Genomic DNA, 119635 nt, shown 5'->3' with positions numbered 1-119635 from the left:
CTCCTCCAGTCAGGACAGGTGGCTCTACTGTACACAAAGAGGGGTGGGAGAGGGTAACAAGCCGATACCCTGGCTTCCCAGTGGGCAGTGATTCGTCAAATATACGAATATATCACAGCAATAATATAGCTATACGTATATATACGTCGCCGCGATGTATAATCAATGTTGAATTGCAACCGTAAAATTGACGACATTAATAAATGCATATATAATGTCAAAAACACATCTAACACAGTGCCAAAGGCTTTTTATACATTGTTTGTGCCGCATCTAGGAGTATACGGCAGTCTGCATAGTGTACGTGTAAATTATTTACACGTGTATAGTGTAAATTATTTTCGCAGTAATTAATTTATTTACACAGCTTTGCATACAAGGGTTTTGCGGAGGGGTCTTCCCCCTGCCTGAAAAAAAAAAGTAAAATGTTTGAGTGCCTATAGATTTTCTATTTTTATTTTCTTAAGAAAAGTTGATACCATATCCTGGACACCCCGTCCCCCATCAGAGCCGGTGCCCAGGGAAAAATCTGTAGGGGGGCGTCTGAAATTCTGAGGGGGGGTGATATTTCGGTTGAAATGGAGCTGTACGGTGCAGCTACCCAAATGAAATCTTGCAGCTATGCCATTGATTAGTGCTTCATGATAGAAGATAACGACTAGCAATCTGGTATTTGCGATGAAGTTCAGTTTCACATTTTTCGTCACTCTCGCGGTTTGGATTGCCTGGACCAAAAAGTACCACAAGCGTTCATTTTTGCAGCTACATCAACGGAGGTTCTGAATCGTTAAGAAAAAATAGTTGTAAAAACCAACAGAAAGCACAGACTGCTAGAACTAGTCCTAGTTATATAACGATTTTAAGTATAATGATAAACTACTGCAAGGAATCGGTCCACCTGAGCAAACAGGATCGTAATGTTGACACTCAATAACGACACTGATATGTGCAGTTCCTGGACGGATAGCCCTCCTGCCCATCAAACAGACTGAGTGACTGTTCGTGTCATTTAGTGTTGTCTGACCATTGACAAAGTACAACTATTTTTTTAGGGCGCAAATTAAGTTAGGTAAATCTTTTTGCCCAAAACTGGAGGGGCGACACTCCTCCCTCCCCCCGTGATGCCAGGCCTGTCCCCATCCTATTCCATAATGTCATTATATATAATACCATACAACAGTACGATCCTTACTAACTGCATGCGTTAAAATTGCACATCAGCACATAGCAGGGGGCACATAGCTGCGATGTATAATCAATGTTAAATTTCAACCATAATATCGACAACATTAATAAACGCATACGTTGAGAAAATATCGAACCCAGCATATTTTCCGTTTATATACCACAATGCATTGCTAGTATTCGTTGGTCACCATTTTGGACACGTTTTTCAAACGTAGAAGTATATCCGCAAATATCTCAGCAATCCTCTTTTGACGAGTAAGTATGAACAGTAATAATACTATCTGAATACATACAGATCTTTCTTAATATTATTTTGATTAAAATAGTACGTGAATAAGCAAAAAATGGCACATAAAAATAGTGTGAATGGGGAAGATGACACAAAATCTTTTTGCCGTTTCTCTAATTATTCTTATTCTATGTTGTTCTTTCAAAGTTTGGGTACTCTTTAATTAGGACAGACTTTATTGCTCAACTGCTATGATACAAGCCAAATTTTATACATTTATTTCAGCTTTGAGCTTAGTAAACCGTTCATTTTTTAGATTATACTAAAGAAGATATTAATCATCATTTATTTGGGAAGTAATATTATATAATTTTCTCCTAGCTGCGGTGCTGAAGTCCCACCCTACATCAACAGAAAAAGAAATAAAGGAGCACGCAATACGTTACTTGAAGAATGCATATGCAAGGCAGGGGGCCAGGAGATCTGGACACTGAAAATAATAGGTTTCTTGTTCTGTTAGGACAATTAGACAGGGTTTGCAAATAGTGGACAAAAATCGTCTTAACTTCCATTGCATTATTTTTTTTCTTGGAAATATAGAAGTTGTACATTTCAAAATTTATATTTGAATCAAAATGAGGTTTTGAGTTAGTGTGTTAATGTAATTAGTTTGTGTTTGTCATTACTATACTGTATATTGCCATGTTACCAGAATTTGTAGCTGAAGTTTAAGACTAGTTGTGTTTTTTATGATTATTGCCCATATGTTGATTGTTGAATGATCGTATACAATGTATAATTTGAAATACATATGTTTCAGGTGCGAATGTGTATTTTCAGAATAAATTTAATCATTGGCTTGGTTTACTTGTTTCTACACCTATAAAACCTATCTTTGATGTATAATAGACCTCTACCCATATACGTATAATAGACCTCTAAAGTTATCCGTATAATAGACCTCTAAAGTTAACCGTATATTAGACCTCTAACCATATACGTATAATAGACCTCTAAAGTAATCCCTATAATAGACCTCTAACCATATACATATAATAGACCTCTTAAGTTATCCGTATAATAGACCTCTAACCATATACGTATAATAGTCCTCTAAATGTATCCGTATAATAGAACTCCAAACATTTACGTATAATGAACATCTAATCATAGACGTATAATTGACGTATAACAATAGACGTTGTAGTGGAAATCTAATGAGTTAATTGATTCTTAAAAATGTAGAGAGCTTTGCAAAAAAAATATATTGGTGCTTTTAGATATTATTTCAAGGATATAACTGCTATGCTACAGTACGTCAACAAAGTACACTGTTTAGGTTAGTTTAGAAGACAATGTACCAAAACAATATATGCTGTCTGGGTCATTAGAATTAGCTGAAAGTAACTGATAAGCTTTGAATAACAAATCTAGTTTTTCTTCTCTCGCTCTATGATGTAATCTGTTTTCTCTTAGAGAAAGGGGAAGTTTTAGAAGGGACCAAGTGCTGAACTTTTTTACAGCGCAACGTCTTATAAAGACCCTGTACTGCTTGTAACAAATTGAGTCTCTGGTTGCACTTGGCGAAGTGGCAGCAGGGCTCCCAATATTGCAATATTGAAATAAAGACCTTACTCAGGTGAGAACTCTCTCTTGTGGCTTCCTTGATAGTTATATTTCCATGACAATCACCTGCAAGTACACAGCCACCACCACACTCATTCAAGGCCCCTCAGGACAATTCCGGATCACCCAGACAGCATCTTGTACCTCCAGCAACCTTATTTACTGTATCTCTTGCAGTAAATGCCCAGCCATCTACATTGGAGAAACAGGAAGGAGACTCGGAGACCGCTTCAGAGAACACGTCAGGGCTGTGAAGATTAAAGATCTCTCCAAGCCCATTGTTTCTCATTTCACCTCTGACGGCCACGACCACACTAATCTCTCCGTCTGTGTTCTCAAAGACGGTTTTCCGAACTCATACATCAGAAAGACCACCGAAACTAAAATTATTCTGCAGTTAGGATCACACATTCTCCCTTCCCTTAACGACAGATTACTGTTCTTTTAAATTTTCTCCATTCATTGGAAGTTTCATTTCACACCTCTCTGCACCCATTCTGACTTCACACCTCTTGATTGGCCTCTCTTCCTGTCCCCTGCTCCCGCCTCTCACTCCTCCTCCCTCCCAACCTTTGTTCTTCCGCTACTTTACCTTTGCCTACTGTCCTGTCTCTCTCACACCTGAAGAAGGCTCCACGGCCGAAACTTTGTGTTCTCTTTCTTCTTTTTTCCAGCATGGAATAAACCTATTACTTGTTCCTTTGCAGCCTATGCATGCTGACGGAGCTACCCACCTGAACTACAACATTATACAAATGTGCATTGATATTTTGTATATGTACCTTAATTGTAATAAATATAAACATAATTGCTTTGATATGGATGTTCATTTGAAGGATTTGAGGAAACTATCAAGGATCTCAGAACAACCAAAGATACATTTGGGCATCTGCTATTGGTAAAGATTAACGAATACAGTAAGTGTGAAGCTTGCACACACACGAGAGACAAAAAAATCAAAAATCATCATTAAACTGACGGTGTGTATAGCAGAGGATGGTTTGGATCCATCGACCTCTGGGTTATGGGCCCAGCACGCTCCCGCTGCGCCACTCTGCTGACAACTGTCATAGTGTGATTCAACACAACTGCTCTATCTTTGCTTTCTAAAAGTGCGCCCGAGATGAAAAGTTTAAACGGTAAACGCAGACGTCACTTTGAGCACTTGGTCTTTTATAGTACAAATATCACACGCTGCACTACATGGGCGTGTCTTCAAGATCGTTGTGAACCAAAGCTTCTGCTTTCCGAGGCAACTGATTCTTCCGTCGTTAATTCCCAAATCTTCAATGAGAATCAGTGAAACGAAAACCAAACACATGTACACACTCGCGTCGTAGCGTGAAAGAAAAATGATATGAGCATTTGAGAAATAACGAGAGTAGTCTGAACAGCTCCAACCTATCAACTGTTCTACACTGATCGCTCCCTCTACACCCAGTTTATAACACTGAAAATGATTCAGGAAGCACAACAAAGTTCCAAAACCAGCGGTTGAAAAGCGTCTAGATACATAAGATGACAATTTCTCAAAAGTAAAATCTTAATCTTTGAAAGATTGTCATCCATATATTTTCGTTTTTCTCTTTTTTACATAACACGCTTTCGAGAAATAGACTGTCTTGTAATGAAAGCTGCATTAGAAAATGTGTATCTAAATTAAAATCGGGAATATGTCTTTTGCGTTATTCAGCTTTCTTAGCGCTTGGGTCTCGATTCAGATATTGCAATGAAAGCAACAGGGGAGTAAGTTTTCCTTTTCTAAATCAAAGGTGATCTGCTCACAAGGAAGTACAAAAACTTCAGCGTTTACTTTTTGAAGACCGCAAATGGTCGAAACACTGTTGCTTCATAAGCTAATAAGTAACATTTCTGAGCACGCATTGTATTACTAATGCTATTATTAAAAAAAACTTAAATTCACATAATGGAATTTGGACGGCTCAAAGTAGTCTTTTGTACAACTTTACTTGCCCGCTGAGTAGAGTTTTAACCAACGACAGCAGATGTAGCAGTAATAGCAACAACGTGGTTAGAGTGTCACAATACACTCTATGAAAGAATTGCGGCTTCAGATCGTTTTGTTCTGTTGAAGCTGCCTACAGGCTCTAAATTGTTGACATTGGCTGTGATCTTTTTTCAGGTTTCATGAAATTCTTCACATATTTGAAATATTTCATTCGGGTTCGCCTAATACACGGTGCAACCCGTACCTGCAGCAGAATGCTGTGGCACATGAAGTTGTTTTGTTTAGCGGTTGTAAGGATTGAGGAGCGTACTACAAATCGAGCAAGCGAAAAGAAAATTAAACATGAGTCACTTTTTGGATTGCTAATTCATTGTGCTCTGTTCGTCTAGGTTCAAATCCTATCCTTGTCATGGTTAAGGCCTGAGACGTGTGTGTTTTTTTCTAAATGGTGTTTGCATTTGTTTCCTCTTTTACTACTGTACTAGAGCAGTAATATTTCTAGCGGTGGAAGAACATGGTATCACAGGCTGACAGCAGGAACACGTGGCCAGAAGCTGCAGTACATTGGTTTTGGAACAGCAATAACTTTCCTGTGGAGACAGGTGCGCCGGTATTAATACAGCTCTTTCGAGCGGGAAGAGTAACAAGAACTGACTTAAACTTACCAGTTATGTTCAATAGCTAAAAACGCAAAACCAACCTCTTCAGTGGTTGAATCTAAACTACAGAAGCCAATGCTGCCATCAAGGAAAAAAAAATCCTGAGTTATGTAGTTTTGAGACTAAATATCTGACTTTCAGTTTGAAGCGGTACAATGGATTCAAGGTCACATTCGTTATTGATTCAGGATATATATGAGTGTGCTAATGGTTAAAACTGTGTTTACATGAGCTACAAACGTTAACATTTTCATTGCGAGAAGAAAGTCAGTCCGTGCGCATTTCTCAGCGTGCACATTGTCAGGAAAATTAAACCCACAGTGCCAGCAAACCTTTCGATAGTAGGTACTGCCATTGCAAATATAACAGGTTGTTCATACACACATATGATATCGTTGCTATCTCGCAATTAGGAGATAATTTGGTATTTATAAATTAAGATTTTTTTCCTGGGTGGCAACAATGCGCTTCCGCAATAAATCATAGACTCTGCTTTCAAAATAGCTGCACCAGGCACTTGGACACAGATAAACACAGGGATTTAAAATTCAGGAATATGAATGGTCAATTGCTTACAGTTGGGTTTTTACGTTTTCTTATTTAGCGATTTGTGTATCAATCTTTTAACAATTCATTAAAATGCTACAATATGTAAAATAAAAACAACAGCACCGTTAAATGAAGGGGAGACAGGTAGTTTTTTTTTTAAATCAGATTCCAATCTCTAATGCTGTGTGTGAGAGCTTAGGTAACTTTCCTTTTCTCACATTTTCTGACGACTATTCCAAAGGGGCACCCTGTCAACTCCTAATACTTTGTATGTTTGATTATTGTCGTTTTATTTAGAAAAAGTTCAATATTGATCATAACTTTAGAAAATTATGATCACGAATAAAAAAAGGGGCTAAAGATGTGAGTTGCTCTTGAATCAGAGCTGGGCGACACGGGCTTCTGTTCTGATATGATTGTACGAGAAGCAGGAGGAATCGCTTCTCTCCTATGGAGCTGAATCAGGAGGGAGACATTTTGTATGCTTGTGCATATGTTAACGCATGACCTACATCGTAAAACTAAATTAAAAACTAACATTAAGTTGTCAAAGACATTCATTTATATACAAACAAGAGACAGACATAGCAATGGTTCTACATTAACTTGTCCTACACTGATCAGACTAATTGAAATGTATGAAAGCCCGTTTCTGCCAGGGAGTTAAAAAAACGCGCTATGGTATCGCAGAATTCCGACTAAGTAACTCAAAATTGCGACTTAGTAACTCAGAACTCCGACTTTATATCTAAAATGTTCTTTAGCTCAGCTAGCAAGGCCTGGATTCAAGCCAATACAGTGAGGCACGAAGTAGGGTGGGAGCAGCGAGGGCACAAGCCCTAGAACCCGAATCCGTTACAATAACAAAAGGACAGACAATGAAATATGGGCTATTTCGAAGTCGCAAATGTGAGATATAAAGTCAAAATTCTGAGTTTTTAGGTCGCAATTCTGAGATTCAAAGTCACAATTCTGAGATACCATAGTGCGTTTTCTTTTACTCCCTGGCGGAAACGGGCTTCCATTGGTTCTCAGTGCTGCGAAGCAAAAGCAATCTCTGAGAAATCAGACAAATTATTATCAGAACATGTCAAAAGCTGATCAGTATTTCTTAACTGGGAAGCAAAGAAATGCTTGTATTACACATTTTAATATGACATGCAATTACACATGAAAATTAGTAAAATTATTTTCATTGCGGTAAGTGTTGATAGAACAGCCCCCTCGATAAAAGAAAGTGTGGACGGACGTGTCGCATGTTCCGTACTCTGTCTGACAGCGAGTTTAACACACTGTCCTTGGAAATTAGAAACGAATTGAACAATAAATTAATCTGAGCAAATTTTACACGTGTGGGTGATTTAATTCTGTCGAAATTGCGTGGAACTCCTCCGCTGAGGTCAGATACACACGGGAAAGTGTTCAGGCGGCTTCACGGAGTCCCGCCTCAGACTGGAAGCAGGTTCTAATTAGACCCTGAGAACAATCCGAGTCTCTGTGTGTAATTGATTGTGTTGATTGAGCGGTAGTGTGACCAGGTGTGTGGTAGCAGGTTCTGCCAGTATAAAAACCTAGTCACCGCATTCACACTTTATGCTTTCTTGCTTCAACACAGTTTATTGGTTTATTTATTTTACTCCTGTAGCAACTTAGCGGGGCGTTAATTTGGCGATGCGCTTGTTTTTCTTTATGCTGTGCCTGTGCGCAGGGGCTGGGCTCCCCGCACTGATCTCCGCCGAGCCGGCTGGCTGGGACTCTCGGGAATTAGCGCTCCAGGCCGACCTCCCGGCTCCTGAAGACGCAGCCCAGTTGGAGGACTTGAACCTGACAGATGCGCCCTCCGAAGACCTGTCTGCAAGCGAGAACGACTCGCAGTCCTTGGCTCCCGACTTCCGCCGCCTTCCCGTGTCCAGAGACGCGTACTCGCCCTACTTCGACAAGGAGAAGATGAAGCCCGAAGCCGGCAGCCGCCCCTTACCCGCCTACATCAAGAGCGTCCTGTTTCCTCCCCAGCGAGGGCGGCAGCCGGCTCGCCCGGCCATCGGGGACACCCGAGCAGTGGCCGTGTGGTGCGACTCCAGCAGGATGTACGTGAGGGTTAGTCGGCTCCTGTTCGGCTTCAGCTGTCGGCCATCGGAGGTGACCTTGGGCAACTGCAGCGTCAGCCGACCCACACGCAGTTACTTCTACTTCATCTACGGGCTTCACGGTTGCGGCACCGAGCGATCGGTAAGCGGGTCTTCATCTACATGCAGTGTATCGATGTGAGCTGTAGGGCCAGTGTCGGGGTTGCCTTTCCTGGGAATATCCCTTCCTCTGTGACCCTGCACGTTCTCCAGGGCCGCGTGGTGTACTCCAACACTCTCCGCTATGCCCCGCCCTCCTCCAGTGCGCCTGTGCATCGCTTCATTCCCTTCTCTGTGCCTGTCAAGTGCTCCTACAACAGGTAGGCAGGGCTCTGCTACTGCTGAGAAGCTGCTGGGAAAGTGTCCAGAAGCCCCTCATCCACTCTGTCATGCAGGTTCCACTACTCCTACAAGGTTGGCTATGTCCCCACGTGGGCCAGGAGAAGGACCTTCTTCAAGGACCTGAAGAACAAGCACAGCTTTGTGCTGCTCACCACCAACTGTAAGCTCCTTGAGTGAGTGGCTCCACCTGCCTGCAAGGGGTGCTGTGTGCAGGTGTAATGCTGCCTCTCTCTCTCCTAAGGATGAGTACTTCCTGGGTCAGCCCATGTACTTCCAGGCCACTGCCTACTTTGCCACAGCGGAGCAGAGGCTGTACATCCACTCGTGTTACATAACCGAGAAACCGGACCAGCACTCCCAGCCCCGTTTCCCCGTGATCGACAACTTGGGGTACGGCCCCTTCTGGGAGGAGAGGTGGGCAGGAGCCCTGAGAGCCTGCAGGGGTTCATCCTTGTCCTTGTCCCCAGGTGCATGGTGGACAGCAAGGCAGATGACTGCCTGTCCAGGTTTGTCCCCTCCAAGCAGAAGGATGTGCTCCGCTTCACGATTGATGCCTTCCTCTTCCAGAAGAAGCTGTCCAGGAAGGTACTGCTCTCAAAGGCTGCTCAGCCTTCCTGCTCTACTGATCCATGGTCTGCTTTTCCATCCATGATCTAGATGTGAACCAGACTGTGGCAGCTGTAGTGCCTAGAGCTGCCAGCTTGCCTTCACTGATGGCAGAAGGTCCTTCTCTGTCCCTCTATTGGCCTTGATCCCTTAATACTGTGACCTTCCCTCTTGCAGCATGAAGTGACTGAGCTGTACATGCACTGTCATGGCTGTGGCTCCTGCTAAAGCAACACCAGGGACCAAGTCCTGCACCTACAACAGGGAGGCTAAGAGGTACTTCTGCAAGGAGCCTGCTGAGGGTGCTCTGGGACATACCAGGTGGAGGCCTCACCTGTCCTCCTCTCCTCCAGGTGGGAGGAGCTGTATGGTGACCATGAGGTCTGTGCCTGCTGTGAGTCCAGGTGTGCTGGCAGTTGGAATGAAGGTGGGTCTGGTTCTCTATCCCTTATGGATGCATCTCTGCCCAAGAGACAACCATGCTTGGACAACTGAGGAATGATCCCGTGCTGGACAAAGGGACTGTGTAGATGAGTAGACTGTGGGTCTCTGGGTATAGCAGATCCCTCACTCCTGGGTGTTACTTGTCCACAGGTACCAGGAGCCTGGTGACCAGTAGTCGGGTGGCTGTGGCACCAGTAGAGGGTCCTCTGGATGTGGGAGTTTACTGGACTGAGGATGAGGAAGGAGACCCTCAGAGCTCCAGTGAAGATGCTGAGAGCACCAGTGAGGATGTGGAGGGGGCAGAGGACTTTGGGGATGTTGGCCAGTGGACAGGTAGGGTCTGGCAGGAGGAGCTCCTGTAGGGGTGGGTGTCCTGCAGTTCAGCTGGATTGTTCTCCTTCTTCCTCCCCAGGTGCCTGAATGAAGGCTCCAGCCTGGCCCTTGTGACTCTCCTGCCTCCACTCGCCTTGTAATGGCAACATTTCAATAAAGCTGTGAAAGACCCTTCTGCCTGCTCTTGTTTCTTTATGGTTTATAGGTTTGAATGGGGTGGAGGAGTTCAAGGGAAGTGAGACTCATTAATCAATGGAAGTATTTGTGGGGGTTCCCCTTTCAAGAATGCTTCTCATATTGCTGCCAATGAGGACTGAAAATGGCTGGAGTAATAAAGCATTGTACTGGGGGAAGATGGCCACACTATTCCTTGGGCAGGGCTTTGTGACTTTTTTTTTTTTTTTTTTACTGTGGGAGAGACGGAGGTGTTCAATATACTGGAAATCCTCCCGTTTCCAAGAGGGGTAGTGCTTATGGAGTGTGAGTTGCTACTGTTGTGCCCAGTAAGAGTGAGATCTGGTGTCACATTCTAGGCTGCACAAACTGACTAAAAGAAACACAAGGAAGGAATTGTCAACAGGGGCTTGGTGTAAAGTAGGCCTTCCCTTCCTTAGCAGAAGAACAATACTGGTGCACAAACATCAGTGAATAATGGTACAGTTAAAATCTTGGAGGTCTTGTCTTATGGGTGTTGGTTTCGCAGTATTGGACAGTCACGGGAAGTATTAGGATTGAGACTGGAGATCCCAGTACTTGACTGGCAAGACATGTGTTCACAACCACCTCTACCAGCAATACAGACTGTGTAGAGTGAGACTGAACGCTTACTACACAAAGCCTCTCCCCTGTTTCAGTGTCCCATGTCATGAATTTCAAGTGAATCCTAGTCTCCCTTTGTGACTACCTATAATTTGCACAAATCCTGCTGGCCCACTAACACTGTCAATTTTTAGCCCTACTGCACTGCCCTATTAAAGCTTCAAGGATTTAGGATAAACTATTTTATGTGATGGTTCCAAAGGTGGCTTCTCAAAGCACTTGACAGAATTACAATAAGAATACACAGGATAAAACAATTCCAATAGACAGAGGAGACCATGGATGGTGGTACTAAGGAAAGTAGGAGCAGAGGGGTAAAGAATGGAACCAGTTCAGTAAAGGCTCTTCTACAGAAGAAGGTGTTGAGTCTGAATTTGAAGGAGTTTAGGGAAGGTGACTCTGGTATCCTTGGGGAGAGAGTTCCAGGGCTTGGGGGCATAACAGCAGAATGCCCTGTCACCCATACAGTGTAGACTGGCTTGGGGGACAGGAGACCAGAATTAGAAGAGTGAAGGTTATGAAGTGTGGAGTAGGGTGATAATAGATTAAACTGCAACTGAAATGTGAAGGCAAGTTCTACAGTTTATGCAAGAAAGGGTAATGTTAGGCTTTTATGGGACGGGGGTAATGGCAGCACTTTTGAGGACCGTTGGTACAACAGCAGTGCTCAAGGATTCATTTCCAAATTTTGAGGACAATGGGTTATATACCCATCGTTCTTACCAAAGGCTCAGAGACCTTTCCACCACTAATTTATACAGGTTTGGTTTATTTGGGTTTTATCAGTTAAACATTTAATATTGTATGTCAGTTTGTTGATGCCTGTATATCACAGTGATCTGCACACACACCTTTGACTGAATATGGGCTGCCAAACCTCTCCACCAAACTTATGTATCACGGTAGGTACACAAGAAGTTTATTTGTAATAACAGGGTTGTTGGTGCCAGTAGTCAGATTGGGTCAATTGCAAGGTAAGAACAGCATCGCATTAACTGGAGATGATCCAGAGATTAGCATGCAGCTCTGTACGCCAGATTAATACCGATTTGCAACTCGCTCGTCTGCTGACTTTAGTCCCCTGCTCAGTAATCACAATGTTCCCAATTGCAATGAGCCCAAGGAAACAGCTGCTGCTCTCTAGAGGACACTACAGGACAGGACTAAGTACAATTCCTGCAATAGACTAAGCAGTTTAGTGCCAAACTGATGGAACACTGAATCCTATGGGACAGTTCCGAATGTAGTAGCATCTAAATACTGAAATAATATCATAAACACCTCGTGATCTTAGGAATCTGTCGCTGTTAAAAAGTATTATAATAATAAGCTAAAATTGTACTGCAGCCACAACACAGTGGACTTGCAGCTCCTGTCCTGATCATACAGAAAGATGTCATCACTATAACACCTGTTAACAAACATAGCGCCTGCAGTCTGTGAAAGAGAGCTCTGAGGTAAATATTCCTTGCAGGGAAGTGAACTGAAAAACAGGCAAATACATCACTCAGATGAAGAGCAACGACTGTCGCTAAAGAAAGTGAGCGAGGGTACACCTACTGTATAGTAGTTCATCCACAGAAATTCAAACATAAATTTGTGACGCACCAGAGTACCACAAAGCTAGAAGCGTGCCTTCAACTGGAGTATTGTAGCACGACTATTTATAAGTAATATTAACTTATTCCAGTCGTTCATTTGGTTTAAGAATACGAATCGATGCCTTCGAATAGACCTTTAACAGTCCTTTGATGTAGAATTAAGAAAATGGGGAATTATTTGATCCCATTCTCAATCCAGTAGTTTATGGACAGGCGCTCTCAGCGGACTGTGTGCAGGAGTGATGGGTGATGTGGAATTCTATGGGCTCAGTGGGACTCTGGGAGTCAACTTAGGGCTCTGCTGTAGATTCCTGTAGAACCGGTGTGAAATGATAATGTATTGTTGGCTGGTATTGTTAATGTAAAGTTTACTGGTACGTTTCCGCCAAAACATATTTTCTTTCTTCCTTTTTTCAGCATGGAATAAACCTATTACTTGTTCCTTTGCAGCCTACGCATGCTGACGCAGCTACCCACCTGAACTACAAATTGTATGTTGGCCATTCTGTTACACTATATTGATGAATCGTACAAGATCATAGGATCTATAAGCCTGAAGACTTGTCTTGTACAGTGACCTGATAAAAATCAAATTAATTACACTAATTTTTATGGAATCCCATTTCCTGTAGTGAGGCTTCCATAGTACACGGATGGAATAGTGGACGGTGGGCTTTTAATTTTTTTTTTATTTAAACAACAGAAATACAAAAACGAAGACAATATGAAATAAGATACAGAAATAGACACTTCACATCCAGAAGAATTCACAATTATAAAAGCTGAAACTTATACTTTTTAAATATTTCCGTTGTATGCCCTTTTTTACTTTAAAAAAAAACTCTTCTTTAGCTCAGCTGGCAAGGCCTGGGTTCGAGCCAATGCAGTGAGGCACGAACTAGGGTGGGAGCGGTGAGGGCACAAGCCCTGGAACCCGAATCCGTTACAATAACAAAAGGACAGACAATGAAATATGGGTTATTTCGAAGTCCCAAATGTGATATATAAAGTCGGAAAGTTCTGAGTTTTTAAGTCGCAATTCTCGGTTACTTAGTCGGAATTCTGAGATACCATAGCGCGTTTTTATTTTTACTCCCTGGCGGAAATGGGCTTCCATAGAAATGGTCAGATTCAGAGCCATTGCAGTTCGTGCTAATTAGAACAACGCCAGTACTGAACCCTCAGCACCGTACTGACTACTGAGCACAAGTTCAGCTGCTCACCAGCTTTGTTACGCACAGTTTTGCATTGCTATTGAGCTCAGAGCAGGAGCTGATCTTCAGACAGTACCGTGTTAAAAAAGCAACATGAGCCAGGCAGGAGTCAAACCTACAATCTTCTGTTTCGAAGTCAGATGCGTTATACATTACGTCACTGGCCCTAATCTTACGGTGCTCAACTGCACCATAGTGACCTCAGCGCCACTACTAGTAATACATCGCCCCCGGCCAAAATTGCTTAGTAAAAAAAAACGTTTTCTATAATGTCTGTTTAAAAATATTATATCTTTAAAAAAGACAAAGGGTTTGTGTGTCACGCTAAAGTTTCGATTCATTTCGAATGCAAAGAAAAAACATCTTCCAAGAAATCATAAATTTGTCTCATCCTCCATACTATAATTCTCTCTTGTAGTAGTAAAGCATTTTGAGTCAAACCGAACAATATATTAAAGGAACAAGTAATAGGTTTATTCCATGCTGAAAAGAGAAGAGAGAAAACACAACGTTTCAGCTGTGAAACCTTCTTCAGGTTTGTTTTCTCTCTTCTCTTTTCAGCATGGAATAAACCTACAATATTACTTGTTCCTTTGCAGATACGCATGCTGACTTAGCTACCCACCTGAATATATTAAACGTTTCATCTATACGATTAACATAATGTTCTCCTGAATAACTACAGTAAATGACAAAACCTTAGAGCCACAGAGAAAAACAAATTGCATTTAAAGTAATTTTAAAGGCTTGAGATAACATTGCACTATTAATGCAAATGTCTGTCTTCTTTGTGGCGCTTACTTTTTGTTGCTTTAGCAAATTTCATGCAGTTTATTTCTGACACAAGACATAACAAGCTTGTGTATTTATGACAAAAAAGCAGGGCAACAATTTATATCGGCCTTGAAATTGAAATTGTTAAAAAGTGAGTTAAATGCAGATATAGTAAATATATTTTCTCATATAATGGTGTGTTTTTCTGTCTAAAAATCCTTCATGAATGGTTTAACAGACACCTTGCATAATTAAAAATTATATATTTACGAATTTTAACTTTTTATACAGTAAAGTTTTGTTGTGAACATGAGCCCTGTTTATCAATGTCACCAACACAGTTCTGGATTTTATTCTGCCTTCCTACGCACATATGAATTTTCTTTCACACAACAGCTCGCATGTATGGTAGCGTATTAGCGCCAGGGATACAAAGAATGATGTTGGCTTTTAAATGAGAAACCATTTGCGTTTATACAAAATCACAATGCATTGTCCCAGACATTGGGACATCCTCTGTTTAAACACCTGTCGTTTTCCCGAATATTGGCTCCTGTGCTTCGGTCCATTTGAGAGAGAAGACACTGAAAAAGTCTTGTGAAAGTGAATTTTGCACCTGCGCCAGTGCTGTAGTGGTATCATACAGACACCCATACAAATCCATCACACGTTGGAAGCTCTTGAAGGCAACGTTAAATATTGCTCTGTCCGTTGGTGGATTAGGTATGCATGCTACATTTCAAAGTAAAATGCAATGTAAAAAGATCAAATTTGATTCAAAATCGATTAATGTAAAAACCGATAAAGCTCATGTTTTTTATCTAGTTTTATCTATATCTAGTTTTTCAAAGGTCTTAAAAAAATGTTTATCGCGATTGTGAAAGTTAGAGAAGGTGTACCAGTGCGTGCCTTTATATCGCCAGCTTCAGTCTCGCCTGTAGCTGCGAGAAGGTTAAAAGCGCGCAAGTGATCTGTCTTTCGTCCAAATAATTGCTGGAGCAGCAGGACGTAGAGCACCATCCAGCAGCTGTAGACGATGTTCGAGGAAGAGCTAATTCTGTTTTCAGCACAGGGAGCAAGAATGAGCTCAGTCCGGCTCCCAGCAGAATCCATTCTGGTTTGGTTGCTGTCAGACTGTGCATCTGAAGCTTTTTGGATCGCAACGTGAAAAAAAAAGAACAAAAACCAATTGCTCACATCGTGTTACTTCTACCAGAGGAAGGGAAGATATCACTTAAAAAAATCAGCACTTAATATTTGGATACGGGGCCTCATACTAATTATTTAACTATCAGATTGTGTTTCTGCAACATTTCGTGCACAGTATGCCGTATTCAACAATAAAACAACAGTCACAACGAGGCCTTTACGCCCAGTCTGGGGTATTTTCCCCTTTTATATTTTTGCCACTTTATATCGAACCTGTTATACTCCCAGAAGTGCGCAGTAGCTTCTACTTAATAAAAATATACAATTTTTATTAAGTATAAACAGATGTGTGCCATGTCTGCTTTTGTAAGCATTTGTTTCAAAAATAAGTTCACAATATGTTAAAAACACAAAAAGCACAAACTTAATAATACAACGATACAAAATCAAAACCAAATCATAAAGCCAATTAAGTACCTATCCTTTGAAAACAGAGAACACCTTTATATCTACAATAAAAAAGTGATATTTGTATCTACTTTTGAATTACTGTACAAAGCAGACAGTATTCCCTGAATTCAAAGATCAGATCTTGCCCAAAACAAGACAATCAGACGTGAGCTGAATTCAGAACAAGAGCCTCTGCTTCGTCTTTTATTGAGCTTGTGATCAAAGTCTGAGTGAAAAAAGACCAGCTATTTTAACTGTTTGAATGAAATACACAAAGGGCACCTTCCTTCGAACCGGTGTCAAACCAGCAACCTAAGCATTCCCTCTTGTTTCCACTACAGTCCTCCGCTCTACCAACTGAGCTACCAACAGATGTCAGGAGATGCTCTCTGGCACATACTGTCCAATGTAGTGAAATGTTCCGGAGGATTTAAATCCCAGATCGACATCGTTTCCAACTCGTTTCCTTAGTCTTGTTTACCTTGAATTTAAGCCACAAACCAGGATTCTACTGTATAAACTTCCGGAGATATTACAAAATGTTTGATGGAGCATCAATCATTCCAGGCGGAAATTGACTCCTTTTCTTTCTCGAGGGATCATATTAAACATTTCATTTGGATCGAGAAGAGGATCACCATGAGACACAAAACAAACAGTTTCATTCTGTCTTTATTAGAATCTGTATCACAGCTTATGAATGTAAAGCCTTTAGTATGCGAGAGTGAGAGTTCAGTTATGCCAGGGAGTGTGAGAAAAGAGAACTGAAATTTAGTAAATTAATATTTAAATAGAGCGTAAATCTTCAAAGTGTCACTGCAAAATTATTACAGGGGTCTACCAGCTGCCGGACGTACTTGTTTTGGGACTATTTCCAATAAGTACCGCATTAGTAGTTGTGTGTCCTTACTGGTATCTTTTAAACATTCGGTTATATACAAACGGGACAGAGACACAGTGATAATCTGATTTTAACATGTCCTGCATTTTAACTTACTGAACAGATAAATTGAAATGTTCTGATTCAGAGCCCCTGCAGTTCGTGCTAATTAGAACCACAACAATACTCCTGAGTCCTGAGCACCACACTGAGCAAAGGTTCAGCTGAACTCTGACTTTGTTCAGCACGACTTGTTGTTGCAGTTGAGCTCAGAGCTGGAGATGATCTCCATATTCTACCACACTAACTAGTCCTAAACGTAGTACACAGTACACACTTTTTTAAAACAATTTAAAATATTACACAAAGGCTGTAAAGCACACTCTAAATCGATCCGAATATTTGATTTCCGCGATCCGTTTAGGCAACATTAGGCAACGTGGCGCTTCTCCAGCAAAGCATTTCTCAGTTTTGTGAACTACTGGTGCTTTTATCACACCATCTGACGTACCTCGTCAGGATGGCCGAGTGGTCTAAGGCGCCAGACTCAAGGACTCCTGTCTTTCCATTGCTTGTGTGTTCTGGTCTCTGCATAGAGGCGTGGGTTCAAATCCCACTCCTGACAGCTTTTCCCTCTCTTGCATTTTTCCTGTCTTCTTGTGCTCGCTGACAACGACAGAAAGAGGAAAACGGAGAAACCGGCTTGCGGGCACATGATGGGCAGGGAAATGCTTCGTGAACACTTCAATGTGATTAGCAGAAAGTCAAATAGGCTTCGATTTCTCCCTTAAGAACTGTTTGGGGTGCCTGTAATCGAGTAAAGATTTACGGTCAAGAAGAAGATGTATTAAAACATATTGTTTTCCTTGCGGTTTCCCCTGTATTTCATTAAATGTGGCATTGTGAAATCAGCCTGTAGCCCTACGGAATGCAGCCACTCTCCCGGTGACAGCGGCAGGAGCCGAGAGGATTAAATCAGAGCTCGAACAGAGAGTTTAAAAAATATGGGCAACTAGAACATAGATCATAGAACATTTTTATTAAACTTTCCTATCTGCTCGGCCTTACTGAAGTATTTTAACTGCATTTTTGCTTCTATTTATATACTTTACAGTAGATAGTGTTTAGTAAGAGAAGAGAGATACAAGCGCTAAACCCCCACAATAACCAAACCTTAACTAAAGCAGGAAGATCAGTTTCTGCTCGAGACAGCCGTTTTCTGAACTGTAAACCTTCAACACTGGCTGGAGACGCTGTGTCCGGACTCCGGGGGGTTGTATAAGAAAAGACTCGGAGAGCTGCAGGCGCGGCTCATTGCTCTGCGCTCCCCGTGCGGAATGCGCGTGTCCTCCCTCCTTCATTACCTTCATACACTCCTCTCAAACCATATCAAACTCCTGGAATATTTCGGTGAACAGATACTGGGTCTTTCTTTCCGAGATCATAGGCAGAAACAATAAACACGGTGAAAACAGGAAGGTATTCTGATCGTATAGAGAAATGCGCAAAAATACATTTCCTAAAATCCAATAAAATCTAGTTACATTCTGATGCTATTTTGATGTATCTGAATAGTTTTGGCACAGTTGTTACAGCAAAGAGACAAATAAACTTTTTTAAATTTCATTCGAGCTGTAGTTTAGAAAATGTTTTTTCAATTCTCTAAATAATACAAACACAAACACCCGTTGTAAGCGACTGACCATTGATATTCTTGAATTATAAGCCCGTACACACGCTGGCAGGCAGTTCAGCGAATATGATGCCCCTGCAGGGGCCGAATATTAGACAGACGTATACATACAGTCATCGTGTGGAGTTTATTCCTCCTCTACCGCAGTCTTTGCCTCTTGTCACATTTGCGCTTAATAGTCGATTTTTTGTATAGAACACCGAATATCTTGAGGAAGCCTGTCAAGCGAAGATTGATGGATTATTGAGGTGCAAACACTGGTTCAAAATCAACACCCTCTGCTATTGCCGTTGTTTCTTTGATAATTTCTTCAAATTCCTCATCTGACCTTCAATATCGAGGGATATTGAGTATAATACCATACAAATTGTAACTTTCTTTTGATTGCCAGTTTTATTAAAATGCCATCCCCTTTTACAGTTATTTTAGATGTTTGGCAAGGCGTAATATCCCCCCTCTCACCCTCAGCTAAAATATTTTAAAAGTACAACAACATTACATTATATTGAACAGCGTTTATGTTAACATTTATATTCAAATTAAGGTAAATATACGAAAATATTAAAATAGAACTCCGGCGATCTGTTGTTTTTGCTTGACAAGTTCTCGAACAATTTTGCAATGTTTTTTAAATTACTTTAGCTGAAGATGCAACGGGAGCATAAGTGAATTCTCCCTCACTCACTGGAACATATAATTCTATGGGTGAATACTAACTGTTTGCAAGTTGCCAATGTCGGTAATTATTGGAAATTCCCGGTAATGTTGACTCTGGTACTCAATTGTTTACTACTGCAAATATCAAAATAGTTCAGGTTTTGCGGAACAATTAAATTTTTGCGGTGATGATGTTTACTATAGGAAGAAGTGCGTCCCTGGGTGGGATCAAAAAACCCACCTGGGGATTAATAGCCGAAAACGCTAACCGATTGCACCACAGAAATGCTTATACCTTACGCTTTTTTTCATTTACATACTTTTGGTGAACAAAAAAATTCGCTCGCATTTCATCTTTCGCAAGCTGTATGATTAAAAAAAAAAACAAGTTGTTCTGCAAAGGAAATGAATAAACGCATTAAACCAAATCAAGAACTCTTTGAGTGTCCCAAATTACATGTTCTGTAAAACAAGACAGGAAAAAAAAAGGTACCGCTGGAAATCGGATCCAGGATTTCCTCTTTATGAAACAAGTCTTTTAACCAGCTTTACCACAGCACTGGCAGAATACTATTCTTATACAGGTGGGTACCCACCCTCAAACCTTTGTTCTCTCGCTACTGTTACAGGAGGCGTTGTAGGACTTTTTTAGTTCAGAAAAAGCTATCAATTCATCTTACATTTCTACTCCATCAATATTAGCAATGCTATCTTTACTAAGCTCTAAATATAGCTCTAAATAAATGCAAATTTTAAAATACATTTTAAAATAAATGCTATTCCATATGTTGTAACTTTGTGGTATTTAGAAATTTTAGGATGCAAGGGAAAGTATTACTGTATACAACTGTGAAAGAGGCTTGTATTTTAATACAATTTTCGATCAAAAGAAAACCAAAGTCCCTATGATATTACCGTCAATATCTCTTGATATCAACGTTCAGTTGAAAGATTTGAAGAAACTCTCAAACAAGCAACTGCAGTAGCAGAGAGTTTTGATTTAAACCGATGCTTGCAGCTAAATACTCCATTCATCCTTGAAAGAAGCAAAGACAGGGATATTTTGAGTGTCTCCATGATCCTCTTCTCAATCCAAAAGAAAGGTTTTATATGATCCTGATCCCACTAGAAAACGGGCCAATTTCAGCCTGCACTGATGTCCCTTCAAACGTTTTATAAGAACTCTGGACGTTTATACAGTGGAAGCCTGGTCCATTTCTTCTTCTGAACGAGACTATGGGAGTGAGTATTTTGACGTCGAACTGGGATATAAATAGAGGAACACTACACTACATTGGGCTACACGTGTGAAAAAGCGTTTACTTTCCGACCTCTCGATAGCTCAATTGCTAGATCTTAAGACTATAGACAAAAACAGTGGGCATTTCTTATGTCCCTGGTTTGAATCCAGCTCGAAGGATGGTGTTTTCTTGTTCCTTAATCAAAAAGTGAAAATTGCGAATTTGTCTTTCACTTTGACGTTCACCCGAAAGCTCAGTATATAAAGAAGTAAAGGCTCCTGTTCTGGATCCTAATCCTAATCCTCACGTCTGATTGTTTTGCTTAGACCTTTAAAATGTACACTGTGGACTGTTTGCTCTTCCTAACACAATTAAAAAGCCGCCGACAAACTTATCGATCGGGAGTTTAGTTCAGTGATAGCGCGCACTTAAGACGCTCCGTTTTCTATCGCCGGCATCTCTGTATTCTTTTTAAACGCGATATTTTTTATTCTTCGTGTGTGAATTTCAGGGAGACTCATAAACCCTTTGTCTGTTTTAAAGATACATTATTTTAAACCAGGCATAATGAAAGACGTAGTAACTAGACACACATACAAGACACATGAATAGTAGCGGCTTTGAATGCAATACAAACGCCAATGGCGCAATGGATAACGTGTCTGATTACGGATCAGAAGACTTTAGGTTTGTACTCCTTCCTGGTTCGTGAAGAAGCTTTTAAACCTCACTACTCAACACTGACATCGTAGGGTGTGCGGTCCTACACAACCTTACTATCGACTGGATGAGTCTTCTGTTCAATCTCCGATTCTTTCCGCACATTCCTGCTATTTCACCACCGTTATTGTAGGATAACAGCCACAGACACGAGAAGATATACTATTCCGAACAAATGTCTTAAAAAATCACGTTGAAAAAGGTGACAATACGTTTTTGTTTCTTTAACTTAACCTTACTTTTGCCTGTAAAGTTCACATTATTTTCTGTAGCCGCAAATCCCCAATATTTCTGCTGTCTCCCGAGAAACACAAGCATGGAGTCAAATCATATTAAATAACACAACACATCTATTAATTTAACACCCAGATGTGACAGAACACATGTAAGACTTACACACAGCTTTTAATATGCTCTAGTGAATTTGCAGGTGTCCTGGGGAGGGAAGAGAACTGATATTAAGGAAATACATATTTAAAGGGGATGTAAGTCTTAAATGTGTTTTGTCACATCTGGGTGTTAACTGAATAATTTTTTAGCATTATTTATTGTGTTTTGACTCTATACTTGTGTTTCTCAGGAGAGAGCAGAAATATTGATGTTTACATTTCTATTCACATTCCCGGTGATATTGACTGAGGTAATGCAGAAGCATGTTCTCTATAACAATAAACGGTGCGAGAAGACAGGAAGAAAGGCACCGCTAGGATTTGAACCCAGAATCTCCTGTTTACTAGACAGGCGCTTTAACCAACTAAGCCACGGCGCCGGCAGAATACCCCTCTTTTACTGCGACTTGGACACACCGCTCTGAGACACCTGCGTTCAGTAAGCGCTGAGTCGGCTGGCTGAGCACGTTGCCTCCTTTAGATTCAATAGGATTCAATAGGAGCTCCGACACTAAGAGAAACGTATAGAAATGGGTCTTATCCGGCACTTTTCATGTCCAATGCGCTTGACATCTCCCACGGGCGACAAAGTTCATTTACGACACCTTTCTTTCTTTCTTCTTTCAGCAGGAGTACAATAATGGCAACAAGATGCTTGGAGTTCGGCATTTCATTTAGTCTGCGGAAACATCGTATCGGAATGAACTGCCTGAGATAAAAGAGTAATTGCGGTTTCAGATCGTTTTTACAGAGCATTGCGTTGTTCTGCTCATGCTGACTACACGCTTTAGATATGTCATTTACTGCAAGCGTTGCTTTTCCAGGTTTTTCTGAAATTCCTCGCATTTGAGCCAGCACTAAAACATTTCATTCCCGTCGCTGAATACATCGTGGAAACGGTATTTGCAACGGAATGCTGTCACACATGAAACATTTTCGTTATTCGGTTCTGAAGTTTGAAAATGAAAATAAAACGGGGGTCACCTCATAGGCTTGAAAGAAGTCCAAGCAGCATAAAAACCCACGAATTCTCACAAAGGCTGCACCTTTCTTCTGCTGCTTTTAGAAATCTGCCTTAAACATTTGAATGCATACCTTACTGCTGCTAATCACATTCACGTGTTTACGAAGCTTTTTTCTGTCCGTTATGTTTTTGCTAAGCAGTTTCTCCGTTTTCCTCGTACTGTGATTCTCAGTGAGCACAACAAGACTGAAACAGTGTAAAGGCAGGTAAAAAAGACAGGGTAAAACGCCTGACTGTCAGAAGTGGGATTTAAACCCGTGCCTCTATTTGGAGAGCGAAACACAAAGCTTAAAAGACACAAAGCTGTGAATTTGCTGTTTTAAACCGCTCGACTGTTCTAAAGATATGTGTGCAATCATTGCACCAGTCGCATCCGATTTTCTGTAACTTTAGAACGATTGATACGACTGGACAAACACAATTTGTGGCGTTTAGCATGACATGGAAAACGGTACCGGAGCATTCGGGCCCGGACCACCAGACTCAGAGACAGTTTTAACCCCCACACTATCAAACTATTAAACTCCCAGCCTCTCTCACTCTCTCCTCACCTCTCACCTATGATCTGAACCTCACGGTGCCTTCTTTCTTACCAAAAACCCAAACACACATTGAAAATCTACCTCTACCATACATGTCAAAAGCTCACTCCCCATCATTTCTATCCCTTTATTTCATTCTTTTGATGCATGTTTTTGCACATAACCTGTTACCTTTTTGTTGTTTTGTACACTGCCTGTTGTTGTTTTTTGCACATTGGCTGTTGTTTCTGTCTGTCTTTTGTTATACAATTGTATTGTTGTTGTGTTTTTTTCTTTGTACTACTTATGTCCGAGAGCTAGCTACAGTAAATAGCATTTCGTTATACCATATACCTGTGTATGAGTATAATGACTATAAACTTGGACTTGAACTTGACAAGTCTTGCAGGCAGTATATTATTTTATCGTTTACTCGTTTAAAAAAACACGGTCTTTTCGTTCCTAAGCCAGATTTTTAGTGCTTTCGAACGTTACTTCCAACCTGGACTGACAGCTCACCCGATCCGTTTGTGATCAGACCATGGAGTGGGGGGCTGTACCAAGTGCACGTTCCTTCCCAATGCTGAGGCGATCATTTGGAAGATGGGTGTGAAGAGAGACAAGCTTTGTCGACTAAAAAACAAAGCAGGATATGCAAGAATACTAATCACTGGCGACAGTTATGTCCTCTTACTATTGAGACCCCTACATTGCGAGTTTTTGACTTTAGTTTTAGACTTTGAAACTAAAGGAAAGCAGTGACAAATGAAACAGGCACGGGTGGGGTTCGAACCCACGCTCGTCGGTTTACGAGACCGACGCCTTACCACTCAGCCACCACGCCTTCGAGTAAATGTGGGAATAATGTTGTTCAAATTATTTTTTTCTGAATCTGGTTTACATCGCCTGGATGCAGCAACAACAATAAAAGGGATACTTGTCCTTAAACTTGGTTGTTCTTCTATTTCTCTAGCATGACTGCGTCCTGCTGCTCGGCTTTTGTTTGTAAACTTTGAGCGAGCGCCCCGTTCAGTGTCACTTTGTCACTGTGGTCAGAAAGCATTCTTGATTCTGCTTGAGCTGCTTCATGAATTCTAGCGATTGTAAGAGCTTTTCTAAAGTCAGCCCTTCCTCCTGCAGCAATTTATAGTCTCTTATGTGCACATTTTTCCACAAGTTGATATCTTAACATGTCAGTTTCCAATACTCCAAAGTCACAAGATTTAGCCAGTTCTCTTAGTGCAGTCAAAAAAGCAACAACAGATTCGTCCTGAGACTAAGTTCTCTGCCTAAATTTATGCCGTTCCAAAACCACATTTCTCCGCGGTGTAAAGTAAGCGTCTAAGGCAGCTACAGTCTGTTCATATGTACCTTTTTCTCCAGGGAGGTTGGCGAAAATCCGCTGCACGGGAACCCCGATACAGTGCAGTAATGTAGCACGCCTCACGGCATCCTGAGCTTCTGTAGATCCACTTACACCCCTTTAATTATGTATTTCCTTAATTTCAGTTCTCTCCACCAGGACACCTGGAAATTCCCAAAAGCATAATACAGCTACTAAAGTACTAATGTTAAAGATAACATTAAACTTTATTATTAAGATATCACGCTTTTATTAATAAAATATGTATTGATAAAATTCCTTGTGAATAATTGTAGTGTCTGGAAAGCAATTTTAGTTAAATATAAAAATAATTTTCAAACAATTGGTGCATCAGTTCATTACTTAATGACGATATTATTCCACTACACTCAGGACAGTTCCAATGTAATCTATTGTTCCGCTTAGTCTGCTACTTCAGTAACATCTAATGGGCAGCAGCTGTTATTTTAGGTTTGTTGCAATTGAGAACAGGTTCAGTACAGAGCTGCTGAAAAATTTCAGAGGCCAAGTTTGTTTCAACTCACCCGTTGTAGCTACCAATCAGCAACAAGGAGAAACAAAACATCAGTTTTGCCTTTTTTTAAAAAAAAGGGAAACAGAGTAGTAGTTATTGAGGTCATTTCAGGTACAATGTAAGAACTAAAATTAACTAGTCCCATAGTAATGCGTGGGGTCCTATTAACAGAAAAAAAAAATAGTTGTAACCCGAAAACACAACAAACACAAAACGAGAAGTCTTCCGGGAACCTCGGTAAATCCCTGTAGTTGTCTAACAACTATAAAAAAACAACCAAATGCAACAACTTAAAAAGAAAAAGAACATTTAAAAACAAATCTGGGGAACAACAAAAACATAATCTAATGCAAGAGCTTTATCAAGTCCAGTGCTCCTCTCGTCTCAGTAGACCTCTCTCATATATTTGTGTACAGGTCAACTGGAGGTACACAGCTGATGGTACTTTAAGTAGGGAGCTGCGTCAGCATGGGTGGGCTTCAAAGGAAAAAGTATAGGTTTATTCCATGCTGAAAAGAGAAGGAAACACAATGTTTCAGCTGTGGAGCCTTCTTTGATTGTGACTCGAAGTAAACCTTTACCTTTACTTGTTCGTTTGATGTTAATTTATCTCCATCAGATACCTAAGAGTATCTAAACTCGACAGTTGCTTTCAGTAGCTAAAGACACTGCTCCAGGTGAGGCTTGAACTCACAACCTCGGCATGACTCCGCTGTGCACTGCTGTATAAGTACCGCGCGCTGACCGATTGCGCCACTGGAGCTGTGCAAAATGCGCTCCTCATACAGACTGAAGTTGCACAAACAGGGTGAAAACAGTTTCGGTTGTGGATCCATCTCCTCATGGGGAAAAGCAACAGTAAAATATCAAGGAAAATACAAGAAAAGAAACTGAAAGAATTGTGCTAACAGCAAAGGGGGACGGAGGGAGGTGGTCGGACAAGTAAATTAACTTTTTTGTAGCGACATTTTCAAGTCGCCTCCTTTACACGCAATTGCAGCCCCGACACTGAGAGAAGCATGAGAAATGGCTTCAATTACAATGTGAAGCGCAGTACAGGGTCGATGGCTTCACATCTCCCATCAATCAAATAAAATTGCAGTAAAGCGATCTAAATATGACTCTTAAGTACTGGGAAAGATGATTATTTTGAGCGTGCCTCCCAGGGTCTGCTACGAGGCTAAAGTTGGCTTCTTATTCGCGTTTTTCGTTCCACCTTAAATGGTGCTGCTCTGATGTTATATCTCTTCTTGTGCCGAAGAGCAGTCATACCTGACCCGTCTGGAATGACCACTGACAGACTTTATCCAGAAGCGACGGCACCACTCACAGTAGAATGAGTGAGAAATACAGCATGACATGGGGAGGTAAGGGGCTCCCACAATCCATCTTTCCTCACATTACTGATTTTTTTCAATAGCATTTTGACCTTTTTTCACATTCAGATTTTTTTCACATTTAATAAAATCTTTTAATCAACAACATTAAGAAAACAAATGGAACATTTTTTGGAACAATAATTTAAAAAAAACTTTCAATGCCTTGGTTGTATACGTGTGCACACCCTTTATAAAGGGAGTTGCAACAGTGCTGAAATGTAAAGAGCATTTCTGTAGGGAAAACAGCATTTTTTCTGCCTTGATGTTAAGCTTAGAGAGTCTGTCTTTTAGAAATTCTATTTCTAAACACCTTGCACAGCCTCCCGACAGACTAACAAATATTTTTTGGAGAAATTGGCTCACACACTGGAAGACACTAACGTTTATCTACGTTAGAATATGTGAATAACAGTTTAACAGAAAACGTTTGTAATTGTGATTTTGTTAAAATTCAATAAATCGTCTATCAACAGTAAGAAAGTATAAGAAATTGTTTTATTTCATAAACTATAAGACAATTAAGAGAGTTTATAGGTCATATCCATCACTTATGTTCTTTTAACTCTAGTGTTCAGGATCCAAACCCAGGTGCGGACGGTTGTGTTTCTTGAATCTCTTGTAATCATCAAGAGTCGATGTGTAGTCCTTCAGTACTTTCTCGAGTTGTGCCATGGATATTTTATACGATCAATACTTGTCATCCTCTTTTGCATTTACCTTAACAAACGGAAAAAGTTCAAAGTGTGTTTATGGCTGTGCTTAACATTTACACGAGAGCAGTACAGGACACGCAGTGAGGAGTTCGTGAAGCTTTCAGTTTAGTGCGGAGTTCAGAAGGAGGATTCGCTCGCTGAATAATCTCTCAGGAAATCCGGGGTGAGATTCAACAGGTGTTTTCTGCAACAGCCAAGACAAGTGTGAAGCAATCTCTGGATTTCCTGAATTTGAACTAAATTATTAGTTCAAATAATTTAAGATTAAACAGAACTAAATGAGGTACATTTAAAACAGCAGCGCAACTCTGCAGCACGTCGAGTGTGCCTGCATTTAATTTTGTAAACTTGTCTCTCTCTGAACACGAGCAAAGAGTTCTAATTCAACAGAAGATTGCGATGTGAGTACTATAACATAAAGCACCTGGAGATGCCAGGGATTGAACCCGGGACCTCATACATGCGAAGCATGCGCTCTACCACTGAGCTACATCCCCAATGAAAAATTTTATGGAACAGACTTAGAGATGTGGAAATGCTCACTGATCACAATTCACCACTCACGAAGAATGCCTGCAGTTTCCCACTTTCGCGTTTCTTCTACTACAGAGTAAATTCATAGGAATGAAGAAATAAGGAAGGAAAAATAATCGCATCGAAGCTTCAAGAGACTGGGCACAAATTAATCTGTTATTTTTGTATCCAGTTACATGGGCGACGGTGGTTGATTCCCAGACGGGGGAGTGCTTTTTTTCTACCTCCTTACTCGACTGTCTTTCAATTCTATTTTATTTGAAAGCTTTTTGCATCTTTTAAGTGCTCTTGATTAAACTATGCATAGAAAAACAGCAGTACTGATGATTTAACGTAAAAGGGTGAAACAACGCCCCGGCACAGGAATGGTAACAGGAAGGATCGTGTTCTTATTTAATATGTCCTTTTGAGATGTCTTGTCAATGCACACAGGCGGTAGAGCTGAATAATTTACTTTTAGTGGTGTTTTTAAACAAAGATGGAACACGTTCTTTCTATACCAGGAAGAAAGGAGCAGACTTGACCTTTAAGAGGCAAAAATGACACCTTATCAAAGCTAATATTAATTAAAATGACATCACAACAAAAGAGTGGAGCCTTGAGTGAATAAAGCCTTGAGTGGAGCCTTGAGTTTTCATTGGACGTCTGTGTCTCCATAACTTTGTAGGTGAGAGAGAGGATTGTGATAATTTCCAGGTGCTTCTCGGAAGTGCGTTGGTGGTACAGGTGCCTTCCAAATAATTAAGTCGTGTTTGAATCCCAGCCAGTACAAACCCAAATCTTTTCAAGATAATTTGTGGTCCGCTAACACATCTTTGGAAACACTACAACAGGTAACACCCCGTGTGAAACACCATGAACATCTGTTAAAGTTTTACATACTCTCACGTAAATAAACGTTAGTGTTTTCTGGCGTGTGAGCCAATTTCTCCAAAAAATATTTGTTAGTCTGTCGGGAGGCTGTGCAAGGTGTTAAGAAATATAATTTCTAAAAGACAGACTCCCTAAGCTTAACATCAAGGCAGAAAAAATGCTGTTTTCTCTACAGAAATGCTCTTTAAATTTCAGCATTGTTGCAACTCCCTTTATAAAGGGTGTGCACACGTATGGCATTGTACAACCAAGGCATTGAAAGTTTTTTTTAATTATTGTTCCAAAAAATGTTCCATTTGTTTTCTTTTTAATGTTTTTGATTAAAAGATTTAATTAAATGTGAAAAAAATCTGAATGTGAAAAAAGGTCAAAATGCTATTGAGAAAAATCAGTAATGTGAGGAAAGATGGATTGTGGGAGCCCCTTACCTACCCATGTCATGCTATATTTCTCACTCATTCTACTGGGAGTGGTGCCGTCGCTTCTGGATAAAGTCTGTCAGTGGTCATTCCAGACGGGTCGGGTAATGACTGCTCTTCCGCACAAGAGACACGTGACTTGCGAGGATCCCGACAGTGTCAACTTTCTTTCAGAGCCCGGATAACTCAGTCGGTAGAGCATCAAACTTTTAATCTGAGGGCCCAGGGTTCAAGTCCCTATTCAGGTGGTTGAACTGTTCTTAAGTCTATTGTGAATGTCATTCTAAATAGTCTTTTATCTTTCACTGTTCTAGCTGTACTGTGGTTATTTTAAATGTACATTACTTGTTTTTACAGTAGTGTATTTAGTGTTTCATTTCACAAACCAAAAATGTTCAAGTAGATCTTGTCACTCTACTCCACGTAATCATCTAAATTAAATCACAGTAGAGTACAGAACACGCAGTGAGGAGCTCACACAGTGAGTACTCTTGAATACGACAAGAGGAAAGGCACACTGCACATCAGTAGTATAAAGAGACACCTTTCGTAAAACTTTTGACAGGTACCACGCCCCCCTTTTCCAGCCAATGGTCGTCCACGGTGTTTGGTTGTCCCGCCCCTTGCCATCCAATGGCGTGTTGTTATTTGTGCATGTCCCGCCCCCTCAGGAGCCAATGGTGTGGGTCGGAACCCCCGCCTCCCCCCGGCCGGTCGGTCCGGAGCCTCAGGGTCCCAAAGCCCCAAGGCGGCGCATCCCTCGCTTTAGGTGTGTGAAAGTGTGTATTGGTTTGGAAGGGGACCATGTCTGCCGTGGGGTTGAGTGCGCTCTATTATAACCCTAGGAAATCGGGTAGTTACGGCGGCGCGGGGAGTCTGTTGCAGGCCGCAAGATCCTGGGGTGTGAGCTGCGCCAGCCGCGGCCGGGTGGCCCAGTGGTTGTCCGGCTGCACAAGCCGTGTCTCCAAAGCAGCAGGGGTGCAATCATGCACACACACACTGACTGCGTAAAGTCTCACGGAAAGAACTCGCAGGACAAACACCAGGTGAAATGTGAACCGCTTTATTTCAACAGGGGGTTTTCAAACACCGAAACAGCGCAGCCGCACTTTTTACACAAGTTACAGACTCCAGTTTGCAAGTATGTGAAATGTGAACCGCTTTATTTCAACAGTGGGTTTTCAAACACCGAAACAGCGCAGCAGCACTTTTTACACGTTACAGACTCCAGTTTGCATGTGAAATGTGAACCGCTTTATTTCAACAGGGGGTTTTCAAACAGTGAAACAACGCAGCACACATGCATTACCGGCTCCTGTTTGCATTCAACAATTAAATGTTGGTGCGGAAAATTAGTTCGCTACACATAACCACCACCCCAACATTGCTGAGAAACTTTGCAGCATCTGAAAAAGCATTCATAACCCCCTTCCGCTCCCCGTGTCTAAAGCCATGCGAACCACACTGGGCGATCCGATCTAGCAGAGCAAAAACATTTGCCTGCGTAATCAGCGGGATGGTGTTACCACAGGTTCTGAGCAAAACACGCTGTATTTTGGAATACACACTGTAGAACCCCTCAGGCTTCCTTTTCTGATCTGAAAACATCAGATCCGCAATAATTTCACTCAAGTTCTTGACATACACATCTATCTCTTTAACAAATTTAAGGACATTAGCATTTGACTCTTTGTTTTGCATATCAAGCTTTGTAGAGAGAAGTGTGTAAAGCACTCTTAGTAAGAATTCAGACGTATACATTCGAAATTCTTCATTCTTCGGACGATGGCAGTCCTCAATTATATTTTTTAGCAACTGTTTTATGCGCCGCTCAGTGTCATTTGTAATGGTGTACGAACCCAGACACCGGGCGGTGTACAGAACAGCCGATAAAATTCGGGCTAAACTGAGAGACTTATAAATATCTAAAGTGGCAAACGTCACGTCTTCAGACCCATCTGTGTAGCTGCCAGACAGGCATGTGTGACCCCGCTGCCCGGGATGGTCAATCAGACAGGCCGGGCAGTCATCAACCAGGACCCCCTTTAAACAGTGTTTGAAGATGCAATAAACTACTGCTTTCACAACCTGGGGCATACCATCGGGCTCATTAGGGACATAGGCATCAGCTTTATTAACATTTGGGCGAACACACAAGCATAGACACGAGACATTCACGTGTGCCGGTAGGCTGAAGATTGACCCGTCCACATCCTCTTTATTCTATTAAAGGAAAAAGAAAAGGAAGGCTTAACAAAATAGACATGCTTTGTACCTAAAATATTGAGCATTTAACGCGCTTGTGAGCTAAGGTTTTTCGTTAATATTTACCATTTGTAGCGTGGCATCATCGCTAGCACCCGGCAGTTCTTCAACATCTGGTACCCCAGCTGAACTCACACCCCCGCCGCTGTCACAGGGTGTAGAGGGTGGGGTTGGGTTTTGCTAAAAAGAAGATCAAGTATTAAAATGACATAGGCTAAGCACCGATACAAGTACGATCAGAAAAATATTTTAGCCGCCTACCTCTTGACTTTGTAGAGTAGCGGACCCCGTTGTTTCTTCACACAAAGAAGCCATCTCAGCACCTCTGCGGTGTCTGACAGCTCCAAGCACGCACTGCGACCCTGTCAGGCCGGAGCATTTAAGAATATGCGCCAATGGTGTAACACGCCTACATAACACAAGACATTTTTCAATTGGTTGTGATGACCCCCCCGATTTATCGAGCGCGAAAAGTATTCATACATCTGTTTATAAGTTTTAAAGTATTAACACACAATGCAAACACAAATGTTGTGTTTCCCCAGAAAATAAATTTTAAGTTTTCTCATTTACAAGCACACCATGTATTTCACGCAAAAATGTTCTTAACATTATTAAAAAATAAAACCTCAAAACGTCAAGCTTGTTTTGTGAACACGTCCCTATAAAGAACAGATAAGTTTTCTTATAGCGTTAATAAAAAACATTTTGTTTGATAATATTCTTAGCGGTCTGTTGGTGAATCAAACACAGACAGCGCGACACATTTTCACCACGTTTAACAGCTATGAAATTTAGACACCGTTGTATGCCTTAAAATAATATAGATTTTTAATAATATAGATTTTAACATTATAACAGTCTAAAACGTTTTCTAAAATGTTTCTTAAAATAATTTCTACAGACCAGTACGTGCACCCCCAACGATACCTAAGATTAATGGTTTTATGGGGGGCCATGTGTGTTTCTTAGAAGAGAATGTTTATCGGTTTGGGTATAAGTACCAGAGGTTTAACAGGCGAAGTTTTAGCTGCATTCCAATTCCTACAGTCTCACGTTATCGCCTAACTCGTCAGAATGGATCACGCCGATCAATTTCAACAGTCTGAAGATATTCTATTTACAGACTTAACACTGCTCGACTTGGTAGACGAAGGCCAGGACTCCACGAATTTCAGCGGTATGTATATCCGGCTTTTTGTGAGACAATTACAACGTCACGATGCATGTCTCATGTTTGATATAGTTACAAAACGTTGTATAATATTTGTATACTAGACAATATTGAATTATTATAATGGAATTACCAGGGAGTTGCTCCATAATGTGGTCGTGACTGTGTGTATCTATTCATTTCCATTAGCCCCAAAAACCACAGCTGTAAAAAGGCCAGTTACCGCACAGTCCAACACTGGTGAGTATTTACGACAATGTTTTGAATAACACTTTACGACCATGTGAGTCTTAAAGACACCGGGGTATATACTCCACACCAAAACTCGTGTGTCTATTCCACAGACGCGGGAGAAGGGACAAGTCGCTACACATTTAAAAAAACTCGTTTGGGGTTTACAATCCCACCGCAAAACCTTGTGGAGACAGATGTTCACGCCATACCAGAGGGTGCGGGGCATATTATCAGATCGCCTGAGAGAAGAGGTCGGTATTATATAAAACATTCTTTTAGCATGGCCATTTAAACGTGTCTATAATAAAAAAAAAAACAACCGTTTTTTGGTAATTTGCGGTGTTGAGTTCTTTCACTAATGGTATTTTCCCACTCCGTGCAGACCCCGGACCTTCAAAAAATAAACTGCGACGCGCCAACACGTTAACTGGGTCAACGAGCTCAAAACGTCTGAAATCAACAAGCAAAGGTTAATATAATTTAAGCGTGGTCAAGATGTGTTATGATCCACTTACGGCAAACGTTGCTTCTTTTGTTAGGATGTTAATTCGCTGAAAGATCCTACATCGCGTAGTTTTCTGTTTGGGAGTGTTAAAAAACCTTATTTTAAAACTGCTTAGCTTTTAAAGTTAAAAGCGACTGGTCTGTGCAAGGGTCTACAGGCCGTTAACCACGCTCTAGTAGCGCCACCACAGCCGTAAAGGAAACCGGTGTAACAACATGTCCGGGTAACTTGTTCCATTCACCCGGAGCCCTGTGTGTAAGGATGCACCACATGTGTGGCGTTTTTATCATAGTTATCGTAGTTTTCTGATTTTGACAGTTTAGATTTCATTAATTGTTGTGTTGAAAAGTCTTTTATTTTTATCACCGTGTAGTTTTTTTGATTTTGAGATGTGGAGCATTGGCGTGGTAATAAAAAGTCTTTTATTTTTTCACACAGCCGCTGTATCGACGAGCGGTGAAACAAATGTGGCGGAAACGTCGGACCCCAAGGTGGTGACTGCATCGGAGACGGCTGTTAAGACGCTGACCAAAGCCAGACGTGTCAAGCCTGCGGAGAGAAATCATAACGTGCCTAAAGACTTTGTGTTGGGTGATGTGCTAGATTCAGTGCGCAGTATTACACAGTCACTATCAACGGCGATCACTAATGAGGTTGCCAAAAAACGAGCTTTAGAGCGTCTAAGAGCGGTTTTAGCCGGTGTACAGACCTTGTTTCCAAAACAGATCCAGGTTTTCACCGCTAACCTCTTTAGATATAATTTCTACAGAAGATGCCGCTCTAAACTCTGGATTTCAGACCATGATGATGATATTTCATACTTCATTGGTGCAAATCCCCGGTGATAAATGACTAAACATGCGGTCTAAAAAGTGCTTAAAAGACCGACCGCTTGCCAACCGCAAGCTTTTGTACATAAATAAAAGAATTAAACTGGCAAAAGCATGTTTGTTGTGTCGTCAAAGATTCAGAGAGAGGCATCAGATTTCCCAAGGGCCGCCCGAACCACGCAATGAGAATGCCATGGTAGAAAATAACTTAAGGCCCGAGGCTGTTGTAGCAGAACAGGATGTCGGTAACCGAGAACCGGTTGTATTGAACGATCTGAATCAGGTTGGTGGCGGTGCAGGGGCGAATAGAGACCCCTTAGTTTTCCTGGAGCGTATACGTAGTTATAACAGGTCTTATAATAATTTTAGAGCAACAGAGCACCATGAAGAATGTCATATGTACAGGCTATAGACGCTGTGCATGGTGCAGTCCAGAGAATATTGGATGAATTTTCTCCAAACATCGGGGCGAATGATTTTGTACAGCTGCGATTGACTGCGGGTGGTTTTAACAAACCCTTGTTCTCACGCAGGAGACACCCTGGAGAATTAAATGCTGCCGATTTTTTAAGCCACATCTCGGACCTCTTACAGAGCCACACAGAGGTTCTCACCGATGACAGCCTCCGCTTAGTGGTGACGATAGTTAGGAATATGCAGGGGGGTGCCCGCCGAAGATTTAAATCCGTTCTGTACAGCCGGGTAATTGCTCAGAAAAAAGCGCACCTTATCGACTTACATTACACGGGCGGTAATCTGTGTTTCGCCGGGTGTGTGTACGGTTTGTTGAATGAAGGTTGTACCGATAGGGAAATGTTACAGAGCGCTAAACGAATGCACAAAGAGTTGGGTTTTCCAGAGAATCGGAAAATTAGTTTGTCAGACATAAAAATTTTGTACCACGACCAGGGTGATTGGAAATATTTTACAACGGGGCCCACACCACCAAATTCTAAAATACTTTTTGTTCTACTGCATGAAGAGCATTTTTATGGGGTTTTAAATATTAAAGCTTTTGTGGGGGCGGCGTATTTTTGCACTAACTGCCATGTGGCGTATAGCCACAAGAACGCACACGCCTGTGTTAAAGCTTGTAAAACCTGTTTAGATCCCCAGTGTTGCAAAATTGCAGAAATTCAGAATTGCCCGGCCTGTAAGGTCTTTTGTCGTAGCTCTCAGTGTTTGGCGAGACACTTGCGGAATGCGGCGACGGGTGTGAGTAAGTGTGAGCGCAGGGTCTTTTGTGAGAAATGTGGGGTTTATAACCTCGCAAGTCACAAATGTAAAGAGAAAATGTGCTCGCGTTGTAACAACGTGATCGACACCCCTGACACACATTTGTGCTACATACCGCCTTTGGACAACCCCAAAATTTCAAACAAGTACATTTTTTTCGACTTTGAATGCATGCAAGAAACGGGGAAACACATACCAAATTACGTCCACGCCCTTCATATTGACAATAAACGAAGCTGGGAATTTTATGGTGAAACTTGTCTAAAGGATTTTGTGTGTAAATTTATCGATAGACGTTTCAAAAACCATACGTTCATATCGCACAATGGCAAGGGATATGACAATTACCTAGTAATCAGACAGTTGTTAGCTGCAAAGATGGACGTTGAACTAATTAATCAGGGTGGTAAGATAATGTGTATGACCGTAAAAGCTCTGAACATCAGATTTATCGATTCTTTAAACGTTCTACCTATGAAATTAAGCAAACTGCCGGCCGCCGTGGGGTTCCCTGGGGCTAAGGGTCATTTTCCACACTTGATGAACACTTCAGAAAACCAAAATTATGACGGCTCGCTGCCGCTGCCAGAACTTTACGGCGTTAACTACATGCTGCCGAGCGAGAAAGCCGGGTTTTTGGTTTGGTATGAAGAATGCAGGGGAAGTGTGTTTAACTTACAGAGAGAGTTGAAACGTTACTGCCAGTTGGATGTGGCAATTCTAAGAGAAGGCTGTATCAGGTTTCGGGACGAGGTCATGAATATGACCAGACAGACACTCATGACTGAGTTAGGGGCCGCCTGTGTTGTCTGCATCGACCCCTTTCAGTTTGTGACCATCGCTAGTGTCTGCATGGCCATGTTCAGACTTATGTTTTTACAGGAAGAGACGATTGCGTTGCTACCCCATGAAAATTACCACCGCCAGCAAAAACGATTTTCTACACCCAGCATTCAATGGCTTACAGTGCCTTGCGAAAGTATTCGGCCCCCTTGAACTTTTCAACCTTTTGCCACATTTCAGGCTTCAAACATAAAGATATAAATTTTTTATTTTATGTGAAGAATCACCAACAATTGTGAAGTGGAACAAAATCTATTGGATTTTTGAAACTTTTTTAACTAATAAAAAAATGAAAAGTGGGGCGTGCAAAATTATTCGGCCCCTTTACTTTCAGTGCAGCAAACTCACTCCAGAAGTTCAGCGAGGATCTCTGAATGATCCAATGTTGTCCTAAATGACTGATGGTGATAAATAGAATCCACCTGTGTGTAATCAAGTCTCTGTATAAATGCACCTGCTCTGTGATAGTCTCAAGGTTCTGTTGAAAGCGCAGAGAGCATCATGAAGACCAAGGAACACACCAGGCAGGTCCGTAATACTGTTGTGGAGAAGTTTAAAGCCGGATTTGGATACAAAAAGATTTCCCAAGCTTCAAACATCCCAAGGAGCACTGTGCAAGCGATCATCTTGAAATGGAAGGAGTATCAGACCACTGCAAATCTACCAAGACCTGGCCGTCCCTCTAAACTTTCAGCTCAGACAAGGAGAAGACTGATCAGAGATGCAGCCAAGAGGCCCATGATCACTCTGGATGAACTGCAGAGAACTACAGCTGAGGTGGGAGAGTCTGTCCATAGGACAACAATCAGTCTTACACTGCACAAATCTGGCCTTTATGGAAGAGTGGCAAGAAGAAAGCCATTTCTCAAAGATATCCATAAAAAGTCTCGTCTAAAGTTTGCCACAAGCCACCTGGGAGACACCCCAAACATGTGGAAGAAGGTGCTCTGGTCAGATGAAACCAAAATCGAACTTTTTGGCCACAATGCAAAACGATATGTTTGGCGTAAAAGCAACACAGCTCATCACCCTCAACACACCATCCCCACTGTCAAACATGGTGGTGGCAGCATCATGGTTTGGGCCTGCTTTACTTCAGCAGGGACAGGGAAGATGGTTAAAATTGAGGGGAAGATGGATGCAGCCAAATACAGGACCATTCTGGATGAAAACCTGTTGGAGTCTGCAAAAGACCTGAAACTGGGACGGAGATTTATCTTCCAACAAGACAATGATCCCAAACATACAGCAAAATCTACAAAGGAATGGTTCACAAATAAACGTATCCAGGTGTTTGAATGGCCAAGACAAAGTCCAGACCTGAATCCAATCGAGAATCTGTGGAAAGAGCTGAAAACTGCTGTTCACAAACGCTCTCCATCCAACCTCACTGAGCTCGAGCTGTTTTGCAAGGAAGAATGGGCAAGAATTTCAGTCTCTCGATGTGCAAAACTGATAGAGACATACCCCAAGCGACTTGCAGCTGTAATCGCAGCAAAAGGTGGCTCTACAAAGTATTAACGCAAGGGGGCCGAATAATTTTGCACGCCCCACTTTTCATTTTTTTTATTAGTTAAAAAAGTTTCAAAAATCCAATAGATTTCGTTCCACTTCACAATTGTGTCCCACTTGTTGGTGATTCTTCACATAAAATAAAAAATTTATATCTTTATGTTTGAAGCCTGAAATGTGGCAAAAGGTTGAAAAGTTCAAGGGGGCCGAATACTTTCGCAAGGCACTGTATGTACATCGAACACACAGAGCCCGTTAAAATCCAACACGCGTTAACCACGGCCGGTGAGTTCAAGGTTGGCCCATATTTTCTGGATGGTTATGCTGTAATTGACGGAGTGCCGACAGCCTTTGAGTTCAACGGTTGCTTTTTTCACGGTTGTAGCGTTTGTTATTGTAAAAACGATTTTAAACGATTTTAATCCGCTGACAAACACTACTTTTGGTTGGTTGTACAGAAAGACGATGGTGAAAATTAATTTTCTCAAAATGAGAGGTTTTAACGTGCGTGTTTTGTGGGAGCACGAGTTCAGAGACATGCTTGTTGAAAATGGAGACTTGGGTAAATTTCTAACAGCGGGTCGCTTTTTGGGGGGAGAACAAATGAGATTTGTTTGCATTACACAGCGCAGCCCAGTGAAAAAATCCATTACTATGATTTCACCAGTCTGTATCCATTTGTGAACAGAACTAAAAAATACCCACTGGGGCACCCCCGAATAATTTATAAGAACTTTGGAGATTTAAAACAATATTTCGGTTTAGCAAAGGTGAAAGTTTACCCACCCAGATGTTTGTACTTTCCAGTTCTTCCAACCAAAATTGACAAAAAAACTGTCAACACTGTCGTACATGTGGTGAAACAAAACAGACCACCCCCTGTGAGCACGGTGATGAAGATCGCGCCTTGACTGGTGTCTGGTGCGCCCCTGAATTATGGCCTTAGATCTGGGGTATAGAGTGGGTAAAATTTATGAAATTTGACATTTCGAAAAGTCCTCACACAATCTTTTTACCGACTACATCAAACTGCATCTGAAAGGGAAACAGGAAGCTTTGGGGTTTCCAGAGGGGTGTACAGATGTCGCGAAACAACAAAGATATATCAGCGAATATTATGAAAAAGAGGATGTCCGGCTGGACCCCGGCAACATTAAAAAGAATCCGGCCAAAAGACAGCTTTCAAAAATTGCCTTGAACAGTTTGTGGGGGAAGTATGGACAAAGAGACAATTTACCACAGACCACCATTGTGAGAAACCCCGATGAATTGTTCGGGTACTTATTTACGCCATATCATGAGGTGTCAGCCTGCGAGTTTATCAATGAAAACACAGCCTGTGTTACGTGGAAACACTAAACACCACTATACAGGCCATTCAAACACTAACATTTTCATCGCTAGCTTTACAACCGCCTATGCCCGCTGGGAGTTATACAATCTGCTAAACGCTTTGCAAGGCCACTGTCTGTACCACGACACAGATTCCGTTATCTTTGTGAGCCGGGAGGGTGAGTGGAATCCGGGGCTGGGTGACTATTTGGGTGAGCTGACCAGCGAAATAGCTGCTGGACAACACATCACCGAGTTTGTATCAACAGGACTCAAGTCGTACGGGTACAAGCTGTCTGGTGGGAAAGCCTGTTTAAAGGTGAAAGGCATTACGCTCAATGTGAACAATTGTGAAAAAGTTAACTTTGAGAGTCTGCGGGACTTGGTTTTTGACTATGGCATTAATCCTTATGCAGAGTGCCGGGAATTTAAACACATTTCTATTCAACAGCCGATGATCGTGCGTGTTAAAAAGGATTGGCGCATTGAGACCCGGACCTTAAAGAAAACCCAGAAGGTGGTGTACGACAAGCGGGTGCTGCAAGAAAATTTGACATCGTTGCCCTACGGATATTAACACGATGGATGTCAGGTTAAAACACCCTTTTTCATGCATTTTTTCCTGACCCTCGAATTGCGGTAAAAGTTATTTTATAAAACAGCTCTTGGAGAACAGTGATACTGTTATGACTCGTAAACCCGAAAACATAGTCTGGTGTTACAGCTGCTGGCAACCTCTATCCGCTGAGTTGCTTGTGAAATTTCCATACATTCAGTTTATAGAAGGGCTACCGACGTCTTTTTCCGATGACCAGCTACTGCCACCGGATAGAGTAAATTTGATTATAGTTGATGATTTGATGGAGTCTGCGTGTGAAAATAATGAGATAGAAAAAGCTTTTACAAAATACATACACCACTGAAACCTCAGCATCATGTATATCGTCCAAAATGTGTTTTGTCAAGGCCGGAAACGTAGAACCATAGCATTAAATACAAAGTACATGGTGCTGTTTAAAAACCCTAGAGATAAACTACAGATTACAACCCTGTCACGGCATATGTATCCCGGTAAAGCCAGATTTTTTTGGAAGCGTTTGATGACGCTACTAAAAAACCTTTCGGTTACTTGTTGGTGGATTTAAATGCCGACACCCCAGATGACTATCGCTTGTGAACAGGACTTTTCCCCCCAAGATGTACCCGTGGCTTATGTATTTAAAGAATCTAAAAGTCGGTGATCTCGCAACCACAGACTCAGTCAAAAAAACACGTTCGGGCCATCGTCATGGCTTCACGCGTTCGGAGAAACCTGACACTTACATTTTCTGGTAAAAGCCAGCCCCAGTCACCAGAAAGCTATTCTCTGTGGGGCTTCAGATGATCTTGTACAGGCAATAGCTAAGCCTGCCAAGCAGTTTGGGACCCTGAAGAGAAAGCATAAGCTTTTAAAGACTTTGAGTCAAAGGGGTCTTTCTCTTAAAAGAAAGAGACTCTTGGTGAACCAGTCCGGCAGTTTTATCGGGACACTGTTGAGTATTGTAGTACCATTGATTACGGAGCTTCTACAACACCGATAATGGACCACACTGAAAAAAAATGTACCTTGTACCTCAAAAACAGCTCAATCAACTCCTAGACTGGTCCGGCAAAGAAACCGATGTGAGAAAAATAACAACCCGCAGGTTGGATGACGAAATGAGAGACATTTTTCAGAACTCGCATCTGCCTGAATATGAAAACGTGAAATTATATAATCAGCTGTTACAACGGTATTTGACATTAGTATGCCAGGAAGTTTCTGAAGAGGGGACTTTAACTGTTGTACGACCCGAAAATGCACCCGCCGATCTATCACACGCATCACCACAACAGCCGTCATCGACCGACGCTGATTTTGGGTATATTTTAGACAGTGCGTCTCAGTGGTTCCAGAGAAATGCCGAGATATTGTTAAAGATTATGGCACACAATAAACCGTTAATAGCTGGGAATTAAAGAAAATTTGTGTACAAAGGGGCACCCGTTGAGGGCTCTCACATGATTGATCTTGTCAGGGCTCTCACACAACAGCAATCAGTTGAAGCCGGTAAGAAGCTAAAAGATTGGGATGTGTTCACAGGGGCAATGGCCGAAATCAACGTACCGGGCACCTTGCTAGCCAATGCTGGTAACTGAGAGCTACTAAAACTCAAGTCTGCCCCACTGTGGTGTGCAGCGTCTGTCAAAACTTTAAAACCCCATGTCCCACCCCCTTTTCAACCAATGGTGTTGTTATAGGGTGGATGTCCCTCCTTCCCCCACAGAGCAGTAGTGTGATAGAGAGGTTTAACCAAACTATTAAAACAAAAATGTGGAGGTACCTGACACACAAAAACACCTTTCGATATATCGATCTGTCTGATCTTATTTACTTTTATAATCATAGTTACCACATAACTATTAAACGACCCACGGCTTCTGTTACGACTGATAACTCCCTTGAGATGTGGAGAACCGTCTATGGCGAACACTTTAAGCGAAAACCGTCAAAGTTTTAATTTAATGTAGGTGATCATGTGCGGGTGTCCAAAATAAAAGGGAATGTTTGAGAAGGGGTATGAACAGACCTTCACAGATGAAATTTTCATTGTCAAAGAGCGGACCCCGGCTCTGAGACTCTATTACAAACTGCAGGACTACGCAGGCGATGACATTAAGGGCTCTTTCTACGCAGAACAGCTACAGAAGATAAACCCCAATTCTGAGAGCGTCTATCGCATCCAAAAGATTAAAGCAGCCAGGGGGCGTGAAAAAAAACAAACAGATTTTGGTAAAGTGGCGCAGATAGAGCGATAAATTCAATAGTTGGGTAAAGGCTTCCGAGGTCAAAGAAATATAGAGGTGCTGAAAAATGAACCCCAATGTCTTCTAGGTTACGCTGGCCAGTAATTCATCCTCAAAAATGTTTCCAAAGAACACCAGCGCGTGCTTCACAGAGCATCTGGCAAAGGCGATTGACCTGGACAGGAGCTGGGAAGTGGGTCTGGTCGAGCTGCACTATCCGCATACGCTAAACACGTTTGATCAAGATGAAGATTTTCTGTCCATATAGTCTAATCGCTGATGAACATGTACCTTACCTAGAGGGTACTACTGCAACATCGATCAGCTCATACATGAAATGAAACGTGCTGTGGAAAAAGTTCTGTTAAACCTCTCTATTACACTAACCTTCACATCACTGGCCATAATGAATTGTTCAATATTCTCACATTTGAGAACATTTTGGAAGGTCCTGTTAAGAAATTCTTTTCTGTCATCAGTTTGTAGCATTTTAGGAGTACGACCCTCTTGAAATATATTTCGGAAATCATTTGTCACGACACCTCCAGACTTTTCAGTGGCACGGCCCAGGCATATTTAGACAACATGTCTATATGTGAGGAGATGTAACAGAAACCATCGTTGAACTCACTGTAGTCTCTCATGTTCACCAAGTCGGCCTGCCACTGCCAGTCCATTTCAGGTACCAGCGTCCTGCTTCTCTTAAAGCTCACACGTGCTGGCTTGTGCAGCGTATAAGCCAGCTGGCCGGACAACCAGTCTGATACCCGGCCGCGGCTGGCGCTCACACCCCAGGAAGTTGTGGCCCTCACCAGACTCCCCACGCTGCCGTAACTTAGTTGGCAAGACCTGGGTTCGAGCCTATACAGTGAGGCACGAACTAGGGCGGGAGCGGCAAGTGCACAAGCCCTAGAACCTGAATCCATTACAATAACAAAAGGACAGAATTAAATGGGGTTAATTTCGAAATCGCAAATTTGAGATACCATAGCGCGTTTTTTTTCCACTTCCTGGCGGAAACGGACTTCCTTAGTTTTGTGTATTCTTGATGCATCACAAGGAGGTATGCAGCCATTCAAAGTGCGTGGTACAGACACGTACCGGAAGTAATTGGCTACGGCATCGCGCATCGTGACGCATGATGATGCGGGGTACCGCGGTATGTGATTGGTTGACCGACGGGGGCACTCGTAGTCCGTTGGTCTGTCGTAGAAAGACTTACAGTACAGTAAACGTCTTTACTGTGCCCGTTGTAGATATTGAATTTTACCACTGAAGGGAAATCTTAATAGCTGAGCATAAAAAGAATAGGAGCTCAGTCAATTCTTATGGAATGTGTTTTCTTTCTTCTTTTTTTCAGCATGGAATAAACCTGTTACTTGATTCATATGGATGCCTGGTTCCGCCGGGGATTCAAAACATTTTTTATTTTATTTTTTTAATCGGGTATCAAAGGGAATAGGCAGTATAACCCTGTTCATGCACAAACTGTGGCATGTTACATTGATTTGGGTGTCTCCTCTTGCCAGAGAGCTCTAAATTGCATTTTGAGCGCAGTTGTTGACTTTTTTTAAAATTGCATTTTGGGCACGGACAGCACATACAATGGTTAATGAACTGCGCCATGAAATTTAAAATAGTATTCTTTAGGTGTGAGGGTAGGAGTGGACTGCAGCAGGCTTAATCAGCAAACCAGGAAAACAAAGAACAGGACAGGTGAGACGTGTATCCAGAAAGCGAGTGATCAGAAAAAGGAAATGGTGTTACGCCCAGGTTTTCGACCCAATTGTTTTAACTTGCTAATGCATCAGACACATTTCCTGGCGTATTGTGTTTTAAATAAAATAGGAGTGTCTTTTCCTGGCATTAGCTCATCGGTATAGTGTAAGTTTTATCTGTACCATATCATACAGTATATAGGTACAGAATTCAAGCTGCACCACTGTATCGCTCTGGTAAGGAGATAGACAATGACCAAAATCACGAAGACTCTCTCACACCAAATAATGAAGATGAAGAGAAACGGGAAGTCAACACGGGACATTGTACAGCAGTTGGCTTTGATGGACATCTTCGTTTCTGAAAGCACAGTGAGACGGCATTATAAAGGGGAGAGGAGGCAAAGAGAATCTAAACCGAGGACGATTCAAAGGTAAATAAATTTCTAAAAATACCTTTCTTGCATGTAAATACAACTACGCACATTATTTTTAAAACTAACTGTTGATCTCTTTTTTTTCAAGTCCTATTGTGCGAGCTATCGACAAACTGACTGATGAAAATGATGAGCTACCGGCGATGCAAGTCCGAAGACGGCTCTGGGCTGACTTCGGTGCGACCATTAGCCCGACATCGATAAGAAGAGTACGCAGGAGGCTTGGATGGAGATACAGAAAAACCAACACATGCCCCATGATAAGACTAAAAAACAAAGAGGAAAGACTCAAGCAAGCGCTCCAATGGATTGAACAGGGGGAGGCATTTCAGGATGTACTTTTTACCGACGAAACAACAGTGGCTCTGGAACAGTTTTCAACAATGGCATTTTGCAAAAAGGGGAGACATGTGGACAAGCCAAAGCCCAAACATCCACTGAAGGTTCATGTCTGGGGGGGTATATCTAGAAGAGGCCCGGGACCACTTCTTATTTTCGAAGGAATTATGGACCGTGTATTCTTCGAGGAAGTCGTGGTCACACACCATGCCGCCCCATATATCAGGGAGCAGTTTGGATCAAGGCACCGTCTCTTTCAAGACAACGAACCGAAACACACAGCAGCAAGGGCGAGGCTTATAGCAGAAGGAGTGAACTGGGTGAAAACTCCAGCCGAATCACCAGATCTAAATCCGATAGAGATGGTTTGGCATTCGTTGAAAGACTATGCTCGGAAAACTGCTAAGCCCGTCACAAAGCAGGAACTGATCGATGCGATCTATAAATTCTGTGAGGAAGAACTGACTGAACAAAATTGTAACAATTTTATTAACAGGCTGTTTCGTGTTCTTCCTAGGATTGTTGACCAGGGCGGAGGACATTCGGGAATGTAAGTCTGAGAGAGAGTCTCACATTTGTGGACAGTCTGTCCACAAACAAAACATGTAAAAAAAATGTAAAAAAAACAATTACTTTTGTCAATGAAAACCGGTGTGTGTGTGTCTCTCTCTGCTGGATGTCCCTCTCACTCTCTGCTGAATGAATAAAAGCATTTTATTAAAAACGCGTTTGCGCTTGTCTGGGTATTTACTTTGTAATCTGTGGTTTACATCTACTGTATTGCTTTGAGATGCCACTTTTAAAGGTGAAATGTTAAATAAAGCTTATTATTGTTATAGAGAAACATGATCAGATTTTCCCTGGTTCAGAAAAAAGACGATTAAAATCTGTAATCTTTGCACTTGTATGTCATCGGAAAATACAATCAGTTTCTGCTTTGTGTAAGGATGGTGTGGTGAGAAGGTGAGAAAGTGGTGAGAAAGCTGTGCTCCTCAAAGCGCTTTACAGGATAAAAACAATAACAACAATAGTGGCTGGGCAAACAATTTTTTTTTATCGAAATACAAAATGAGATACTGTATAATGATGTGCATGAACAAAGTTATACTGCAATTTTCCTTAGATACGCGATTAAAAAAATATATTTTTTTAATCCCCGGCGGAACACATTCCATAAGAATCAGCACTTTACAACCCTTACTGTGTGCGACTGGAAAAGAATTTGTGATCGGATCAACGAAATGCTTCGTAGAAGGAGGAGCTCTTTTCCTCTAGTCTAACCACAAACAAAACATTCCTGTTAGACAAAAGGAATTGAAAAAAAAACAATTTTGTCAATGGAAACCGGTGTGTGTGTCTCTCTCTGCTGAATGAATAAAAGCATTTTATTAAAAACGCGTTTGCCTGGTATTTACTTTGGTCCCTTTTAACTGTTTTTCGATCTACTGTATTGCTTTGAGATGCCACTTTTAAAAGTGATATGTAAAATAAAGTTTTTTATTATTGTTATAGAGAAACATGATCAGATTTTCCCTGGTTCAGAAAAAAAGATCTAAAGTGCTACACATAACTTTCTTAATTCGATGTATTTAAAGCAGTAAACTACTGTAGGTGTAACATAACATTCAGACATACAATCGAGAATAGTTTTGTGGTGTTTGTTTAGATGAAACGTATAACGTAACAAAATTAAAGACGATTAAAATCTGTAATCTTTCCACTTGTACTGTATGTCATCGGAAAGTTTCTGCTTTGTGTAAGGATGGTATCAAAAAGCAATCTTAAGTGGTGAGAAAGCTGTGCTCAATGTATTTAAGGGACTTAAAAGTAAAAGGAGATGCTTCATATTGCTTGACTAATTTTAAAAACTAAGTTTTAAATGCAGACGCTCCCTCGGTGCCGCGCCGGGTGTAAATATCAAAATATACATTCGCCCCAGGCAGAGGCCGAAGAGCGCCCGGCTGGGGTGCGTGGGGAAGAGCATTACAGGAATGAAAGGCGGGGTATAGGAAGGCGTTCAGTCTGGGCAGGTATAGATTACACTTTTCTAAAACGTACTTGAAAAATAAAAATGATTACAATCTAATCCTTCCACGTTTGATCCCAAAATCCCAAGAGATATAAATCTAAATGGGTAGAAAGTTATGCTGAAAGTTTATTAAGATACTTAGAAGACAAAGATACTGTATCAATTTATGTTGCATTAGCCTGATTATGATAAAAAAAAACACAATTAAACACACGTTTGCGATTTAAATCAATATAAATGTTTATATTGTAACGCATACTGTCCAGCCTCCATTTCTCTATAAAAATTTACTCTATTACACACACACACACAATAGAAGCAGGAAGCAGAAGCAGGGACCGTTGTCAGAAGGCAAGAAGGTGACTATTCATTGTTATCAAAAATGACTTAGAATCGATCATGTTGTGATATTTTGAAATAAAAAAGTCAATTGACTGTCCATACTATCACTATTCTATTTTTTTGAAGTAATGTTTGTTAAGAGAAAAGTCCAGCACCAGCTGGATTTGAACACACAACCCGTGAGTTGGTAATCGGGCACGTAGACCAGTAGGCTACAAGGGAAGTCACATGAAGAGAGAGGCGAAACAGCCCTACACAGCCCTGTCGCAGTACACGAATATAATCATATCGTTATTCAATTTTTTTGATACGCGATTCCATATTATATTAGCAGAAAAGCTTAAAACTACCACTTTTTCACATGCTATTTCACATGCTAGTTAAATACTTGGATGCTTAAAATCGTTAGGGAGAAATGGAATACCAGTGTGTATTTTTCCTTTAAAGTACCGATTCCTGGAATCTGACTGGCTGACACCCTTCTGAAGTGATTCCATAAAATCTGGTATACGGAAAAGAAAGCGTTGATACATACAAGTATCTTTTAATACAGTCTTTGCTGTGCTCTTGAGGATCCTTGTGATATTTTGAGCTCTAGTTGAATGATAGGTGTCGCATTTTAAATCATTTTCGTAGTTAGAAATTATGAAACGCCCTGTTAAAAGCAAGGGAGTTTTTATGCCCGTTGAAGTAAAACAAAATGCCTGACAAAGTATGGCTTGGACAGATTCCAAGTGCTTGTACAAATGTGCTAAAGAAATTATACTTTGAGTATACAGCTTGTCCAAAATCATTCATTATTAATACTATTAGTAACATCTTCGGTAAAGGCTTTGATGCATAAATATTTCTGATAAAGGTAGGTTGTGTACTTTTGTCCAACTGAGCAATCTTGCTTTAATAAAATATACGAACATTTTAATGACTGATGATTAACATGCTGTAATACACAGTTCAAAATTAAAAGCTCAAATGCTGTACATGAGAGGTTAAGCTCCCCCCGGCGGTTTTACAAGGTGACGCGGATAGTTTCCGGCATGGCATCAAATGACGCGATTAACCGCGTGATACTGCGTGACACCGCGACACGCCTACCGGGGTATGCTGCGGAATACCCCACCCATTTTGAATGGCTGCATCTGTACTCTTCTCTTTACCGCACGTATGGAGTTTGGGTCTGATCGAGCTCGTTACTCGTCACTCACGCAATCTACTACTTTCATCTAATATAGCCCTTTATTTGGCTTTTAACTCCACCTGTTACCCCTCACACTCAATGTTTCAGAAAAAGGGTTTTAATTTAAACTTTGCCCAGCAGTGTTTGAGCAGACAGAAGAAATAGAAGCGCCATTCGCGCCAGTTTAGCATAGTAACCACTAACTCCAATAATCCACTTATTATTATAATAATAATAATAATAATAATAATAATAATAATAATAATAATAATAATAATAATAAAATAGAATCCCAGCTTCTGCATAAAAAAAACTATTGATATAGTGCATCCCCAACACTGGCTGGAGACGCTGTGTGTGTCCGGGCTTAGCGGTTATATAGGACAGGACTCGGCGAGCTGCAGGTGAAACTCATTGCTCTGCGCTCCCCGTGCGGAATGCGCGTCTCCTCCCTCCAGACTCGTCACACCGCCTTCTACAGCGGGGAAAAAAAAACTTCCCTTTACTGTCTTAATACATCCCTCTTAAATCCCAGGAACACAGAAACTGCGGGGCGTTTCTGTGAGTCAGTACTGGGTTTCTCTGTTCGAGATTACAAGCGGAAACAATTAAAGCGCTGAAAGCAGGAAGTTATTTCTGCTCGTAGGCATAAACGTGTAAAAATACATTTTCTGATTCCTAAAACCTAATAAAATCCATGTAAGTCTCCCTTTTGTTCCCAATGCACATAACTGAATATAAACCAGTCAAGTTCAGGTACTTTACTGATAGTTCAGGTACTGATGTATATGAATACACTAGTTCTGGCGCAGCTGTTACAACAAAGATACTTACGAACTATTTTTTTCATACGAGCTCTTGCCGTTTTAAAATTGAATATTTTTTCATTTCGCTAAATCACACGAAACACCAACAACACTCATCATAAGCATCTGACCAATCACATTCCTGAATTTTAAAAGTATTTAGTATTTATTTTTAACTTGTTTTATTTTTAAAAAAATGTATACACCTGTTTTACATATCCTTGCCATTTTTGGCATATTGTAAGTGGATTGTAACTTCAAATTGATAATTCCTGATCTTTATAACTGTGTATCATTTCTTTTTACCTTGTTTTAATATGTTTTAATTATTTTTGCATTTTATAGAACTTTTTTAATATATTGAGCATTTTAGCATAATTTTAAAATAGGACTATCAATGCTCCTGACTTCTAAAACCTGTATTTATTCTGACATTTTTCTCTCCAACAGCAGATGAGGAGGGATGCATTTGATTTTAAATTGGTTGATTTTAGGGGAAAATGTACATTAATTTCTTTGTACGTATCATCAGTGGGAAACTTGGCATTTTGGGATGAATTGCAATCTTTACTGCAAGACTGATATAGAATTGACGGGAGATTTAAATGACACATTTGATGAATCAGACAGGCACAGTACAACATCTAAAATGGCAGAACCCTCTAAAGTACTGAAATATTTTAGGCACATTCATAATCTACGAGATGTTTGGTGGTTACTGTGTCCTGCTACCCTTTCATATTTTTTAATGTGCATGAATCTGTCCCACTTCTTTTACTAGTTTTTAAGGAAGATTCTGAAATATCTGATTACGAGATCAAGCCAGAAAAAAAAATGATGACAATTAGTAAGAATAAAGATACAATGTATTGACAATGTAATATGCTTTAAAGGATTAAAAGGAAAATAAATACTTTATCTATGCATACTAATTCAACTGAGCTCCTCTTAACACTATAGCCTGAAGAATTGCCAAAGCACAATGTAACACTTTGGGTGACACTAAGGGAAGAGGAACACAACACTCAAAACCACAAACCACTTATTTTCAACAGCAAAAATATGCTTGAAAATATTTGACAAAAAAAAGAAAGCTTGCGAAAGATGAAACACAGATCTTGCTTATCAGTGCAAAACAAATATCACAGGCCGGCAAGAATAAAGTATTTTTTTTTTACAAAAAGCTTGCAAATGGAGAAAAGGGATGCACGTGAGTCTCTGGGAGCTGTTAATTGAAAGGTTAGTGGTTCGAGCCCATTTCTCATTATTCTACTTAATTGGATTTCTTAGTAAAAACTTAACCCACTTGATATTTGCAGGAAATGCAGTTTTTTTGTGTGACGAACTACAACAAGTAAACAAGTGAGTACATTAGTCATTATCACTGGGAATGACCAGTCATGGCCAACATTCAAGGGAATCGTATTCAGTCACGGACTTTGACCTTCAAATGGTTGGCGGGAGAATTCATTTATACTCTCGTTGCACCCTTAGTTAAAATATTATATAAATATATATATATATAAAGATTGTTGTATTTTATAATATTTTAGCAGAGGGCACAAGGGGGTCTATTATACCTTGCGAAACATCCAAGACAACTATAATAGAGGCTCATATTTTAATAAAATTTGCTTTAAAAGAAAACCAAAATTTGTATGAAATCATCCCTCAATATTGACGTTCAGTTGAAGGATTTGAAGAAGCAACAGCGATAGGTGAGTACATTGATTTTGGACCCATGTTTGCATCTGAATAATCTTTCCTCCTGGAAAGAATTAAAAACAGGTCTGTTTTGAGTCTCATGATGATTCTCTTCTGGATCTGAAAAAAAAACAGTGCAAATTTGTTTCCGATGTATTTTTCAATTTTATCAGATTTTTTCAGGTGAATGCAGTCGATACGTTCAAGTTTTTATATGATGACAGGACCTACACTTAGGGCTCAGTACTGATAACACTGCTGATATTGATGGAGTAGAAATAAGTGATGTATTGGCAGCTTAATCTGAGGCGAGAAGTCCTAGAACACCAACAAAAATGTTAGGATTCAGAGGAAGAAATATTTTTCTGCCTCACCCAATCCTGCTGCATTAACGAGGCTGAAGTTGGCTGCTTATTCGCCAGCTTCTTATTCGCGTTTTTCGTTCCACCTTAAGTGCTGTTGCTGTGATGTTATGACGCCTTTCGCCTGTAGATGGCTCTCTATAGTCATTTTTAAAAATACTAATCCGAGTTGATTACTGTATATATCCTCAGTAAAGGGGAATATGTAAGTAATGATTATCCAAATTGCATTTTTGTATGAAACACATTTCAGAAAATCGAAAACCAATTTTCAAAACTCACAATAACACAAACTGGCATGTTAGACAACAAGTAAATAAGACAAAGGCAAAACGTGAAGTCTCAAAATCTTGCATTTTGCAAGAAATGTTATTATAGCAGTTTACAATGGGACATTTAGAACATGGCATATGAGAATATATGGTTAACGGAGGATGAGCAAAGGGTGATGACACTTTCTGCTTATTGCTATGACCCTCCCTCCTGATTATAAAATTGTCTCACAATTCTGCCACTGAGGTGTGAGACACAATGTAACAGACTCTCAAAATCCTGAACTTCAGGAAATGTTGCTGTACCATTTTTAAAATATGACCCTCTGAATATGGCATGAGAGAATTCATAGGGAAAAGCTAATTGCTCTTTCTGTTGTATTGCGATGGCCCCTGTTTAGAAAAAAACATCTCAGAATTCTGACACAAAGGTGTGAGACACAATGTAACAAATTATGAAAATCATGAAGTATAAGAAAATTTACTGTACCATTTTTTAATATGACCCTCTGAACATGGCATGTGAGGATTTATAGTCAACAAAATAGCACCCCTTCTGCTGAATTACTTATTCCCTCCTTCCTCGTTACCAGAACATCTTAGTATTCCGACACTAAGGTAAGAGAGACAAAATCACTCATCACGAACATTTGTAATTACAAAACTTCACTGTTGCATTTCTGTGTTGTGACATTCTGAACATGGCATGTTAAAGTATATAGAAAACCTAGATCAGAACAGGTTAAATGTAATTCATAGTGATTTATATTTTTTTAATTCTTTCTAAATGAAAACAATTATGTTTTTCAGTGATAATGACACTTCGGTATTACATAAAATATGCTTCAATGCCAAAATAAATAATAATGGAAAAAATACCCACAGTGGACATTCATAGTTGCGATTATAGGAATGTTATATATCAGGTGAGTAGCTGTGTCAGCATGCGTAGGCTGCAAAGGAAAAATTAAAGGATTATTCCATGCTGAAAAGAGAAGAAAGGAAACATAACATGTTGGCCCTAGAGCCTTCTTCAGGTGTGAGCAAGACAGAGCAGTAAGAAAAGATAATTTTCTTTTTATCTTTGCTTACTGCAGTTTATCTTTGATGACAACATCAAAGATGTTAGGAAGTTTTACGGCTAACAGCTCCACATCAACTTCCTTTTATAACTAACCTCATCAGATCCCTCAACTCCCAACTCTTCCAATTTCTCACTTCAGAGAAGGATAAAAAACTCAATCATCCTCTACAGAGAAAAACCATCAACACCCCTACCACCAATCCTAACCTTGTTTTTACTATACCTTCTGACCTTTCCCTTTCACCCCTTTGCATCCTCAGCTAACATATTTTAAAATTACAATAGACTGTATAGTATTTATGTTTAAAATTAAGGTAAATATGTCAAAATATCAAAATCCAACTGCACAGTGCTATTGTAACAATGCTTGTCAAGTTCTCAAACAAACCTGCATTGTATTTTTAAAATATTTCAGCAGAGGATTCAACTGGAGTATAAATGAAGATTCGACGATAATTTTTTTTGAGTGAATATGGTTTTCTGGGGAGTTACAATGTTGGACATTATTGGACATTTCCCGGTGACACTGACACGTGTTAAACACTCGCATTTCCTGCAAATATTAAAATGGTTATGGTCTCGCTAAGAAATCCAATCGACTGAAGACAGCGTTTACATTGCAAAGGAAACCTTTCGGTTAACAGCCGAACGCGCTAACCGATTGCGCCACAGAGACTGACTGGTAGGTTCATTTCTCGAATCACAAGTTTTCGGTTAAAAAAAAAAAATCTCTTCCCGTTTATTTTGCCAGACGGTAATATTTCTTCTGCACTGATAACCAAGAATTGAATTTCATTTTTCGCAAGCTGTGTGAATTTAATCAAAAACAAGTTTTCCAGAAAGGAAATGAACACATGCATTTAACGAAATCAAGCCCTTTGTGATTGCCCGAAATGATACGTTCTGTACTACAAGATAGGAAGAAAGACACGGCTGGGATTTGAATCCCTGTTCTTTTGTTTAATAGAGAAGCCCTTTAACCAACTAGGCTACGGTGACAGGACGACCAGCCCCTTTTACAGCCGCTCGGACACACCGCTCTGAGACATTTGCGTTCAGTAAGCGCTGAACCTGCGCTCAGAGCAAATTGCCTCTTTTACATAGCAGCCCCGACACTGAGAAACGAAGAGAACTGGCTTTTATCTGGCATTTTCATGTCCAATGCGTTTGACATCTCCCAAGGGCGACGGAGTTCTTTTGCGACACTATTTCTTCTTCTTTTTTATTTCTGTAGCTTTGATAAAAAAACGAGAAATCGTGCAAGGGAAAAATGTCTTTTTTTTTCATAGAGAAAACGTGCACCAGGAAATGTTGTGTTGAGAAGAAATGATTTAACATGATACGTGACCTAATTTATCGGAGCAATTGCTCAACCAGCAAGGTCTGGAGAGGTTGGAGAGTCTGGTGGATGTGATAATTATACGGTGTTGTGGAAGAAAACAGTCTTTCTTTGAATTCTCAGTCAATCGGAATTTCAGTGCGAAACATAAACCCCTTGTCTGATTTAAAGAGATTATATTTTAAAACTCATAAAAAATCAGAAAACACATGTTTCTCACTTTGAAATTTTAGACGGAGCGGTGCATTACTAGTAGCGGCGCTGAGCACGCTATGGGGAAATTCAGGGTATGTGAAATGCCAGCGGTTTAATAAACAACGCGTCTGATTTCGGATCATAAGATTGTAGGTTCGACTTCTACCTGGCTCGTGTAAATGTTATTCAAGCTCCTCAGTAATAGATGTATATTATGTAATGAACCGCACCTGAAAGCAAACGTTGGGTCTGTTTCCTTTGTTTTCCAGCATGAAATAGCAAATCGTTACAAAAAGCACCTGCTAATGTCCAATAGCGGGTTTTTTTTTTCAAATGACATTTTCAGGCTTCAGACACTTTTTAATAAAACAAAAGTGTCCGGAAACTCATTAACTTTCAGGTTTGCTTGAACCTGTATTAAAAAAAGTTATCTGAAACTTCCGGGATTCCATTATCTGATGTAGCTGTCTCTAAAGTTGGACGTGATGTTAAGCAGATGTGAACTGTGCTTTTTCTCTTAAAAAAAAACAAGTTCTTTTTTTCCTCTTCACTCCAATGCTGGAGACTGTAAGCCTCTGTGAGCTCCACACTGCGTGTCCTGTACTGCTCTATTTTGTTTAGATTATCTATGTGGTGTACAGATAGAACTCAACTGCATGGTGTGAATTCCGTGTTCAGGACCAGCAGAACCTGAAAAAGTAACAGCTAATCTCGACGTGATTTGAACATGCAGCCTTCTGATCTGGAGTCAGACGCGCTACCGTTGCGCCATGAAATCACGGCTGTCCGTGCTTTTGAATTCCCCAAAGGAGACAAATTAGCTTCACAAAAAAAAAAATCTCCTGTGAAGAGCGCAGCTCTTCCGGAGAGAGTCTCTTCTTCCCAGACCACATTTTATTCTTCTTGCGCAGCTCTTGTGCAGGTGTTGTTCTCAATTACAGATCCAGAAACACTGATTGTTTTTTCTATTTTTTTAAATTAAGTACCCCATGGTGCAACGGTAGCACGTCTGACTCTAAATCCCCAAGTTCATTTTCAAAGTATATCGGAGTCAACTGATACTGATCAGGTTCTGCTGCTACTGAACCCGCAGTCTTCACCTTAAAGTTCAATTCCCCAAGCCTTTTGACCTTATATGTCCATCCCTTCTCGTCAAAACTCGTATTTTAACAGGGTACCCTTCAGAAATCGCAGCATAGAATGAAAAAACTCCAGTAGATCTCGGCCGCTGTTGGTGATTTTCCTTTTAAAATAAATGAATCTCTGGAAATTTTACGGAGTGTATCACTTTCACTGAGACCGAGAATTGTTAAACTGTACATGCGTCTTTGTGGCTCAGTTGTTAACCAAAAGGGTGGTGGTTTGAGCCCTTCCAGGGACGCTATGAGCCTTATAATGTACACACCCTCCTCACTTCATTTCTCCACGGCCGGTCTTGTACCGCTAACAAATACAGAGGCCGTAGGAGGCAGTAAGCTCGCATATATAGCTCACTGTGTATATAATGAAGAAGCAGAGGTTAGTTTCTCATCTGCGCGTTACAGAGCCTTACGCAACTCAAACAGCTAGGGTTTGATCCCTGCACGGGCTATTAGTTGAAAGGCCATTGTAAATGACGTATAAGAGATTTATACTTTATTGATCCCGTGAGGAAAATTAATAAAGCTTATCCAGCTGGCTTTTATGTTTCACACTAAATTGCGATCTTGAAACCAAAATGAAATTGACATTTGTACTGTATGTTTTTTTTAATTACAAAGCAAACAGAGTATTCCCTTAATTCAAAGATCAGATATTGGCCAAAACAAGACAATCAGACGTGGGCTGACTTTGGAACAGGAGCCTCTGCTTCGTCGTTTATTGAGCTTTTGATCAATGTCTGAGTGAATAAGATTCGCTATTTTAACTCTTTGATTAAAGTACACAAAAAGCACCGTCCTTCGAGCCAGAATCGAACCAGTGACCTAAGGATTCCCTACTGACTCCACTACAGGCCTCCACTCTACCAACTGAGTTATCGAAGGCATGTCACACAATGCTCCCTGGCACATACTGCCCAGTGTAGTGAAATGTTCCGGGTGATTTAAATCCCAGTTCGACATCAAGTTTCCAATTCGTTTCCTTAGTCTTCTTTACCTTGAATTTAAGCCACGAACCAGGATTCTACTGTATAAACTTCCGGGGATATTACAAAATGTTTGATTGGGCATCAATCATTCCAGACATCATATTCCATGTTTAATATGATCTCGAGGGATCATATTAAACATGTCATTAGTATCGAGAGTAGGATCACCATGAAACTCAAAACAAACTGTTTCATTCTGTCTTATTTAGAAAGTAGCGTTTGTGCTACATTAATTATATTTTCGTGGAAATATAGAAGTTGTAAATGTTAAAATTTATATTTGAATCGAAATGTGGTTTTGAGTTAAATATAAGCGTGATCATGTAATTAGTTTGTTTGGCATTACTATATATATTGCCATGTTACTAGAATTTGTAACTGAAGATTACTAGTTGTGTTTTTATGATGAGTAGCCATTTGTTGATTACAATATTGTATATAATGTATAATTTGAACTACATATTTTTCAGGTGTGAATAATTGTATATTTTAAGAATCAATTTCTAAAACAAATCATTGGCTTTATTTACTAGTTTCTACACCTATAAAATATTTATTTGATGTATAATAGACCTTTAACTATATATGTATATTAGTCCTCTAAATTTATCCGTATAATAGAACTCCAACCATTTATGTATAATAAACATATAATCATAGATGTCTAATTGACATATAACGATATATGTATATTAGAATTTCATTCTAGACCAGTTAGGGAGCACATTTATACGTCTAAAGTATGCGTTTAATAGTCGTATATTCTACATCTTTTGTCCACTGGGATGTGCCGATTTTAATTTAACAAAGCTAGATACACATTTTCTAATGCAGCCTTCATTACAAGACAGTTTGTTTTTCGAAAGCGTGTTATGTAAAAAGAGAAAAACGAAAATATATAGATGACAATCTTTCAAAGCTGAAGATTTTACTTTTGAAAAATTGACATTTTATGTATGCAGATGCATTCGCTGGTTTTAGAACTTTGCTGTGCTTTCTGAATCATTTTCAGCGTTATAAAGTGGGTGTAGAGGGAGCGATCTCTTTGTAGAGCAGTTGACAGGCTGGAGATGTTCAGACTACTCTCGTTATTTCTCAAATGCTTACATCATTTTTGCTGGGACGCAACTGTGTACATGGGCTTGGTTTTCGTTTCACTGATTCTCATTGAAGATTTGGGAATTAACGACGAAAGATTCAGTTTGGCAGAAGGTTTGGTTCACAACGATCTTGAAGACACGCCCATGTAAGGCAGCGTGTGATGATTTGTACTATAAAAGACCAAATGCTCAAAGTGACGTCTGCGTTTACCGTTTAGACTTTTCCATCTTGGGCACACTTTTAGAAAGCAAAGATAGAGTAGTTGTGTTGAATCACACTAAGACATCTGTTAGCAGAGTGGTGCAGCAGAACTGTGCTGGGCCCATAACCCAAAGATCGACTGATTGAAACCATCCTTTGCTATGTACATTTTATGCACGATTGATAAGCACACCATCAGTTTAATGAAGTACATTAAAACTGATTTTTCTCTCGTGTGTGTGCAAGCTTCACACTTACAGTACTCTTTAATCTTTACCAATAGCAGATGCCCAAATGTATCTTTGGTTGTTCTGAGATCCTTGATAGTTTCCTCAAATCCTTCAAATGAACATCCATAGCAATTATGTTTAAGTTTATTACAATTAAGGTACATATACAAAATATCAACGCACATTTGTATAATGCTCATTTAATAATGATTGTCAAGGATTGTCAAGTTCTCCAACAAATCTGTGTTCTAATTTTAAAATATTTTTGCTAAGGATACAACGGGTGTATAAATGAATTCTCCTGACAGCCAGTTGAAGATAAAATTCCACACGTGAAAATGGTTTACTTGGACATTGACAGGTACTTAATTGTTTACTTGTAGTTCCACACGAGTAAAATACATATTTCCTGCAAATTTCAAGAGGGCTTGCGAAGAAATCCAATCAAGTTTTAGCAGAGATTATGGTTACAGCTGAACAGTCTGAAGCTCGTCCCTTAGTGGGTTTGAACCACCAGCCCTTCATTTAATAGCTACACTGAGACACACTCCTGTTGCTTTTTGCCATTAACACATTTATAGTTAAAGAATTATAAAATACTGACATTTTCCTGCCAGCCAGCAGTATTTCTTCTGCACTAACCATGAAAAACCAATAACTTTATTTCATCTTTCGCAGTCTGTAATCCACAGAAAAAGAAGTGAATACTTGTATTAAGCTAAATCAAGCTGACGGAGATGCACTGCCGTTGTGTTTCTCCACTTTTCGTTAAAAGGAGAAAAATCACTGACATTTATTTGCGGTATTTCTTCTGTCCTGATTAGCAAGACTTATATTTTATCTTTCAGAAGTTGTATGAATTTCTTGAAGTTCAGAAACAACTTGTTCCACAAAGGAAATGAACACTTGGTTCAAAGTAAATCAAGACGTATGTATCTCTCGCCGCGTGTGCTCTTATTTGTCCATCTCTCTACTTTTCTCTCACTCTGACAGTCTGTGCAGAGTTTCTGAAGGGGATGTAACACCACTTGGCAAAGAGAAAAATTATCAGAGGCAGAATAAAAAAATCATTATTCTCTTCTCAGTCAGATTCACAGCTCAGAGACAATCGGACAGAAGCTCAATACTTCTTTTTATCCGTCAATCCAGAACCAGAGGACATTCAGACAATCAGTGCTGTTACATGAATAATATCAGACAGAACAGCCTGGACTCAGGTCACATCTCCCCATATTCTCCTTCCTCACAGACACTTGTTTTAATGTTTAAATGTTTTATAACACACGTGAGTGTGGAATTATCTTTTTATGTTATAAACACAAGTAGTGACACTCTGGTCAGTACACTGTATATTGATTATTAGTAGCCGATGGGCCGATGGCCTTGTCTACAGTAGTGACCAGTTGACCAGTCTGTAGCTCTCAGCAGTGGGACTCAGATCACACAGAAGAAGACCTGTCTGTGTGTGATTCCACACCAGCCCAGGGAATCACCAGCTCTCATATGTCTCTTACAGGTGTCTCACAGTCTTATAAATTTACAATTAGATGAATTATTGTAACAGTTATACAGTTAATTTAAATAATCAGACTACCTATGGAACTGAGAGCAGGCTGGAAATAAAACCAGGATACACATTTTAACCTCCAGGATCAGGTTCCTGATCCTCCTGGCTTCTATACTCTGATGATTCGTTTAAAACATTTAAAAGCACTTATTACAGGGACTTGTGCTTGTTCTCTACTGCTCCACACGGGTACGCCTTGTAACACATTAATCTGCGAAGTAAACTATTTTTTTCCCTGTTTTATGAATTTCATTCCTTGGTTTGTCGCTCTCCTTTTACAACTGTTATGATTCGCTTCTTTTCACAGCCCTGTCTGTTCTTTTTTGGGGGGGATGTTATATCTGCAAGAAAAGCCCCCCAGGCTCCGGACAGGAGTCTCCTCCAGCGGAGACGCGCTCTGCTCTGTTAGTAAGAGCGCTGTGATGTCACAGACACCAGCCTGAGCGCCTGGATCAGAGAGCGAGGGCATGCATGGAGTTATTGATCACGTATCTATCGAAAACCAATTAATTCAATTGAAAAACCGTAGAATAAATTATTAACTTCACCGATTGGTGAGTACTAATTCTTTTTCTGTTTTTGATCCTGTTTTAAATATCTAGAAAACAGTCAATAAGGACTGTATCGATCAATTATCGTAGTGCGTTTAGAGTAAAAAATGTTCAAACCGAAATTAAACAATGATTATTCTTATTATTATTTAGGTAACTGTATCCTAGAGCTAAAAATACATATTCCAAGTTGATAAATGTATGTAAGTAACAGTTTACATGTATTTTTTCCCGTGTTTATAAATCATAAGTATGGTAACCACGGGGACAGGCGCCATGTCACTGTGTGCATCTAGGTGTATCGCGTTCGTCACAAAGAGCGATGTGACGTCATGGGTAGCAACAAATACTAATACTAGTGTATTCATATGAATATTAATGAGAGTACAACTGATTGTTTTAATGCTAGTGTTCATGTGAGTATTAATGATGATAGCGCTACTGATAGTTTTAGTTTTAATGTTCATATTCATGTTAAAATTAACTATAATTATAGTGTTACTGTTAGAGAATTAACAGTAATAGTAGTAGTTTTAATACTACTGTTATTCTAGCATTACTGTTATTCTCTTTGGGGAATTAAAAGCACTTGTCGCAAGTGACCTCGAGGCACAACAGTAGTGCGTAGTAGTAGCTGACTCCAGATCAGAAGGTTGCGTGTTCAAATCACGTCGAGGTCAGCTGATGTGTTTGCAAGTGCTGCTGGTGCTGAACCCGGAATTTACACCATGTAGTCGGGTTTTAGCTGTACACCACCTAGGTAATCCGAACGAAATAACAGAAAAGTACAGAACACCCAGTCAGGGGCTTATGCAGCATTTCATCTTGAACACGACAAGAGAAAAGGCACACTGCACATCCGCGAAACATCACGTCCGACTTTAGAGACAGTGACATCAGAGAATGGAAGTTTCAAACCGCTTTTCTGTTACAGGTTCAAGCAAACCTGAAAGTTAGGGAGTGTTTGGTCACTTTTGTATGAAAAAGTGTCTGAAGCCTGTAATTATAATTTGCCCTTCTTTTAATTGTGGTTGAAATCCACTCCCATGTACCAAGACCTTACAGTATATTCATGTTTACTTAAATGACTAACTATTGGACTATTGGACATTAGTTGGTGTTTTTTTTTGTAACGATTTGCTATTTCATGCAGGAAAGAAAGGAACCCAGACCCAACGTTTGCTTTCAGGTGGGGTTCATTTACATAACAGACATCTATTTCTGAGGAGCCTGATTTGAATCACACAACCCCGGTAGAAGTCGAATCGACAATCTTATAAACCGAAATCAGACGCGTTACCCATTAAACCACTAGTCCGTCAAGTAAATTAATTGCACCATGGTGAGTTCAGTGTCGCTACTAGTAATACCCCACCCCCATCTTAAATTTCTAAGTGAGAAACGTGTTTTCTACATTTTTTTTTGTTTTAAAAAATCATCACTTTTAAGCAGACAAAGCCTTTATTTGTCGCTTTGAATTTCTAATTGATTTAGAATTCCAAGACAAAAGCGTTTCGTTCCACAGCGGCGTGAAATGATCACGTCTTTCACTCTACTTCTCTCTAGTAGTAAAGCAGATCTTGCTTGGTGAGCATTTGCTCCGGTAAATTAGGTCACGTTTCATGTTAACTCACTTCTTCTAAACACAACATTTCCTGCATGTTTTCTCCATGAAAAAAGACATTTTCCCTTACATGATTTCTCGTTTTGTTTCATCAAAGTGTACAGAAAGAAGAAAGAAAGGAAAAGTATCGTTACTGAACTCTGTCCCCCTTGGGAGATGTCAAGAGCATTGGACATGAAAAGTGCCCAATAAAAGCCATTTCTCTTCATTTCTCCTACGGTCAGGGCTCCTGTTCCGTGTAAAGGAGGCAGCTTGCTCAGCCGGCAGACTCAGGGCTTCGTGAACGCAGATGGCTCAGAGCGGTATGTCCAAGCAGCTATAAAAGAGGAGAATTCTGACGGCACCGTAGCTGAGTCGGTTTAAGTTCCTGTCTCGTTAACTGGAGATCCTGGCTCCACATCCCAGCTGTGCCTTTCTTCCTGTCTTTTTGTGCAGAAACTTACATCTTGGACAACCGCATAGGGCTTGATTTAGTTTAAAGCATGAATGCAGTTCCTTTCTGCAACAACTTGTTTTTCAAGAAAATCATACAGCTTGTGAAAAATGAAATGTAATTCTTGGCTATCAGAGCAGTAGGAATATTGCCGACTGGCAAGAAAATGCAAGCAATGTTTATTTTTTGACCAGAAAGGTGCGAATGGAAAAAAGCCTCTCTCATCAGTCTCTGTGGCGCAATCGGCGAGCGCGTTCTGCTGTTAATTGAAAGGTTGGTGGTTCAAACCCACCCAGGGACAATCTTCTTATTGACCCCGGTAGAAGTCGAATCGACAATCTTATAAACCGAAATCAGACGTGTTATCTATTAAACCACTAGCCCGTCACGTAAATTAATTGCACCATGGTGAGTTCAGTGCCGCTACTAGTAATACCCCACCCCCATCTTAAATTTCTAAGTGAGAAACGTGTTTTCTACATTTTTATCAGTTTTAAAAAATCATCACTTTTAAGCAGACAAAGCCTTTATTTGTCGCTCTGAATTTCTAATTGATTTAGAATTCCAAGAAAAAAGCGCTTTGTTCCACAGCGGAGTGAAATATTTATGTCTTTCACTCTACTTCTCTCTAGTAGTAAAGCAGATCTTGCTAGGTGAGCATTTGCTCTGGTAAATAAGGTCAATTTTCATGTTAACTCACTTCTTCTAAACACAACATTTCCTGGTGCATGTTTTCTCCATGAAAAAAAGACATTTTCCCTTACATGATTTCTCGTTTTGTTTCATCAAAGAGTACAGAAAGAAGAAAGAAAGGAAAAGTGTCGTAAATGAACTCTGTCGTCCTTGGGAGATGTGAAGAGCATTGGACATGAAAAGTGCCCAATAAAAGCCATTTCTCTTCGTTTCTCTTACAGTCAGGGCTCCTGTTCCGTGTAAAGGAGGCAGCTTTGCTCAGCCAGCAGACTCAGGGCTTACTGAACGCAGGTGTCTCAGAGCGGTGTGTCCAAGTGGCAGTAAAAGAGGACAATTCTCCTGGCGTTGTGGCTTAGATGGTTAAAGCGTCTCTTTAGTTAACAGGAGATCCTGGGTGTCACGGACGTCCAAAGGGACAAACCGTGGGGAGCAGGAGAGCGGAAAAAGACCCATATGTGTAGCGGCGAGACGGGAAAAAGGCCCGGGCTCATAGTGCAAAGAGTTCAGGAATGCCGTATAGAAACCTATGCCCTCAGGGAGCGGACGTGGGGCGCCCTGGTGCTAGGCGGGTCTCAGGACATCCGAACGTCAATGCTGAGCCAGGACAGAGTGCAAGACCCGGAAATATATAGCCCAAGGGAAAGAGAGGGACAGGAAGGACAGCAGACCGGAAACTAGGGACAGGACAGAGAAGGAGCGCCCCCTGGCTGCAGAGGACGTGACAGTACCCCCCCCTTCATGGGCGGCTCCCGACGCCCATACAAATAAATAAGCTGCACAGCACTGGGGGGAGGAAAAACCTCATTTAACTGAAAGGAAACCTCCGGGAATCCACGGCTGAGAGCTACCCCTTCCTCCGGGGTATAAACCTTTATTGGGTGGAGGAAGGGGGGGTAGAGAAGAGCTCCGGAGACTAAAAACAAAAAAGTACACAAGCACAAACACAACAGACAAAAACCTGGGAAAGACCAGGGAGACGAACCACAAAAAAAAATAGGAACCAAAAACAGGTAGGAACCAAGGTTCCGAGACACAGAGAGCAGGGGGGACCAAAAAGGAGGGGAAACCAGGAAGAAAAAAATCAAAACAAAAGGCAAAAAACAAGAAAAAAAAACACAAAAACCCCGGGGAAAAATACCGCAGACTGGGCAAATGGCACGTTCACATTCTAACGCTGATATCGGAGTGGACAACCTGAGGAAAGCCAGACCGAAGTCCGCTCACAGACACAGATGCCCGGAGTGATATCCAGCAAAAGAATGGAGGAACGGCAAATGGGCACGTTCACATACTAACGCTGATATCGGAGTGGACAACCTGAGGAAAGCCAGACCGAAGCCCGCTCACAGACACAGATGCCCGGAGTGATATCCAGCGAAAGACATGGAGGAACGGCAGAAAGCTTACCATTCTATCACTGGTATCGGAGAGAGCCAGACCAGGAAGAGCCAGGCACAAGAACCCGCTCCAGACACAGAAGCTCGGAGTGATATCCAGTAATAAGAATAGGCAAGCCAGCTCAACATTCAATCACTGATATCGGAGTGATCTACCCGAGGAAAGCCAGGTACAGGACCCGCTCACAGGCACGGAAGATCGGAGTTATATCCAGTGATTAGAATAGAGGAACTGAAAAAAAAAAAACAGCACAGAGAACAAGAAAAAAGAAACTGCGGCAAGACAAAAAAAAAAAACGCCGCTCGCGGGGTCAGTAGGTGGCTCAGCATTCTGTCACGGACGTCCAAAGGGACAAACCGTGGGGAGCAGGAGAGCGGAAAAAGACCCATATGTGTAGCGGCGAGACGGGAAAAAGGCCCGGGCTCATAGTGCAAAGAGTTCAGGAATGCCGTATAGAAACCTATGCCCTCAGGGAGCGGACATGGGGCGCCCTGGTGCTAGGCGGGTCTCAGGACATCCGAACGTCAATGCTGAGCCAGGACAGAGTGCAAGACCCGGAAATATATAGCCCAAGGGAAAGAGAGGGACAGGAAGGACAGCAGACCGGAAACTAGGGACAGGACAGAGAAGGAGCGCCCCCTGGCTGCAGAGGACGTGACACTGGGTTTAAATCCCAGCGGTGCCTTTCTTCCTGTCTCCTTGCATCGTTTATTGTTATAGACAACATGCTTCTGCATTAAGTTTAATGGAGGTGTTTATTTAGTTTTTGGCACAACTTGTTTTTCAAGAAATCCACACATTGCGAAAGATAAAATGCTCATCTTTGTTATCAGTGCAAAAGAATTACTGCCAGCTGGCAAGAAAATGACAACGATTTTTTTTTACTTTAGCCAAAAATCTGTGAATGTAGAAAAATACGACATGTGTCAGTTTCTATGGCACACTCAATCAGGGTGTGCTTCAGTTAAATACAATGTTCGTAGATCAAATGCACCCAGAGACACACTTCGAATTAATCCGATCTAAACATTACCTTCTCTAAATGTGATTGAGTTTCTTTGCACGTCCTTAGCCATCTTGATGTTTGCAGAGATTTTCAACTTTTGACACGAGTCAAACTACAAGTAAATAGTTGAGTACCTAAGTCAATATCACCGGGAATGTGAATATAAATGTAAACATCAATATTTCTGCTGTCTCCTGAGAAAAACAAGTATAGAGTCAAAACACAATAAATAATGCTAGAAAATTATTCAGTTAACACCCAGATGTGACAAAACACATTTAAGACTTACATCCCCTTTAAATATGTATTTCCTTAATATCAGTTCTCTTCCCTCCCCAGGATACCTGCAAATTCACTATAGCATATTAAAAGCTGTGTGTAAGTCTTACATGTGTTCTGTTACATCTGGGTGTTAAATTAATAGATGTGTTGTGTTATTTAATATGATTTGACTCCACGCTTGTGTTTCTCGGGAGACAGCAGAAATATTGGGGATTTGCGGCTACAGAAAATAATGTGAACTTTACAGGCAAAAGTTAGGTTACGTTAAAGAAACAAAAACTTATTGTCACCTAAAGTGAAATCTAAAGTCTTCTGATCCGTAATCAGACACGTTATCCATTGTGCCATTGGCGTTTGCATTGCATTCCTATACAGCACCACATTGAGTTCAGAGCCGCTACTAGTAATACATCGCCCCGGTCAAAAGTTTCTCAGATTCATGTGTTTTGTACGTGTGTCTAATTACTACGTCTTTCATTATGTCTGGTTTAAAATAATGTATCTTAAAAACAGAGAAAGGGTTTATGAGTCTCCCTGAAATTCACACACGAAGAATAAAAAATATCGCGTTTAAAAAGAATACAGAGATGCCGGCGATAGAAAACGGAGCGTCTTAAGTGCGCGCTATCACTGAACTAAACTCCCGATCGATAGGTTTGCCGGCGGCTTTCTAATTGTGTTAGGAAGAGCAAATAGTCCACAGTGTACATTTTAAAGGTCTAAGCAAAACAATCAGACGTAAGGATTATTCAGAACAGGAGCCTCTACTTCTTTGTATACTGAGCTTTCGGGTGAACGTCAAAGTGAAAGACAAATTCGCAATTCACTTTTTGATTAAGGAACAAGAAAACACCATCCTTCAAACTGGATTCAGACCAGGGACATAAGACATACTCGCTGCTTTTTCTACAGTTTTAAGAGCTAGCAACTGAGCTATCGAGAAGTCTAAAATAAACGTTTTGTCACACGCGTAGCCCAATGTAGTGTAGTGTTCCTCTTTATTTAAATCCCAGTTCGACATCAAAATACTCACTCCCATAGTCTCGTTTAGTAGAAAAAATGGACCAGGCTTCTACTCTATAAACGTCAATAGTTCTTATAAAACATTTGAAGGGATATCAGTGCAGGCAGAAATTGACTCTTTTTCTTTATGATTTGGTTTTGATTTTGAATCGTTATATTATTAAGTTTGTGCTTTCTCTGTTTTTATCATATTGTGAACTTATTTTTTAAACAAATGCTTACAAAGGCAAACAGGGCACACAGTACAAGCTACTGTGCACTTTTGGGAGTATATGAGGTTCGATATAAAATCGCAAAAAAAAAGGAGAAAATACCCCAGACTGCGTGTAAAGTCCTCCTTGAGGTATGCTTTCAAAATAGCTGCACCAGGCACTTGGACACAGATAAACACAGGGATTTAAAATTCAGGAATATGAATGGTCAATTGCTTACAGATGGGTTTTTACGTTTCGTATTTAGCGATTTGTGTATAAATCTTTTAACAATTCATTAAAATGCTAACAATATGTAAAATAAAAACAACAGCAACGTTAAATGGCAGGGAGACGGGCAGTTTTTTTTTTTACAATCAGATTCCAATCTCTAATGCTGTGTTTGAGAGCTGTGTGTGAGAGCTTACTGTACATAACTTTCCTTTTCTCACATTTTCTGAAAACTATTCCAAAGGGGCACCTGTCACAGACGTCCAAAGGGACTAACCATGGGGAGTAGGAGAGCGGAAAAAGACCCATATGCGTAGCGGCGAGACGGGAAAAAGGCCCGGGCTCATTAGTGCAAAGAGTTCAGGAATGCCGTATAGAAACTTATGCCCTCAGGGAGCGGACGTGGGGCGCCCTGGTGCTAGGCGGGTCTCAGGACATCCGAACGTCAATGCTGAGCAACGACAGAGTACAAGACCCGGAAATATATAACCCAAGGGAAAGAGAGGGACAGGAAGGACAGCAGGTTGGAAACTAGGAACAGGAACAGAGAAGGAGCGCCCTCTGGCTGCAGAGGGCGTGACAGTACCCCCCCTTCATGCCAAGCACCCTGTCAAGATGTGAGTCACTCTTGAATCAGAGCTGGGTGACACGGGCTTCTGTTCTGATATGGTTGTACGAGAAGCAGGAGGAATCGCTTCACTCGTATGAAGCATGAGCTGAATCAGGAGTGAGACATTTCGTGTGTTTGTGCATATGTCAACGCCTGACCTACATCGTAAAACTAAAACTAAATTAAAAACTAACATTAAGTTGTCAGAGACATTCATTTATATACAAACAAGAGACAGACAAAGTAATAATTCTTCATTAACTTGTCCTACACTGATCAGACTATTTGAAATTGTCTGATTCAGCCTGTGCAGTTCGTGCTAATTAGAACAACGCCAGTACTGAACCCTCATCACCGAACAGACTATTTAGCACAAGTTCAGCTGCTCGCCAGCTTTGTTACACACAGTTTTGCATTGCTATTGAGCTCAGAGCAGGAGCTGATCTTCAGACAGTACCGTGTTAAGTAGTCTGCAGCTTCGTGCAAAACAGTTCGACAGTTCATTGCAATTTACCCAACGTGTTTTCTATAGCTTTCAGCTGCAGTTAATTTACATAAAGAAAATCTACTACTGGTTTAAAAGCAACATGAGTCAGACAGGAGTCAAACCTACAATCTTCTGATCCAAAGTCAGATGCATTATACATTACACCACTGGCCCTAACCTTATGGTGCTCAACAGCACCATAGTGACCTCAGTGCCACTACTAGTAATGCATCACCCCCATCCAAAATTTCTAAGTAAAAAACTATACTAAGTAAGACAACTATACTTGTCTGTTTAAAAATATGATATCTTTAAAAAAGACAAAGGGTTTGTGTGTCACGCAAAAGTTTTGATTCATTTTGAATGCAAAGTAAAACCATTTTCATCCAAGAAATCATAAATTTGTCTCATCCTCCATACTATAATCCTCTCTTGTAGTAGTAAAACATTTTGAATTCAACAGAACAATATATTAAAGGAACAAGTAATAGGTTTATTCCATGCTGAAAAGAGAAGAGAGAAAACACAATGTTTCAGCTATGAAAACTTCTTCAGGTTTGTTTTCTCTCTTCTCTTTTCAGCATGGATTAAACCTACAATATTACTTGTTTCTTTGCAGATATGCATGCTGAAGTAGCTATTCACCTGAATATATTAAACGTTTCATCTATTAACATAATGTTCTCCTGAATAACTACTCAAAAGAAGCCACAGCTCAGGTGTTAGAGAGATTTGAAATCAGATCGATGGATTTAGAGTCCAGACTGCGAACCAACAGCTGATACAGGTCTTTTACAGAACCGTATTGATTTTTTCTACTTTGTCCCTGTGCCATCATTGTCCTGCTTGCAGCCGAGCCCGACACACAGTACCATCTGGTTTCTGTCGCTGGGCACTCACCCTGTGGTCCATGTGGGTCCTAATGCCCCAGTATAATGACAGGGACACGAAACTGTAAACAGGTGCCGCCCGTCGGCTGAGAAGTAAAACTGAGGTCCTGACTCTCTCTGGCCTTTAAAAATCCCAGGTCGTCTCTTGAAAGAGTAGGGGTGTAACCCCAGCATCCTGGCCCAATTTTCCAATGGCTCTTATCAGTCATGGCCTCCTAATAATCCCCATCTATTAACTGGCTTCATTACTCTGCTCTCCTCCCCACTGATTGTTGATGTGTGGTGAGCATTTTTGCACAGTATGGCTGCCGTTGCATCATCAAGGTGGGGCTGCACATTGGTGGCGGTAGTGGGATTCCCCATTACCTGTAAAGCGCTTTGAGTGGAGTGTCCAGAAAAGCGCTATATAAGTGTAAGTGATGATAATAATAATAATAATAATAATAATAATAATTATTATTATTATTATTATTATTATTATTATGTAAATTGCAATAAAAATATAATATTTGTTTCAAAATCGATTAATGTAAAAACTGATAAAGCTAATGCTTTTTTCAGGGCTATATCTACTTAAAAAAAAAAGAGAAGTGAAATTTGGAGAAGATGCACCAACGGGTGCCTTCACATCTCCAGCTTAAGTCTCGCCTGTAGCTGCGAGAAGGTTAAAAGAACACAAGTGATCTGTAGACGATGTTCGGGGAAGAGATAATTCTGTTTTCAACACAGGGAGTGAGAATGAGCTCAGTCCGGCTCCCAGCAGAATCCATTCTGGTTTGGTTACTGTTAGACTGTGCATCTGAGGCTCTTTAGATCACAACGTGAAAAAAAAAACAATTGCTCACATCGAGAGGAAGGGAAGATATCATGTTTAAAAAATCAGAACCGAAGATTTGGATCTGGGGCCTCATACTTATCAAATTATTAAAATAACAGTTATTAAAATATTAGATTGTGTTTCTATAACATTTCGTGCACACTACGCCATTTTTATCTAAAAATAAAACAACAGCCACAACAAGGGCTTTACACGCAGTCTGGGGTATTTTCCCCTTTTAGATTTTTGCCACTTTATATCGAACCTGTTATACTCCCAAAAATGCACAGTAGATTGTACTTAATAAAAATGTACAATTCACCGCTGGTATAAACAGATGTGTGCCGTGTCTGCCTTTGTAAGCATTTGTTTAAAAAATAAGTCCACAATACGATAAAAACACAGAAAGCACAAAGTTAATAATACAACCATACAAAATCAATACCAAATCATAAAGCCAATTAAGTAGCTATCCTTTGAAAACAGAGAACACCTTTATATCTACAAAAAACTTGACATTTGCATTACAAAATGTATTTTTGAATTACAAAGCAGACAGAGTAGTCCTTTAATTCATAGATCAGATCTTGGCCAAAACAAGACAATCAGACAGGAGCTGAATTCGGAACAGGAGCCTCTGCTTCGTCGTTTATTGAGCTTTTGATCAACGACTGAATTAAACAGATTCACTATTTTAACTCTTTGATTAAAATACACAAGAAGCACCTTCCTTCAAGCCAGAGTTGAACCAACAACCTAAGGATTCCAAAGTGTTTTTATTACAGTTCCCCACTCTACCAACTGAGCTATCGAAGGGATATCAGGAGCTGCTCTCTGGCACATACTGCCCAATGTAGTGAAATATTCCGGATGAGTAAAATCCCAGATCGACATTGTTTCCAACTCCTTTCCTTAGTCTTTTTTACCTTGAATTTAAGCCACAAACCAGGATTCTATTGTATAAACTTCTGGGGATATTAAAACATGTTTGATGGGGCATCAATCATTCCAGGTGGAAATTGACTCTTTTTTTCTTGGGGGAAATGAGGAACAAAACTAAATGTCATTCTGTGTTTCTTAGAAGCATTATCACAGCTAATGCATGTAATGCCTTTAGTATGTGAAGGTGAGAGTTCAGTTATGCCAGGGAGTAAAGAGAACTGAAATTTAGAAAATTCATATTTAAATAGATTGCAAATCTTCAAAGTGTTCTGTCACTGCAAAATTATTACAGGGGTCTACCAGCTGCGATATGTGCTTGTTTTGGGACTATTTCCAATAAGTATCGCATTAGTAATTGTGTGTCCTTACTGGTATCTTTTAAACTGTGAGGGACATTCGGTTATATAGTCATAATCCGATTTTAACGTGTTCTGCATTTTAATTTACTGAACAGATAAATTGAAACGTTCTGATTCAGAGCCCCTGCAGTTAGCGCTAATTAGAACCACAACAATGCTCACGTGTCCTGAGCACCACACTGAGCACATGTTCAGCTGGGCTCTGACTTTGTTCAGCACGACTTCTTGTTGCAGTTGAGCTCAGAGCTAGAGATGATCTCCATATTCTACCGCACTAAGTACTTCGAAAGTTAGTACACAGTAAACACTTTTAAGTGGAGTCAGGTTTTTAAAAAATTAAACCAGCGCCCTGTCACAGAAAAGTACCCCGGTCTCCCGTGCAACAAGCGTAGGTACTCAGCACTGTACTAACGAAGAGCACTTATTCGCAGCTGAACGTGAGCTCTGTTTACTGTCAGCAGGCATTTCCTCATTTCCAATGACGTTTTCGCCTGCTCTCGGCTTTTTAAAGAGGGTCATAAACGCTCAAGAATTAATTCATGTGAGTTTGAAGTCTGTTTCTGTTGTCTCGGCTCTTGACAAAGAAAAGCCGTACGTTGGAGACTCCCTCTCTGAAGAAGTTTGCCGTCACCCTGCAAGAGAGAAGATCCATCATTCACCCAGGCAACCACTGAGACAATTAACATTAAACACGTGAAATGCGAGATGTTGTGATTTTTTTCCCACTTAAGGCTTCTATCGTTTCTACTCTAACGAGAAAAGCTTTTCATCAGAAGTGGGATTTGAACAAATGTCTCCAGGAGAAACTGCTAACTGACCGCAACGCCTTAGACAACGAGCCTTCCTGCCTGTGGTTATTGTATTGAATTAAATGTTTTATTTATTTATAAGAAAAAAGTGAAATCAAGTAATGAGGGAAACGTATTTTTTTCATGGAGGAAACTAGTACGAGCAAATGTAAAGTTTAGAGCAGCGCTTAATTAAAACGATCAGAAACCGAAAGCGCTTCTTTTGCGGAACAGTATATTCCAATACCGGTGGTTCTGCAGAAGAAATAAGCCGAACTCCAAACACTGTTGCCATTACGGCTACTCTGGCTGCAGCTGCTTTAAGATCTACTCAGCGGGGACAGGTTGTAGGAGTTCAGACTGTGTTGGCGCTGTCTAAATAACAGTGTGCGAATTTAAACTTATTTAAATAAGACTATTTACAATGTAATACATGCTCCAAAAGCGTTAATACTGCACTGGCTGCTATTTGAAACGCCTTCATAAATGACGCGTAATAGAGATTGATGCAGCTGGCTTTTATGCTTCACAATACATTGTGTAGCGTTTGCAGGTTCTTTTCAGAACTAAAGAACAGTGGAGACGCGGTTAACCAACCAAGCACTAGCTTTATTTAACAACCACACAAAAACCAAACACAGGATCTACACACACATGAGGAGACTGACGGAACACGTACACATATTTAGGGTGGTAATTACCTAACAACACACTATACTTTTACAGGACTACACAGGCCACTAGAATTACTAGGACATTATTTACACAGGTAGGGTCAGCCGCTGGTCATCGTGCTGACCCTCAGACTCTCCCCGGCTACCACTCCCAGCATGCCCAGCGGTACTACGAGCGCCTAGGGGCGCTTCCTCCTCACCACCAAGCGAGGATGTTACACTGCCCCCACCTGAAGCATCTGGCATCTGGCGTCTCGCCGACGTCGAACACCCCCCTCAGGCTGTACTCGTATTCGGCCAACTGCTGCGGAACCCTGCGTGAGCTGCCGCTGCGCCACGGTGACGGCTGGCGACCCACAGACGCCCCACTATCGGCCAGCTCCAGCCCCAGCTGCTCCTCTAGAGCCTCCCCACACGGCTCCTCCTCCGACAGCGCCAGCTTAGGGCTGAGGCCTTTGCGGCGGCGCGGGTTGTACACCCAAACTGAGTCCCCGGGCTGGAAGGCAGGTCCCCTGCAGCGCAGGTGGTAGTACCGCTTCTGCCGGACCCCCGCCTGTGTCAGGTGGGTCCGTGCAAAGCTGTGCACCCGCTGCATCCGCTGCCACAGGTCCCACTCGTAGTCCAGTCCAGCCGGCAGTGCCAACCCATTTTCGGGCGGCGGGCCGAAGACCAGGTCCACCGGGGTTCTTATTTCCCGGCCCAGCATGAGCGAGGCTGGGGTGCACCCGGTGGATTCCTGGACCGCGGTCCTGTACGCCCAGAGCGCAAGGGGGAGGTGGCAGTCCCAGTCCCGTTGGTGCCGGGACACCAGGGTGGCCAGCTGGGTGGTGAGCGTCCGATTAAACCGCTCCACCAACCCGTCGCTCTGGGGATGCAGCGGTGTGGTCCACGTCTTAGTGATCCCCAGGCGCTGGCACACTCTGGCGAAGACCTGGGACTCGAAGTTACGCCCCTGGTCACTGTGTAACTCCTCCGGCACCCCCAGCCTGGCAAACATCCCCTCCAGCAGTGGATCGGCCACCGTGGGGGCACTCTGGTCCGGGGGGGCGTAGGCCTCCGGCCACTTCGTAAAATAATCCATGGCCACCAAGACGTAGAGGTTCCCGGCCTCGGTGTGTGGAAACGGGCCCAAAACGTCCGCCCCCACCCGCTCCATAGGAGCCCCCACCTGGTGTTGTTGGAGGGGGGCCCGAGAGTGCTCAGGGGGACCCTTCTGCGCCACGCACACCGCACACGTTCGGCAGTACCGCTCCACGTCCCGGTGGGAAAGACCCCAATAAAAATGGCCTCGGAGACGCTGCAGGGTTTTTTTACCGCCGAAGTGCCCCACGCCCGGCTGGCCGTGCACCGCTCGGAGCACCGCCCTGCGGAGTGACCGAGGCACCACCAGCTGCCACCGTATCTCGCCACTGGAGGGTACCCGCCACCCCCGGCGCAGCACCCCGTCCTTTACCTCCAAGGCCTCCCACAGGGCGCAGAGGGCCTTGACAGACTTCGGGTGCGGGGCGAGCTCCTCTCGCGTAGGCCGCACTCCAGCTGCCCTCCAGCGGAGCACCGGCCCCACATCAGGATCAGCTGCCTGACGCTGTGCCAAGTCTGGCAGGCCCACCCCCAGCGGCCCCTCCCGGGCCGTGGCCGCGGTGCTCACCCCCGCCACGGTGCGGACAGCCTCCTCACGCTGCTCCCGCCGGGTGCAGTGGTGGCGTTCCGCGGCCTCGCAGGGGCGCCGCGAGAGAGCGTCGGCATTGAGATGGCAAGACCCTTCACAGTGCACGACAGTGAAGTCGTACTCCTGCAGGATCTCTATCCATCGCGCCATCTGCCCCTCCGGCTCCTTAAAGTGGAGCAGCCAGGTGAGGGACGCATGGTCGATCCTCAGCCGGAACCGGGTCCCGAACAGGTACGGCCTGAAGTGGTGGACCGCCGCCATCACCGCCAGCAGCTCGCGACGGCCTAGTCAAACCCCGACTTTAGTAGGCCACTATGCACTCCCCATCCGGCCCCTCCTGCGCCAACACCGCACCCAAACCGCACCCAAACCCGAGTCACTCGCGTCGGTGTCGAGAACATACGGCAACCGCGGGTCGGTGTAGGCCAGCACGGGGGCCCCCACCAGAGCTTCACGCAACCGGCCGAAGGCAGTCTCACCGCCCGAGTCCCAGCCGAAACGGCGGCAATTGTCGGTGAGGCGGTGCAGCGGGGCAGCGATGCTGGCAAAGTCCCGGACGAACCTCTGGTAGTACGAGGCCAACCCCAGAAAGCTGCGGAGCTCCGTGACGGTGTGTGGAGTCAGCCAGTCCCTCACTGCGGTGACCTTACCTGGGTCCGTAGCCATCCCTCGCGGTCCAACAACATGTCCCAGGAAGCTCACCTCCCGCCGCAGGAGCTCGCACTTGCGGGGGTTGAGCCTCAGGCCAGCACGGCGGATGCAGGCCAGCACCACCTGGAGGTTCGTCAAGGCCTGGTCGAAGCCCCGGGCATGAACCAGCAGATCGTCCAGATACAGCACACACTGGTTCCGCGGGACAGATGCCAGCACCCTCTCCATCAGCCTCTCGAACGTCGCCGGGGCATTACACAGGCCAAAAGGCATGACAGTAAACTGCCAGAGGCCCTGGCCGATAGAAAAGGCCGTCTTCGGGCGAGCATCGGGAGCAAGCGGTACCTGCCAGTAGCCGCAGCGGAGGTCCAGGGAGCTGAACCAGGTCGACCCGGTGATGTAGTCTAGGGCGTCATCTATCCTCGGCAGGGGGTAGGAATCTTTCTGGGTGACCTCATTCAGCTTGCGGTAGTTGACGCAGAATACTCCACGAGCCGTCTTTTTTTTTTACCAGTATAGCTGGCGCCGACCACGGGCTCGCGGAGGGCTCAATCACCCCCGCTGCGGCCATCTCCCGGATCTTTTCCTCGCCGGCGGTCCACTTGGCGTGAACCATGCGTCCCGGTGGGATGCGGATGGGCCGAGCGTCGCCGGTGTTGATCTCGTGTTGGACCAGGGCAGTGCGGGTGCAGTCCTCATCTATCGCCGCAAAGAGATCCTCGTTCTGGGCGAGTAGCGCCTGGAGCCGCTGCCGCTGGTCCTGATCGAGGCCCTCGCAGCTCCACTGGCAGAGATCCTCAACGGCGCGCCCCACTCGCTGCAGTACGTCCAGCCCCAGAATGCAGTCCTCCTGGATGGGTGCGAGGTAGCAGGGAAGGCGCACCGTCGCTGCACCCAGACGGAAGGCAAGCACCTGTTTCCCCCGCACTGCGGCGAGCTGTCCCATCACAGTCCTTAGCCGCAGGCTGGAGGCCTCCCATCCTGGGGGGTTGGTGCCCTCGGTGTTGGGGAGGATGCCCGGCCGGAGTAGGGTTACCGATGAACCGGTGTCGAGTAGGGCCAGGCAGGGTTGGTCCTCGATTTTGCAGTGGAGGTACAGGCCCCGGCTACAGCCGACTCGCCCCACGGTGGCGTGAGGGGCGCCGGTCTTAACAGCGCTCTCTGGAGCGGGGGTTGAGGTGTTCGAGGGGCGGCCTTCCCCAAGCTGAGTCGCCCCATTCCCGTTTCCCTACGCCGATCGAGGAGTGAGAGGTTCGGGTGCCTGGCAGAACCAGGCTCGGTGTCCTCTCTTCCCGCAGCGGTTGCAAATCAGCGTGCGGGGCTGTTCCGCAGGGGTTGCTGCCCGGGCTGGCTCTTCCCCCTTGCTGGATTCCTCCGTCGCCGTCTCGGTCAGCCAGCAGGGCGCACTGCGTCTGCTGGCACTTCCAGTCACCCCGAACACGGCCTCACCCCGTGTAGCAAGGGCCAAGGCCTGCTCCAGCGATGTTGGCGCGGCCAGCTGCACGTGGCGCCGCAGCTCCTCGGGTGAGAGGGCCTTGAGAAAAGCCTGGAGAGCCATCTCTCGCTGCACTTCCCGGGGGAAAGTTGGGTATCCTCGGCGGGCGAGGAACGCGACATCAGCGGCAACCGGGCCCAGTCGCTCTCCTGGTTGCCGCCGCCGCAGGGCCAGCCTCTCCCGCATCAAGTCTGGCGCCTCCTCTACACCGAAACGCAGCTGGAGAGCCGCCGCCAGCGCCGTGTATTCACCTCTGTCCTCCTCCGGGACATCCTCCGGGACCTGGCAGGCCACTCCTTCCATCTCAGCCCGGTTCCAGCCCTTCGTCCGGGCCACGACCTGGAACTGCGCCTCGTAGATTTCCCAAGGCGCTTCCCCATTGTAGCGACCTGTTCGCACCCGCGCCGATGGGTGTGGGAATCGCTGATCGGCTCCGGCAGGGAGAGTATCCTCTATCTGGGGTGCCCGCTGACCAGGAGTAGCAGCCAGTCGCCCCAATTCTACTGGTGGGACCACTATTGAATAACCATGGTAAGGGCTGTGGCCACCTGTCGCACCCAGGAGTTGCTCAGGCTCCCTATGTGCGCTGCCGATGGGTTTTGTTTCTTTCAGCGTCAGCCGGCGCTTAATAGAATTGGGTAGTGTCTGCCACGAGTTGTCCATTCTGCCCGCTTCTGACACCAATGTAGCATTTACAGGTTCTTTTCAAAACAAAGGACGAGTGGAGACGCGATTAACAAACAACCATTAGCTTTATTCGTTAACAACCACACAACACCAGAAGATATACATGCACATGAGGAGACTCAGCTAAAATGTTTTAAAAAGTGTGACAAAAGTACAAAATAACAACATTTATGGTTACTTCTATATTAAAATGAAGGTAAATATACCAAGATATTAAAATACAATTGTACAGTGCTAACCTAATGATGCCTGTGAAGTTTTCCAACAAATTTGAACTGCAATTCTGAAATATTATATCTGAGAATGCAAAGAGAGAACAAAGATCAAATTCAATCAGTGAAAATACAACAGTAGTTCATTAAACTAAGTTTCTTCCCTGAAATGATTTGTTTGCGAAGCACCAAGCACCCTTGAATGGATGGCGGAAATCAAATATACAGATGGATTGAGAGTGTGCTTTCCAACTTTTGTGTAACATTTTCTTTTGATAGGGCGGAGTTGTCTTCACAATCTGGATCCTCTATTATAGAGTAAAACAAACCTGAAAGTTGAAGATTTTAAGGACACTTGTGTTTTATTAAACAGTGTCTTAAACCTGAAAATGTAATTTGAAAAAAAAAACGCTATTGGACATTAGCTGGTGCCTTTTGTAATGATTTGGTGCGGTTCATTACATAATCTATTACTGAAGAGCCTTATTAAAATTTACACGAACCAGCTAGAAGTCGAACCTACAATCTTAAGATCCGAAATCAGATGCGTTATTTATTAAAACTCTAGTATATCACATAACCTGAATTCCCCCATAGTGTGCTCAGCGCCGCTACTAGTAATACACCGCCCCGTCTTAAATTTCAAAGTGTGAAACGTGTTTTCTGAATTTTTATGAGTTTTAAAATATAATCTCTTTAAATCAGACAAAGGGTTTATATTTCGCACTGAAATTCCGATTGATTGAGAATTCAAAGAAAGACTGTTTTCTTCCACAATACCGTGAAAGTATCACATCCACCAGACTCTCCAAGTTCTCCAGACCTTGCTGGGTGAGCATTTGCTCCGTTAAATAAGGTCACGTATCGTGTTAAATCATTTCTTCTCAACACCACAGTTCCTAGTGCACGTTTTCTCTATGAAAAAATACATTTTTCCCCTTGCACGATTTCTCGTTTTTTTATCAAAGCGTACAGAAAGAAGATAAAAGTAGAAACAGTGTCGCAAAAGAACTCTGTCACTGTTGGGATATGTCAAACGCATTGAACGACAGCATTTTTTTTCTTTAACCAAAAACCTGCATAGGGAGATCAAAACCCACTTGAAAAAATCCACTTGAGACGTTTTCGTTGGGGAGGAGGGTTGTGAAAGGGCAAAAAATAAATCTGTTCCGTTACGAACGGCGAAGGTCGCAGGTGATTCACTCCTCTTGACTAGGTCGCGCTAGGTGTTGCAGAGAAGTTTATATCAGGCTGAAGAAACTCCTCTTTCTCAGCTCCGCTTCTCTATTGTTTTGAAACTGTGGCCGCGCTAACGAATGACGTCATTATACTGCGCGACCCTGCATGTATTTCACCCACGTGTGAGTGACTGAATAATTTTCTTTAAAGAAAGTTGTTGTGTTTCTTCAAAATAACTTCAGGTTCTGAATACGTAACGTCTTGTCGACTGCGTTTATGCTTGAACAGAGCACAGCCCTGACAACAGGATCTGTGAAGAATAAAAAATAAGTTGTTCTGTTTAAACTTCGGAAGTCAGCCTTTGTTTCTGACCGACTCTGAAGAAGGATGGCGGAGTGCTTGTTAAATCTGCAAACCCAGCTTGACTCTTTCATGCACGTTTTGCTCAAATCGATCGTGTATGAATTGTCAGAAGTTTTTGGAAACAGGATGTGTGATTCGGAGGACGAGTTTCAAGACAAACTCCGCAGCGTCTCCCGGATCCTGGTGAGACGGGCCGTGTTTAAAATCACACAGTGTGTGGAGGACAGTGTCGGGAGTGAAATGGCGCAACTGAAGAAGGAAAACGAGAGCCTGAAGTGGAGATTGCAGCTGAGGGAGAAGGAGTCGGGAGCAGGAGGAGATCAGGAACAGACAGATCGTGTTGGACACACGCTTCCCTGTGAAGTCTCTGCAGAAATAAAAGAAGAAATGGATACGGAACTGCAGCTCTCAGGTCAGTGTGGTGACTTGTATGAAGTCAGTATGTGTGTTTAAAACCAGTGTCTATAACTTCCTCACCGGTGAGATTTTTTAAATAACAAACTTTATTTTAAAGAAAACATCTCGCAAGAGTAAACATTCTCGTTATCTAACAAACTATCAAACTGTCATCAAAAAACTTTCCTCACTGGTGAGAATATAGTGCAGAGATGCAGAGTGAAGTGGGAAAGACTTGTGATGTAGCAACGGGATTCTTTACTAGAAACTGAACTGTTTTGTCCGGTTAAGGTGCTGAAAACACCTCGTTCACATTCAACAATTGTTCCACTGAATCAATTTGTAACCCAACATCATTATGAAACAACATTTATAAATATTGTATTTACGTTGTATTGGTCTAGATTTAATATGTATACTAATGATTGTGTAAAAAAAATATTTCAATTGGTTTAAGTATTACCGTCCTCCACGGTCTGTGTCTGTATTAACTCCTCTGGAATATTAATCCAGTGTGTCTGTATTAACCTCTCTCTCTAAGTGCATTGTTTATGTACTGTACTGTGCAGTAAGTGTGTGTGAATCAACCCCTCTCTCTCTCAGTGCAGTGTTAATATACCGGAGTGTCCAGTCAGTGTGTCTGTATGAACCCCTCTCTCAGTACTGTGTTAATGTACTGTAGTGTTCAGTCAGCATGTCTCTATTAAGACCTCTCTCTCAGTGCAGTTTTAATGTAATGTTATGCCCAATCACTGTCTGTATTTACCCCTCTGTCTTAGTGTAGTGTTAATGTACTGTAGTGTGCAAGCAGTTTGTCTGTTAACCCACCTCTCTCTCTCAATGCATTGTTTATGTGCTGTAGTGTACAGTCAGTGTCTGTATTAACCCCTCTCTTTCAGTATAGTGTTAATGCACGGTAGTGTCCAGTCAGTCTGTCTGTGTTCACCCCTCTCTCTTAGTGCAGTGTTCATGTGCCCTCTCTCTCAGTGCAGTGTTAATGTACTGTTATGTCCAATCAGTGTCTGTATTTACCCCTCTGTCTCAGTGTAGTGTTAATGTACTGTAGGGTGCAGTCAATTTGTCTGTTAACCCACCTCTCTCTCTCAGTGCATTGTTAATGTGCTGAAGTGTCCAGTCAGTGTCTGGATTAACCCCTCTCTCTCAGTATAGTGTTAATGCTCTGTAGTGTCCAGTTAGTCAGTGTGTCTGTATTAACCTCTTTCTCTGATTGCAGTGTTAATGTTCTGTGGTGTCCACTCAGTCTGTATTGATCCCTCTCTCTCAGTGCACTGTTAATGTAAATATAATGTGATTGTGATATTATTACAGTAGACTTACTTTTTACATGGTAGTTAGGTTTCTGACAAAGCTAAATCAGAACACCTCCTTATACCCACATATTCCGCTATGTTTAAACAACCCAAATTGATTGTGAGTGTACTTGTATGCGTGTGTGTGGTTTAAAGCTTTTTAGATCACATGGCCTCAGCTATCACTACTATGCTGATGATACTCAAATATACATCCATACCAAACCTGACGCTGATGTGTCTGTCTCTATTCTATTTAGTTGCATCTCCCATATAAAATCTTGGATGACTCAAAATGTCCTTCATCTTAACTGTGACAAGACTGAAGTCATGCTTATTGGCACCACCCATCAACTTTGTAAAACCAATGCTGTAACTCTATCTGTAGATTTTCTTATACTTGAGCCTCAGTCTATATTGAAAAACTTGGGGATGATATTTGATGTTTGACCCATATGTGCAGCATGTTGTCAAAACATCTTTCATTCACTTCAAAAATATTTCTCCACTACGCCCTGTGTTATCACTAACTGTGGCTGAAAAGAGTTGTCTAATCTTGAATAGACTACTGTAACGCTCTACTCTCTGGGGACTCTAAATCCACATTGAACAAACTTCAGTATGTCCAAAATTCAGTAGCCAGAATCCTGACTAGGTCTAGTCACATTACTCCTATCCTGGAGTCCTTGCACTGGCTTCCTGTCAAGTTGCATGTCAACTTAACAATCCTCCTGCTCACCTATAAGCCTCTCCATGGCTTGGTACCTCAGTACCTGTCTGGGTTATCATCCTACTCCCCACCTCACAACCTTCGCTCTTCTAATTGTGTTCTCCTATCTGTCCCCAAGTCCGTCTACAATCAATGGGTGAGATGGCCTTCTCCTATTATGCCCCAAAGCTCTGGAACTCTCTCCCCAAGGATATCAGAGAGTCACCTTCTCTAAACTCCTTCAAATCCAGACTCAAAACCTTCTTCTTTAGAAGACCCTTCATTGAACTATTCTTTACCCCTCTGCTCCTACTGTATTTAGTACCACCATCTACTGTCTCCTCTAACTGTGTGTTCTCATCATGCTTATTTTGTGTATTTTTTGTTGTTGGCATTCTGTAAAATGCTTTGAGAAGCCACCTTTAAAGGTGCTATATAAAATAAAGTTTTTTATTATTATTATAAAGATTTTGTCTTGTTCTGTTTACAGGTTCAGAGGCCAGTGCTCTCTCTGAGGCTGGGGAAAGGGCTCCTCTTGAACAGAAGCACAGTGAGGAGGAGTGGGGCTCCAGTCTGATGCAGGAGACAGAGCTCACTGCTCCAGAAGGGAAAAAGACTCTCAGTGAGCAGCACACAGAGAGCAGACAGATTGTTGAGGTTCTGGACTCTGTGCCCATGATGAAGATGGAGTCTGAGAGTGAGACACCTGGGCGCTTAGTATGTGATGATTTTACAAAGAAGATGAATAATCTGGACTCGAACAATATTACACAAGGTTGTAATGAACTGGGCTGTGTCTCTGTACAAGAGCACAGTGAAGAACTGGATGTCTTTAATCTTACAGAGCAGGACATGGAGCCCCAGTTGATTGACTGTGCAGAGCAGCAGACTGATGTACCTAGTGAAGAAAACATTGTTGAGATACAGCACAGAGAGGAGAGTCAGTACAGGGAGGAGCAACAGCAGCTCCTACAGGGCTTGATAATTAGGCCTTGTTCTGTTCAAGTGGAGAGACTGTCATTGCACAGTCTCAAACAATCATGCAATCCCTTAGCATCTGATGACTTTACACACAGGTTTAATAATCTGGTTACTCAGAAAATTGTTGAAAGTTTTAATGAACTGGAGAGTGTGTCTGTTCTTGGGCAAAGAGAGGAACAACTGAATGAACTGGGCGGTTTTAGTCTCAGAGAGCTGGAGAAGGAGCCCCAGATGATTCACACTGCTGAGCAGAACACTGAGGGACATAATGAAGAAAACAAATCTCACTTTCATCACACAGAGCAAGACCATTCCATGGAGCATTTTCAGAATAAGAGACCCCAGCATGATCAGAGGATGAGGAAGAATCACTCAAGGCCTTGCTCCGATGGAGTGGACAAACTGCTATTATGGCACAGGGAGGAGGAGCGTTTCTGTCAGTCTAGCATTTCAAAACCCTACCGGCACCTTCACACAGGAGAGAGACCATTCAGCTGCAGTCAGTGTGGGAAGAGTTTTAGACAATCAAGTAACTTAATAACCCACCAGCGCATTCACACAGGAGAGAGGCCTTTCAGCTGCAGTCAGTGTGGGAAGAGTTTTAGTCGGTCAGGTGACTTAAAAACCCACAAGCGCATTCACACAGGAGAGAGGCCGTTCAGCTGCAGTCAGTGTGGGAAGAGTTTTAGTCGGTCAGATGACTTAAAAACACACCAGCGCATTCACACAGGAGAGAGACCATTCAGCTGCAGTCAGTGTGGGAAGAGTTTTATTCGGTCAAGTACCTTAATAACCCACCAGCGCATTCACACAGTGGAGAGGCCGTTCAGCTGCAGTCAGTGTGGGAAGAGTTTTAGTAAAAGAAACCACTTACAATCACACCAGCGCATTCACACAGGGGAGAGACCGTTCAGCTGCAGTCAGTGTGGGAAGAGTTTTAGTCAGTCAGGCGACTTAACAAGCCACCAGCGCATTCACACAGGAGAGAGACCATTCAGCTGCAGACAGTGTGGGAAGAGTTTTAGTCGGTCAGGTGACTTAAAAACCCACCAGCGCATTCATACAGGAGAGAGACCGTTCAGCTGCAGTCAGTGTGGGAAGAGTTTTAGTCGGTCAGATGTCTTAAAAACCCACCAGCGTATTCACACAGGAGAGAGATAATTCAGCTGCAGTTAGTGTGGGAAGAGTTTTTTTCCAGTCAGGTGACTTAAAAACACCAATCTAGTCACCAGGTCAGTCACCAGTCAAGTCAACTAAAATGTCTTTTAGTGCAAGTAGGTAGATGCATCAGCATGTGACATCCGAAAAAGGCTCCACTGTCGAAACATTTATTTTCTTCTCTTTTCAGCAAACCTTTACTTGTTCCTAAAATATCTATTAGTCATAGTCACCCACTTTTGAGTTCGTCTGGTCCATTAAATTTTGACTATACTCTTATTTACAGTTGACTAAAATAGAAATAGCTCTTGTCACAGAGTTTAATTTGTGTATAGTAAAATGTTTTTAGTTTAATTCAATTTTAAAATGAATTAGGTCTACATTGAATTAATTTCTAAATTGAATTGAATTCCTTATACCCTTGGAATGTTAATTATAGTCATGTTTAATTTACAATTAAGACTGTCTCATTGGATAGGCTTGTTATTGTTTAACAGCTTTTAACTTACCATGTTAAGCAAAGAATGTGTGTAAAACAGATTAAGATCCTTAACTGTCACTCTTAAGGGAAAAAAAAGTCACACATCTGATTAAATTCTACAGAAAGAGCTCAAAGTCTGTGTTGCACAATCTAAAGTGTATTTATCCCCAGGGAGGATATATATATCAAATACAAGAAATATTTATGCAATAAAGGGTACAAAATAAAGAATAAGATATTGTATGAATCTCTTTTAATAAGAAAATCTATTTTGGCACCATTAGTAATAATTCTATATTTTAATGTTTTTTTTCACTGCAGCTATTTTTTTTTAAACAAGACAGGACAAGCAATATATACAGTGCCTTCAGAAAATATTCACATCCCATTGTTTATTTCTCATTCTGCTGTGTTGCAAAGTCAAATTAAATCATATTTGAATGGGATTTTTTCCACTCCTGTAGAAGCAATTCTCTGTAATGTTAAGTATTTAGAATGGAAAATTACTTAATTGATAAGTATTCACTCCCTTTGTTTTAACAACCTAATTTGGGTCAATTATCTTGAGAGATCACACTTAATACATTAACAAGGTACACCTGTGTTCATTTCAAATTCACTGGTGTTCAATTGCTTGATAAATTGCACAATAAATATCACTGACTGTCAAAAAAACCATCAACAACAGGCAATGTTCAAAACAGCAAAAAGATAACAGGTTATGTGCAAAAACATGCATAAACAGAATGAAATAAAGGGAATGAAATTATGGGGATCTACCTCTACCATACATTGACATGTATGGTAGAGGTAGATTTTCAATGTGTGTTTGGGTTTTTGGTAAGAAAGAAAGAAGGCGCTGTGAGTTTCAGATCATAGGTGAGAGGTGAGGTGAGAGTGAGAGAAGCTGGGAGTTTAATAGTTTGATAATGCAGGGGTAAGAACTGTCTCTGAGTCTGGTAGTCCAGGCCCGAATGCTCCGGTACCGTTTTCCAGATGGTAGCAGATCATAAAGTCTGTAGCTGGGGTGTGTCAGGTCTTTGATGATGCTTAGAGCTTTCCTCAAGCACCGTCTGTCATTAATGTCCTGTATAGATGGGAGGGCAACCCCAGTGATAGACTGGGCAGTTTTCACCACCCGCTGTAGGGCTTTGCAGTCAGAAGCACTGCAGTTGCCATACCACACTGTGATGCAGCCTGTCAGTGTGCTTTCTGTAGTGCATCTGTAAAAGTTAGTGAGGATCTGGGGAGATATCTTAGCCTTCTTCAACCGTCTTAGGAAGTACAGGCGCTGTTGCGCTTTCTTGATCAGACAGGTGGTGTTGAGAGACCATGTGAGGTTCTCGGTGATATGGACGCCAAGGAATTCCAAGTTACTGACCCTTTCAACTTAAGCACATTGTGAAAGGTGTTGATGGGGTCTGTTAATTTAGCCTCAAACAAAAGTTAAACTAAGATGCCATAAAGCTGATTTGCTTTAGCAGCCCCAGTGACTTAACGTTACATAATAACAGACAGGAACAACACCCACAGACAGGACAAACCAGACCAATGTCTGCTGCATATCAAAGGGCAGAACCTAGAGCAAGACAGAGTAGGACAAGAAGTAATTATATATCAAAGAACAGGACAAGCACTCAGATTGTGAAACAAACTTTCTTCTGACTGTATATATAAGAGCTGGGAAACCCTTGCAGTTTGTCTGTTCTGTGGGGCAGACCCAGCGCGCGTTGTCGGACTTATTGAGCTCAATAAAACTGAATCCACACAAGACTGTGTCCTGCTAAGGAAGCTAAGGTTAATAATATTATTAATAATATGAGTATAGACCAGTTGTGCTAGCAGTTTAATCACCAGTGACTGCTGAGCTGAGTGTTAAGTGAGGAGTTGGCCCTGTATGCTAACACCAGACTCATATTCACTGACCTCAAGGGTACTTGTAAGTGTGATGGCAGCTCCGCTGGCAGCACTGATAGATCTGGAGATGGTATCTAGTCCAGATAAAACAGGGTCGGTTCTAGACCACTTAAGGAGGAGTATTATAAGGGCTAAAGGTAAAGGGAACATGGAAACAAAAGTTATGTATTTAGATTGAAATAAAACATAATAAAAATAATAATTGCTTACACTTTTATAGTGCTTTTCTGGACACTCCACTCAAAGCGCTTTACAGGTAATGAGGACTCCCCTCCACTGCCACCAATGTGCAGTCCCACCTGGATGATGCAACAGCAGCCATAGTGCGCCAGAACGCTCACCACACATCAGCTCTCAGTGGGAAGGAGAGCAGAGTAATGAAGCCAGTGCAGAGATGGGGATTATTAGGAGGCCATGATTAGTAAGGGCTAATGGGAAATTTGGCCAGGACACCAGGGTTACACCCCTACTCTTTTTCAAGAAACACCCTGGGATTTTTAATGACCACAGAGATTCGGGACTTCGGTTTTACATCTCATCTGAAGGACGGCGCCTGTTTAAAGTGTAGTGTCCCCGTCACTATAATGGGGCACTAGGACCCACATGGACCACAGGGTGAGCGCCCCCTGCAGGCCCCACTAACACCTCATCCAGCAGCAACCTTCCCAGGAGGTCTCCCATCCAGGTACTGACCAGGCTCACACCTGCTGAGCTTCAGTGGGTTGCCAGTTGTGAGTTGCAGCTGCTGCTAAATGAATGGCGATAGTATTGTTGTTAAGTTATGAGAATATGGGGAGGGAATTAATATTAGCAATGCTAAGTCAAGAAAAGAAGACAAACAACTTTTAAAAAAAGTTAAAAGAAGGGTTGTGCGACAAGCAAAAAGGGTAAAAAAACAGGTAGTGATGGGCTGCGAGAGGTGGCGATGACGGAGAAGAATGTGAGGTGTGGAGAGGACAGAAGTATAAGCCTGGATGGGTGATAGAAGAAAGAACTGGAGTATAAATGTAAAGAATAACCTTCTGCCTTCCACCTCATAACCCTGGTGAGGCAAGAAAGAATAATACAGCACACAATAGCACAGAACGTGTGCTCAAAAGTACGATAAGTAAAAAAAAAATTGGATTGCAATCTGATTGGAAGTAACAAACATTGCTTGTTGAAAAAAACTGAATGGAATACGTGATACTGTGTTTATTAAAAGTTACACAGCCGTTAAAATAGATACATGTAAAAGTAAAATGGACGCTGTCATTTCGTATAGTTTTCACTGGGATGTTATTTTGTTCAGTCTTTTTATCTGTTATCTACCCGTAGAGTCTACAGTTTTAATCAATAATTTACTACTTATGTCTGTGAAACAGTGAGAGGGAGCTCCCATTCCTCATTCAAACTAATCAAAGCTACTGATGAGGAAAGAAAGAGTTGAGTAACTATAACTCATTTCCCTCTTCAGGTAAAAAGTGTATAAAACACGATTGTGATTTGGAGAAAAGTTGTCAATGATTTGTTATTATGTCAAAAGTATTTTCCGTTCAGATTTGAGTGTATTTGTTAAATTATATTGAGTTATTAGAACAAAGTTGGTAGCGCCAATCCTCATAGTTAGCATAAAGGCCATGTATTTGGTATGTTAAATGAAATTTGAATTTAATTTTAAATTAAATTAAATTTGAATGTTAAATGAAATGAAATTTGAAATTAGCAATTTAGTTCATGTTCGGTAATAGCCTTAGATTATTTAGCCTTAGGAACAGAAACTGTTCCTGGTTTTCTATATTTATTGGTGTTTATAATAACCAAAGTGCTCCACATTTTTATATTGCTAGTGAACATTATGTTTTTAAAGAAATACTAATGTGGTCTCGTGATATCGTCGATTTAGATTGTGTTTTACTGAAATGTAGAATATACTAAGGAGAAGACTGAATAAGACATAATGCAGAATATTTTCTTAATGTATAGTTAGAAAAATATTAAGAACCATTTTTGTAACTTTCAGCTTATATTCTTTGTTATATTGTATTACTGTAAATTGTTTATCCTATATAGAATCACACTAAAAGCCACTGATGAGGAAACAAGTTGAGTGACTGATTATTTAATCATTTCCCTCTTCAGGGGCGCAACACTTCCCCTCTCATGGCGAGATCTCGACTTCTTTAACACCTCTGGATAAGGTTCTTCTGTGGAGCAGGCTTTAGACCTCTGCGTACAGCACCCTTGATGTCATTTTATTTTTACAGCATCCGCAATCAGTACAATCAATACAGCAATCATACTGGATTTGACTAGGATTCTGAAATGTCTCTTGCAAAGTTATTCAGGTTTGCTTGAACTTTTAATAAAAAAGTGATCTGAAACTACCCAGCTTACAATCTCTGAGGTAGTTGTGACTAAACTCATACGTGATGTGCCATGTGCCTTTACTTTTTTTGTGTTCAAGAGTATTTGTTGTGTGAGCTCCTCACTGCGTGTCCTGTTCTGTACTGTAATTTCGTTTAGATTATCTACGAAGAGTACAGCGACTAGAACACCTTGAACGTCTATAAGAATGTGTATATATAAAAATGCTAAAGAATATGTAAAGTGATTAACATTTTCTTGATGTCGATTTTCTGATTATGTCTCGGCGTCATTTAATGAATTCTCTTAGTGACAGGTCATTTCTTTCCGGTATTTTATTCTGGTGCTGTTATTGATCGCATACGAAACCTTATTCTCATCAGGAAAATGTCACCTACAAAGTCACTGTGAAACTTGTTTTGGGAAAAGTTTCTTAATATTTCATTTGATTAGCATGCAAGAAAATTTGATCATAACCTATGGAATTTCCCGCCAGTGTGGAGCTTGAAATCACAACCTTAAGATTTAGAGTTTAAGAGTCACAGAAGAGGTCGGCCTGGTGTTCAGTTCGCCAACGATAAGCTCCGGCAGTGCTCCTCTGTAAAGCAGATTGTTCGGATCGGTTATGTGGGACGGCACTTCGATACTAAGATGGTTTGCAGCACACGCATGGTTTTCCCCCTTCACGCAAAAAACTTAGACGAAGGAAGCTCTCTTGTCTTGGGCTGCTGTCTCCCGGATTTAAAGCGCTCTGGGTGCCAGCTAGGTCTCTAACAAGCACACTATAAAGACAGGAATTACACTTTGCTCACGTCACGCATGGAATGGCGAGGCTACTTGTTCCAATATTATCTAGTCTCACCTCATATGGTGCCGATTCCTGGTTTTCAATTAAGAAAGAGCACTGCAAACACCGTAAACAGTGCAGAACGTGTGATGAAAGAAGTCTTTTCCCCCCTTTGTCTAAAGCAGAACAGCGGAGTCATGCCGAGGGTTGTGAGATCAAGATTTCAGTGGAGCACTGTCGTCTATGTCTTTAGCTACATGAGTTGGACATCTTCTTGTACACGGAAAGCAGATTGAGATCCTCTGACAGAGGTAGCAAGCGCTCCTAGTTAGTAAAGTTGTTTGTGTCCCTGCCTGTCACGCGGGAAACCGGGGCTTGATTACCGATGGGGAGACAGCTAGTTTTTTTATGATCAGATTCCAGTCTTTAATGCTGTGTGTGAGAGTTTACGTAACTTTCCTTTTCTCACATTTTCTGACAACTATTCCGAAGGAGCGCTCTGTCAACTCCTAATACTTTTAAAAAATCTGCCTGCATGTTTGATTAGTTTTGTTTTATTTAGAAAATGTTCAATATTGATCATAACTAAAGAAAATTATGATCAGAAACAAAAACAAAATGTTGAAGATGCAACTCGATCTTGAATCAGACCTGGGTGACACGGGCTTCTGTTCTGATATGGTTATACGAAAAACAGGAGGAATCTTTTCTCTCCTATGGAGCATGAGCTGAATCAGGAATGAGACATTTCGTGTGTTTGTGCATATGTCAACGCATGGCGTAAAACTAAAACTAAATTAAAAACTAACATTAAGTTTTAAGAGACATTCATTTATATACAAACAAGAGACAGACAAAGCAATAATTCTACATTAACTTGTCCTGCACTGATCAGACTAATTGAAATGGTCTGATTCAGAGCCTGTGAAGCTCGTACTAATACAACATTTTCCTTTGATTTCCTTTGAGGGCGGAGTTGTCTTTAAAATCTGGATTAAATAAAAAGGAGTGACGTCAGTGTAAAACAGCTTTCCTTCTTGGGGAACAACGGTAGTAGTATAAAGCGACACCTTTCGTCAAACTTTTGACAGGTACCATGCCCCCTTTTCCAGCCAATGGTCGTCCGAGGTGGTTGGCTGTCCCGCCCCCATGCCAGCCAATGTCGTGTTGTTATGTGTGCATGTCCCACCCCCTTAGGAGCCAATGGTGTGGGTCGAAACTCCCGCCTCCCCCTGGCCGGTCGGTCCGGCGCCTCAGGGTCCCAAAGCCCCAAGTCGGCGCATCCCTCGCTTTAGGTGTGTGAAAGTGTGTATTGGTTTGGAAGGGGACCATGTCTGCCGCGGGGATGAGTGCGCTCTATTATAACCCTAGGAAATCGGGTAGTTACGGAGGCGCGGGGAGTCTGGTGCGGGCCGCGAGATCCCGGGGTGTGAGCGGCTGGGTGGTTGAGTGGTTGTCCGGCCAGGCTGCTTATACGCTGCACAAGCCGGCGCGCGTACGTTTTAAGAGAAACAGGACGCTGGTGTCCGAAATGGACTGGCAGTGGCAGGCCGACTTGGTGGACATGAGAGAACACCGCTAGTTCAACGACGGTTTCTGTTACATCTTAATGTGTATAGACATGCTGTCTAAATACGCTTGGGCCGTGCCGCTGAAAACCAAGACTGGAGGGGCCGTGACAGGCGCATTCCGAAATATACTGCAAGAGGGGCGTGCTCCTAAAAAGCTACAAACGGACGATGGTAAAAAATTTCTTAACAGGACCTTCCAAAATTTTCTCAAACGTGAGAATATTGAACATTTCGTTACGGCCAGCGATGTGAAGGCTAGCGTGGTCGAGAGGTTTAACAGAACTATTAAAACAAAAATGTGGAGGTACCTGACACACAAAAACACCTTTCGATATATCGACGTCCTTTCAGATCTTATTTACACTTATAACCATAGTTACCACAAGACTATTAAACGAACCCCGGCTTCTGTTACGTCCGACAACTCCCTTGAGGTGTGGAGAACGGTCAATGACGAGCACTTTAAGAGAAAACCGTCAAAGTTTTCATTTAATGTGGGTGATCGCGTGCGGGTGTCCAAAATAAAGGGAGTGTTTGAGAAGGGATATGAACAGACCTTCACAGATGAAATTTTCACTGTCAAAGAGCGGACCGCGGCTCTGAGACCCTATTACAAACTGCAGGACTACGCAGGCAACAACATTAAGGGCTCCTTCTATGCCGAAGAGCTACAGAAGATAAACCCAGATGTTGAGAACGTCTACCGCATCCAAACGATTTTAGCAGCCAGGGGTCGTGGCAAAAACAGCTTTTGGTAAAGTGGCGTGGCTGGAGCGATAAATTCAATAGTTGAGTGAAGGCTTCTGAGGTCCGAGACATATAGAGGTGGTGAAAAATGAACCCCAATGGTTTCTATGTGATGCTGGCTAGTAATTCATCCTCAAAGATGTTTCCAAAGAACACTAACGCGTGCTTCACAGAGCATCTGGCAAAGGCGATTGACCTGGACGGGGGCTGGGAAGTGGGCCTGGTCGAACTACACTATCCGAATACACTAAACACTTTTGATGAAGACGAAGTTTTTCTGTTCGTCAGCGAGGAGCTCAAGACTATCTGGACCTGTACCTTACCGAGAGGGTACTACGGCAACATCGAGCAGCTCTTGCATGAAATGAAACGGGCTGCTGAAAAATCCAAGTTAACGGCTGTAAGTCTTAAATACAACCCCATTAGCCGGTCGGTAAGGATTGTTAGTGATAAACGGTTTGTTATGCAAGTGCGTGACCACCTAGCGCGGATGTTGGGTTTTAATTCGGGTGTCGCCGGTGTAAAATCACCGCACCCCGTCGATATGACTGGCGGATTTAACACCATGTATATATACACCGATATCATAGAACACCAGTTAATAGGCGACGTCTACGTACCGCTTTTGTGTTGTGTGCCCTTCAGAGGCGTGGATGGTGAATTCGTCACAGTATTGTACGACAAACCCCATTACGTGCTGGTGAGCATCGACCATTTTAACAACATCACTATTGAAATAAAGACGGATCAAAACGAACACGTGTCATTTGCATTTGGATAGGTCATCGTCAAGCTCCATTTCAGACCTGTGAAAGCGACAAACATCTAAAAGGATGACGGTCATCAAGAGCTACGGGGATCCTTCTTTGTATACACACTACTACAAACAACAGGCTGGTTATGGATTACCAGGATTTTCAGGGCTACCGGTTCAGTACGGCGCTGGTATCGGGGGGTATTTTCAGAGCGCTATTTAGAAAAGCCGTGCCTTTTCTGAAACGCGGGTTTGAAATAGCTAAGCCGCACATGGCATCGGCAGCTAAAAACATCACCAAAGACGTGGTCAGCAACGTTACAAGCGCGGTCATGTCTAAGGTGGCTGCACATCAGCAGGAAGGTTCAGGTCTAGCATACATCCGCAGGGGTGTCAGGAGAAAAAGACAGACGTCATCATCACACCGTCGGGGGCCGCCGAAACCTGATAAAAGAATGGCTAAGCGCAGACAGGCAACTCATAAAAGCTTCAGGTCGACCAAGAAGAGCGTGACACACCGCAATCAACGAGACACGAAACGAGACATATTTTAAACATGGCTTTTGTTCATGTCTGCAGAATGAGCCAAGTCGGAGCTGGACATATTTAAATTAGCACCTACCCAAACAAGCATCGAGAAAAGCTTGTACATAGAAGTTCCACCCCTCACAGCCCTAACAGAAAACGCACCTCTGGAGTTCTACGTCGCAGGCAACGGAGAAGATTATTTAGATTTAAACAACACCCTGCTCTATTTGACCTGTAAAATAATGGAAGAAGACGGTCGGGACATTGATGCGGCAGCCCGTGTGAGCCTGGTGAAGTACCCCATCGCAGCCATCTTCAGCCAGGTTGACATCACCGTAGGAGACCGATTGATCAGCCAGAGCAACAACTGCTATCCTTACAGAGCCTTTATAGAGTCGGTCCTGAACTACAGTGAAGAGACGCTGAAGACGCAGTATTCAACAGGGCTCTTTGACAAAGACACAGCCGGGGAACACGAGTCCACAATTTTGGATGGTCCCAATCAGGGGTTCAGAAAAAGAGCATCATACACGACGCAAAGCCGAAAACTAGAGCTCCTGGATCACATTCACGCCGACCTGTTTTTTCAGGACAAACTACTACTGAATGGCGTAGACCTGAAAATAAAACTCACACGAAACAGAGATGCTTTCTGCTTAATGAACAACGCCGGAGAATACAAACTGAGCGTACTCTCTGCATCTTTGTTTGTGAAAAGAGTCAGAGTGTCACCCGGGGTCAGACTGGGACACGCCGAAGCACTCCTGACGGCCAACGCTAAATACCCCATAGACCGCGTACAGATGAAAGTCTTCAGCCTGCCTGCCGGGAGCCGTGTGTGTAACCAAGAAAACCTCTTTCTCGGACAGTTACCCAAAGTGGTCATTTTGGGGTTTGTGGACAACGCGGCATTCAGCGGCAGTTTTACCCAAAACCCCTTCAATTTTAAACACTACAACGTTAACTTTCTGGCTCTCTACGTGGACGGTGAACAAATCCCCACTAAACCGCTTCAACCAGACTTCCAGAATGGACATTGCGTCCGTTAATATTTGAATCTGGTGAAAACAGCCGGGAAGCGTCTGAAAGACAAACCACTTCTGGTGGACCGCGAGGAGTACGCGCGAGGTTACACATTGTTCGCTTTCAACCTCAGCCCCGACGACGAGTGCACAGGACATTATTCACTTATCAAAACGGGTAATCTGAGAGCTGAAATACGCTTCGCGCTACCGCTACCCACTACAGTTAACATGGTTGTGTACACGCTGTTCGACAACGTGATAGAGCTAGATATGAGACGTCAAGTCATTTACGACTTCAGCTAAAAAGCACTGGAGGCCACACAACCTGCACATAAAGATGAACACCAAACAGCTGGAAGACATTCTAACCCAGGACCGCTACACCCGAGACAGTTTTCTAGGCGTGTTCCCCAGTGATGCCCTACCGCGTGAGAGACTGGCGTGGCCTCCTCTGAGTTTAATAGTTAATACTCACCCACACGACTGCCCCGGTGAACACTGGCTGGCTATTTACTTACCCGACGACGAGGGCGCAGAATTTTTCGACTCCTACGGATTTTCACCCGAAGCCTTTTTTTTTCCCAAGAATATTATTGATTTCTTAAACAGAAATGCTAATTCCATATTTTACAACAACAGACAATTGCAAGATTCTTTTGCGGTGACCTGCGGTCTACATCGTGTCTTTTTTCTATACCATTGTAGCGGCAATGCTTGTTAATAAGACAGAATTAAGCGTTGGTATGCTCCTAAAAGAGGCCCCATCTCACCCTCCATCTCTGTGGTGCAGCCACAGAGAAAGAATTCATGCAAGCTGATTTAAGAGTGTTTTCTTGTGATAAGAAACAAGCTCCCAGACGGGGATGCAATTAGCTGAGCCTGGCTATCATGATCAATGGTCATCTATTGGCGCCTATCAGTCTAGGGAGTGCCGAATGGACATCTGGACTGCATTCCTAAGTGTCAAGAGTAAGTGACCTATATCTCACCTTGACCAACCAATCAGGGACTGGCAGGGCGTGGTAATACCACGTGGGTCTCCAATGCCCGCCAAACTCTCAACCAATCAGCACACATCTGGGTCTTGATCAAAAAGGGAGCGCAAGCTCAGTTCTGGGCTCTCCTTGGCCATTTTCGCGCATCCTCAGAGACAATCACGTGACAACTGCTGTTGTCTGCAAAAGGACTTGGACTTTGTTCAAAGTGCGAGGCCGAGGAACCCGTACGTACTCAGAATTCTACCAACGTGAATGCTCCGCTTGATCAACGGCAGCCTACAGTTGGACCCTCGTCGACAACCTGAATAGCTTATTCAGAAGCAGCGCTGGACCGGGAACGAACCAGTTTCTTCCCAGGCAAAAGAGTGACTTGTGAGGACTCGCGGTCACACTCTGTGCATAGAGACTTTCTACTAGCCAGCCGGACTGCTGGTAGATCCCCTCGGAGCAACGACTGCCCTGCGCGCCGCAGTCAGATTCCTCCGCCCGTCCTACTCCGAGCTGCACCTCGACTGGTTGGCCGGTAGCCAGAGGACGCCGTCACAACGCCCATTGGACAACCGCTGCAACAGAGGCTGCAACAGAGCCTGTCAGCTGGTTTGGTGTTCGTGCCGGGAAATTCCAAATCCAAACACAGTGGATAAGTAAACCCCATGTTCTACATTGCGTCTCGAGAATTCAATTGTACCTCAAGTTGTTATCAATTTAATTCATGAGTAATGTATTTACTTCCGAGTTTAGAGTAACAGTGGGTAATAACACTGATTAGCGATTTGGTAACCGAACGATATATATTGACATATATTCTCTGTTGTGTATCTCTTTGTGATTGCATCTCTTCGAGATTATATACCTTGTATATTGATAACCCTCACCGTAAGGTCTGCCGCTCGTATCCAGGCAGACTAGTATATGTTTGTTGCACAGTTATATTAATAAATGTATCCCGTGTATTGAACCCGTGTGTGCGTTGTTAGTTGTTCTGACGATTGATTTTCTAAAAGCCCCAACGAACAACCTCGTGATTACTGCTACAATTAATAATTGTCTCAGTAAACCCATCAAAACCACTACACCATAGATGTAAAGGTTTATCTTTTAGAAACATTTTAGAACTTTATTCTACGAATGCAATCCAGAATGACCCCATGGTGGAAATGTTTCTGAAAAACCGACGCCGTGTGAGACGGAGACCCTGATACCCTTTTAAGCCATTTGAAAATACGAATGTTCAATTACGCGGGTGTTTACGACAATTTAAAACATGTCATAAATGTTAATCGACCGTCTAAAATAAAAATGAAATCAAACCATTTCGATGTCTGTGTGGTTATTATTTAGAAAGAACACAAAACATGAATTAAAATCAATACAATATTTTTATTATACATTCGCTGTTATAGCGCTCAAGCTTTTTTTAATGTTATGTTTAATGTTACATCCAAGCCATTTTCTTACAAAAATTTTTAACTATATTGCTCACGCTTTTTAATATACATTTCAAGTCATTTATCACAAACACACATACCCAGAGAAAAAATGTTACAAAGACAACCATGTGGGTCTAGGTATTAATGATCGTCTCCTTTCAGCGGTTATCTAAGAGACCGGGTCGACCATCGACAACTCTACTGGTTGTTTTAAAGTTTTGACCGACGCTGCACACCCCAGCGGGGCAGCCTTGAGTTTTTCAAGTAGCTCTCGGTTACCAGCGTTGGCTAGCAAGGTGCCCGGCACGTTGGTTTCTGCCATAGCCTCCATGAACACATCCCAACCTTTTGGCTTCTTACCGACCGCAACTGCTTGCTGCTGCGTGAGAGCCCTGACAAGACCAATCATGTGAGAGCCCTCAACGGGTGCCCCCTTGTACACAAATTCCCCTTTTTCATTCCAGGCTATTAATGGTTCATTGCGGGCCATGGTCTTTAACAATATCTTGGCATTTCTCCGGAACCGCTGAGACACACTGTCCAAAATATACCCAAAGTCAGTGTCGCTCAATGTCGGCGGTTGTGCTAACGTGAGTGATAGCTCGGCGGGTGCATTTTCATGTAGTACAACAGTTAAAGTCCCCTTTTCGGAAGTCTCCTGGCGTATTAATGTCAAATACCGTTGTAACACCTAACTGTACAATTTCACTTTTTCATATTCGGCCAGATGCGAGTTCTGAAGAATGTCTCGCATTTCATCATCCAACCGACGGGTTGTTATTTTTTCGAACCCAGACCGCTCTCGGAGTCGATCGAGCTGTTTCTGAGGTACCAGGTACATTTTTTCAGCGTGCTCCAATATTGACGTTGTAGAAGCCCCGTAATCAATGGTACTGCAATACTGAACAGGGTCCCGATAAAACCGCCGGACTGGTTCACCAAGAGTCTCTTTCTTTTAAGAGAAAGACCCTTTCGACTCAAAGTCTTTATAAGCTTACGCTTTCTCTTCAGGGTCCCAAACTGCTTAGCAGATAACGGTATGTTCCCTTTCAAGGTATTCAAGGCAATTTCAGCTATGGCCTGTATAAGATCATTTGTAGCCCTGCAGAGAATAGTTTTCCGCTGCTTGGGGGCGGCTTTCACCAGAAAATTTAAGAGAGTCAGGTTTCTCAGAACGCGTGAAGACATGATGACGCCCCGAACTTGTTTTTTCGACTGAGTCTGTGGTTGCGAGATCACCAACTTTTAGATTTTTTAAATACATAAGCCATGGGTACATCTGGGGGGAAAAGACCTGTTCACAAACGATAGTCATCTGGGGTGTCGGCATTTAAATCCACCAACAAGTAACCGAAAGGTTTTTTAGTAGCGTCATCGAACGCTTCCAAAAAAAAAATGGCTTTACCGGGGTACATCTGCCGGGACATGGTTGTAATCTGTAGTTTATCTCTAGGGTTTTTAAACAGCACCATGTAGTTTGTATTTAACGCGATGGTTCTACTTTTCCGGCCTTGACAAAACACATTTTGGACGATATACATGATGCTGAGGTTTCGGTGGTGTACGTATTTGGTAAAAGCTTTTTCTATCTCATTATTTTCACACGCAGACTCCATCAAATCATCAACTACAATCAAATTTACTCTACCCTGCGGCAGTAGCTGGTCGTCGGAAAACGACGTTGGTAGTCCTTCTATAAACTGAATGTATGGAAATTTCACAAGCAACTCAGCGTATAGAGGTCGCCAGCAGCTGTAACACCAGACTGTGTTTTCGGGTTTAAGAGTCATAACGGTATCACCGTTCTCCAAGAGCTGTTTTATAAAATAACTTTTACCGCAATTCGTGGGTCCGGACAACATGCATGAAAAAGGGTGTTTTAACCTGACATCCATCGTGTTAATATCCGTAGGGCAACGATGTCAAATTTTCTTGCAGCACCCGCTTGTCGTACACCACCTTCTGGGTTTTCTTTAAGGTCCGGGTCTCACTGCGCCAATCCTTTTTAACACGCACGATCATCGGCTGTTGAATAGAAATGTGTTTAAATTCCCGGCACTCTGCATAAGGGTTAACGCCATAGTCAAAAACCAAGTCCCGCAGACTCTTAAAGTTAACTTTTTCACAATTGTTCACATTGAGCGTAATGCCTTTTACCTTTAAACAGGCTTTCCCTCCAGACAGTTTGTACCCGTACGACTTGGGTCCTGTTGATACAAACTCGGTGATGTGTTGTCCAGCAGCTATTTCGCTGGTCAGCTCACCCAAGTAGTCACCCAGTTCCGGATTCCACTCACCCTCCCGGCTCACAAAGATAACCGAATCTGTCTCGTGGTACAGACAGTGGCCTTGCAAAGCATTTAGCAGATTGTATAACTCCAAGCGGGCATAGGCGGTTGTAAAGCTAGCGATGAAAATGTTAGTGTTTGAATGGCCTGTATAGTGGTGTTTAGTGTTTCCACGTAACACAGGCTGTGTTTTCATTGATAAACTCGCAGGCTGACACCTCATGATATGGCGTAAATAAGTACCTGAACAATTCATCGGGGTTTCTCACAATGGTGGTCTGTGGTAAATTGTCTCTTTGTCCATACTTCCCCCACAAACTGTTCAAGGCAATTTTTGAAAGCTATCTTTTGGCCGGATTCTTTTTAATGTTGCCGGGGTCCAGCCGTCACCCGCTTTTTCATAATATTCGCTGATATATCTTTGTTGTTTCGCGACATCTGTACACCCCTCTGGAAACCCCGAAGCTTCCTGTTTCCCTTTCAGATGCAGTTTGATGTAGTCGGTAAAAATATCGTGTGAGGCCTTTTCGAAATGCCAAATTTCGTAAATTTTACACACTCAATACCCCAGATCTAAGGCCATCTGTAATTCAGGGGTGCACCAGACACCAGTCAAGGCGCGATCTTCATCACCGTGCTCACAGGGGGTGGTCTGTTTTGTTTCAGCACACGTACGACAGTGTGAAAAACAGTTTTTTGTCAATTTTGGTTGGAAGAACTGGAAAGTATAAACGTCTGCGTGGGTAAACTTTCACCTTCGCTAAACCGAAATACCGTTTTAAATCTCCAAAGTTGTTATAAATGATTCGGGGGTGCCCCAGTGGGTATTTTTTAGTTTTGTTCACAAACGGATACAGACTGGTGAAATCATAGCTGTGTAATGCAAACAAATAGCATTTGTTCTCCCCCGAAAAAGTGACTCCCGCGGTTGCAGAGGCTCTGGTAACTGCGCAGCTGTTAAAAATTTACCCAAGTCTCCATTTTCAACAAGCATGTCTCTGAACTCGTGCTCCCACAAAACACGCACGTTAAAACCTCTCATTTTGAGAAAATTAATTTTAACCATCGTACAACCAGCCAAAAGTAGTGTTTGTCAGCGGATTAAAATCGTTTTCACAATAACAAACGCTACAACCATGAAAAAAGCAACCGTTGAGCTCAAAGGCTGTCGGCACTCCGTCAATTACAGCATAACCATCCAGAAAATATGGGCCAACCTTGAACTCACTGGCCGTGGTTAACGGGTGTTGGATTTTAACGGGCTCTGTGTGTTCGATGTACATAAGCCACTTTAACTGACCCCGTCACACACACCGCACGTCTCCAAAACATCACAAATTATCTCTAATACGTGATTTTAAAACGTTAAGACCAATCCGTTAAAGTATGAAGAACAACACCCCATCATTTGTTGCCTATTAATACCTTAAAGACTTTTACGCTTGCGATGTGTGGAAATTTATCTCAAACTTTCGAAAAAGCTGTCGCGAATGTGTTATTAAAAATAAACTGTGTCTTATTACATTATTTTAAAAACTTTAAGACCAAACCCGCGTGTTTAAAATTTCTTTTCTGGGCAAACACATCATTTGTGTTTGCGTTGTGTGTTAATACTTTTAAAGTTTAAAACGTATAAACTGATATGTGAATACTATTCGCTCTCGATAAAACAAGGGGGGGGGGGTCATCACAACATTGGTTGTGATGCGTTTTAAAGCATCACAACCAATTGAAAAATGTCTTGTGTTATGTAGGCGTGGTTACACCATTGGCGCATATTCTTAAACGCTCCGGACTGACAGGGTCGCAGCGCGTCCTTGGCGCTGTCAGACACCGCCCCTTGTTAGGAGCTGCGGAGATGGCTTCTTTGTGTGGAGAAACAACGGGGTCTGCTACTCTACAAAGTGAAGAGGTAGGCGGCTAAAATATTTTTTCTGATCGTGGAATTGTTGTATCGGTGCTTAGCGTATGTCATTTTAATACTTGGTCTTCTTTTTAGCAAAACCCGACCCCACCCTCTGCACCCTGTGACAGCGGCGGGGGTGTGAGTTCAGCTGGGGTACCAGATGTTGAAGAACTGCCGGGTGCTAGCGATGATACCACGCTACAAATGGTAAATATTAACAAAAAACCTTAGCTCAAAAGTTTTTTAAGCCTTTCTTTTCTTTTTCCTTTAATAGAATAAAGAGGATGTGGACGGGTCAATCTTCAGCCTACCAGCACAACTGAATGTTTCGTGTCTATGCTTGTGTGTTCGGCCAAATGTTAATAAAGCTGATGCCCAACAAGGTTTAGCTAACGATGTCCCTAATGAGCCCAATGTTTGAAACACCTACTGTTGAAATAAAGCGGTTCACATTTCACATGGTGTTTGTCCTGCGAGTTCTTTCCGTGAGACTTTACGCAGTCAGTGTGTGTGTGCTTACAACCCTGCTGCTTTTGAGACACGGCTTGTGCAGCGTATAAGCAGCCTGGCCGGACAACCACTCGGCCACCCGGCCGTGGCTGGCGCCGCTCACAACACGGGATCTCGCAGCTCACACCAGACTCTCCGTGCAGCTGTAACTACCCGATTCCCTAGGTTTATAATAGAGCGCACTCAACCCCGCTGCAGACATGGTCCCCTTCCAAACCAATACACACTTTCACATACCTAAAGCGAGGGATGCACCGCCTTTGGGCTTTGGGACCCTGAGGCTCCGGACCGACTGGCCGGGGGGGAAGGCGGGAGTTCCGACCCTTAACAACACACCATTGGCTCCTGAGGGGGCGGGACATGCACAAATAACAACACGCCATTGGCTGACAAGGGGGCGGGACAGCCAACCACCGCTGACTGCCATTGGCTGGAAAAGGGGGCGTGGTACCTGCCAAAAGTTTGACGAAAGGTGTCGCTTTATACTACTCAGAACACATGTAAGACTTACACACAACTTTTAATATGCTGTAGTGAATTTGCAGGTATCCTGGGGAGGGAAGAGAACTGATATTAAGGAAATACATATTTAAAGGGGATGTAAGTATTAAATGTGTTTTGTCACATCTGGGTGTTAACTGAATAACATTTTAGCATTATTTTTTGTGTTTTGACTCTATACTTGTGTTTATCAGGAGACAGCAGAAATATTGATGTTTACATTTATATTCACATTCCCAGTGATATTGACTTAGGTACTCCACTATTTACTTGTAGTTTGACTGGTGTCAAAAGTTGAAAATCTCTGCAAACATCAAGATGGCTAAGGACGTGGAAAGAAACTCAATCACATTTAGAGAAGGTAATGTTTAGATCGGATTAATTCAAAGTGTGTCTCTGGGTGCGTTTGATCTACCAACGTTGTGTTTAACTGAAGGACACCCTGACTGAGTGTGCCATAGAAACTGACATTTTTTGTATTTTTTCTACATTCACAGATTTTTGGCTAAAGTAAAAAAAAAGATCGTTGTCATTTTCTTGCCAGCTGGCAGTAATTCTTTTGCACTGATAAGAAAGATGAGCATTTTATCTTTCGCAATGTGTGGATTTCTTGAAAAACAAGTTGTGCCAAAAGCGAAATTAAAAGTTCATTTAAACATAATGCAGAAGCATATTGTCTGTAACAATAAACAGTGGGCGAAGACAGGAAGTAAGGCACTGCTGGGATTTGAACCAGGATCTCCTGTTTACTAGACAGGCGTTTTAACCAACTAAGCCATAGCGCCAGCAAAGCACTGCCCTTTTTCAGCCAGTTGGACACACTGCTCTGTTATATCTTCGTTCGGTGTGCGGTGAGCCTGCTCACTGAGCAAGTTGAGAAAGGATGTGAAATGGCTTTTATCTGCCAATTTCATTACCAAGGAGCTCAATATGCTTTTGATTATCTACAGGGTGTGTAGTGCAACACAGGCGATGGACTGCTGGGATTTGGAGCCAGGATTTCCCGTTAACTAGACAGGTGCTTTAACCAACTAAGCCACGGCGCCGGCAGAATTCTCCTCTTTTACTGCCCCTTGGACACACCGCTCAGAGACACCTGCATTCAGTAAGCTGAGTCGGCTGGCTGAGCATGTTGCCTCCTTTACATTCTGGCCCCGACACTAAGAGAAACGTACAGAAATGGCTTTTATCGGGCACTTTTCATGTCCAATGCGCTTGACATCTCCCACGGGCGACAGAGTTCATTTACGACACTTCCTTTCTTTCTTTCTTCTTTCTGTACTCTTTGATGAAAAAAAAACGAGTAATCATGTAAGGGAAAATGTATTTTTTCATGGAGAAAACGTGCACCAGGAAATGTTGTGTTTAGAAGAAGTGAGTTAACATGAAAAGTGACCTAATTTACCAGAGCAAATGCTCACCTAGCAAGGTCTGCTTTACTACTAGAGAGACGTAGAGTGAAAGATGTGATAATTTCAAGCCGTTGTGGAACAAAACGCTATTTTCTTTTTAATTATAAATGAATTAGAAATTCAGAGCGACACATAAAGGCTTTGTCTGCTTAAAAGTGATGATTTTTAAAAACTGATAAAAATTTGGAAAACACGTTTCTCACGTAGAAATTTAAGATGGGGGTGGGGTATTACTAGTAGTGGCGCTGAACTCACCATGGTGCAATTCATTTACGTGACGGACTAGTGGTTTAATGGATAACGCATCTGATTTCGGTTTATTAGATTGTCGATTCGACTTCTACCGGGGTTGTGTGATTTAAATCAGGCTCCTCAGAAATAGAAGTCCGTTATGTAAATAGACCGCACCTGAAAGCAAACGTTGGGTCTGGTTTCCTTTCTTTCCTGCATGAAATAGCAAATCGTTACAAAAAACACCAGCTAATGTCCAATAGCGTTAGTCATTTAAGCAAACATGAATATACTGTAGGTCTTGGTACATGGGAGTGGATTTCAACCACAATTAAAAAAGGACAAATTGTAATTACAGGCTTCAGACACTTTTTCATACAAAAGTGACCAAACACTCCCTAACTTTCAGGTTTGCTTGAACCTGTAACAAAAACGAGGTCTGAATCTTCCATTCTCTGATATCACTGTCTCTAAAGCCAGTGATGTTTCACGGATGTGCAGTGTGCCTTTTCTCTTGTCATGTTCATGATGATTCGCTGAATAAGCTCCTGACTGGGTGTTCTGTACTGCGCTGTTACTTTGTTCAATTACCTATGTGGTGTACAGATAAAACCAGACTGCATGGTGTAATTTCCGGGTTCAGCACCAGCAGCACCTGCAAACTCATCAGCTGACCTCAACGTGATTTGAACATGCAACCTTCTGATCTGGAGTCAGATGCGCTTCTGTTGCGCCACAAGGTCGCTCACCACACGTCCTTTTAATTCCCCCAAAGAGAACAATCAGTGTCCCTGAAAAATATTTTTTTTCATTCTCTCCTGTGTGGAGCGCCGCTCTTCCAACGAGGGTCTCTTCTTCCCCGACCACAGATTATTCTTTCCGCCCGGCTCTCTCACAGAGAGCAGACACACCGTCTCCACTGATGTGTTTACTACATCTATAGATCTCACCCCCTACAGCCCCGATATTCCTGGACAGGATACTTACCACCAGCCTCGTGAACTTCTCATCTTGACCTCTCCCAGGAGGAGCACAATTAACACAGAATCCTCTCTCCATTTAGCAAATAACACAAAACACTGTTTACCTGTCAAGACAGAAAACCGGGCTGCTCCAGGTGAGGCTTGAACTCACAACCGCGGCATGACTCCACTAATCATGTCATTTTACAAAGCCTGAACCTGGAAAGAGATTGGAAGCCGAGAAGTTATGGTGTTTTTTTAATACTTGCCTACTCTTTCAATTTTTCCGTCAAGTCTTTTATTTGGTAGTACTTTCAATTGATGTTAATCCTTGTCCCGATGCACGTTCTGGGCCATGGTGCATCTTGAATAATGTTCTTATAGGCTTCAGTTTGGAAAAGTGCGCTCTTCAGAAGCTACCAAAACCGCTAATGGTTACATAACACTTAATGCAAAAGCAACGTTCGGGTTTGAAAAAAAATATTACTTGCTATGAATACAAACACTGTTACAGGAGGCGTGTTAGGGATATTTTAGCTTAGATCATCAATTCATCTTACATTTCTTCTCCATCTATATCAACAGCGTAATCGCTACTGAGTGCTAAAGGCAGGTCCTGGCAATACAATCTTCTTTAGAAAACATTTTTAAAACTATTTCCACTACCATACGTAAAGTAAAAGATAGTGATTGCACGCAACGAATAAAATCTCTTTTCCAGGGACGTTGTAGTTAGATGCAAATTACAATCGAAAATGTATCAGCTTTAACATTTTCTTTTGGATTCACAGGACAGTCAGCATGAGTCATCAAAGAGCCTGTAGTGGCAAGAAGTTTAAAAGCGCACTAGTGATCTGTCTTTGGTCAAAGGAATTGCTGGAGCAGTAGGACGCAGAGCAATATCTAGCAGCTGTAGACGATGTTTGGGGAAGAGATAATTCTGTTTTCAGCACAGGGAGTGAGAATGAGCTCAGTCCGGCTCCCAGCAGAATCCATTCTGGTTTGGTTACTGTTAGACTGTGCGTCTGAGGCTCTTTGGATCGCAAAAAATAAGTTCACAATACGATAAAAAACACAGAAAGCACAAACGTAATAATATAATGATACAAAATCAATACCAAATCATAAAGCCAATTAAGTACCTATCCTTTGAAAACAGTGACATTTGTATCTACTTTTGAATTACAAATCAGACAGCGTAGTCCCTTAATTCAAAGATCAGATCTTGGCCAAAACAAGACAACCAGATGTTAGCTGAATTCGGAACAAGAGCCTCTGCTTCATCGTTTATTGAGCTTTTGATCAACGTCTGAGTGAAAAAGAGTCGCTATTTTAACTATTTGATTAAAGTTCACAAAAGCACCTTCCTTCGAGCTGGGGTCGAAACAGCGACTTAAGGATTCCTAACTGTTTCTAATACAGTCAGCTGCACTACCAACTGAGCTATCGAAGGGGTTTAAAGCACGCCTCTCTGGCACATATTGCCCAATGTAGTGAAACATTCCGGGTACTTAAATTCCAGTTCGACATCAAGTTTCCAACTCGTTTCCTTAGACTTGTTTACCTTGAATTTAAGCCACAAACCAGGATTCTACTGTATAATCTTCCAGGGATGTTACAAAATGTTTGATGGGGCATCAATCATTACAGGCGGAAATTCACTCCTTTTTTTTTTCTCGAGGCATCAAATTAAATGATCCATTTCATTTGGATCAAGAAGAGGATCACCATGAGAAATAGAACAAACTGTTTGATTCCGTCTTTATTGGGAGCTGTATCACAGCTAATGCATGTAAAGCCTTCAGTATGCGATAGTGAGAGCTCAGTTATGCCAGGGAGTGGGAGTGAAGAGAACTGAACTGAAATTTAGCAAATTCATATTTAAATAGAGAGTAAATCATCAAAGTGTTCTGTCACTTAAAACTTATTATAACACTACCAGGAGTGGGGATTGAACCCACGTGGACATTTGTCCATTGGATCTTAAGTCCAACGCCTTAACCACTCGACCATCCTGGTCTACAACGATATGCTCTTCAGTTGTTTAGCATTTAAATATGATTCAACAATTAAAAAATATTAAACCACAAAACCTCTTAGAGTTGCGAGAATACTTCCTTTGTGTATAAAATACATTGTGAATGCTTTCTTTACTTTTTCGTTTTTATGACATTTTTTTGACCGAGCACGAATATTCTTTTGTCCATATCTTCCCAATGGAAGCACAGAACGCCGTCAAACCAAATGCATTTTAAAGACCAAGACTTGTGGATATTTCCACAGCCTCTACATCAAACTATCAGTGGGCTAATTATCTTTTTTTAAACCTCCGGTTTTTCATCAATGCATAATTACGCACTTACTGGAACCCGGAGGACCGCTGTGTACAGACGTTCACAACGTGAGAAACACTGTTCAATATGGCTTCGTGCGAAAAACCTGTATATGACCATAGGAAGCAGAACAGTGCAGTCTCCAATTACCCAGACTGTAAGCACAGAAATAAAGCTTTGTTTGATTTCTGAAACCCTTCCTTTACGCCCTGTTTTAATTCAGTTAAGGGTCAACTATATTGACAATACTACTGACAGCAGGAAGATTAAAATATTCTTTACTCAGCAGCTTATTAAAAACAGCTCCCATGATGTTCAAACCGATTTTTTACACAGAACACTGACACAGCTTTTCGTTCTGAATCTCTTTTTCTTGTGCTTTTATTTAATATGGCACAATGCACTGGGATAGGGGTATTCTGTTCACAAACCAATAGCATTTAAATCACAGCACCTACAATGCTGCAAGTAAGTGTTTTGGACACTAAGCAGGTCTTCTGACTTTTCCCAGCTTTGTGTTGGGTTGTGGAACCTTTATTTTTTATGATTTTCTGTAGATAACACTACAGGTATACACTGGGATAGGTGGGTCTTTTTCATGGCTCAATAGTAATTCAAATACAACAGCCACACTGCTGAAACCATATGTTTTACATACCAGACAAGGCCCCTAACTCATACAACCTTGCTGTGGCTGTGGCCTCTTTCTTTATTTTTTTATGATTTTCTGAAAGTAACACTACAGGTAATACACTGGGACAGGTGGGTCTTCTTCATGGCTCAATAGTGTAGTGGTTTGATGGGTTTACAATTATTAATTGTAACAGTAATCACGAGGTTGTTCGTTGTAGCTTTTAGAAAATCAATCGTCAAACAACTAACAACACACACGGGTTCGATACACGAGATACAATTATTAATATAAATTGTGCACCAAAGATATACTAGTCTGCCTGGATACGAGCGGCAGACCTTACTGTGAGGGTTATCAATATACAAGGTATATAATCTCGAAGAGATGCAAACACAAAGAGATACACAACAGAGAATATATGTCAATATATATCGTTCGGTTACCAAATCGCTAACCAGTGTTATTACCCACTGTTACTCTAAACTCGGAAGTAAATACATTACTCATGAATTAAATTGATAACAACTTGTGTTGAGGTACAATTGAATTCTCGAGACGCAATGTAGAACATGGGGTTTACTTATCCACTGTGTATGGATTTGGAATCTCCCGCCACGAACACCAAACCAGCTGACAGGCTCTGTTGCAGCCTCTGTTGCAGCGGTTGTCCAATGGGCGTTGTGTCGGCGTCCTCTGTCTACCGGCCAACCAGTCAAGGTGCAGCTCGGAGTAGGATGGGCGGAGGAATCTGACTGCGGCGCGCAGGGCAGTTGTTGCTCTGAGGGGATCTACCAGGAGTCCGGCTGGCTAGTAGAAAGTCTCTATGCACAGAGTGTGACCGCGAGTCCTCACAAGTCACTCTTTTGCCCGGGAAGAAGCTGGTTCGTTCCCGGTCCAGCGCTGCTTCTGAATAAGCTATTCAGGTTGTCAACGAGGGTCCAACTGTAGGCTGCCGTTGATCAAGCGAAGCATTCACGTTGGTAGAATTCTGAGAACGTACGGGATCCTCGGCCTCGCGCTTAGAACAAAGTCCAAGTCCTTTTGCAGACAACAGCAGTTGTCACGTGATTGTCTCTGAGGATGCGCGAAAATGGCCAAGGAGAGCCCCGATCTGAGCTTGCGCTCCCTTTTTGACCAAGACCCAGATGTGTGCTGATTGGTTGAGAGTTTGGCGGGCATTGGAGACCCACATGGTATTACCACGCCCTGCCAGTCCCTGATTGGTTGGTCAAGATGAGATATAATTCACTTACTCTTGACACTTAGGAATGCAGTCCAGATGTCCATTCGGCACTCCCTAGACTGATAGGCGCCAATGGATGACCATTGATCATGATAGCCAGGCTTAGCTAACTGCATCCCCGTCTGGGAGCTTGTTCCTTATCAAAAGAAAACATCTTAAATCAGCCTGCATGAATATTTTCTCTGTGGCTGCACCACAGAGATGGAGGGTGAGATGGGGCCTCCTTTAGGACAGCATACCAACGCTTAAGTCTTATTAACAAGCATTGCCGCTACAATAGCAATTCAAATACAACAGCCACACTGCTGAAACCATATATTTTACACACCAGACAGGCCCCCTAACCTCATACAACCTTGCTGTGGCTGTGACCCCTTTCTTTATTTTTTTATGATTTTCTGAAGGTAACACTACAGGTAAGACATTGAGATAGGTGGGTCTGCTTCATGGCTCAATAGCAATTCAAATACAACAGCCACACTGCTGAAACCATATGTTTTACACACCAGACAGGCCCCCTAACCTCATACAACCTTGCTGTGGCTGCGGCCCCTTTATTTATTTTGTAATTATTTTTTCAATATGGCACCATTAGACAGCCGGTACATGGGGATAGGGGGGTGGTATTCACGAGTCAATAGCTCTTCAAGCACAACAGCCACAGTGCTGCAACCAAGTGTTTTACACACCAGACAAGCCCCCTAACCTTATACAATCTTGCTGTGGCTGTGTCCCTTTTCTTTATTTTTTTATGATGTTTTCAATATGGCACCATTAGACAGGCGGTACATGGTGATAGGAGGGTGCTATTCACGAGTCAATAGCTCTTCAAGCACAACAGCCACAGTGCTGCAACCAGGTGTTTAACACACCAGACAGCTCCCCTAACCTTCATCAATCTTGGGTTCATCAATCATTTGATCATTTTTCAGCGTGGAATAAACCTATTACTTGTTCCTTGGAGATTACCATCTGCTGATAAGATATGATCGCTATATTGACCATATACAATTTCTTGCATAAGGAATTCATATTTGCATACACCGATCCCCCCGGAGTCCCAAGTGATTCTGGTTTTGGAAAGCTAAAGGACAATGAGCTTCACGATACCAGGGGGACAGTGGGTGGTCAAGTCTCCCCTAAACAATGGATATTTTCAGATTAGGATGTCAGTGCATTTAATAATGTTGTTGAACTCTCTTTAGCCCAAATACAGAGGAGCCCAGACCCAGAATGTTACACATACTGACAGAGAGTGATCTCATTATGTGTGTTTGGATTTTAACAACTATTTTTATTGTTTGCTAGAACCAAAACAATCTATGTTAGACATTTTCATCTTCAGCCAAAAATACAAACCTGTGTACGTAGTGTGGTGCAGGTTCTTGTCCCATCCTGCTCTTGGTCCAGGTTGGAGGGTTGCACCGATTCTGAGTCTTGTTAGCTGGTATGGATGGGTTTGGGGGTGTTGATACCAGAGTGGTCCGGGGGGGTGCAGGTGTCTCGGGGGCATTCTTGTTTTTCTGTGAGTTCAGGTTGATTCTGTTGGTTCTGTCACGAATCTCCCTCACGCAGGCAAGCGCTCCCGCATTCCCTCGAGCTCTCCCCATACCAAACGTGCACGCGTCAATCAGTCCTCTACTTAAACCCTCATCTGTCCCCCGGTCATTGCTCACGATTGAGATTCTCTCCCGGAGCTTACCTACTAACTACGCCTTTGCCTTACTACGACTTCTCCCCTGGACCTCGATCCCGCTTTTCCGACTACCGCTTTAGCCACTCGATTTTGTACCTTCGCCCGTTTTACGCTTTCTCGGATCCTGACCCCAGCCTGTCTCTTCGTTTACGCCTCTGCCTTCTGAATCCACACCGACGCAACTGCTACGCCTTCCCGGACTCTGACCCCTGCCAGTCCCTCGACTACACCTTCGCCTGTCGATTCTGTGCCTACGCCTGTACTACGCCTTCCCGGACTCGGGCCCCTGCCTGTTTACTCCGACTACGCCTGCGTCTCGCGCCAACCCTACCAAGGGCACCGCATTGGATCCCTATCCTCAGCAGTCAGCCCCTGCGTGACAGGTTCTGAGTGTCTTGGTTACATCCGTTTGTGTGTATAGATGAAAAAGCTATTGAAGAGCACCCCCACACCCCCCACCCGTCTCGTTCAAAAAATACTAAAAAGATAATTAAAGTTGCACACAACAAAGCATGACTGTGAAAGGTCAGGAGGCCTGCCTAGTGAGCACAACACTTGATTACAGTAAAAAAAAAAAATCATTAAAAAATAAAGAAATGTTCCACAACTCAAAGCAAGGTTGTATGAGGTTAGGGGGCCTGTCTGGTGTGTAAAACACCTGGTTGCAGGACTGTGGCTGTTGTATTTGAAATGCTATTGAGCCATGAAGACGACCCACCTATCCCAGTGTATTACCTGTAGTATCTTCAAAAAATCATAAACAAATAAAGAAAGGTTCCACAACCCAAAACAAAGCTGGGAAAAGTCAGAGGACCTGCTTAGTGTGCAAAACACTTACTTACAGCATTGTGGGTGCTGTGGTTTAAATGCTATTGGTTTGTGAACAGAATACCCCTATCCCAGTGCATTGTGCCACATTAAATAAAAGCAAGAGAAAAAGAGATTCAGAACGCAAAGCTGTGTCAGTGTTCTGTGTAAAAAATCGGTTTGAAAATCATGGGAGCTGTTTTTAATAAGCTGCTGAGTAAAGAATATTTTAATCTTCCTGCTGTCAGTAGTATTGTCAATATAGTTTACCCTTAAATGAATGAAAACAGGGCTTAAAGGAAGGGTTTCAGAAATCAAACAAAACTTTATTCCCGTGCTTACAGTCTGGGTAATTGGAGACCGCGCTGGGTTTTTCGCACAAAGGCTTAGGGCTTGATTTAGTTTAATGCATGAATGCATTTCCTTTCTGCGACAACTTGTTTTTCAAGAAATTCATACAGCTTGTGAAAAATGAAATTTAATTCTTGCCTATCAGAGCAGAAGGAATATTGCCGACTGGCAAGAAAATACAAGCAATGTTTATTTTTTGACCAGAAAGGTGCGAATGGAGTAGAGCCTCTCTCGTCAGTCTCTGTGGCGCAATCGGCGAGCGCGTTCAAAAACCTCTTTATATTTGCCGAAAATGCGAGTCTTTTGCCCGTGTCCAACAACAACACTTGAGACCGGGGAAGTCCAATAGTGATCAACACCGCAACTCCCCAGACAACCATATTCACCCATGGAAAAGTATCTTTGAAGGGCTGGCGGGAGATATCATTTATACTCCTGTTGCGTCCTCTGCTAAAATAGTTTAGAAATACAACGCGGATTTGTTTGAGAATTTGACAAGCATTGTTACGTTAGCACTGTGAAGTTGGATATTGTGATATATTTGCCTTCATTTTAACATAAATATAAACATAAATGCTGTACAATCTACGCTGTACAGTCAAACACAGGTATATTTTGAGTCTCGTGCTGATCGTCCTGTGGATCCAAAAGAAAATGTTAAAGCTGATACATTTTCGATTGTAATTTGCATCTAGCTACAACGTCCCTGGAAAAGAGATTTTATTAGTTGCGTGCAATCGGTATCTTTTACTTTACGTATGGTAGTGGAAATGTTTTCTAAAGAACATTGTATTGCCAGGACCTGCCTTTAGCGCTCAGTAGCGATGACGCTGTTGATATAGATGGAGAAGAAATGTAAGATGAATTGATGATCTAAACTAAAATAGCCCTAACACGCCTCCTGGAACAGTGTTTGTATTCATAGCAAGTAATATTCTTTTTCAAACCCGAACGTTGCTTTTGCACTAAGTGTTATGTAACCATTAGCGGTTTCGGTAGCTTCTGAAGAGCGCACTTTTCCAAACTGAAGCCTATAAGAACATTATTCAAGATGCACCATGGCCCAGAATCGTGCATCAGGACAAGGATTAACATCCATTGAAAGTACTCCCAAATAAAAGATTTGACCGAAAAATTGAAAGAGTAGGCAAGTATTAAAACAACGCCATAACTGCTCGACTTCCAGTCGCTTTCCTGGTTCAGGCCATGTAAAATGACATGATCAGTGGAGTCATGCCGCGGTTGTGAGTTCAAGCCTCACCTGGAGCAGCCCGGTTTTCTGTCTTGACAGGTAAACAGTGTTTTGTGTTATTTGCTAAATGGAGAGAGGATTCTGTGTTAATTGTGCTCCTCCTGGGAGAGGTCAAGATGAGAAGTTCACGAGGCTGGTGGTAAATATCCTGTCCAGGAATATCGGGGCTGTAGGGGGTCAGATCTATAGATGTAGTAAACACATCAGTGGAGACGGAGTGTCTGCTCTCTGTGAGAGAGCCGGGCGGAAAGAATAATCTGTGGTCTGGGAAGAGGAGACCCTCGTTGGAAGAGCGGCGCTCCTCACAGGAGAGAATGAAAAAAATCTTTTTCAGGGACGCTGATTGTTCTCTTTGGGGGAATTAAAAGCACTTGCGGCAAGTGACCTCGTGGCGCGACGGTAGCGCGTCTGACTCCAGATCAGAAGGTTGTGTGTTCAAATCACGTCGAGGTCAGCTGAGGAGTTTGCAGGTGCTGCTGGTGCCGAGCCCGGAAATTACACCACGCAGTCGGGTTTTATCTGTACACCACATAGGTAATCTGAACGAAGTAAAGCGCAGTACACAACACCCAGTCAGGAGCTTATGCAGCGAATCGTCATGAACACGACAAGAGAAAAGGCACACTGCATATCCGGGAAACATCACGCCCGGCTTTAGAGACAGTGAATGGAAGCTTCAGACCTCCTTTTTGTTACAGGTTCAAGCAAACCTGAAAGTTAGGGAGTGTTTGGTCTCTTTTGTTTGAAAAAGTGTCTGAAGCCAGTAATTATAATTTGCCCTTTTTTAATTGTGGTTGAAATCCACTCCCATGTACCAAGACCTTACAGTATATTCATGTTTACTTAAATGACTAACGCCATTGGACATTAGTTGGTGTTTTTTATTGTAACAATTTGCTATTTCATGCAGGAAAGAAAGGAACCCAGACCCAACGTTTGCTTTCAGGTGCGGTTCATTTACATAAGGGACATCTATTTCTGAGGAGCCTGATTTAAATCACACAACCCCGGTAGAAGTCGAATCGACAATCTAATAAACCGAAATCAGACGCGTTATCCATTAAACCACTTGCCCGTCACGTAAATGAATTGTACCATGGTGAGTTCAGCGCCGCCCCTAGTAATACCCCACCCCCATCTTAAATTTCTACGTGAGAAACGTGTTTTCTACATTTTTATCAGTTTTTAAAAATCATCACTTTTAAGCAGACAAAGCCTTTATGTGTTGCTCTGAATTTCTAATTGATTTAGAATTCCAAGAAAAACGCGTTTTGTTCCACAACGGCGTGAAATGATCACGTCTTTCACTGTACTTCTCTTTTGTAGTAAAGCAGACCCTGCTGGGTGAGTATTTGCTCTGGTAAATTAGGTCACGGATCATGTTAACTGACTTCTGCTAAACACAACATTTCCTTGTGCACGGGAGTGTGTCTTTGTACAGCTGTTAAACAAAGGGCTGGTGGTCAGGGACGCGCTTCGGATTGTTTCGATGTAAACATAATCTCCGCTAAAAGCCCTCTTGAACTTTGCAAATGTGCGTGTTTTAAACCATTTTCACGTGTGGAATTTTATCTTCAGCTGGCTGTAGTTAGAATGCCTTATACACCCGTTGTGTATCCTTAGCAAAAATATTTTAAAATTATAACACAGAGTTGTTGGAGAACTTGACAATCCTTGACAATCATTATTAAATGAGCACAGTACAAATGTACATTGATATTTTTGTTGTATGTGCTTTAATTTTAAAATATATAAACATAATTGTGCTGATATGGATGTTCATTTGAAGGATTTGAGGAATCTATAAAGGATGTCAGAACAACCAAAGAAACATTTGGGCATCTGCATATTTGTAAAGATTAAAGAGCACCGTAAGTGTGAAGTTTGCACACACGAGAGAAGAAATCAGTTTCAATGCACGTCATTAAACTGATGGTATGCTTATCAATCGTGCATAACAGAGGATGGCTTTGATCCATCGATCTTTGGGTTATGGGCCCGGCACGCTTCTGCTGCGCCACTCAGCTCTGTTTAACACAACTGCTTTTGCACCTGAGATGAAACGTTTCAACGGTAAACGCAGACGTCACTGAGCACTTGGTCTTTTGTAGTACAAATCATCACACGCTGCTCTACATGGGCGTGTCTTCAAGATCGTTGAGAACCAAAGCTTCTGCCTTCCTGGCTACTGATTCTTTCTTCGTTAATTCCCAAATCTTCAATAAGAATCAGTGAAACGAAAACCAAACACATGTACACACTCGCGTCCTACCGTGAAAGAAAAATGATGGAAGCGTTTGAGAAATAACAAGAGTAGTCTGAACAGCTCCAGCCTATCAACTGCTCTACAAAGTGATCGCTATCTCCACACCCAGTTTATAACACTGAAAATGATTCAGGAAGCACAGCAAAGTTCTAAAAACAGCGGTTGAAAAGCGTCCAGATACATAAAATGACAATTTCTCAAAAATAAAATCTTCATCTTTTAAATATTGTCATCCATATATTTTCGTTTTTCTCTTTTTTACATAACACGCTTTCGAGAAATAAACTGTCTTGTAATGAAGGCTGCATTAGAAAATGTGTATCTAAATTAAAATCGGGTTTATGACTTTTGCGTTATTCAGCTTTCTTAGCGCTTGGGTCTCGATTCAGATATTGCAATGAAAGCAACAGGGGAGTAAGTTTTCCTTTTCTAAATCAAAGGTGATCTGCTCACAAGGAAGTATAAAAACTTCAGCGTTTACTTTTTGAAGACCGCAAATTGTCGAAACACTGTTGCTTCATAAGCTAATAAGTAACGTTTCTGAGCACGCATTGTATTACTAATGCTATTATTAATAACAAAAAGCTTAAATTCACATAATGGAATTTGGACGGCTCAAAGTAGTCTATTCCTTGTACAACTTTACTTGCCCGCTGAGTAGAGTTTAAAGCAACGGCAGCAGAAGTAGCAGTAATAGCAACAGCGTAGAGTATCACAATACACTCTATGAAAGAATTGCGGCTTCAGATCGTTTTGTTCTGTTGAAGCTGCCTACAGGCTCTAAATTGCTGACATTGGCTGTGATCTTTTTTCAGGTTTCATGAAATTCTTCACATATTTGAAATATTTAATTCGGGTTCGCCTAATACACGGTGCAACCCGTACCTGCAGCAGAATGCTGTGGCACATGAAGCCGTTTTGTATATCGGTTGTAAGGATTTAGGAGCGTACTACAAATCGAGCAAGCGAAAAGAAAATTAAACAGGAGTCACTTTTTGGATTGCTAATTCATTGTGCTCTGCTCGTCTAGGTTCAGATCCCATCCTTGTCATGGTTAAGGCCTGAGACGTGTGTGTTTTTTCTAAACGGTGTTTGCATTTGTTTCCTCTTTTACTCCTGTAAACTCAGGATTTTTTTTCCTTGGTGGCAACGATACGCTTCTGCAATACAGTAAATGGTAGACTCTGCTTTCAAATTAGCTGCACCAGGCATTCAGATACAGAAAAACACAGGGATTTAAAATTCAGGAATATGAATGGCCAATTGCTTACAGCTAGGGTTTTTACGTTTTCTTATTTAGCGATTTGTGTATCAATCTTTTAACAATTCATTAAAATGCTAACAATATGTAAAATCAAAACAACAGCACCGTTAAATGCTGGGGAGACAGGTAGTTGTTTTTTTCAATCAGATGCCAATCTCTAATGCTGTGTGTGAGAGCGTACGTACCTTTCCTTTTCTCACATTTTCTGACAACTATTCCAAAGGGGCACCCTGTCAGCTCCTAATACTTTTTAAAAGTCTATGCTCGTGCAAATGTTAACGCATGACCTACATCGTAAAACTAAATTAAAAACTAACATTAAGTTGTCAAAGACATTCATTTACATACAAACAAGAGACAGACATAGTAATGATTCTACATTAACTTGTCCTACACTGATCAGACTAATTGAAATGTATGAAAGCCCGTTTCTGCCAGGGAGTTAAAAAAACGCGTTATGGTATTGCAGAATTTCGACTAAGTAACTCAGAATTGCGACTTAGTAACTCACAACTCCGACTTTATATCTCACATTTGCAACTTCGAAATAGCCCATATTTCATTGTCTGTCCTTTTGTTATTGTAACGGATTCGGGTTCTAGCCAGCAAGACCTGGGTTCGAGCCAATACAGTGAGGCACGAAGTAGGGTGGGAGCGGCGAGGGCACAAGCCCTGGAACCCGAATCCGTTACAATAACAAAAGGACAGACAATGAAATATGGGCTATTTCGAAGTCGCAAATGTGAGAGATAAAGTCAAAATTCTGAGTTTTTAGGTCGCAATTCTATGATTCTAAGTCACAATTCTGAGATACCATAGTGCGTTTTTTTTACTCCCTGGCGGAAACGGGCTTCCGTAGGTTCTCAGTGCTGCGAAGCAAAAGCAATCTCTGGAAAATCAGACAAATTATTATCAGATCATGTCAAAAGCTGATCAGTATTTCTTTACTGGAAAACAAAGAAATGCTTGTATTACACATTTTAATATGACATGCAATTACACATGAAAAATAGTAAAATTTGTGTTGATAGAACAACCCCCTCGATAAAAGAAAGTGTGGACGGACGTGTCGCATGTTCCGTTCTCTGTCTGACAGCGAGTTTAACACACTGTCCTCGTAAATTAGAAACTAATTGAACAATAAATTAATCTGAGCAAATTTTACACGTGTGGGTGATTTAATTCTGTCGAAATTGCGTGGAACTCTTCCGCTGGGGTCAGATACACACGGGAAAATGTTCAGGCGGCTTCACGGAGTCCCGCCTCAGACTGGAATCAGGTCCTAATTAGACCCTGAGAACATTCCGAGTCTCTGTGTGTAATTGATTGTGTTGATTGAGCGGTAGTGTGACCAGGTGTGCGGTAGCAGGTCCTGCCAGTATAAAAACCTAGTCACCGCGTTCACACTTTATGCTTTCTTGCTTCAACACGGTTTTGTGGTTTACTTATTTTACTTCTGTAGCAATTAAGCGGGACGTTAATTTGGCGATGCGCTCGTTTCTCTTTGTGCTGTGCCTGTGCGCAGGGGCCGGGCTCCCCGCACTGGTCTCCGCCGGGCCGGCTGGCTGGGACTCTCGGGAATTGGCGCTCCAGGCCGACCTCCCGGCTCCTGAAGACGCAGCCCAGTCGGAGGACTTGAGCCTGGCAGATGCGCCCTCCGAAGACCTGTCTGCAAGCGAGAACGACTCGCAGTCCTTGGCTCCCGACTTTCGCCGCCTTCCCGTGTCCAGAGACGCGTACTCGCCCTACTTCGACAAGGAGAAGGTGAAGCCCGAAGCCGGCAGCCGCCCCTTACCCGCCTACATCAAGAGCGTCCTGTTTCCTCCCCAGCGAGGGCGGCAGCCGGCTCGCCCGGCCATCGGGGGCACCTGAGGAGTGGCCGTGTGGTGCGACTCCAGCAGGATGTACGTGAGGGTCAGTCGGCTCCTGTTCGGATCAGCTGTCGGCCATCGGAGGTGACATTGGGCAACTGCAGCGTCAGCCGAACCACACGCAGTTACTTCTACTTCATCTACAGTCTTCACGAGTGTGGCACTGAGCGATCGGTAAGCGGGTCTTCATCTACAGGCAGTGTATCGATGTGAGCTGTAGGGCCAGTGTCGGGGTTGCCTTTCCTGGGAATATCCCTTCCTCTGTGACCCTGCAGGTTGTCCAGGGCCGCCTGGTGTACTCCAACACTCTCCGCTATGCCCCGCCCTCCTCCAGTGCACCTGTGCATCGCTTCATTCCCTTCTCTGTGCCAGTCAAGTGCTCCTACAACAGGTAGGCAGGGCTCTGCTGCTGCTGGGGAAAGTGTCCAGAAGCCCCTCATCCCCCTCTGTCCTGCAGGTTCCACTACTCCTACAAGGTTGGTTATGTCCCCACGTGGGCCAGGAGAAGGACCTGAAAAACAAGCACAGCTTTGTCCTGCTCACCACCAACTGTAAGCTCCTTGAGTGAGTGGCTGCTCCTGCCTGCAAGGGGTGCTGTGTGCAGGTGTAATGCTGCCTCTCTCTCTCCAGCCTGCTGGGTCCGGCTCTCTCCTAAGGATGAGTACTTCCTGGGTCAGCCCATGTACTTCCAGGCCACTGCCTACTTTGCCACAGTGGAGCAGAGGCTGTACATCCACTTGTGTTGCGTAACGGAGAAACCGGACCAGCACTCCCAGCCCCGTTTCCCCGTGATCGACAACTTGGGGTACGGCCCCTTCTGGGAGGGGAGGCGGGCAGGAGCCCTGAGAGCCTGCAGGGGTTCATCCTTGTCCTTGTCCCCAGGTGCATGGTGGACAGCAAGGCAGATGGCTGCCTGTCCAGGTTTGTCCCCTCCAAGCAGAAGGATGTGCTCTGCTTCACGATTGATGCTGTCCAGGAAGGTACTGCTCTCAAAGGCTGCTCAGCCTTCTTGCTCTACTGATCCATTGTCTGCTTTTCCATCCATGATCTAGATGTGAACCAGACTGTGGCAGCTGTAGTGCCTAGAGCTTCCAGCTTGCCTTCACAGATGGCAGAAGGTCCTTCTCTGTCCCTCTATTGGCCTTGATCCCTTAATGCTGTGACCTTCCCTCTTGCAGCATGAAGTGACTGAGCTGTACATGCACTGTGTTGTGGCTGTGGCTCCTGCTAAAGCAACACCAGGGACCAAGTCCTGCACCTACAACAGGAAGGCAAAGAGGTACTTCTGCAAGGAACCTGCTGAGGGTGCTCTGGGACATGCCAGCTGGAGGCCTCACCTGTCCTCCTCTCCTCTAGGTGGGAGGAGCAGTATGGTGACCATGAGGTCTGTGCCTGCTGTGAGTCCAGGTGTGCTGGCAGCCAGAATGAAGGTGGGTCTGGTTCTCTATCCCTTGTGGATGCATCTCTGCCCAAGAGACAACCATGCTTGGATAACTGAGGAATGATCCCGTGCTGGACAAAGGGACTGTGTAGATGAGTAGACTGTGGGTCTCTGGGTATAGCAGATCCCTCAATCCTGGGTGCTGCTTGTCCACAGGTACTAGGAGCCTGGTGACCAGTACTCGGGTGGCTGTGGCACCAGTAGAAGCTCCTCTGGATGTTTACACATTACACATCAGACAGGCCCCCTAACCTTATACAAGCTTGCTTTGAGTTGTGGAACATTTCTTTATTTTTTAATGATTTTTAATGATTTTTTTTTACTGTAATCAAGTGTTGTGCTCATTAATAATAATAATAATAATTGCTTACACTTATATAGTGCTTTTCTGGACACTCCACTCAAAGCGCTTTACAGGTAATGGGGACTGCCCTCCACCACCACCAATGTGCAGCATCCACCTGGATGATGCGACAGCAGCCATAGTGCACCAGAACACTCACCACTATCAGTGAGGAAGAGAGAAGAGAAATGTAGCCAATTCAAAGATGGGGATTATTAGGAGGCCATGATTGGTAAGGGCCAATGGGGAAATTTGGCCAGGACACCGGGGTTACACCCCTACTCTTTTCAAGAAACGCCATGGGATTTTTAATGACCACAGAGAGTCAGGACCTCAGTTTTACATCTCATTCGAAGGAAGGCGCCTGTTTACAGTATAGTGTCCCCATCACTATACTGGGGCATTAGGACGCACATGGACCGCAGGGTGAGTGCCCCCTGCTGGCCCCACTAGCACCTCTTCCCGCAGGAACCTTAGTTTTTCCCAGGAGGTCTACCATCCAGGTACTGACCAGGCGCACACCTGCTTAGCTTCAGTGGGTTGCCAGTTGTGAGTTGCAGGGTGATATGGCTGCTGGCCATAATCAGCAGCCTTCAGTACTGAAGCAGGTGTGAGCCTGGTCAGTACCTGGATGGGAGACCTCCTGGGAAAAACTAAGGTTGCTGCTGGAAGAGGTGCTAGTGGGGCCAGCACCACCATTAGGCAGGCCTCCTGACCTTTCACAGTCATGCTTTGTTGTGTGAAACTTTAATTATCTTTTTAGGATTTTTTGAACATGGCAACTTCCACCGAGATGGGTGGGGGGTGTCGGGGTGCTCTTCAATAGCTTTTTCATCTATACACACAAACGAATGTAACCAAGACACTCAGAACAAGAAACTCAGGGGCTGACTGCTGAGGATAGGGATCCAATGCGGTGCCCTTGGTAGGGTTGGCGCGAGACACAGGCGTAGTCGGAGTAAACAGGCATGGGTCCGAGTCCGGGAAGGCGTATTTCAAAGAAAACTCAGTCTTCACTCAGGTTGGGAGATTGTCAACAGAGATCTTTAATACAATCAGCTGAAGGGGAGCATATCACAGAGAAAGGGTTTCCCCTAGCACTCAAGACATGCTCACTAGACTGA

General features: G+C 42.5%; 4 protein-coding genes, 1 long non-coding RNA gene and 7 other non-coding genes across 13 annotated transcripts; 6 read left to right on the top strand and 6 right to left on the bottom strand.

Annotated features, from left to right (window-relative positions):
* The first annotated feature begins 7878 nt into the window (after window positions 1-7878).
* LOC148666806 (zona pellucida sperm-binding protein 3-like) lies at window positions 7879-117242 on the top strand. The gene is made up of 3 exons (XM_088630982.1): window positions 7879-8449; window positions 117003-117118; window positions 117185-117242. The coding sequence occupies exons 1-3, from the start codon at window positions 7892-7894 to the stop codon at window positions 117240-117242; spliced, it is 732 nt and encodes a 243-aa protein (XP_088487108.1). The 5' UTR covers window positions 7879-7891.
* Window positions 8557-10242, top strand: LOC148666817 (uncharacterized). 2 transcript variants are annotated; one of them, XM_088632648.1, is made up of 8 exons: window positions 8557-8666; window positions 8742-8848; window positions 8930-9078; window positions 9156-9273; window positions 9472-9570; window positions 9648-9721; window positions 9889-10071; window positions 10151-10242. In XM_088632648.1, the coding sequence occupies exons 5-8, from the start codon at window positions 9503-9505 to the stop codon at window positions 10156-10158; spliced, it is 333 nt and encodes a 110-aa protein (XP_088488774.1). In that variant the 5' UTR covers window positions 8557-8666; window positions 8742-8848; window positions 8930-9078; window positions 9156-9273; window positions 9472-9502; the 3' UTR covers window positions 10159-10242. The 2 variants fall into 2 exon arrangements, with proteins under 2 accessions (XP_088488774.1, XP_088488773.1); XM_088632647.1 differs by lacking the exon at window positions 9648-9721 and having other exon boundaries at window positions 9472-9647.
* trnal-caa (transfer RNA leucine (anticodon CAA)) lies at window positions 17473-17583 on the top strand. The gene is made up of 2 exons: window positions 17473-17510; window positions 17538-17583. It is a non-coding gene; the product is annotated as a tRNA-Leu (tRNA).
* Window positions 21965-22038, bottom strand: trnat-agu (transfer RNA threonine (anticodon AGU)). Its single transcript has one exon. It is a non-coding gene; the product is annotated as a tRNA-Thr (tRNA).
* Window positions 23976-24047, bottom strand: trnat-cgu (transfer RNA threonine (anticodon CGU)). The gene has a single exon. It is a non-coding gene; the product is annotated as a tRNA-Thr (tRNA).
* On the bottom strand, window positions 25771-25864 carry trnai-uau (transfer RNA isoleucine (anticodon UAU)). The gene is made up of 2 exons: window positions 25827-25864; window positions 25771-25806 (listed from the first exon to the last, which is right to left on the bottom strand). It is a non-coding gene; the product is annotated as a tRNA-Ile (tRNA).
* trnaa-cgc (transfer RNA alanine (anticodon CGC)) lies at window positions 27619-27690 on the bottom strand. Its single transcript has one exon. It is a non-coding gene; the product is annotated as a tRNA-Ala (tRNA).
* Window positions 30067-32724, bottom strand: LOC148666811 (uncharacterized). Its single transcript, XM_088632681.1, has 5 exons — window positions 32592-32724; window positions 31546-31693; window positions 31351-31464; window positions 31192-31242; window positions 30067-30813 (listed from the first exon to the last, which is right to left on the bottom strand). The coding sequence occupies exons 1-5, from the start codon at window positions 32642-32644 to the stop codon at window positions 30352-30354; spliced, it is 828 nt and encodes a 275-aa protein (XP_088488807.1). The 5' UTR covers window positions 32645-32724; the 3' UTR covers window positions 30067-30351.
* On the top strand, window positions 77980-84868 carry LOC148666810 (uncharacterized). The gene is made up of 2 exons (XM_088632442.1): window positions 77980-78474; window positions 80968-84868. The coding sequence occupies exons 1-2, from the start codon at window positions 78087-78089 to the stop codon at window positions 82617-82619; spliced, it is 2040 nt and encodes a 679-aa protein (XP_088488568.1). The 5' UTR covers window positions 77980-78086; the 3' UTR covers window positions 82620-84868.
* On the top strand, window positions 98946-99724 carry LOC148666809 (uncharacterized). The gene is made up of 3 exons (XR_015937047.1): window positions 98946-99400; window positions 99488-99601; window positions 99669-99724. It is a non-coding gene; the product is annotated as an uncharacterized LOC148666809 (long non-coding RNA).
* On the bottom strand, window positions 104947-105029 carry trnal-uaa (transfer RNA leucine (anticodon UAA)). Its single transcript has one exon. It is a non-coding gene; the product is annotated as a tRNA-Leu (tRNA).
* Window positions 111709-111780, top strand: trnaw-cca (transfer RNA tryptophan (anticodon CCA)). Its single transcript has one exon. It is a non-coding gene; the product is annotated as a tRNA-Trp (tRNA).
* Window positions 117243-119635: the final 2393 nt, after the last annotated feature.

Source organism: Lepisosteus platostomus, chromosome 5 (assembly GCF_059453375.1).
Source record: "Lepisosteus platostomus isolate fLepPlt1 chromosome 5, fLepPlt1.hap1, whole genome shotgun sequence".
NCBI classification, from domain to species: Eukaryota; Metazoa; Chordata; class Actinopteri; order Semionotiformes; family Lepisosteidae; genus Lepisosteus; species Lepisosteus platostomus.
This window is presented reverse-complemented; position numbering and strand designations above follow the sequence as displayed.

Bases quoted from the DNA above. Each gene is read 5' to 3' on its own strand.
- LOC148666810 (XM_088632442.1), top strand. From the start codon at position 78,087: ATGGCGGAGTGCTTGTTAAATCTGCAAACCCAGCTTGACTCTTTCATG. The intron at 78,475-80,967 runs GTCAGTGTGGTG...TTCTGTTTACAG, and splicing joins TACGGAACTGCAGCTCTCAG to GTTCAGAGGCCAGTGCTCTC.
- LOC148666811 (XM_088632681.1), bottom strand. From the start codon at position 32,644: ATGGAAATGAATAGATACACACAGTCACGACCACATTATGGAGCAACT. The intron at 31,694-32,591 runs GTAATTCCATTA...TGTGTTATGTAG, and splicing joins CATTATGGAGCAACTCCCTG to GCGTGTTACACCATTGGCGC. The intron at 30,814-31,191 runs GTCTCGTGTCTA...AATATAATTGAG, and splicing joins GCCTACCGGCACACGTGAAT to GACTGCCATCGTCCGAAGAA.
- LOC148666817 (XM_088632647.1), top strand. From the start codon at position 9,503: ATGGCTGTGGCTCCTGCTAAAGCAACACCAGGGACCAAGTCCTGCACC. The intron at 9,648-9,888 runs GTGGGAGGAGCT...ACTTGTCCACAG, and splicing joins CCTGTCCTCCTCTCCTCCAG to GTACCAGGAGCCTGGTGACC.
- LOC148666806 (XM_088630982.1), top strand. From the start codon at position 7,892: ATGCGCTTGTTTTTCTTTATGCTGTGCCTGTGCGCAGGGGCTGGGCTC. The intron at 8,450-117,002 runs GTAAGCGGGTCT...GTGACCCTGCAG, and splicing joins GTTGCGGCACCGAGCGATCG to GTTGTCCAGGGCCGCCTGGT. The intron at 117,119-117,184 runs GTAGGCAGGGCT...TCTGTCCTGCAG, and splicing joins GTCAAGTGCTCCTACAACAG to GTTCCACTACTCCTACAAGG.